Source organism: Eretmochelys imbricata, chromosome 24 (genome assembly GCF_965152235.1).
Source record: "Eretmochelys imbricata isolate rEreImb1 chromosome 24, rEreImb1.hap1, whole genome shotgun sequence".
In the NCBI taxonomy this organism is placed as follows: domain Eukaryota; kingdom Metazoa; phylum Chordata; order Testudines; family Cheloniidae; genus Eretmochelys; species Eretmochelys imbricata.
This window is the reverse complement of record NC_135595.1, coordinates 14284062-14405957: the sequence shown is the minus strand read 5'-3', so window position 1 is coordinate 14405957 and position 121896 is coordinate 14284062. Positions and strand designations below refer to the sequence as shown.

At 49.1% G+C, this 121896-nt stretch overlaps 1 protein-coding gene and 1 non-coding gene across 2 annotated transcripts; one reads left to right on the top strand and one right to left on the bottom strand.

Annotated features, from left to right (window-relative positions):
- Nucleotides 1–363: 363 nt before the first annotated feature.
- LOC144279944 (IgGFc-binding protein-like) lies at nt 364–63667 on the bottom strand. The gene is made up of 28 exons (XM_077841648.1): nt 63088–63667; nt 62036–62613; nt 58344–58914; nt 57018–57613; nt 54601–55174; nt 54155–54348; nt 53485–53626; nt 52333–52673; nt 50068–50641; nt 46176–46753; nt 45113–45683; nt 43786–44384; nt 35948–36521; nt 35519–35712; nt 34183–34324; nt 29900–30228; nt 28883–29456; nt 26950–27278; nt 25765–26419; nt 24249–24577; nt 12671–13244; nt 9911–10509; nt 7231–7865; nt 5890–6439; nt 5196–5766; nt 4805–5004; nt 2687–3061; nt 364–654 (listed from the first exon to the last, which is right to left on the bottom strand). The coding sequence occupies exons 1-28, from the start codon at nt 63665–63667 to the stop codon at nt 364–366; spliced, it is 12819 nt and encodes a 4272-aa protein (XP_077697774.1).
- On the top strand, nt 24736–24809 carry TRNAI-AAU (transfer RNA isoleucine (anticodon AAU)). Its single transcript has one exon. It is a non-coding gene; the product is annotated as a tRNA-Ile (tRNA).
- Nucleotides 63668–121896: the final 58229 nt, after the last annotated feature.

Genomic DNA, 121896 nt, shown 5'->3' with positions numbered 1-121896 from the left:
TAGGGCTGGTTGAAATATTGCCATCAAAGCTGTCGTGACAACAGACAGCCAACTGGGTTTTCACTTTAAAGGACCATTTTCAAGGAGAGTATCAGCTTTCCTTGAACTTTTTTTGATTTTTTTCATCAGACAACCAAAAATCCGAAAACCAGTGGTGGATCCTCCAGCACTCAGCATTCTGTAATCAAGCCTGATGCCTTTCTAACAGATCTGCTCTAACAGGAATTCTTTTGAGGCAGGTCGCAATGGCCCTTCTTGGCCTTGGAACGTATGGAATCTATGAACCAGGCCAACCACAGGATCACACCTGTGGAGAGTGAATGGCCATGCTGTCTTAGAAGGAGCAGCCCTTTGAAGAGCCCCTTACCTTCTTGAGAGGTCTCGCGCCCTCCAAGCTTCAAACACATCCATGATGTTCCCCACAACCTGCCCGCTGGGCAGCCGCAGCTCATCTGAGATGTTGCCGTTGAAGTTCCCGCAAGGTGCACACAGATTGTTAGCCAGGCTCTTGCTGACTGTCACCGTCACCTCCCCACTCAGGCTGAACAGAATCTTTATTCTAGAGCCCTGGACAATCACGATGGTGCCCTGAGACTCATGTACAGACAAGGTTTCGGATACCTTCACTGGGAGCTTCCTTTGGTGCCCTCTCACCTGGAAGGCACAGACAAGGAGGTCAGAGAAAAGCTGGGCAGCATGGGGGGGAGTGAGACAGAGCTAGTCTATGGACCCCAGTACAAGGCAATGGGGTCTGGAGTCGCTAGGTCAGATCTTGCTCTCAAACAAGTGTAAAACCCGAGTAAATCCATTGCAGTCAGGGGTGTAACTCTGGATTGAGACTGACATAACTGAGAGCAGGATCTGCCCCTCCACTCTGGGAGATGAGCCTATCACTTTCCAGTTCTTCTTCTCCTCATTGCATGGTGTGACTAAGGGAGTCAGTTCTCCTTTTTTTCTGACGCTAACATGGTCTTCGTTAGCTCACGTTTCCGTAATTAGTGGCATTATTTCGATTGCAACAGCACCCAGGAATCCCCGGGGTGGTTCGGGACCTCTTTGTGCCAAGTGCTGTACAAACACAGACCAAAAGCACAGTCTTTGCCCCAATGAGCTTACAGCCTAATGCTTCGTTTTCAGCCAAAAGAAATGTGGTCAGATCTAATCATATTGACTGTGAAGGGAAATTAATGGGGGTCACCAGTCAACTGAGGCAGGGAGATCCAGCCCAGAACAAGTATTCGACTGGTACTCAGGAAACCTGGGTTCTGTCCATGGCTCTGCTACTGACTTCCTGTGTGACGTTGGTCCATGTATCTTCTATCTCCCTTTGTGTCTCTTTAGTTGTATGTTCTGTGTGATAGAGACCCTGATCTCAGGGGGGCAGGGACTGTCTCTTGCTGTGTGTCTGGGCAGCGCCCAGAACAATGGGGCCCTGATCTCAGCTGGGGCAGGGACTGTTTCTCACTGTGTGTCTGTGCAAGGCCTGGCATAATGGGGCCCTGATCACAGTTGGGGCCCATTGTGCTGCCACACTTGGGTGTCCTGAGTCCTAATTTCCCACCCCCGTACTTTAATAGAAATCCGTTTGTTTTAAGGTCTGTAAATACACAGATTAGAGCTGGAGGGGGGTGGAATGGTTTTCCAGTATTGCCACAAGTTTTTGAGAGTTTGAAATTTTTTCTCATCCTGAATCAGTATGGAAAGTCTTCAAATTTTCGCAAACCAAAAATCTGAATTTTTGTTTGTTTGTTTTGGGTCAATTGAAATGTTTGGTTTCAGTATAGTTGGGTCATTTCTATTTTGACCTTTTTCCTTTTAACTTCATTTTTAGACTAATTCATTTAAAATCTGAAACACAAAGTTATTCTGAAATGGAAAACCAGAATTTTTCATTTTGAAAATATGGAAATGTTTCATTTTGAGCATTTTGGAACTCCTTTTTCAGAGTTTTTTTCCACTTGGGAGCTTCGTCAAACCCAAGCCTGTATCACAAAAAGTTTTGGGTTCAATGAACAGGCATTTTTTGTCCAAAAACGATTTATCAAAAATCCTGCCCATAGCAGAGATATGCATTTTTCATCCTTGTTTCTGGCTGGGATCAGGACTAGATCTACTCAAATCACCATCGTCCTGATCCACAGATCTCACACATTTTACGAAGGTGAGTGGTCTCCTCTGTCAACATTCTTCCCAGTGGTCGCGTGGTTAAATACCCCGGTGAAGGTCTTTTGCTCACCACAGCTTCCTACAGCTACTGCAGGTGAGACTGCTGGCATGTCAGGAACAGCCTTGCTATTGGTAGCAGCGTAGGCTCACCATTAGAGGAGGAGGTTAGGGACTCCCAGCTCCATGTGGTGTTTCATTCACTGGTTAGATGAGTGGGCTAAGATTCAGAACTCATGGGTTCTAGTCCCACCCCTGGGAGGGGAGTGGGGTCTAGTAGGATTAGAGCAGGAGTGAGATGGGAGCCAGGACTCCTGGGTTCTATCCCTGGGTCTAGTGATTAGAGCAGCATCCTCACAGGAGTCCTGCACTCTATTCCCAACTCAGTCACTAACTCACCATATGACTTTGGGCAGATCACTTCCCTTCAATAAAGCAGGGATCTTAATAGTGACTCACCCCCTCCCCCAGATTTTTGCCCCTCACCCTTGGTTTAGGGTGTGCTAATCCAGCCTCCTCTTACCCAAATCTCCTTTTTCTTATTGACATGGATAAGACCCTCGTCAAAGAAAACGGAGATGCCTTCAGGAACGGCCAAGCCACCTTCTCTGAACACAATGACCACCATCCGGAACCAGGGGAGGTTGACCCCTTTGCAGAGGGAAGTCACCTCGTAGGCCCCTTCAAGGAGGACTTCCCTCGTGACACCGTCAAAGGAGGTGAACCATATTCCTGGGGCCAGCATGCACCGGCCCATCTGCTCCACGCAGCTGCGCACCCCATTCCTGAGCATGCATTTCTCCTCTTCGGTACAGTTTGTTTCCTCACAGATGACCTCGCCTGAAGCGTGGCAGGTGCATTTCTCAGAGCAGTTGCTGGAGACAAAGCTCTCCCTGGCCTGCAGGGAAATACCCAGACAAACAACTTTGTTAAGTGAATGCAAAGGGACTCACCCCTCGGCAGGAGGGACTGGGAGCAGCAATATATAGAGCTATAGGAAAGCCCCGCCGTGAGAGGATCAATAGAGAGAAGATGTCAAGGACCTTTCAGAAGCAATAGCTTAGCAAGGCTGATGACAGAGAGAAAGAGCAGGTGGATACAGCAGAGAGAAAAAAAGCAAGGTGCAGGATTGACCGGTCTCCACACTGAGGTCTAATAACATCAAGACCCAACACCTACCAACATCCACTGCCCAAGGTCTGACAACAAGGGGGGCGGCTGCAGTGTTGATTTTCATGGGAAAGGCAGATTTGCCAACCAGAAATTAGGCCAAGTCCCACCAACACTCTTCTTTACACACAGTCAATGCTCTTGTTTCCCAGGAGCCAGACTGGAGGGGAAGAGCCTCATATTCCACTCGCTGCCCCCCTGAACTAAGGCTGGATCAGAGCTGGTCCCCTCGAGGGGAAAGGCCCCATCTTGCATTGCCCAGCCACCTAAGCCAACCAATCCCCCCACCCTGGGCTGGATCAGAGTCAGAGGCCCCTAGAGGAGAAAGGCCCTGTGTCCCATTTCCCCAACCCACTGAGCCAGGCAGTCCCTCTGACCTGGGGCTGGCTCAGAGCTGGCACCCCTAGAAGAGCGAGGCCCTGTGTCCTATCCCCTGTCCCCCTAAGCCAGCCAGTCCCCCTAGCCTGAGTCTGGAACAGAGTTAGACCCCCTGGAGGGGAAAGGCCTGTTTCCCATTCCCTAGACACTTCCCTACTTTACACTTGCTCAGTCTCCAACATGCTGGACAGTTTCATTCCCTCGTGATATTTCCTTCCAGATCTGTTTTACAATTTCCTGCAAACAAGCTTTATCTCAATACCTGGCTATCTGGATACCTACCTGATTTAAGCCCATGCTCAGAACCTTCTGGGAGTCACATTACATCCCAGGTACTGGTCAGTTCCTTAGATCGAGCCACCGAGGCTGCTTCGTGAGGTCCATAACCTGTGAGCATCGTTGATCAAGTCTGCCCTGCATGGGCAATTACACAGAACCAATGAAACTCCCAAAGACCTGACACCCCCATGAGATGCTCTGAGCTCAGTGTAAAACTGGGAAAGGATCTTCTAGGAGCAGCCTTTGCTTTGGTTATTCTAAAGGCCTGTTCTGGAATATAGAAGACCATCCCTGTTCTCAGTGGTGGCAGATGACAGAATAAGGAGCAATGGTCTCAAATTGAGGTGGGGGAGGTTTAGGTTGGATATTAGGAAAAACTATTTCACAAGGAGGGTGGTGAAGCCCTGGAATGGGTTACCTAGGGAGGTGGTGGAATCTCCTTCCTTAGAAGTTTTTAAGGCCTGGCTTGACAAAGCCCTGACTGGGATGATTTAGCTGGGGTTGGTCCTGCTTTGAGCAGGGGGTTGGACTAGATGACCTCCTGAGGTCTCTTCCAACCCTGATCATCCTTGTTTCTATGATCCCTGTAATAGAAATGATGGGCCCCACATTTTGTATGCACAGCTGCCATTGACTGCGGAAGCTGCATGGTTGACTCTGAGGGCAGGATTTGACTCTAGGTTTTAGGTATAGCCACATAGTAGGATACAGAACATGCCACTCTACAGTCACTCTAACCCGCATTGGGAATCCCATTGCCAGAGGAGAATGGCAGAATCGGGGAGAATGGAGGGACCAATAACCCAACACCCACCTTGATGTAGCGTCCGTTGTGCACACACCCACACCTGTCCATGGAGACACATGCCTCCCCGTCAGACACGTATTCTGGATCACACCAGCAGCCTTCAAAGCACTTCCCAGTGCATTGGGCAGGGGCAAACAAGCTGGCACAGGTGAAATCGCAGGATCTGGTACACAGCTCGTAGTGGCTGTTTGCCGGGCAGGCGAGGGCTGAAGGGACAGAAGAAAATTAGGACCATCACAGACAGAAAGCCAAGATAAGCTGAGGTCTCCCACCTAAATAAACAGAGGCTCCTACTTAGCCTAGAAGTCTGAGGGGTATTGTGGAGGTTGGATAGCACAAAAACTACAGCAGCTATGGGTTAATGAAGTACAGATTGTAGATTGTCCTGTAGACTTACGGCAGAAGGAGGCCGTTCTCCAGGTCTCCATCTTGGCCCCAGCTGCTTGGCATGCAGCCACATAGGCCTGCAGGCTCTGGCAGAGGGTCTCTCCCCTTCCGTTGGTGGCACACAAGTCATAGAGACAGTGGTTGAAATACTCAACAGGACTGATTATTGAGTGACAGTGTCTGAAGGGACCCGAGGTGGCTGTGATCAACCCACAGGAGCTCTTTGTCTGGTACAGCGCTGTCTGGGCTGCATCACAGACGGGGCACTTCTCACCACAGCCATCGGAGCATGTGGCAGCATCAACGGGCACCTTCCAGGAGGTGACAAACTCATCCACATTCTGGGTACTCTTCACACCGGGCAGCAGGAGATCATCGTTCTTGTCATCGTTAAAGTTGCCACACAAGCCGCACACATGTCCCTTGTAGGTGCTGGGGACGGACACTAGGAGGTAAGAGGCAGTGTCATAAAAGACTTGGAGGCCAGAGGCTGATTGGACAATGATGCTGTTCCCCTCTTGGTTGATCCAAAGCTTTCCATCGTCCGTAGCCAGTGGGAGGGTGAAGAGCTCACCACCCACCTGTGCCAATGAGAGAGAAATTCACCCATCACTGATGGAGACTCAGCAGTGTCCTGGTGTGTTTTTTTTACACACACACACCCCATTAGTGCTATGTAAGACTAATCGCAAACAGGGACTTACCGCAATCTTCCACTTCCTCCCCCTCTCCATGGCGATGGTGTAACCAGGCAGCGACACCACCACTGTCCTCGTCACAGCCATGTGGCCACCACCAGGGCTCTCATTCTCCACCACCACAGAGAAGTTCCCCAGTCCAGAGTCTCTGCTGCAAACCTTGGCTAAGGTGTAAGTGCAGGAGCCCTGGAAGTCAAAGGCCCGTCCGTCAAAGGAGATGTAGTGAGGTCCACCAGATGCGACGCATGTTCCATATCCCGTGGCGTGGCAGCCCAGGACTCCATTCTCCACCCTGCACTCCTCATTGGCTCCACAGGAGGCCTCCTGGCACTCAACGACCCCATTGTCTTTGCATAAGCAGCGCTCCTGACAGGAGGCGCTGGGGTAGAACTCCTCTCCCTTCCTGTAATACACGGCCTTGTGCACACAGCCGCACTGTGCGACGGGGATGCACTTCTCACCACTCAGGGTGAATCCAGCGTCACAGAAACACCCTTCAGCACAGGGCTTCTCACACTGATCTAGAGCCCACAGGTCGTTGCAGTTGGAAGGGCAGCTGATTCCACAGAGTTCATAGTGAGAGTTAAGGGGGCAGGTGGGTCCTGAAGAAAAAAGATCAGAGAGAATTTGAATTTGTGTGTGAGGAGAAATGTGGTTGAACTAACAGATCATCTTGGTCAATGTTCTTTTCACATCCGTTCAGATATGGTTAGAGCAGGGGACTGGGAATCAGGACTCCTGGTCCTAGCTTCATCTCTGGGAAAAGTATAGTCTAGCGATTAAATTAGGGGAGTGGCCATCAGGACTCTTGGGTTCTGTTCCCATGTGTGGGATGAAGGGTCACCTCTTGACTAGAATAGCGGGAGTCGGCATTCCTGCATTATGTTCCAAGCAGGGGGGCTCAGAACTCCTGGGTTCTTTTCCTAGCTCTGCTACTTATTTAAGGAGGACACCTTTGGCCAAATAATTTGACAGCTCTTTTCCTAATTTTCCCAACCAATCAAATGGGGATAACAATACTTACCTACCTCGAAGTGACTTACAAAACTTAATGAATGTTATAAAATGTTTCTACTTCTCTAAATGCCAAAGTATTAATTCAATTTACTCTGAAAAGGCAAAGTGTACGGCTTGGTCTACACTACAGATTTATGTCAGTGTAAGTACATCGCTCAGGGTTGTGGAAAATCCACACCCACACAGTAACATGACACAGAATGAAAAAAATATTTCAGGGACTGCAATTTTAATTGCATGGTGGAAATGTCTAGGTCTAGAATCTGTAACAAAGATGTCGGACTGTAAATTAAAACTCAGAACTGGGTGGGTGAACAATTCTGACCCCACCCTGCAGAGGGCGTTGGTGCACATGGGCAGTCGCCAGTCCCTAAAGCAGAGTCCCGCAGGCAGCACTCACGGCAGAATGAGGCCGATCTCCACTGCCCTATCCGGATGCCCCTGGTCTGGCAGGATGTGACATAGGCGCTGATGGCGCTGCACAGAGTGTCCTGGTGACCCTTGTACTGGCACGTGTCATAGAGACAATCGTCGAAGAAGGGAGCTGGGTCGATGGTCCCGTGGCACTGCCTGAATGGCCCGTTCTGTCGGGTGAGGATCCCGCAGTACTGGTCTCCCTTGTAGGGTTGTTTCTGAGCCTCACTGCAGACTGAGCAGTCCCCGGTGCAGCTAGACGAGCACCCTGGGACCTCCCCCACCTTCCAGCTCTCTGCAAACTGAATCTCATCAGATGTCTGAGTTCCATCCTTCATGGTCAGATCATCGCTGGGGTCCTGATTGGCATTGCCACAGAGGCCGCAGACGGCGTTGGCGTACGTATTGGGTAGAATGACCCTGGCGTAGCTGTACCAGTCAAAGCTCACTCTCAGGTCAAAATCAGTCTGGATAAAGCCGTGGACTCCACTGATGTAGGCCTTGAACTTGTGCTGGTGGGAAAAGGGCAGGTCCACAAAGACACCATTGACCTGGAAAACATACAGTAGAGATTGTCAAGGATTTCACGCAGTGCACTCAACATGAAATAATTCCATTTCCACGGAGCTGCCATGGATGGTCTGGCTCCAGAATTTCTGTTTCTGAATTGGGTGGAGGGTAACCCAGTGCATTAATGTGTCATCCCATTGCCCCTTACTATTGCCCTTTCCTTTTCTAAAGCTCCTTCTATCCAAGGAGTGCGATGCAGTTGAAGCATTAAAGACTAGAGCTGGGTGAAAAATCTCACACAAATAATGTACTTGCTCATAAATGCAGCTTTCGTTGACCAGAAACTATTTCCATATTTGATAAAAATTGGAGGGATAGCTGTGGTGGAAAAACAATTTCAGGCTGGATGCACAAGGCACTGTATGTGCATGAGCAGTTTCCTTTATAACCGTTAGCCCAGTCTTTAGGGCACCCAGGATGTGGTAGACCAGGGTTCAATTCCCCCACTGCCTGATAGAGAGCAGGATTGAATTTTGGTCTCACATTTAGCACCTACTAGGCCACTCTAGGGAAAAGGTATTCTCAGTTTCTCCTGCTGAAGCTGTTCTACTTTGTATAACTAACTAGTCAATGGAGCAGGAATTTAAATGTGAGTCTCCCCCTGCCCCAGCCGAGTGCTTAACAGCCAGGTTTAGAAACATTCTTATTCTTGCTCTCTGGGCCAGGGACTAGTCAAGTATTTCGTACAAAGTGGAACAGCTTCAAGAGGAGAGACTGAGGGCATATCTACGCTACGGATGCTATGTGCTGCTGTCGTGTGAAGGTCCAAACACGTCCTACGTTGATGGAAGGGATTTTTCCATTGGAGGTAGGTAATCCACCTCCCTCGGCAGCGGTAGCTACATTGATGGAAGAATTCTTCTGTCAGCCTAGATGTGTCTACATCAAGGGTTAGGTTGGCTTAACTACAGTGCTCGGGGGAGAGGGGGTGGATTTTTCACTCCCCTGAAAGATATAGTTTAGATTGATCAAAATTTTAAGCATAGCCCTGCCCCAGAATATCCTATAGTCCAGTAGCTAGTGGACTCTCCAGCAAATTCGAATTCCTTCTCCCCATCAGGCAGAAGGCGGAATGGAATCCAGGTCTTCCACATTCCAGGTGAGTGCTAAAGGGAGTCATTATCACCGCTGGCGACTGCATGAACCTAGCCCATCATTTCCTTGGCTTTTTGTTGCCCGGAAACAAAACAAAAAGTTTCGTTTCAGGTTGAACAGAATTTTTGTCAATATTTACGGAACTTGAAGTGTGTCAAAGAACCAGTTATTTGCCTAGCTCTACTCACAACAGCCCTGTGAAGTGAAAAGGTCTTATTACCCCCTTTAGAGTTGGGGAAATAGGCCAGGTCTACCCTATAATCTTACATCGGTATAACTACGGTGCTCTGGTGTGTGAAAAATCCACCCCCTGAGCAATGCAGTTACACTGACCTAACCCCCGGTGTAGACATTGCTCTGGCAATGGGAGGACTTCTCCTGTCAACATAGCCACTGCCTCTTGCGGAGGTAGATTAACTACGCCGACAGGAGAAGCCCTCCCATCAACATACTAGCGTCTTCACGAAGCGCTACAGCGGTGCAGCTGCATCGGTGCAGTGTTTTAAGTGTTTTACGTGTAGACCTGCTCACAGAGGTACAAAGATAGGAAGCGACTTGTCCTAGGTTATTAAGCCAGTCAGGGGCAGAGAGAGGAATAAAATCCTCACTGTCTGAATCCCAGCTCAAACCACTTCCCCTACTTCCCAGGAGCAGAATGCTGGAGCTCTAGTTCTTAGCGCCTTCTGCTCTAACCTTCTAGTCCCCACAGCTGTGATAGAACCTCGGAGTCCTGGCTCCCAGCCCCCCGCACCAACCACTGGACCCCACTTCCCTCACAGAGCCAGGGATGAAATCCAGGAGTCCTGGTTCCCACCCCCTACTCCAACCACTAGACCCCAGCTCCCTCCCAGAGCTAAGAAGAGAACAAAGAGCCCAGACAAGAGATCACTGAAATGACTTCCTGTGTTCCCCAGTGATCCTGCATCCCTACCTGGATCTTGCGTGGATGCTCCTGGCTCAAGCTGATGGTCACGTTGTAGACCTCTAAGGTCACCCTTTTGGTGAAGGACACGGCCTTACTGCCTCGGTTGTTGTTCTCCACTTTGACATTGAACGGGGCGAGTGTGGGGTCCTCGGAGCAGAGAGCCGCAAACTGGTAGATGCAGGAGCCCATGAAATCATACTTTTTCCCATCAAAGGTGGTGTAGTGAGGGTCTCCAGTACCTATGCAGGTGGAGTAGCTGATCGTATGGCAGCCACGGACCCCATTGACCACGGAGCATCTTTCTTTGGCCTTGCAACTGGTCTTTCTGCAAACCACAGTGCCCAGGCTGGAGTCACAACTGCACCGAGAGCGGCAGTTCTCATCGTCCCAGAACTCCTCACTGGGTTTGTAGTAGTGGCCGTTGTAGTCACAGCCGCAGCTCCCCAGGGGGACGCACTTGTCAGCACTGAGGATGTAACCGTCATTACACTGGCAGGTCTCCACGCAGGGCTCCCGGCAGGAGGAGGGGGCAGTTCGGTCAGAGCAGCTGGCGGGGCAGGCGTTCCCACAGGCCTCATAGTGGCTGTTCTCAGGGCAGGGCAGGGCTGCGACAAGTTTGGAAAGGGGAGATTTAAAAATACAGGAAATGAATGAAACAACCTGCCTAAACGCAGTGAGAGCTACAGAAAAATTCTTACACGCAGTGCATTATCCACCCAGCATGAAACAGCCATAAGTGAGGTGGAATTAACTTCTGCATTCAGAAACCAAAAGGCCATATATGTCTGCAGCCAAATCTCACAAGCCATGAGTGAATCATCAGGGTCAGCTCTTGGGTATAAAGAACACTTAGGGTCTGCAGGGAGTGCTCAGTAAGAGTACTCTCCCTTGAGTTAGTGCTGACCTTAATGGCACAGTGTGGAGCGAGGGGGCACGGTTCTGCAAACAAAGGAGCCGGGTCTGATTAGGAGGTGCTCTCCACTTGAGTCCATGCTGACTCCAATGCTCCAGTGTTGCACTAGGGGGCACTGTGCTTCAGGGAGTGGGGTGGAAGGCTCAGTAGGGGATGCTCATCCTTGGAATCAGTGCTGACCCCAATTCCCAAGGGTGACACTAGGGGATGTTGTACTGCAAGGAGCAGAGTAGGGAGCTCAATAGATGGTGCTCAGAGTCAGTGTTGATCCCTATGCCAAGAAACCCAGTCATTCACAACTCTATGCTCAGGTCATTCACCATCCCCTCCACCGACAGAGTGAACAGATGGGCTACTGGAACTGAGCTGAAACCAGATTTACCATTTCATTGGAAATACCAAGATTTTGGATTTTCTTCTGTTCCAAAAGGGAACAGAAATGAAATTGCTGTCCCAGACATTATTGGAGGTCGATCAAAGTGTTTTATTTTGATAAAATCAAAACACTAACGTCTGGTTTCAACCTGATAAAACTTTTAAAAAATGTTTTATATATCTAAAAATAATTAATTTTGTTGTCAAAAGTCGTTTCAAAATGAAAAATCAAAATGCTCCATCCTGAAATGTTGTTGACACGCTTTGTCTCACTTTTTGAAATTACATATTTCCAAAATCTGAACTTTTTTCTAAACATTTGGAATTTGACAAGAATGGCATTTTTCCTCAAAACTCTGGTGGAATGAAAAACATCCAGGCTTCTCTACCGACTGGCCTGATCATAGAATCATAGAATCATAGAATATCAGGGTTGGAAGGGACCCCTGAAGGTCATCTAGTCCAACTCCCTGCTCGAAGCAGGACCAATTCCCAGTTAAATAATCCCAGCCAGGGCTTTGTCAAGCCTTACCTTAAAAACCTCTAAGGAAGGAGATTCTACCACCTCCCTAGGTAACGCATTCCAGTGTTTCACCACCCTCTTAGTGAAAAAGTTTTTCCTAATATCCAATCTAAACCTCCCCCACTGCAACTTGAGACCATTACTCCTCGTTCTGTCATCTGCTACCATTGAGAACAGTCTAGAGCCATCCTCTTTGGAACCCCCTTTCAGGTAGTTGAAAGCAGCTATCAAATCCCCCCTCATTCTTCTCTTCTGCAGGCTAAACAATCCCAGCTCCCTCAGCCTCTCCTCATAAGTCATGTGTTCCAGACCCCTAATCATTTTTGTTGCCCTTCGCTGGACTCTCTCCAATTTATCCACATCCTTCTTGTAGTGTGGGGCCCAAAACTGGACACAGTACTCCAGATGAGGCCTCACCAATGTCGAATAGAGGGGAACGATCACGTCCCTCGATCTGCTCGCTATGCCCCTACTTATACATCCCAAAATGCCATTGGCCTTCTTGGCAACAAGGGCACACTGCTGATTCATATCCAGCTTCTCGTCCACTGTCACCCCTAGGTCCTTTTCCGCAGAACTGCTGCCTAGCCATTCGGTCCCTAGTCTGTAGCGGTGCATTGGATTCTTCCGTCCTAAGTGCAGGACTCTGCACTTATCCTTATTGAACCTCATCAGATTTCTTTTGGCCCAATCCTCCAATTTGTCTAGGTCCTTCTGTATCCTATCCCTCCCCTCCAGCGTATCTACCACTCCTCCCAGTTTAGTATCGTCCGCAAATTTGCTGAGAGTGCAATCCACACCATCCTCCAGATCATTTATGAAGATATTGAACAAAACCGGCCCCAGGACCGACCCTTGGGGCACTCCACTTGATACCGGCTGCCAACTAGACATGGAACCATTGATCACATTGATCATGCCTGTGTCAGTAAGGACACTAAGCTGTCAGACTCACCACAGCCAGATGGCATCCTCCAGTCATAGACGGTGACCCCGTAGTCTCTGCAGGTTGCTGCGTAGGCCTCCAGCGCCTGGCACAAGATTTTTGTAGCGCCCCTGTTCAGACACACGTCATAGATGCAGCTATCAAAGAACTCAGTGGAGTTCACTCTGGAGTGACACTCTCTGAAGGGCCCTCCCGGTGCTTTGCTGATCAACCCACAGTGACTATCGCCCCCGTACAGCTCCCTTGTACTCTCATCACATGTCAGGCAGTTCTCTTGGCAGGAATCCCAGCAAAAGGGATCCAGGTCTTGGACTTTCCAACTGGCAGCCCAGCCCACGATGGAGGAGACTCTGGTGCCGCTGGCTGACGTCATGTCATCTTCAGGGTTCTGGTTGAAGTTCCCACATAGGCCACACGTGGCCCCATAATAACTGCTGGGGAGGGTGATCACCAGATGCCAGTCCCAGTTGTATGCCACCCGGAGACCAAAGTCCGTCTGCAGGACGGCGCGGAAGCCGCTCTGGTACACTCTGATTTTACCATCTGACAGTGTCACTGGGAGACTGGTGATCACGCCGTTTAGCTAGAGACAAGGACAGGATGGGGTGTTATTGCTCTTTCATCCTAACTTGTTCTTATTGCATATGTCGCTTCACCACTCATTTCGACTGTACCTCATTGTCACTCTAACCAGTGGCATATACAATACGGGGAGCCACATCCTTCATCATAAGAACATAAGAATGGCCATACTGGGTCAGACCAAAGGCCCATATAGCTCAGTATCCCGTCTTCCGACAGTGGCCAATGTCAGGTGCCCCAGCGGGAATGAACAGAACAGGGAATCATCAAGTGCTCCATCCCCAGTCGCTCATTCCCAGCTTCCGGCAAACAGAGGCAAGGACACCTTCCCTGTTCATCCTGACTGATAGCCATCACTTTTTACCCATTCCTTACTCAGAAAGAACCAGTGAAATCAATCGAGTTGGCCTGAATATATTAAGAACAGGTTCGACAAACACCTGTCAAGGATGGTCTCGCTATACTTAATATTGCCTCAGCCCAGGGAGATGGACTTAGATGACCTCTGGAGGTGCCTTCTGGCCCTACATTTTTAGAATTCTGTATAGAGCACTTATCTATCTACAATATCTACCTACAGTATCTGTCTGTCTGCAGAATTCTCTATGTCTATCTACCCATCCACACTACCTAGCTATATGACTAGTCACCTAAAGAATCTAACCATCCATCCATCCATCAATCAATCGACCCACCCACCGATCTCTCTGTCCACATTATCTAGCTCTATTATATACCCACCCACAGGATTTACCCACAATATCTGATTATCTAGAGGTGTCTAATATGCAACCCATCTGATATATTTGTATGACACATTGGGAATCTCCAGAATCTAAGCTTTCAATTTCATTTTTTTTATTTATTTATATATTGAATTGTTTGTTTGTTTGTTAAAAATAATTTTTTGGCCTTTATGGCTGCAAGGAAAACCTTCCAAATGTGCCCCAAGTGTGACTAGTTCGGCAATATCTGCCTGAGTCTGCAGAGAGCCTGAAATGATGACCCCCAATGGTGTAAACTGCACTGCCCATACTAAGCGGATCAGAGCATCAGCTGTAAACCCCATGGATAACACTTCAGAGACAACACTAGCTATTTAAGTCCTATGTGGCAAAAGTGCTTCCCCCACATAGAATTATAGAATCATAGGACTAGAAAGGACCTCGAAGGTCATCTAATGTGATCCCCTGCACTCATGGCAGGACTAAGTATTATCTAGATCATCCCTGAGAGGTGTTTGTCTAACCTGCTCTTAAAAATCTCTCATGACGAGATTCCACAACCTCCCTAGGCAATTTATTCCGGTACTTAACCACCCTGACAGTTAGGAAGTTTTTCCTAATGTCCAACCTAAACCGCCCTTGTTTAATATGGATGGGGGGTGTTCAGCTGTTGTGACCTGCACTGGATGTGCTGTTTGTCTTTCTTCCACAGGACAGAAGCGACTTTGTCTGTACAAAGTGCAAGCTGGTCTCCATATTGGAAGAGAAGGTTCAAGGTCTGGAGCAACAGGTATCAACCCTGCATTGCATAAGAGAAACTGAAGATTTCCTGGACAGACGTCAGGATATGCTTCTACGGGCACAAGGTCCTGAAGATTCAGAGCAGGCTGCACATCAGGGACAGGAGGATGGTGATGAAATTTGGCATCATGTGACCTCCAGAAGAAAAAAGTCCATGTACCAGCAACGCAGATACAGGTAAGTAACCGTTTTCATGTTCTCTCCACAGGTACTAATGCGGAGAGTGGACCCATGATACATCTGAGGGAAGGGAGCAGAAGGAGACTCTGCCGATTGGAAGGCATGAGATGCACTGTCCTAGGGATGGGGGTTCTACGACTACCGCTCCCAAGAGAAGGAGGCGGGTGGTGGTGGTCAGGGACTCTCTCCTCAGGGGGACTGAGTCATCTATCTGCCGCCCCGACCGAGAAAACCGAGAAGTCTGCTGCTTGCCAGGAGCTAAGATTCGCGATGTGACAGAGAGACTGCTGACACTCATCAAGCCCTCGGATTGATATCCCTTCCTGCTTCTCCACATGGGCACCAATGATACTGCCAAGAATGACCTTGAGCGGGTCACTGCAGACTACGTGGCTCTAGGAAGAAGGATATAGGAGTTTGAGGCGCAAGTGCTGTTCTCATCCATCCTCCCCGTGGAAGGAAAAGGCCTGGGTAGAGACCGTCGAATCGTGGAAGTCAACGAATGGCTACACAGGTGGTGTCGGAGAGAAGGCTTTGGATTCTTTGACCATGGGATGGTGTTCCAAGAAGGAGTGCTAGGCAGAAATGGGCTCCACCTAATGAAAAGAGGGAAGAGCATCTTCGCAAGCAGGCTGGCTAACCTAGTGAGGAGGGCTTTAAACTAGGTTCACCGGGGGAAGGAGACCAAAACCCTGAGGTAAGTGGGGAAGTGGGATACCGGAAGGAAGCACGAGCAGAAGCGCGTGAGAGGGGAGGGCTCCTGCCTCATACTGAGAAAGAGGGGCGATCAGCGGGTTATCTCAAGTGCCTATATACAAATGCATGAAGCCTGGAAAACAAGCAGGGAGAACTGGAAGTCCTGGCAAAGTCAAGGAATTATGATGTGATTGGAATAACAGAGACTTGGTGGGATAACTCACATGACTGCAGTACTGTCATGGATGGATATAAGCTGTTCAGGAAGGACAGGCAGAGCAGAAAAGGTGGGGGAGTTGCACTGTATGTAAGGGAGCAGTATGACTGCTCAGAGCTCAAGTATGAAACTGCAGAAAAACTTGAGAGTCTCTGAATTAAGTTTAGAAGTGTGAGCAACAAGGGTGATGTCATGGTGGGAGTCTACTATAGACCACCGGACCAGGGGGATGAGGTGGACCAGGCTTTCTTCCAGCAACTCGCAGAAGTTACTAGATCGCAGGCCCTGGTTCTCATGGGAGACTTCAATCACCCTGATATCTGCTGGGAGAGCAATACAGAGGTGTACAGACAATCCAGGAAATTTTTGGAAAATGTAGGGGACAATTTCCTGGTGCAAGTGCTGGAAGAACCAACTAGGGGCAGAGCTCTTTTTGACCTGCTGCTCCCAAACCGGGAAGAATTAGTAGGGGAAGCAAAAGTGGATGGGAACCTGGGAGGCAGTGACCATGAGATGGTCGATTTCAGGATCCTGACACAAGGAAGAAAGGAAAGCAGCAGAATACGGCCCCTGGACTTCAGAAAAGCAGACATTGACTCCCTCCGGGAACTGATGGGCAAGATCCTTTGGGAGTATAACATGAGGGGGAAAGGAGTCCAGGAGAGCTGGCTGTATTTTAAAGAATCCTTATTGAGGTTACAGGGACAAACCATCCCGATGTGTAGAAAGAATGAAAATATGGCAGGCAACCAGCTTGGCTTAACAGTGAAATCCTTGCTGAGCTTAAATACAAAAAAGAAGCTTACAAGAAGTGGAAGATTGGACAAATGACCAAGGATGAGTATAAAAATATTGCTCGGGGATACAGGAGTGAAATCAGGAAGGCCAAATCACACCTGGAGTTGCAGCTAGCAAGAGATGTTAAGAGTAAGAAGAAGGGTTTCTTCAGGTATGTTAGCAACAAGAAGAAAGTCCAGGAAAGTGTGGGCCCCTTACTGAATGAGGGAGGCAACCTAGTGACAGAGGATGTGGAAAAAGCTAATGTACTCAATGCTTTTTTTGCCTGTCTTCACGAACAAGGTCAGCTCTCAGACTGCTGCACTGGGCAGCACAGCATGGGGAGGAGGTGACCAGCCCTCTGTGGAGAAAGAAGTGGTTTGGGACTATTTAGAAAAGCTTGACATGCACAAGTCCATGGGGCCAGATGCGTTGCATCCAAGAGTGCTAAAGGAGTTGGCGGCTGTGATTGCAGAGCCATTGGCCATCCTCTTTGAAAACTCATGGCGATCTGGGGAAGTCCCAGACGACTGGAAAAAGGCTAATGTAGTGCCCATCTTTAAAAAAGGGAAGAAGGAGGATCCTGGGAACTACAAGCCAGTCAGCCTCACCTCAGTCCCTGGAAAAATCATGGAGCAGGTCCTCAAGGAATCAATTCTGAAGCACTTAGAGGAGAGGAAAGTGATCAGGAACAGTCAGCATGGATTCACCAAGGGCAAGTCATGCCTGACTAATCTAATTGCCTTCTATGACAAGATAACTGGCTCTGTGGATGAAGGGAAAGCAGCGGACGTGTTGTTCCTTGACTTTGGCAAAGCTTTTGACACTGTCTCCCACAGTATTCTTGCCAGCAAGTTAAAGAAGTATGGGCTGGATGAATGGACTATAAGGTGGATAGAAAGTTGGCTAGATTGTCGGGCTCAATGGGGTAGTGATCAATGGCTCCATATCTAGTTGGCAGCCGGTATCAAGTGGAGTGCCCCAAGGGTCAGTCCTGGGGCCGGTTTTGTTCAATATCTTCATAAATGATCTGGAGGATGGTGTGGATTGCACCCTCAGCAAGTTTGCAAATGACACTAAACTGGGAGGAGAGGTAGATATGCTGGAGGGTAGGGATAGCATACAGAGGGACCTAGACAAATTGGAGGATTGGGCCAAAAGAAATCTGATGAGGTTCAACAAGGACAAGTGCAGAGTCCTGCACTTAGGACGGAAGAATCCAGTGCACCACTACCGACTAGGGACCGAATGGCTCAGCAGCAGTTCTGCAGAAAAGGACCTAGGGGTGACAGTGGATGAGAAGCTGGATATGAGTCAACAGTGTGCCCTTGTCGCCAAGAAGGCAAATGGCATTTTGGGATGTATAAGTAGGGGCATTGCCAGCAGATCGAGGGACGTGATCGTTCCCCTCTATTCGACACTGGTGAGGCCTCATCTGGAGTACTGTGTCCAGTTTTGGGCCCCACACTACAAGAAGGATGTGGAAAAATTGAAAAGAGTCCAGAAGAGGGCAACAAAAATGATTAGGGGACTGGAACACATGAGTTATGAGGAGAGGCTGAGGGAACCGGGGATGTTTAGTCTGCGGAAGAGAAGAATGAGGGGGGATTTGATAGCTGCTTTGAACTACCTGAAAGGGGGTTTCAAAGAGGATGGCTCTAGAATGTTCTCAGTGGTAGCAGATGACAGAACAAGGAGTAATGGTCTCAAGTTGCAGTGGGGGAGGTTTAGGTTGGATATTAGGAAAAGCTTTTTCACTAAGAGGGTGGTGGAAACACTGGAATGCGTTACCTAGGGAGGTGGTGGAATCTCCTTCCTTAGAAGTTTTTAAGGTCAGGCTTGACAAAGCCCTGGCTAGGATGATTTAATTGGGGATCAATCCTGCTTTGAGCAGGGGGTTGGACTAGATGACCTCCTGAGGTCCCTTCCAACCCTGATATTCTATGATTCTATGATTCTATGAAACCCATTGCTTCTTGTCCTGTCTTCAGATGTTAACGAGAACAATTTATCTCCCTCCTCCTTCTAACAACCTTTTATTATTCTTGAAAACTGTTATGTCCCCTCTCAGTCTTCTCTTCTCCAGACTAAACAAATCCAATTTTTTTAAATCTTCCCTCATAGGTCATGTTTTCTAGACCTTTAATCATGTTTGTTGCTCTTCTGTGGGCTTTCTCCAATTTGTCCACATCTTTCCTGAAATGTGGTGCCCAGAACTGGACACAGTACTCCAGTTGAGGCCTAATCAGTGTGGAGTAGAGTGTAAGGGAATGTCCACACTGGCAAGTTTCTATGCAACAAGTTATACCACTTTTATTTAAGTGCTGGAATTAAACCGCTGTTGCGTGTCCACACTGTGCTCCTCAGGACAGTGGAGTGCATCCACATTAGCAGCTCTTGCAATGGCAAAGAGAGCAGTGCATTGTGGTAGCTACCCCACTGTGCAACTGGCCGGAGGGTGCTTTGGGAAGAGTTTGCAATGCCTCATGCAGCTGGCACAGCGTCACATGATGCAGGTTTCCCAATCCCATTGTTCCATGGGCATCCTACTACGTTGCCAGCAGCTTTTCAACTGAACTGGGGAAGACGCAGTGTGTGTGCGTGTGTGTGTGCGTGTGTGTGTGTTGAGGGGGGACAGTGTGTTTTGGGGGACAGAGAGTGTGTCAGCATGCTGTCTTGTAAGTTCAGACAGTAGCAGGAAGCAACCAGTCCTGAGGCAGGGGGAGGGGGAAACCCCCGACATCAGCTCCTGCCTCCCTCCCCAGCTCTCTGCACGCAATCTGTCTGTCTCTCTCTCTCTCACACACACACACACATACACCTCTGTCTTCAACAGCAGGAGCATTCCACATTAATGGTTTGCTCAGCACAGCACGCAAGGGCTGTCAGAAATGGAGCTTTGTAAGGGGAGGGGTGCATGTCTCCAGGGCAGCCGAGTTCAAATCAATGAGGACAGCGGCCCCTTGAGGGATTATGGGACACTTCCAGAGGCCAATCGATTGTTTTCTTTGCTGTAATGTGTTTACACTGCCAATACAGCGCTGGAGCTGCTGTGCTTTAAGGCTTACGACTCTCGTCGAGGCGGTTTTTTTGCAATGCTGCAGCTGAGGAGTTTCTGCGCACTAAGTGGCTTGGCAGTGTGTGCAGCTTGGGAGTTACATCGCAGAAAGCTGCTTTACTGCGCAGTAACTTCCCTGTGTAGACAAAGCCAAATAATTACTTCTTGTGTCTTGCTTACAATGCTTCTGCTAATACATCCTAGAGTGTTTGCTTTTTTTGCAGCAGCGAATCGTGGCATGTACAAATGCAATTTTGGGTTGCAGTAACAGAGGCATAGCATGCAAGTCACGGGCGGGGATAGTATTGCTCTACTTGGCGCTGGTTAGGCCTCAGCTGGAGTATAGAATCATAGAATCATAGAATATCAGGGTTGGAAGGGACCCCAGAAGGTCATCTAGTCCAACTCCCTGCTCGAAGCAGGACCAATTCCCAGTTAAATCATCCCAGCCAGGGCTTTGTCAAGCCTGACCTTAAAAACCTCTAAGGAAGGAGATTCTACCACCTCCCTAGGTAACGCATTCCAGTGTTTCACCACCCTCTTAGTGAAAAAGTTTTTCCTAATATCCAATCTAAACCTCCCCCACTGCAACTTGAGACCATTACTCCTCGTTCTGTCATCTGCTACCATTGAGAACAGTCTAGAGCCATCCTCTTTGGAACCCCCTTTCAGGTAGTTGAAAGCAGCTATCAAATCCCCCCTCATTCTTCTCTTCTGCAGGCTAAACAATCCCAGCTCCCTCAGCCTCTCCTCATAAGTCATGTGTTCTAGACCCCTAATCATTTTTGTTGCCCTTCGCTAGACTCTCTCCAATTTATCCACATCCTTCTTGTAGTGTGGGGCCCAAAACTGGACACAGTACTCCAGATGAGGCCTCACCAATGTTGAATAGAGGGGAACGATCACGTCCCTCAATCTGCTCGCTATGCCCCTACTTATACATCCCAAAATGCCATTGGCCTTCTTGGCAATAAGGGCACACTGCTGACTCATATCCAGCTTCTCGTCCACTGTCACCCCCAGGTCCTTTTCCGCAGAACTGCTGCCTAGCCATTCGGTCCCTAGTCTGTAGCGGTGCATTGGATTCTTCCATCCTAAGTGCAGGACCCTGCACTTATCCTTATTGAACCTCATCAGATTTCTTTTGGCCCAATCCTCCAATTTGTCTAGGTCCTTCTGTATCCTATCCCTCCCCTCCAGCGTATCTACCACTCCTCCCAGTTTAGTATCATCCGCAAATTTGCTGAGAGTGCAATCCACACCATCCTCCAGATCATTTATGAAGATATTGAACAAAACCGGTCCCAGGACTGACCCTTGGGGCACTCCACTTGATACCGGCTGCCAACTAGACATGGAGCCATTGATCACTACCCGTTGAGCCCGACAATCTAGCCAGCTTTCTACCCACCTTATAGTGCATTCATCCAGCCCATACTTCCTTAACTTGCTGACAAGAATACTGTGGGAGACCGTGTCAAAAGCTTTGCTAAAGTCAAGAAACAATACATCCACTGCTTTCCCTTCATCCACAGAACCAGTAATCTCATCATAGAAGGCGATTAGATTAGTCAGGCATGACCTTCCCTTGGTGAATCCATGCTGGCTGTTCCTGATCACTTTCCTCTCATGCAAGTGCATCAGGATTGATTCTTTGAGGACCTGCTCCATGATTTTTCCAGGGACTGAGGTGAGGCTGACTGGCCTGTAGTACTGCATCCAATTTTGGTCACTGCTGTATAGGAAGGATGTAGAGAAACTGGAAAGGATCCAGAGGCGAGCGACAAAGATAATCAAAGGGATGGAATGCAAGTCATATGAGTAAGGCTACGTTTTAGGATTTTTAGTAAAAGTCATGGACAGGTCATGGGCAATAAACAAAAAGTCACGGCCCCCTGACCTGTCCATGGCTTTTATAAAAAATACCTGTGACTATGTCTTACCTGCTGGGAGGGGGGCGCTCCTGAAGACTGCAGCTGGGGGGAGCTGCTGGAGGAAGCAGCGCAGGGCAATGTTTTGGCTCGGGGGGCAGCGCAGGCCCTGCTACAGCTGGAGGGGGGTGCGGCCTGGGGCCCCACCGCTGCTGGTCCGGGCAGGGGAGGCCTGGGGCCCCGCTGCCACCACCGCTGGTCCCGGACCACTGCACCAGGGCAGCACTGGGGACCAGTTGCCTGGGGCTCCCAGAGCAGCGCCTCGTGCGGCTGGCCCCGGTGCTTCCCCAGCTGCTGGGTGGTCCTGGGGTCAGCTGCACCAGTGCTGCAAAATTCACGGAGGTCATGGAAAGTCACAGAAGCCATGACTTCTGTGACCTCCGTGAATGATTCGCAGCCTTACATATGAGCAAAGGCTGAAGGAACTGGGTATGTTTCCTTTGCAAAAGAGGAGATCAAGGGGGAATGTGATAGCCACCTTCAAATACTTTAAAGGCTGCCTAAAAAAGATGGAGAAAAGTTGTTATTTCTTGCCACAGAGGGCAGGACAAGAGGCAATGCATTCAAACTACAGCAGAGCAGATTTAGATTAAATCAGGAAAAACTCCCGAACCGAAAGAAGAGTAGGACAATGCAACAGACTGTTTAGCAAGGTTGTGGAATCTCCTTCACAGAAAGTTTCAAAAGTTTTCATCTCTCTTGGATGGTTTAGAACCAACAAATCCTGCATCATGGCAGGGAGTTAGACTAGATGATCCTTGAGGTCCCTTCTAACTCTATGGCTTTATGATTCTTTGTGTGGGATAAGCGTCCCAACACACCCTGGTCATTTTAACAGACCAAATGGGGCAAACACTGGGGCGGAAGCATCTTGTGTAGAGAACTGGGGGTTGCTACAGAGAATGAGATACAAAGAAAAGGATGAAGGAGATTCACACAGACAGGTCAGGAAAAGAGAATCAGAAAAAGGAAAATGCTGAAAATAGAGGAAAAAAGGGCAGAAATATATCTGAGCCTCAAATGGAGCAAATTTTCTCACTGTACAATGAACGGAACAGGAAGGAAATGAACAATAAATACATAAATAAAAATTTAGTTCCTTCTAGAGATGTGCAAATAATAGATTAGTAATTACGAAAAAATTAGGAAAAAAATTGTTTCAGTTGAACTGAAAAAAAAATCACATTTTTTGGTGAAAAGTGGAAAGAAAATTGTTTCAGGTCGAACAAACCATTTCAGTCCAATTTCAAGCATTTTTTAAAATATTTTCAATTTGAAAAAAAATTAAAGGAAGTTTTGAAATAAAACGTCATTTCAAATTAAAAAACTGAAACGTTTTATTTCAAAAATGTTGAAACAAAACCTTTCAGTTTTTTTAGATTTTTTTTCCTCAGCCAAAATAAGTTGTTGAAACAGATGCAAATTCATGAAAGGTTTCAGTGCACAGAATCTGCATTTTTCGCCAAACAAATATTTTGGATGAAAAGTGTTGCCCAGCTCTAGTTAAGAACAGAAGAACGGACATCCTGAGTCAGACCAATGGTCCATCTAGCCAGATATCCTCTCTTTCCACAGTGGCCAATGCCACGTGCTTCAGAGTGAATGAACAGAAAAGGACAACCATTGAGTGAACCGTCCCATCGTCCACTCACAACTTCTGGTAGTCAGAGACTAGGGATACCCAGAGCATGGGGTTGCATTCCTGATCATCTTGGCTAATAGTTATTGATGGACCTATACGCCAGGAACTTTTCTATCTCTTTTTTGAACCCCATTATAGTTTTGGCCATCATCCTCTGGCAATGAGTTCCACAGGTTGACTGTGCGCTGTGTGAAGAAGTATTTCCTTTTGTTTGTTTTAAACCTGCTGCCTATTAATTTCATTGGGTGACCTCTGGTACTTGTGTTATGTGAAGGAATAAATAACACTTCCTTATGCACTTTCTCCACACCAGTCATGATTTTATAGACCTCCATCATATCCCCCCTTAGTCGTCTCTTTTCCACGCTGAAAAGTCCCAGTCTTTTGAATCGCTCTTCATTTGGAAGCTGTTCCATACTTCTAATAATTTTTGTTGCCCTTCTCTGTACCTTTTCCAATTCTAATATAACTCTTTTAGATGGGGCATTCAGAACTGCACACAGTATTCCAGGTGTGGAGACTATATTCTCCTTTTGATCTCTGTGCAAACTTCTGACAGGCCATTCTGCTGTGCATATTGGGGAGTATATAGTCCTGAATGTACACTTGACACATGCACCATAACTAAATGTAGAATTCAGTCCTCTACTGAGACGTGTGATCTATGCCACCTACTCCCATTGATTTCAATGGAGTCATGATTTCACCTCCAGTATCTACCTATCGAACACTCCTTTCTTTCTCTGTCCCTTATATAAGAGGGAGAGCCTTCTCCCATGCATCTTCTAACACCTGAAACAACAGCCCCACCTTGTCAAGGTTAGAAACGTCACCTGAAAACACCTTTCTTCCCAGTTGCCTGTGTCTTTCTCTCTCACATCTCCTGATTCTAGGATACCATTTCTGTGGGATAGACACTATGCCAAATCACTGTGTGTTATAAGTCCAAAAGGTGCAGACCTGAAATTGGAGACTTACCCGGACTTTGCCAACTTCCCTCTTGTAGATGGAGATGTTGTACCCATAGACATAGATGTTAGTCACTCGCAGAAAGGAGATGGCCTGGCTCCCCCTGTTATCATTCTTCTCATCGATGGTAAAGGGTTCCAGGGAGTGGTCGTGGCCACAGTACTTGGCGATGGTGTAGGTGCAGGTGCCCTGGAAGTCAAACTTCAGGCCATCAAAGGTGTGATAATGCGGGTCCCCCCAGCCCCAGCAAATTCCCACGTAGTCGGGAACACATGTCGCGTGGCCATCCTCTGTCTTGCACGTCTCCTTGGTCCGGCATTTCAGTGATTTGCAGGTTTCTGAAAGGAGAAAGCCCGGTCACATCAACAGAGTGTGGGACTCAAGTCAAATGTGTAGGCCGGGGAGCAAGATCTGCCATGAGCACAGCATTCATGCAGAACCAACTGAACCAACCAAGGCGTTCTGAAGATACTCAACATCAGATAGATAATCACATGGCTAGTTAGCTCAGCTGGTTAGAGCGTGGTGCTAATAATGCCAAGGTCACGGGTTCGAGCCCCGTTTGGGTCATAGTTATTTCGGCGGGAGGGATAGCTCAGTGGTTTGAGCATTGACCTGCTAAACCCAGGGCTGTGAGTTCAATACTTGAGGGGGCCATTTAGGGATCTGGAGCAAAAATAATTGGGGATTGGTCCTGCTTTGAGCAGGGGGTTGAAACATAGAATATCAGGATTGGAAGGGACCTCAGGAGGTCATCTAGTCCAACCCCCTGCTCAAAGCAGGACCAATCTCCAACTAAATCATCCCAGCCAGGGCTTTGTCAAACCTGACCTTAAAAACTTCCAAGGAAGGAGATTCCACCACCTCCCTAGGTAACATATTCCAGTGCTTCACCACCCTCCTAGTGAAAAAGTTTTTCTAATATCCAACCTAAACCTCCCCCACTGCAACTTGAGACCATTACTCCTTGTTCTGTCATCTGCTACCATTGAGAACATTCTAGAGCCATCCTCTTTGGAACCCCCTTTCAGGTAGTTGAAAGCAGCTATCAAATCCCCCCTCACTCTTCTCGTCTTGCAGACTAAACAATCCCAGTTCCCTCAGCCTCTCCTCATAACTCATGTGTTCCAGTCCCCTAATCATTTTTGTTGCTCTCCGCTGGATGTTTTCCAATTTTTTCACATCTTTCTAGAGGACACAGTACTCTAGATGAAGCCTCACCAATGTTGAATAGAGGGGAATGATCACATCCCTTGATCTGCTGGCAATGCCCCTACTGATACAGCCCAAAATGCTATTGGCCTTCTTGGCAAGAAGGGCACCCTGTTGACTCATATCCAACTTCTCGTCCACTGTTTTCTGCATTCTTTCAGGCTTGTGAGTTCTTTGAGAGGAGACTACAAGGGTACACTTAACCAAACAAAGGAAACCCTGCAGAATAGGGGGAGCTCTACCCTAAGAATCAGTGCAGACCCCAATGCCCCACGAACCTGGATATTCCCATCCCCACGCTCAGGTCACTCACCATCCCCTACATCAACAGGGTAAACTGTCGGATTAGTCCCATTGCCACCTGTTTCGACAGAATACCAACCTCCAGATTCATCACAACTGGACGGTGTTCTCCAGTCATAGACAGTGACTCCATGGTGCCTGCAGGTGTCTGCGTAGGCCTCCAGCGCCTCACACAGAATGATCTTGTTCCCCTCATTGAGACACACATCATAGATGCAGTTGTCAAATACATCGTCGGGGCTCACCCTGGAGTGACACTCTCTGAAGGGCCCTCCCGGTGCTTTACTGATCACCCCACAGTGACTGTCATCCCCATACAGATCTCTCTTGTTCTCATCACACATTGGGCAAGTCTCTTGGCAATAATCCCAGCAAAAGGGGTCCCGGTCTTGGACTTTCCAACTGGCAGCCCAGCCCACGATGGAGGAGAGTTTGATGCCGTTGGAGGACATCATGTCGTCTTCTGGGTTCTGGTTGAAGTTCCCACAAAGACCACACATGGCACCATAATAGCTGCTGGGGAGGGTGATTTCCAGACGCCAGTTCTTGTTGTACCCCACCCGGAGACCAACGTCCGTCTGCATAACGGTGCTGAGGCCTTTCTGGTACAGTCTGATTTTACCATCTTTCAGCATCACCGGGAGACTGGTGATTACACCATTTAGCTAGTGACAGACAGGAGGGGAGGAACACGATGGGCATTATTCTTCTTTCATCCTCACTTGCTCTTACTCCAAATGTAGCCTCACCATTCATTTTGGCTGTTATTCATTGTCACTCTAACCAGCAGCAAGTAAAATAATGGTCAAATCCTAAATCACTGTTTACCCATTCCTAACTCAAGAAGAACAACTGAAATCAATCCAAAGTCCCGGAATAAACACAGTATTTATCTAGCTTCACTATCTACCTAAGGTATCTGTTTCCAGAATTCCCTATATCTCAATATAGATTCTACCTATCTGAAATATCTATCGATCTAGCCACAAAGTCTTGTTTTTCCTATCTATCTAGCTATCATAAGTTTTTCAAACATACAGATCATACCGATCAGATGTATTTATGTACTTGTATTCCCCACATGACATATTCAGCTGACGGCATCTGTTTGGGATTCTGTTTGAGTGAGACACTACACAAAAGTACTGTGCCTTGTAAGTCAAAAAGTGCCAGAGCCCTGAGCTGGGAGACTCACCCGGACTTTGCCAACTTCCCTCTTGTAGATGGAGATGTTGTACCCATAGATGTAGATGTTGGTCACCCGCAGAAAGGAGATATCCTGGCTCCCCCTGTTGTCATTCTTCTCATCAATGGTGAAAGGCTCCAGGGTGGCGTCGCTCCCACAGTATTTGGCCAGGGTGTAGGTGCAGGTGCCCTGGAAGTCAAACTTCAAACCATCGAAAGTTTGGTAGTGCATGTCCCCTGAGCCCAAGCAGGTTCCCTTGTAGTCAGGAATACACGCTGTGTGGCCATCCTCAGTCCGGCATGTCTCTTTGGTCCGGCATTTCAGAGCTTCGCAGACATCTGAAAGAAAAACTCTTGGTCATAGAAACATGGCAGGGAACTCAAGTCGAGTATCTAGGCTCCTAAATGCTACAGTAGTATAAATAAAATAACAATAATAATCTATATATAATAAAGCAGTAAGGCATGTAGCTATGCCATGCCAAGACTCCTGGACCATTGTGAGTTAGAGGTATCTCAACCAACCACTACCCTTATGCTACCTCTAGTTTGTATTCAACAATTTCATTGGTTGTAATGAGTCAGCAATATAAGGGAACTGCCTCACAGTTCTTTAAAGATTGATTCACCACCTGTACAACTTAACACAAACTCTCCACCGCAGTCCACATGCCCAAACAAATCAACACAAAATCCCCAAACATGATCCCCCAGACACACACCCCTCATTTGTCACCCACACAATTCAACACAAAATTCTTCAGGCCAGTCCCCCTGATACAAATTAACACAACCACCAACACAACAGCACAGTCAGAACATGATAACCCCAAATACATAGCTCCTCATCACAGCACACGCTCCTCTTTCACCACCTTCCAAAATTTCTCAACACAACACAAACACTTGCCCACCTATATTTAGACTTGCCTTCAAACAATAAATGTCAGTGGCAAAGCTGTGGGTTATCAATTAATAACGATAATAATAACATGGGAGAGCCAGACTGGTCACGAGCACAACCTTCACGCAGAACCAGCTTAGACACCCATTGCATGCTGAGTGGGTGGCAAGTCCATGATAGTCAACAGAACCTGGCTTGCTGCAAGTTATAGTCCCAATCCAGCAAAGAACTTAACCATATGAGTAGTTCCATTGAAATCAATGAGGCTACTCACACGCTTAAAGTTATTCATGTGCCTAAGTGCATATGTCTCTGATCCAGCAACATGCTGAGCACCCTCAATTAGCTGTTTCTGTGGCACTGAATTCATTGGTGAATCCCCATTGACTCCAGTGGGAATAGGATTTCAGTCCATAAGTCAGCAAGGGTTGCAGGTGCTAAGAGTCAAATTCTGAGAGGTTTAAGCACCTACAGATCCCATGCCTTTCACTGGGAGAATAACATCTCATGGAGCTGCTTCCCCTCTTAACTCCACAATTGTCTATAGTTGCTTCACTCTGAAGACCACCAAAAAATTTCCACAGCCCCCTATACTCCATGGACACTGAGAAACACTGAACTCCACCACTGTCAGCTTGCTAGATACATCACACTGATAGGGTATATATACACAGGAGACTTGGGCAGCTAGCCTACACTGTCACCTGTGACTTTGCATCCACACTGATATTTATAGATATCTATCTCAAGCTGAGTGAGTTTGTGAATGTCCACCTGAGCTGAGAATTATGCCTCCCAGCTGCTGTGTACATGTACCCTAGCCACCTGAATCAGTGATTGTTTTAGATCTCATTAACTAACAGGGCCAGGCGGGTTAGCTCTTGGCCCAATGACTGCTAGAGGGAGCTCTACCCTAAGAGTCAGTGCTGACCCCAGTACCCCAGGGATCCTGGATATTTCCATCCCCGTGCTCATCAACAAGATAAACAGATTGACTACTGCTACCACGGTCAATAAGAAACCAAGATGCCAGACTCACCACAACTGGATGGCGTCCTCCAGTCATCAACAATGACCCCATGCTTCCTGCAGGCATTTGCATAGGCCTCCAGCGCCTCACACAGAATGCTCTTGTCCCCCTCATTCAGACACATGTCATAAATGCAGCTGTCAAAGAAGTCATCGGCGCTCACCCTGGACTGACACTCTCTGAAGGGCCCTCCCAATGCTTTACTGATCAACCCACAGTGACTGTCATCCCCATACAGATCTCTCTTGCTCTCATCACACATTGGACAAGTGTCTTGGCAATAATCCCAGCACAAGGGGTCCAGATCTTGGACTTTCCAACTGGCAGCCCAGCCCACGATGGAGGAGACTCTGGTGCCATTGGATGATGTCATGTCATCTTCTGGATTCTGGTTGAAGTTCCCACATAGGCCACATGTGGCCCCATAATAGCTGCTGGGGAGGGTGATCACTACATGCCAATTTTTGTCATATGTGATCTGGAGGCCGAAGTCCGTCTGCAGGACGGTGCTGAGGTCTTTCTGGCACAGTCTGATTTTACCGTCTTTCAGCATCACTGGGAGACTGGTGATCACACTGTTCAGCTAGGGACAGAGAGGACGGGGGAGGTATGATAGGTGTTATTGCTCTTTCATCCTCACTTGTTCTTATTGCAACTGTCACCTTGCCACTCATTTCAGCTGTAAATCATTGTCACTTTAACCAGTGGCATGTAAAAGAATCACTGAAATCAATGTGACTTTCCCTGAATAAACACAGTATTTATCTAGCTATGCTATCTACCAGTTTCTATTTGTCTGCATAATTCTCTATCTATCTATCTATCTATCTATCTATCTATCTATCTATCTATCACAACCATGTTAAACACACAAGACGAGTTGCATTTATGTACTTGTATTGCCCATATGATACATTCACCTCATGTCGCCAGTATCTAGGATTCCATTTGTGTGAGAGATACTACACAAAAAATACTGTTTGTTATAAGCAGAAAAGGCACAGAGCCCTGAGCTGGGAAACTCACCCGGACTTTGCCAACTTCCCTCTTGTAGATGGAGATGTTGTACCCATAGACGTAGATATTGGTCACCTGCCAAAAGGAGATATCCTGGTTCCCCCTTTTGTCATTCTTCTCATCAACGGTGAAGGACTCCAGGGTAGGGTCGCTGCCACAGTATTTAGTGATGGTGTGCTTACAGGTGCCCTGCAAGTCAAACTTCAGGCCATCAAAAGTTTGGTACTGTGCATCCCCTGAGCCCAGGCAGATTCCAGCGTAGTCAGGAACACATGCCTCTTGGCCATCTTCAATTTTGCATGTCTCCTTGATCCGGCATTTCAGGGTTTTGCAGGGATCTGAAAGGAGAAAACCCAGTTCTATCAACAGGGTAGGGAATTCAAGTCCAGTGTCTAGGTTGGGAGATCCAGCCCTTACATGGACACAGCATTCACGCAGAACCAGCTGAGCTAGCCAGAGGACACTGAGAAGTTGGGAAGCCTGGGATACTCAACGGCACTTGATTTGCTGGAAGCTCTGGTTCCACTCTATCGAAACACTTAATCAAGTGAGTTCAGTTGAAATCAGTGAGGCTACCCACATGCTTAAAGTTATGCATATGCACAAATGCCTATGGCTCTGATCCAGCAAAGTGCGGCACACCCTCAATAACGCATTGCTATGGCACGGAAGTCATTAGCCATAGGTGCTGGAACTAGGAGTGCTGGGGGTGCTGCTGCACCTCCTGGCTTGAAGTGGATTCCAGTGTATGTAACGTTTACAGTTTGGTTCAATGGCTCTCAGCATCCCCACTGTAAAAACTGTTCCAGCACCCCTGTCATTGGCTAACTCCCAGTGATTCCATTGGGAGAGGGAATTCAGTCCATAAATCAATGAGAGCTGCAGGTGCTAATGGTCAAATGCTAAGAGGTGCTAAGCGCCTGTGACTCCCGTGGGAGGAAAAGTTCATCTCAGAGATATCCCTCCCCTCCTAACTCCCCACAATTCAGTTCTTGTGCTGCTTCACTCTGAAGTCCACCAGCTCAGTTTATAAAGGCTAGTGTGTGTACTCTCCACATCGAAGGAGGGGCAGACTGCGAAATGAACTTACACTGGTCAGACTTCTGACCAAGGCAAGATGGTACTGTTCTGGGACACAAGTAGGGTAACCAGACAGCAAGTGTGAAAAATCGGAATGGGGGTGGGGAGTAATAGGAGTGTAAGCAGTGTCAGGATGAGCTCCACCCTGACATCTGGTGGTGAGGTGTGGCAAGTTGTGGAAAAGAACTTCAGGGGCCGATGTCATTTGCATAGGCACACCCACCACGCCTAGAATGAGACCATAGCTGCTCAAATGGTCACTTTGGCTGCTGTGGGATCCCCAGCGTCTCTGTTATTGGGGCAGGAAGAATAAATTGTTATTACCCTGATTATGGGAACTGTGCTTGGAACTGTACGTGGCCTTTTGTTATGATGGAGGGATTCACCATCAACTAAGTAGCACTCGCTAGGCAAGGGTCATGGGTTCCAAAACTGTGTGAATAGAGAGAGGCTGGGGACAAGTATTAATACTTGGTGGCATGGGCCCCTTGGTGAGGGCCTTACATGCTAATTGCACTTCCTCCTCTCTCCACTGTGGAATATCAGAGCTAATTTTGATTTCATTAGAAGTCTAGTTATAGGCTGCTGAGCTCACTTTGGGCTGACAGTGCACCAGCACTGGGGCTCCCCTACTACAAGCTGAATTCACCTAAGAGCTGAAATCACTGAGTGTTGTGTTAAGTAGTGGGGGAGCCTGAAGATATATTGTGGAGCAGTTTGCGGCACGGCTGGTGAAGCAGTTCAACGCGGAGCAGTGTGTGGATGGCAGGAGCTGCTTGTGGGTCGTGGAGCTGAGCGAAGGAGTTCGTGGGGCGGCTGGCGGAGCGGAGCGCAGCGGAGCGAAGGAGTTCGTGGGGCGGCTGGCGGAGCGGAGCGCAGCGGAGCGAAGGAGTTTGTGGGGCGGCTGGCGGAGCGGAGCGCTGCTATGGAGCTGTGGGGCGGTCAGCTTCAGATCATGTAAGGTGCCTCTTACCCCCGTCCCATTTCCACCCAGGTTGGGAGGTAAAGCTCCGCAGATAAACTTTCGAACTCTGGGGCTGCCCTGACCAGGGACAGAGACTTTTGGGGCATTGGACTTTTGGGACCTTGGGTGATTTGAGGTTGCTGGACTCAAGAACCAAAGGGAAAAGGGCATGCCCCAATTTGCCTGGGGTGGGTTTTTTTTGCTCATGGGTTGTGTTATGAATCCTGTTGGTGGTGTTTCCCCAACATAATGCCACATTGTTTCTCTCTGTTATTAAAAGGCTTTTGCTACACTCAGGCTATGTGCTTGCGAGAGGGGAAGTATTGCCTCTTGGAGGCGCCCAGCGGGGGTGGTATATATTTGTCCCAGGTCACTGGGTGGGGGCTCGAGCCGGTTTGCATTGTGTTATTGGAATGGATCCCCTAGATATTGAACCCGGCCCTTGTTGCTGCCAACTCTGACGGGCAGAAGGGTTACATTTTTGGGGGCTCGTCCGGGATAGCTTGGGTCAGTACCCCCCGCAAGCACCTGTTGAGTGATCCACTACATTGGGAAACAATTTATATTTTTTTTTGTTTTGTTTGTGCTTATATTTTGAGGAAATTACTGTTTGTATAATGGCTAATATGTCAGGTTTGTTGGGCCCTGGCTCAGCAGCTTCTAGCTCAGGGGCTGCAGCCTCGGCTGATGATTGGACAAAAGCTCTGGGGCAAATATTGGAAAAGGTTGTGCTGCCCCATGCTGAGTCAGACTCTTGTCGTAAGTTAAGATTATTTGCTGGGGAGGAGGAGTTTGAACCCTGGTTAGAGCATACCACTGAAATGCTGCAAGAGTGGGCCGTACCAGATGCAGAAAAGCGAAGATGCCTTATAGAGAGCCTTGGCGGCCCAGCATTAGATGTGATTCGCACCCTGAAGCTCATTGACCCTGGGGTCAGTGTGAAGGACTGCCTAGAGGCCCTTGAACACAACTTTGGGAGCGTAGAGGGCCCTGAAGACAGCTACTGTAAGTTCCTTAATTCCCGACAACAAAAGGCCACGTACAGTTCCAAGCACAGTTCCCATAATCAGGGTAATAACAATTTATTCTTCCTGCCCCAATAACAGAGACGCTGGGGATCCCACAGCAGCCAAAGTGACCATTTGAGCAGCTATGGTCTCATTCTAGGCGTGGTGGGTGTGCCTATGCAAATGACATCGGCCCCTGAAGTTCTTTTCCACAACTTGCCACACCTCACCACCAGATGTCAGGGTGGAGCTCATCCTGACACTGCTTACAGGAGTCTATATAAAAAAAGCCCCAAATATTGGGACTGTCCCTATAAAATCAGGACATCTAGTCATCCTAGGTGCAAGGCTGGGGAGCTGGGGGGAATTGGCTGGAGCCTCCCTATTGTTGGTTCATGAAAGGCTAGGAGAAGCATTCATGTAACTCGGTTGGGCGTGTCCCTGCCTGTAGATGTCTGTGTCAGTGTAGTACCTGCCAGAGGTTGTAGCTTGCCAACAGCATCACAGTGAGAGGGATGCACCAGGTCATAGGCACCGACTTCCCCACTTTCCCCTGAGTGCTCAACTTTCACCCCCAGCCCCAGCCCCGCCCCCACTCCACCCTTTCCATGAGGCCCTGCCCCTGTCCTGCCCCTTTCCACCCCTCCCCACCCCCATTCCAACCCCTTCCCCAAATTCCCGCCCTGGCCCTGCCTCTTCCCCACCTCCTCCCCTGAGCGTGCCACATTCCCGCTCCTCCCCCTCCCTCCCGGAGCTTGCTACACAGCCAAACAGCTGTTTGGCGGCAGCTGGGCAAGAAGCGCGGGGAGGTAGGCAGAGGAGCAGGGAGGTGGCACACTCAGGGGAGGAGGAGGCTGAGGTGGGGTGGGGAGTGAGGGGAGCTTGGCTGCCAGTGGGTGCAGAGCACCCACTAATTTTTCCCCATGGGTGCTCCAGCCCCAGAGCACCCATGGAGTCAGCGCTTATGCCCCAGGTTGGACTGAGGGATCAGCAGTCCCACAGTCCAGGTTGCACCCTGGGAACATCTGTAACAATCAAACTTCTTGCTGAATTGCAAATTGGCTATCTCTGTCTATGATTAGCTAAGCAGGATCAGGCTGGTTAGTTAGCAGAAGGGTATTTCTTGGGGGAAAATAAGCTTAATAAATAATCTGTGGTAAACTGGTTTCTCCCATCCCTACCCCAGTTATTCCACCCACAGTAACCCCTCGAGCATATTTCAATCAGTGATTCTCCTTCACCTTTGCTGATGCAGCCCATGATACCAGCTCTGATCTGGCAGGTTTCTTCTCTGGTGCAGTTGTGGGCTTTGCAGGTCACCCCTCGAGCAGGAACGCAGGTGCAGCTCTGCTGGCACTTGTTCGTCAGGATGATCTCTCTGGGCTGAGGGGATGTTTGGAAAAGGGGAAATAACACAATGTAATGAAGAAAAGATTATTTATAATAATTTCTGGCGGTGCTTGTGATGAAGTGGGGTTTTATTCATCTTCTTATGTTGCATGTGATTCTTAGTGTCCTATCCTAATACTGTGTGTACCTTAGTTTCCCTGTGTACTGCATGAATACTTAGGTGGTGGGAATTGGGTGTGTGATTTTGCTGAGGCCCTCAGGGCGGGTGAGACTGCCCAGCTATTTGCACCCGTGTAACCTGAGACCCAGGAGTGGGGATGCGATCAGCTGACACCTTTTGCCCAGGGAGAAAGACAAAGAGAAGGAGGAGGAGCATCAAGGGGGGCACAGGAGGTCGGGTAACTGGAGATTGGCAGTCTGCGTGGGGGGACTGGAAGAGGGGGAATCCAGGGCGTCTGGCCCAGGATTTCCAAGACGGACTTGGCTGAAAGTCACTGATGTCTGTAATAGCAAGTTCTGTTCTATACTGTATTCCTGTCTACTACTAAATCTTCTGTTTTACCGGCTGGCTGAGAGTCACGTCTGACTGTGGAGTTGGGGTGCAGGGCTCTCTGGCTTCCCCAGGAGCCCTGCCTTGGCAGACTCGCTGCAGGAAGCACACAGTGCGGAAGGAGATGCTCCGAGGTCAGACTCAGGAAGGTCAAAGCTGTGTAAGCTTCTTGCCCTGAAGACAGTGTAGCTCAGAGAGAGGAGTCTCCCCCAGAGTCCTGACTGGCTTTGTATAGAGTAGTTCCAGAGCATCGCCCAATGACTCCGTGACAGTGCTAAACCCAGAAATGTGTGGTGATGTGTGTGAAAATGTCTGTTCTGTTGTCATATTATTTGCTCTTAATGTTAAAGAGAAAGGCTGTCTCATGGGCTCAGCACTGAGCCAAAGGCAAGAAATAGTGCCTAGGTTTTAACCTCCCATCTGTTCGTGACTCACTATGTGGCCGTGAGCAAGTCACTGCCTCTCTCTGTGCCTCAGTTTCCCTACAACAGACAAAGGGAATTAAATAATCTTGCCTTTCTTGGCGCTTTGGGCATTGGGTACTAGCAGAGTGGGGTGCCAGGCCGGATAGGCCAAAGCTCTGATCCACTACAGCTAACCCTATTCCTGGCTAGTGTAGGGATTAAGATGTGGATAGAGCAAAAATTAGATCAGACCCAGACTGCTTGGGGAGGTACCTTGTAGTATCTCCCACGCTCAAAGCACCCACAGCTCTCCAGAGTCACACAGCCCTGGCCATCGAAGAAGAAGCCCTTGTCACACTGGCAGCCTTCAGCACAGGTCTCCGGGCAGTCCTTGATGTCTCCAGAGCAGGTGGTGGTGCAGAAGTTGGCACAGACCTCATAGTGGCTGTTGGTTGGGCAGGTCAGAGCTTAAATAGAGAGAGAATTAATTTAGGGCAGGAAAGATCTCACCCCATGAACCAGAGGTACAGAGACATGAAGGGGAAGAGAGCTGGGCTGGGAGGAGAGGACCAGGACACTTATTTAAGGTTAGTTTCCATCCAGAGGAGTTTCTGAAGAAACCCAGAGGTTTGGAATGAGATGCCTTGAAATTATGACCCTCCCCAGTGTGTCCCAGAGCTCCATCAGCATCACAGCACTTACGGCAGAAGGAGGCGCTCCTCCAGGGCTGGATGGTGACCTTGGCCTCTTGGCAGGCCGTCACGTAGCTGTGGATGCTCTGGCACAGGACCTGGGAATCCCCATTGCCCAGGCACAGATCATACAGGCAGTTGCTCTGATACACGCTGGGGCTGACCGCACCGTGGCAGGCCGCGAAGGGGCCGTCGGGGTCTGTGAGCAGCCCACAGTAGTTGCGCCCTTTGAAGACGTCCTTCTTCTTCTCTTCGCAAACTGGACAGCTGTTTCCAGCACATCTGTCTGTACAGGATGCTCCTGGGATCTCAACTTCCCAAGCAGAGCCAAATGCTGCCACATCAGGGGCTGTCCTGCCATTGGGGAGCAGGAACTCCTCGTCCTGCTGTCCATTGTAGTTCCCGCACAGGCCACACGTCTGGCCCTGGTAGGTCCCTGGGATGGTGACTCTGGCCTGGTAAACCAGGTCGTAGCTCACACTGAGGCCAAAGTCAGTTTGCACCAGTACGTTCCCGCCGTGCTGATATGCCCGGAGCCGCCCATCGGCCACGATCACAGGCAGGTTGTGGGACACCCCGTCCACCTGGGAGAGACAGAGCGTCCTGTGTGAGCTGTAGGGAGTGGATACTGTAGGGTTTGGGTTATGGATAGTGAGCTTTGAGATTCTGTTCTCACTGACACTGTAGCGTAAATCCAGTATGACTCCAGATCTCACTTTAGAATAACTCCAGATTTACACCAGTGTCAGATCAGAATCTGGTTCCAGGCCTGCAACAAATTAGGCAGTAAAAGCCCTGATCACTGTATCGCATGATCATGCTGGCCCACACCTCCCTCTGCCCCTCACCTCACTCCTGATCTTTCTCTTTCCCACTCCCTCCATCTCCTTACCCTGCTCTTCGCATACACCTGTTTGGGAGCTGACTTCACCGCATCTCAGCTGTTCCCCTTGTGCAAGTGTAATATGATTTTTGTTAGGTCCTCAGAGATCATCAGCACCGCTATTCCCACTCGAATCACTCCCCTCTGATATGTTCCCATCCTGCTGCACTGATGAGACCCACAGAGTCAAGGGGAGAGGAGATGGAGGCCCGAGGGAGGGTTTCAGCACAGGCTGAGTACAAACAGTGGCAGAGAAGGATAATGATGCCATTGCTGACAGGCAGATTTGCAGCAAGAGGAGGTTTAGGAGGAGAAGGAGAGTTTAGGTTCAAAGTCAATACCCAGGTTAGAAAAAATGGAGACAAATCTTCAAGGGGAAACTTCTTGTCCATATGTTCCAAGCTCATCACCCTGGCCTACCTCTCTGCCCCCCTTTTGCTAACCACCCACCTCCTCCCTGATCTTCTCTCTTTACCATCCCCATCTCGTCCACCCACATTTGGCCTGCAGCTCTGCTTCAGGCCCACACCTACACTCAGAACTATCTCCTACTTCTTGTCCAGGTCCTCCCTCCCCTAAAAACCCATGAGTTATGAACCAGGAATGGAAGCAGAGAAGATAGAGCTGAGCTGGAGGATGCTCCCTGTGCCCACAAGAAGCTCTCACATAGCAGCATCCATGAGTAATGCTCTCCACCATCTCCTATTGGCTATGAGACTCAGTCCCATCCACCTGGATGATGACCTATCCTTAGTTACTCATGCTTTTGTCAGCTCTTGACATGATTACAGCAGTAGGCTATAACCAGACATGAAGCCCTTAGCACTTAGAAAACTTCTGCTGGTACACAATTCTGCAACACATCTCCTCAGCAACACCGGCTGCTGTGAAGATATCAAACTTGTCCCTATGCTGGCTTTCCAGAGAGCACTGAAGTTCTCCGTCCTTATCTTCCAGGTACTCAATGGCCTGAGCCCAAGGTATCTAAAAGATCAGCTACACTTTGGGGATGAAAACCATATGTAAGCAGGGTCTTAATGAGCTTTGGGAAAGGACTCCAGGAACGCATGGTATTTGCATAAACATACCTACTCTGCCTAGGTATTCAGTAGAATCATAGAATCATAGAATCATAGAATCATAGAATATCAGGGTTGGAAGGGACCCCAGAAGGTCATCTAGTCCAACTCCCTGCTCGAAGCAGGACCAATTCCCAGTTAAATCATCCCAGCCAGGGCTTTGTCAAGCCTGACCTTAAAAACCTCTAAGGAAGGAGATTCTACCACCTCCCTAGGTAACGCATTCCAGTGTTTCACCACCCTCTTAGTGAAAAAGTTTTTCCTAATATCCAATCTAAACCTCCCCCACTGCAACTTGAGACCATTACTCCTCGTTCTGTCATCTGCTACCATTGAGAACAGTCTAGAGCCATCCTCTTTGGAACCCCCTTTCAGGTAGTTGAAAGCAGCTATCAAATCCCCCCTCATTCTTCTCTTCTGCAGGCTAAACAATCCCAGCTCCCTCAGCCTCTCCTCATAAGTCATGTGTTCCAGACCCCTAATCATTTTTGTTGCCCTTCGCTGGACTCTCTCCAATTTATCCACATCCTTCTTGTAGTGTGGGGCCCAAAACTGGACACAGTACTCCAGATGAGGCCTCACCAATGTCGAATAGAGGGGAACGATCACGTCCCTCGATCTGCTCGCTATGCCCCTACTTATACATCCCAAAATGCCATTGGCCTTCTTGGCAACAAGGGCACACTGCTGACTCATATCCAGCTTCTCGTCCACTGTCACCCCCAGGTCCTTTTCCGCAGAACTGCTGCCTAGCCATTCGGTCCCTAGTCTGTAGCGGTGCATTGGATTCTTCCATCCTAAGTGCAGGACCCTGCACTTATCCTTATTGAACCTCATCAGATTTCTTTTGGCCCAATCCTCCAATTTGTCTAGGTCCTTCTGTATCCTATCCCTCCCCTCCAGCGTATCTACCACTCCTCCTAGTTTAGTATCATCCGCAAATTTGCTGAGAGTGCAATCCACACCATCCTCCAGATCATTTATGAAGATATTGAACAAAACCGGTCCCAGGACTGACCCTTGGGGCACTCCACTTGATACCGGCTGCCAACTAGACATGGAGCCATTGATCACTACCTGTTGAGCCCGACAATCTAGCCAGCTTTCTACCCACCTTATAGTGCATTCATCCAGCCCATACTTCCTTAACTTGCTGACAAGAATACTGTGGGAGACCGTGTCAAAAGCTTTGCTAAAGTCAAGAAACAATACATCCACTGCTTTCCCTAAAGGGGGCTGCTTTGCCAAAGTGCTCAATTTTGGCTGGTGTTGGGTTACAAATCACTTGTAAAGACACTCTTTTCTTAACCTGTGTATTATATAATTTTTTTAACATCTGCTTTAATAATATTTTTAAATTTGAGTGGAGGGGTAATGAAATGTTATCCTGATTGTATGAGCAGAACGGTACTTACCGAGGCCTGACTGATTGAGGAGTTTCCCCTAAACTGAAGCTCACTTGCTAAGCAGGGGGTAGAGAGGTCAGATCCCAGTGAAAGAACGGTGAGAGTCCTAGACAGCATTTGACTCTCTGCTGTATTGTTCAATCATCGCTAGAGCTGAAATCACTGGTAACCAGACACTGAGCCTTAGATCTGGTGTGGGACCATAGGTGCCCACTCCGTGGGTGCTCCGAGGCTGGAGTGCCCATGGGGAAAAAATGGTGGGTGCTTAGCACTCACTGGCAGCCAAATTCCCTCCCTCCCCCATTGCCTCCCTTCCATTGGTAGGCACCACAGATCAGTGCCTCCCCCTCTCTCCCCGCGCCACCCGCCCGCTGCGAACAGCTGTTTCACAGTGTGCAGGAGGCTGGGAGGAAGTGGGGAGGCGCAAGGACAGGGCTGGCCTTACCATGAGGTGAACTGAGGCGGCCGCCTCAGGTGCCAGACTGGCGGCGGTGGGGGAGGCCACTAGGACCCAGAGTGTAGAAAATTGTGTCTGCTGCTGGTGAATCTGAATTCTCTCTGCTCTAGAGGCACAGAGATGGTGGAGTGCTGTGCTGGAGGAAGGAGGGCACAAGAGACATAACAGGGAGGCAGGAGAAAAGGGAGCAGGAATAACAGAAAGCAGCAGGAGCTGCAGGGAGAGAGAGGAGGAGGAGCCTCTTATGTACCTCTCGAGCACCCCCAGGAGCCTGGACTGTTAACACCAGCCTCTCAGGGAGCTTCCGGTTTCCTGCTGCTTGAGGAGAACAGGCAGTCAACTGAAGTAGTAGGAGCCAGTTAGGCCCTTAAGACGCTGATATCTTCCCTCCCTCAGGCCCTGCTACCAGCCTGCTTATTTGTCCCCTTCAACTGAGCGTTGAGAGCCACTATAGCTGGCACAGAACAGCAGTCAGGAGTGAAGGAAGAAAACGCCCCTCTGGGGCAGCATTCAGAAAAAGAAAGAAAGCAAAGGAAGCTTTTCTATCTAAGCAGAAAGGAGCTCTCCTGAGATACACAGACACAAATGTTCAGGGTGAGCCTTCTGGCCCCAGTGAGGATGTGAGTGGTGAGGAGATGCCTGATCTTCCGGTTAGTCAGAGGGCAGGTGACCTGGCAGCTACTGCAGCATCCATATCTCCATCTCAAATGGATGTAACCAGGCACAGTCCTGAAGAAAAGTGTAGATCAGAGAAGAGTGTGGTGGAGGTGCAAGAAACAGCTGCCGCTGAGTTTAGTTCCTTAAGTCTAGATGATCCAGGTCTGTGTACCCACTTGAGCAGTAGCCTGAGGGACTGCATGGGCCACAGCAAGTGAAAAACTTCAAGTTCCCCAAAGACAATGGAAATAGAAGTTTCCATCCCACACATTACTGGCGTGAAATCCCCAATGGGGACAAAGTGGACAGGCCATGGCTTATGTACTCCAAAACCCAGAATACTGCATTTTTTGTTGTTGTTGTTGCAAACTCTTCCAGTCTAATGTTCCAGCCACATTGGGTTCTACAGGAACAAAGGACTGGAAAAATCTGGCTAGAAATCTGGCATGCCATAAGAAGGCAGCAAATCACCAGATAGCATTCCATAGGTGGAAAGAGCTTGAGATGAGACTAAGGTTAAAGGCCACCATAGATGATCAGCATCAAGAGAAGATTGCATCAGAGTCTCTTTACTGTCAAAATGTTCTGAAAAGGCTCATTGCCATTGTAAGAATGCTTGCTACCCAAAACCTAGCACTGCGTGGCACTTCAGATCAGCTGTGTGTGCCAAACAAAGGAAACTTCCTTAAAATTGTGGAGCTGATGGCTGAGTTTGATGCTGTACTCCAGGAGCATCTAAGAAGAGTCACCACCCAAGAAATGTACACACACCACTACCTTGGAAAAACAATTCAAAATGAGATCATCCAGTTACTGGCAACAAAAGTCAAATAGAAGGTTGTGGCAGATCTAAAGTCAGCAAGATATTACTCTGTTATTCTGGACTGTACACCTGACATCAGCCATACAGAAAATATGACATTTCTGGTGTGTTTGTAACAATAACAGAACTCAGTGAAAATGTCCCTGCAATGGTGACTGTCAGAGAGCATTTTCTAGAATTTATTGACATTGATGTCACATTTGACAAATGTGCTTCTGAAAAAGCTGGAAGAGACGGGAATTGCGATAGCTGACATGAGAGGTCAGGGCTACGACAATGGTGCCAACATGAGAGGAAAGAACAGAGCAGTGCAGACACGGATCCGAGACTTAAACTCTCGAGCTTTTTTTGTCCCATGCAGTTCTCATTCACTGAACTTGGTGGTCAGTGATGCAGCATCAGCTTCTAGTGAGGCTGCTGAATTTTTTAATGTAATTCAAAGCACCTATGTATTTGTCTCTGCATCAACTCATCGATGGCAAGTTTTGAAGCAACATCTGGGAACATCCTCTCTGACACTGAAACCACTGAGTGCCACACGATGAGAAAGTCGAATGGAGGCAATAAAGCCTATCAAACACCAAACTGGGAAGATAGATGATGCCATAGTTGCCATTATGGAGGATAATGCTATGACAGGAACTGTTCATGGGAGAACAGTGGCAAAAGGAAATGGAATCACCAGAAACATACATAACTTCAAATTTCTGTGTGGCTTAGTGTTGTGGCATGACATACTGTTTGAAATAAATGTTGTAAGCAAGAAACTCCAAGGTGTTGACCTTGATATATCTGGAGCAATGGAACAACTGGACAAAGCAAAGTCATACCTACAGTCTTACCAGTCAGATGAGGGATTTCAAAACATTCTGAAGAGTGCGCAGAAGTTGGCAGAGGAACTTCACACTGAAGCTATTTTCCCACCCATTCAAGAACACAAGAGTCACCGAAGAAAAAGACATTTTGATTACGAGGCACAGGATAATCCCAAACAACAATTCAAAGTTGAATTCTTTAAACAGGTGCTAGATTGTTCAATACAGTCAGTTGAAGAACGTTTCATGCAGCTCAAGGAACACAGCAATATATTTGGGATGTTGCATGATATTCCAAAACTCCTTACTATGTCTGAAGAAGATCTACACCAGCAATGCAGGGCACTAGAGACAGTGTTGACACATGATGACATGCGTGATATTGATGCGAGTGATTTAGGTGATGAACTGAAAGCCCTTTCAAGATACATTTCAGCAGGATCAACTCCAAAGGCTGTTCTGGAATCTATGTGCACAAATAAGATGACCACTCTCTTTCCAAATGCTTTTGTTGCTCTGTGCATACTTCTAACACTTCCTGTAACAGTTGCCAGTGGAGAACCCAGCTTCTCCAAGCTAAAGTTCGTAAAAACACATCTACGCTCCACAATGACACAGGAGAGGCTGGTCGGCCTTGCAACCATCTCAATAGAGCATGAGCTGGCCCAGACCTTCAGGAAGCAGTTCAAATCTTTGCAACCAAGAAGGCACGGAAAGCACCACTTTGATTATTCAAACAGATAAAAATGCCAGTGTTTACTATGCAGACAAGAAAAGTTACATTTGCTGTTCAGATGTTTGAAAGTTAAGTGTTACTTAACATTTTTGAACAAGGCATTTTAAGTTGTTAGTTCTCCTTTATTGGGGTAGGTAGCAGAGCAGTACTATGAGAGGAGTAGAACGGGAAGAGGGCAGAATTGAGACCTTTCAAAGTTTTGGCCCAAGCAACGGGGTATGGGGGTGTCATTTGAGCTCCCCGCCTCAGGTGCCAAAATGTTGCAGTCCAGCCCTGAGCAAGGACGCAGAACGCTCGGGGGAGGGAGCGGAATGTTAAGAAAAATCCACAACAAAACACCCCACTGAACATACAACTTCCCCTGGGGAGAGGAGGAGAGAACAAATAGGAGACAGAAGTGAGTCACATTGCTTAGTATATTACTGGAAGATGCTCAAATACTCCAGTGATGAGCATGGAATAAGAACCTTGTGACAGGGTGGCTTGCCCCTTAAGGGCTAGTGGCCTGAGGTCAGCCAACCCTTATTACTAAGTAGGCACACCAATCACATGATTCCCCTATAAGAGCAGATGGTGGGAGCCAGGCTGATGGCCCAGCACAAAGAATTCTCAGGGAAAACAGAAGAGAGTGCAGAGGCTGCTGCAGACCAGTACACTCCAGCAGGCAAACCTGCAACTTGGGAAGTGAGAAGACAGGCAGGAAAAGCCTGGGAGTGACCAGATAAAGAGGTAAATGGGTGGATGTGAAAACTTTATTCATAATGTGTGTTAATTTAACAAACCAGACCCCGAGGAGGGCTGCTATTATTAAAAGTTGTAAAAGTTATTCAGAGGTCCAAGAGGGTAAACTGAGGAAGGCCACCTATAGAGTGACCTCTGGCCATGAGAGAACAAACCAGTATAGAAGAGAAGAGAATCTCTCCTGTCCAAAAGGAATCAAGAATGATCTAGGACTTACCATGATGAGCCAGAGTAAGCGAAGAAGGACTTACCATGATGAGCCCCTGTTTGCTCTGCAGTAGGGTGAGTGTGATGCCATACACCTGGATGGATACCAGCTTGGCCATGGACACATTCCTGGTGCCCCAATCTTCTTTCTCTACACTGATAGTGAATGGTGTAAGGTGACTGGCATCGGTGCAGGTCTTGGCCAGGATGTAGGTGCAGGTGCCTTGGAAGTCAAAGGGGACCCCGTCGAAAGAGAGGTAGTGGGGATGGCCAGAGGCAGAACAGGTCGCAGATCCAAATGGGTGACATCTCCGAATGCCATCCACGACCCCGCATTCCTCACCAGTGCCGCAGGAGAATGCCTTACACACAATCTCCCCACCAGCCTGACACATGCACTGCTCCTCGCATGAACCGCTCGGGTGGAAGGTCTCCCCGGCCTGGTAGTAAAGTCCCCAGTGGAGGCATCCGCACTGGGAAAAGGGGACGCAGTGGTCACCACTGAGAACAAAGCCCTCGTCACACACGCAGCCTTCCTTACACTGGGTCGTGCATTGCACCGGGGCATAGAGGTTGTTGCATGTCAGATCGCAGCTGCTGCTGCTGCAGAATTCGTAGTGACTGTTCAGGGGACAGGACGGAGCTGTAATTAGAACAAAGAGTTAGCTCACATCGTGCCTAAGCAATATGCGCAATGAACCATCACAGAACATGCAATTTCATTCAAGCTCCTAATTTTCTATTTCCTTAGTTTGGTTAATTAATAAAAGGGCAACCTCTCTAATTCGGTTCCAGGTCTGGGGGACTGGGTGCCCCAGAGACACCAGGCAATGGGATATAGACAATCTCTCTCCAAGGGTTAGGCTTCTAATCTGGTCCAAGATCAGGGTGTAGGGAGTGGAGGGCTCATGGGCCTGGAATTGTTCTGTAGAGCTTTTCACCACTAGCTTTTTGCTTTGAGTCCAGGTCAGTAGTGCGTAAAACTCACTCCCAGGTGATGGCTTATGGGAGATGAGTTGGTGGGTTTCCAGCCCAGTTCCTAATGGACAGACATCTCAATTACTAAGATTCCACTGACTCCCAGATCTGCTTATGTCCAGTCTCAGCAGGGAAGCCAAGGACTGGATGGACCATGGAGGGAACTACTACATTCCCAGACAGTGCCTCTCTGGCCTGGGGTACAGCACATTGATAGGGCCTGGTGAGGGGGCAGCTCCTATGACTGTACCCATCGTTTGGAGAGAGGGCTTCTTTGTCACTTAAGAAACTTTCTGCAGAACAGGATAAGCTGAGCATTTAGATCAACAACTACCGGCCAACAAAAACTAACAAGCCCCATGGGGCAATCAGTAGTGGACAGAGGCGACTCACAGCAGAACTTCGTAGTCCTCCAGGGATACACCATAGCTCCAGCTTCCTGACATGCCTCAGAATAGTCAGCAACGGCCTGGCAGACATTACTCTCCCGCCCACTGAGGATGCAATAGCCGTACACACAGTCTATGAAGTATCCATGGGGGTCCACTTTGCTGTGACATCCTCTGAAGGGGCCATTCTTGTCTAGGATGAGCCCACACTGTCCTCTGCTACCTCGTTGTTGTTTTTCAATAGCCTCTACACTTGCGCATGGTGGTATTGTTACTGCAGAGCATCCCCGGAGGTCGCCCACCTTCCAACTCTGGCCAAAGCTGACTGGGCTTGGTGCCAGCGTGCCATCCCTCATGAGCAAGTCGTCCTCCCTGTCAGTGTTGAAGTTGCCACACAGACCACACACGGCTCCCGTGTAGGTGACTGGCAGAGTGACCGTGATGCGTCCTGACCACCCGGCAAAGGTAACAGTGAGTCCAAAGTCTGCCTGGATCACTGTGGCCCAGCCCTTTCTATACCCAGTGATTTTCTTATCATTGAGGTTGAAGGGAAGGTTAATCAGGAAACCGTTCATCTGTAAGAGCAAATCATTCAGTATATGAAACATCGCTCGCTCACGGTGGAGCCTCTCACTCCAGATCAGAGCTCCAGCCCATAATTATAATAAAAATCCACCTCTGTTTAACTTTTGTCCAGTCTGCCTTGCTCTCTTCCCTACAACCTGCCTGAATCTCAGCTCTCCAGACTGGGCAGGATCCTCCAACCAGACTTTCATTACCTCTGGCTTTGGCTATTGCAGTTCCCTCCTCTCTGTGCTACCTGAGCCCCAGCTCCCCAGGTTCCCACAAACGCTGGTTGCTACTGACACTTTCTGACCCATCTCAAGTGAAATGGCAGCACCCCGATCCTTAAATATCTCCATCGGCTCCCTGTTCATAGAAGAATCCAGTTCCCATTCATTCTATATTTCACAGTCCTTTCATGCACTGTCTGTAACCTGTGTTGATGACACAGGTGACTTTCTAGAAATGTTTTAGAGAGACTAGAGATAATTTGAGAAACTCACCAGGACTTTCCCAGAGAATTGATTGCTGATCCTGAGTTTGGTCTGATAAACCTTGATCTGTAGAGGAGCGGTATTGTTCTCCTGGAAGTAGACCTCAAAGTCCACCAGTCCCTCCGCCTTCTTGCACAGGGCCGTGAGCTGGTAGCGGCAGGTGCCTTGGAAGTCGTATCTCTGTCTATCAAAGGTGGTGTAGTGCAGATTCCTTGTCACAGAGCAGGTGGCATAGCTGGAGGGGTAACAGCCCCGTACGCCGTTCACTAGCCCACACTTCTCCGAGTGTTTGCACGTAGCAGCTGCGCATTCGACCTGTCTAGTGGCTGCGTTGCACATGCACTGTGTCCCACATACCTCATCAACCCAGAAACTCTCATTGGGGGCATAAGGGCGTCCTTCAAACTGGCACCCACAGCCACTCTTGGGGATGCATTTGCCCTGGCTCAGCACAAAACCGTCCTTGCACTGGCAGCTTTCCACACAGGGGTCTTGGCAGCTGCTGGGGGCTGACTGGTCCACACACGTGGCTGGGCAGGGTGTTCCACAGAGCTGGTACTGGCTGTTCTCCAGGGGGCACTCCATGGCTGGGGAGTGAAGGACCCACAGATTTAGCAGCAAGTTCTCTCCAAGCAAAAACAGTATTTAAAATAGACAGAGGGGGATGTATCTTGTGGGGCTATAATGAAATAAATACTGTTCGGAATTGTGTGATTATGGGAAATCTTAACTTCCCAGATATAGATTGGAGGAAAAGTACTACCAATAATAGTTAGGGCCCAGATATTCCTGGATGGGATAGCTGACAGATTTCTTCACCAAACACTCGCTTAACCAACAAGATATGATGCCATTTTAGATTGGTGAGTAGTGAGGACCTTGTAGAAGAACTGGTGGTAGGTGACAACCTGGGTTCAAGTGATCATGAACTAGTTCAGTTTAAATGGAAGGATAAACAAAAACAGATCTGCAACTAGGATCCTTGATTTCAAAAGGTCAAACTTTAAAAAAATAAGGGAATTAGTTAGGGTCCAGGAAGTAGACTGGACTGAAGAACTCAAGGGTCTGAATGTGGAGGAGGCTTGGAGTTTCAGAAACAATCTGAAGTTGGCATTCCAAGCAAGGGGAAAAAATTTATAGGGAAGGATTGCAGACCAAGCTGGATGAGCAAAAGTCTCAAACAGGTGATTAAGAGAAACCGGAAAGCCTACAAGGAATGGAAGAAGGGATGGATCAGGAAGGAAAGTTACTTGTTGAGGGTCAGAAAGTGTAGGGATAAAGTGAGAATTCCCAAAAGCCAAGCAAAGCTGGACCTCGCAAACGAAATTAAAACCAAGAGTAAAATTTTCTATAGGCATATAAATAAAAAGGAAGGAAGAAGTGGGACCACTAAGCACTGAGGATGGGGTGGAGATTAAAGATAATCCAGGTAGGGCCCAACACCTAAACGAATATTTTGCCTCAGTTTTTAATAAGGGTAATGAAGAGTTTTGGGGTAGTGGCAGGATAGCTAATGGGAACAAGTATATGGAAACAGAAATTATGGTATCTGAGGTCGAAGTCAAACTCAAAGAGCTTAATGGGACTAAATCGGGGGGCCTGGATAATCTCCATCGACTAATATTAAGGCAACTCACACATGAAATTGCAAGCACAATAGCAAGGATTTTTAATGAATCTGTAAACTTGGGGGAGAATTTCTAATATTGGTCCTATTTTTAAGAAAGGGAGAAAAGTGATCCAGGAAACTACAGGCCCGTTTGTTTGATCTCAGTTGTATGCGGGTCTTTGAAAAAGAAAGCAATAAGGAAACAGAGGTAAATGGTAATTGTGATAAAATATAACATGGTTTTACAAAATGTAGATCATGCCCGGCCAACCTGATCTCCTTCTCTGAGAAGATAACTGATTTTTTAGCCAAAGGAAATGCAGTAGATCTTATGTACCTGAATTTCAGTAAGGCATTTGATACTGTTCCATACGGGAAATTATTAGTTAAATTGGAGAAGATGGGGATTAATATGAGAATTGTAAGGTGGATAAGCAACTGGTTAAAGGGGGTACTACAACAGGACATATTGAAAGGTGAATTGTCAGGTTCGAGGAAGGTTAATGTGGAGTTCCTCAGGGATTGGTCTTGGGATCAATCTTATTTTACATTTTGGCCACACTTTCGCACAAAAAGTAGGAGTGCAGTAACAAAATTTGCAGATGACACAAGATTGGGGGGGTATTACCAATACAGAGGAGGACCGGAATATCATACGAGAAGATCTGGATGACCTTGAAAACTGGAGTAATAGAAATGGGATGAAATTTAATAGTGCAAAGTGCAAGGTCATGCATTTAGGAACTAACAACAAGAATTTTTGTTATAAACTGGGGATGTATCAGTTGAAAGTGACAGAGAAGGAGAAAGACCTGGGTGGATTAGTGGAGCACAGGATGGCTAAGAGCTACCAATGTCATGCGGCTGTGAAAAAAGGCTAATGCAGTCCTAGGATGCATCAGGAGAGGTATTGCCAGTAGCGACAGGGAAGTGTTAGTACCATTATACATGGCACCAGTGAGACCTCATCTGGAATACTGTGTGCCATTCTGGTCTCCCATGTTTAAGAAAGATTAATTCAAACTAGAACACATGCAGAGAAGGGCGACTAGGATGATCCAAGGAATGGAAAACCTAACTTATGAGACAAGATTCAAAGAGCGTGGCTTGTTTAGCCTAACCAAAAGAAGGCTGAAGGGAGATATGATTGCTCTCTATAAATACATAAGAGGGTTAAACACCAGGGAGGGAGAGGAGTTACTTAAATTAAGCGCCAATGTTGACACAAAAACAAATGGACATCAACTGGTCATCAACAAGTTTAGCCTTGAAATTAGATGATACCCATCACAGGAGTGAAGTTCTGGAACAGCATTCCAAGGGGAGCAATAAGGGCAAAACACCTTACTGGCTTCCAGACTGAGCTTGATAAGTTTATGGAGCGATGGTGTGATGAGACTGCCCACAATGGCTTGTAGCTGATCTGTGAGTGGCAGCAGCAATGTCTCCAACAGCCAGTGATGGGACACTAGATGGGCAGGGTTCTGAGTTACAACAGAGAATTCTTTCCCAGGTGTCTGGCTGATGAGTCTCACCCACGTGACCAGGGTCCAGCTGATTGCCATATTTGAGGTCAGGAAGGAATTTTCCCCACAGGTCAGATTGGCAGACCCTAGAGATTATTTGCCTTCCGCTGCATCTTGAGTGACAGGTCACTTGCTGGTTTAAACAAGTGTAAATGGCGGATTCTCTGTACTTTGAAGTTTTTAAATCAAGTTTTGAGGATGTCAGTAACTTAGCCAGAGGTTAGGAGTCGGTTACAGGAGTGGGTGGGAGAGGTTCTGTGGGATGCAACGTGCAAGAGGTCAGACTATATTAACATCATGGTCCCTTCGGATCTTAGAGCAGTGGTTCTCAACCCAAGTCCACAGGTCGCTGTGGCCCATGTGACATCCTCTAGGCCATACAGGTAGTATATATAGTGTGTGGATGCATCACATATAACACCTAGAGAGCTGCATATGTGGCCCACAATGGTAAATAGGTTGAGAACCACTGGCTTAGAATCTATGATTCTATGAGTGTCTTAAACTGTCACCATCTTACCCCAGCTCCCATGTGTTATCAGTGGACGTTAGATACTCCAAGTGACAGGCACCTTAGCAATTCCAGACAGACAAGTACTGTGGGTTCAGTAGAACCCAGAGTCCTGATTTCCCAATCACTGCTCAATCCCAAACCACTCGATCACGACCCCTCCCAACACCAGGGCTAGAACTCAAGAGTGCTGAGCCCCAGGCTCCCCGGTCTAACCAGCGGACCATAAACCTTGGCATACAAATCTGTACTCACGGCATCTGGCCAGCTGCCTCCATTCCCCAATCCTGACCCCCTCCAGCTGGCAGGCGTCCACATAGGCCTTCAGGGCCTCACACAGGGCCTTCCTGTAGCCGTCGCTGTGGCACAGATCGTACACGCAGTTGTCCAAGTAGACTGTAGGATCCACCTTGGTGTGGCACTGGCTGAAGGGCCCATCTGAGACCTTGGTTATCAGGCCGCACGAGGCCTCTTCCTTGTACTTTCTGGCTATGCTGGCGGCACAGGGCCTGCAACCTCCAATGCAATCGTGCCAGCAAAACTGATCCTCATCTTCCACTGCCCAGCTTTTCCCCAGGGCAGCGACACTGGGAGCCAGGTCCCCGTCTGGGGTCCGGAAGTCATCGGAGGGGTCCCCATTATAGTTGCCACACAGGCCGCACAGGCTGTCGGAGAAGTCATTAGGGACGGTGACCCTCAGGTGGTTGTTCCAGTCATAGGACATGCTGAGGTTGAAGTCGGTGCGGAGGACGAGGGAGGTGCCGCTCTGATAGAGCCGAAGGGTCCCATTGTTCAGGGAGATGGGTAAGTGGGCCCTGGTGTTATTCACCTTCATGGTGAGAAAGAAAGGGCAAAGGTCACAATCGAGTGCACAGGTCTCTCATTTACATACTGAGCTCTACTCTGATATAGTTTTTCACTAGTATTTGCCTATTCATCAAAATCAAAAGGGGTTTGAGAAGATTGTTCCTTTTCCAAGGAGTTCTGATGGAAACAAGGCCAATTTCAAAACCTGTCTGTTTTTTCCTGCCACTAGCTCCTCAGCAGCCTGCTGGGCGGACTGACCTGGAGCTGGGGTTCCATTTGTCTTCACAGAAAATGTTGTAATTTATGAGTTTCATTCCATATTGGAATGAAGCTAATTTTCAAAATATTGAAATCTTTCTGCCAACGGAATTAGCTTTCTCAGGCCAGCTCTATCTAATGTGATGTTTTAATTCAAATTTGGTTCCAGTTTGTGTCCAGAGTCACTGGAAATTGTGATTTGGCCCCATTGCTATTCATTGGATTTTTCCAACCAGGTCCTATATTATATCCATGATTGTGTTGTAGCCTGTTGTAGACAAAAGGAGTGAGGAGACGAATGAGTGGGAGGTACGCTAGGGGATGGGGGCTGCATTGGTTAGAACCATTAGGGAGCGGCTCTTGTGGGAACAGTGCTGCATGGGTGAGAGCCCTTAGGAGGAGCACTTGAGGGGCAAGAGGTCTCAAGGAGCTGTCTGCAATGTTCCAGGGCCCCTGAGGTACCTCAGGTTGGAGCAGGCTCTGTAGGGCAGAACCCTGAGCTGCCTAGATGTGCCTCAGTTTCCCCATATCTTAGAGTTCAGGCCATGTCCTCCCGGATCCAGGAGTGGGGATTCTCCTCAGGTGGGGTCTCAGAGGGATCCCTGTTACATTAGAAACTGCTGGGGAATTTGTGGTAGGATGGACTCAGCGGAGCTGGGATTTGCCTGCAATAGCTGAAATACTGGCCCTGCTCTTGAATGATGCACTGGGGATAGGTTATGACCAAATGCTCAGGTCTACACTTTATCTGGCATGCAGATCCCATGTGCTTGAGACAGAGCTGACAGCTCCTCACACTGCGTCAGGCACCCCACACCTTTCAGTACAGCACCCTGTAACGCCATGCTGTGACCCTGAGGGATAGCACCCTCGACTGACCCGCTCCCCACATCACTCCCTGCCACACAGCACCTGCTAGATAGGCATTGGGGTCAGCAATGACTTGCCGGGACAATGTTCCCTTTTAGGTGGCCCACCCTGCTCCCTGCAGCTCAACACACTGGCTGCTGGCCATTGGTGTCGGCACTGACTCCGAGCACAGGGTGCCCCCTATTAGGAAGCCTACCCATCCGCTAGCACAGTGTTGGGACTTAAGGAACAGCACTGACTCAGCAGCCGAGCACACCCTACTACTTCAACAAGACGCCCCACTGCAATGCCTTGGATTACTTCATTGGAAAGGTAGCCTAACTACTGACCACACTGGGCCTTGTCTACATTGGGCGTAGCCTGGGGGCTGCTTTAAATGGAGCCCACTGGCTGTGGACCCATAGGGGGCATTGGGCAGCTGGGCACTGTCAGGGCCCATCAGCTCCCAGCCACTCTCCTTTGCCTGCTCTGTCCTACCCACAACATGCCCCATCAGTGGTGGGAGCTGCAGTTTCCTGCCCTCTATTTAGCAAAGCCTACAGGGTGGATATAGGAGTAGGGTGGACGTGCGCGCCCAGCACTCACCCACACAAAGCCGGCTTCAGCCCTGTCTGCTGTGACAGTGACTCCATCCACCTGGACAGTCACTGACGCAATGTAGAAAACCTGTGTGTTCCCACTGTTCTCGCTCTTGGCCATGACATGGAAGGAGGACAGGCCGGAGGCATCCCTGCAGGTCTTCGCCACGGTGTAGGTGCAGTTGCCATGGAAATCATACGCCCGGCCATCGAAGGTGTGGTAATGAAAGTATCCCCTGGCCCTGCACGTGCCCCGAGAGACTGGCACACACTTTGGCTGCTCATTTATCATCTTACAAATAGTTCCTTCCCTGCAGCGGACCACACTGCAGGATGGCTTTGGAATAACTAGTGGGGAAAGACAATAGAAAGACAAGAAACAGCAGACTAATCAGTAACATCTATCTATCTTTCTATCTCTCCCCCCACACTCAACGTTATATCTATCACCATGCACTCCTCTGTCTCTCTTCCTCTATGTACGTATCCGATGAAGTGAGCTGTAGCTCATGAAAGCTTATGCTCAAATAAATTTGTTAGTCTCTAAGGTGCCACAAGTACTCCTTTTCTTTTTGCGAATACAGACTAACACGGCTGCTACTCTGAAACCTATCCCCATACACACTTCCTTTGCATCATTCACAAACCTCCCGCGAGTCCCATGCTGAGGAAATCTCTGCATGTGTGTGACAACAGCAAAACCAGATCCTGTGTCTCCTTCCCCGCAATGTGCAGCAGAGGTGGTTCAACACCTATGGGCATGATGCCGGCATCGATCAGGCAAAGGGTTGTGGCTGGGATGTGATGGGCACTGACAGTGCCCAGCTGACTGATGGCCCCCACAGCCAGTGGGCTCCAATTTAGAGCAGCTCCTAGGCTACAGCCAGGGAGAAGACCTACGAGTGTGATCAGCCCCCTGACAGCTGCCCACTTGGCTCTGCTGTGCACATCAGAAGATGGATGCAGCAGAGACGAGTGTTTCCAACAAGTGTTTCCATTTTTCAAGTCAAAATTCTGTAATATTACGGATCAGGGTTCCAGGCTAAATAAAAGGGGAGAGAGAGAGTGAGAAGGGTGAGGAGACAAAATTGAAATGACTTTACTCACTGCTTATGGAATAACCCCTCCAGACATGTTTCAATCAGTGACTCTCCTTTACCTTGGCCGATGCAGTCCATGACGCCATCTCTGATCTGGCAGGTTTCTCCGCTGGTGCAGCTGTGAGCTCTGCAAGTCACCCCTCGGGCAGGAATGCAGGTGCAGCTTTGCTGGCACTCATTTCTCAGGACCGTCTCACTGGGCTGACGGGATGTTTGGGAAGGAGGAAATAACGCAACGTAAGTGGAAATGGTGATTTATAATAATTCCTGGCGGTGCTAAACTCAGAGCTGTGTGGTGAGGCGTGTGAAAAACTATTGTGTCATTGGACTAGATGACCTCCTGAGGTTCCTTCCAACCCTGATATTCTATGATTCTATGATTCTAATATTATTTCTGTTAACATTAAAGAGAGAGGCTTTCTAAAGAGCTAAGAATTTGGCTGAGGGACAGGACAATGCCTAGGTTTTAACCTCCCATCTCCTACTGACTCACTGGGTGGGTCTTGAGCAAGTCACTGCCCCGCTCTGTGCCTCAGTTTCCCCACAATGGACAAAGGGAATTAAATCTTCTTGCCTTTCTTGGTGCTTTGAGCATTAACAGAGCAGGGATGCCAGGCTGGATAGACCAATGCTCTGATCCACTAAAGAAAACCCTATTCCTGATTAGTGTAAGGATTAAGATATGTTAGAAAAAAATTTAGATCAGACCCAGACTGCTTGAGTCTGTACCTTGTAGTATCTCCCCTGTTCAAAGCACCCACAGTTCTCTCGAGTCACACAGCCCTGGCCATCGAAGCGGAAGCCTTCGTCACACTGGCAGCCTTCAGCACAGGTCTCTGGGCAGTCCATGATGTCTCCAGAGCAGGTGGTGTTACGGAGGTCAACGCAGACCTCGTAATGGCTGTTAACCGGACAGCTCACAGCTTAAATAGAGAGAGAAATAAAGGATGGATGGAAAGATCTCACACCACAGCCTAGAGGAACATACATGAAGGAGAGGAGAGCAGGACAGGGAGGAGAGGAACAGGGCACCTTTGTAAGAGAACATGAGATTGTTGGTTCCCACAAGAAGAGTTCCAGAAGAAGCCCAGAGGCCTGGAACAAGATGCCCAGTAACACTGACCATCTCCCTTACCCAGTGCGTCCCAGAGCTCCTACACTGTGGGTGCATTTACCGCAGAAGGAGGCGCTCCTCCAGGGCTGGATGGTGACCTTCGCCTCTTGGCAGGCCGTCACGTAGCTGTGGATGCTCTGGCACAGGACCTGTGCATCCCCGTTTCCCAGGCAAACATCGTACAGACAGTTGCTCTGATACACGCTGGGGCTGACGACGTCATGGCAGGCCGTGAAGGGGCCGTCAGGGTCTGTGAGCAGCCCACAGTAGTTGCGCCCTTTGAAGACATCCTTCTTCTTCTCTTCACAAACTGGACAGCTGTTTCCAGCACATCTGTCTGTACAGGATGCTCCTGGGATCTCGACTTCCCAAGCAGAGCCAAATGCTGCCACATCAGGGGCTGTCCTGCCACTGGGGAGCAGGAACTCCTCGTCCTGCTGTCCATTGTAGTTCCCGCACAGGCCACACGTCTGGCCCTGGTAGGTCCCTGGGATGGTGACTCTGGCCTGGTATACCAAGTCGTAGCTCACACTGAGGCCAAAGTCAGTTTGCACCAGGACATTAGTGCCGTGCTGATATGCTCGGAGCTGCCCATTGACCATTATCATGGGGAGATTGTGGGATACCCCGTCCACCTGGAAAAGACAGCACATTCCCCTATGAGCAGGTAGGATGGACACTGCTTCATGGGTAGGGGCTATGGACAAGTTTTGAGATTCAGTTCTCACTGACACCATGGGTTAAATCCAGAATGACTCATGACTCCCGATTTCACTTTGCAATGGTTTGTCCTCATCTTCCAAGCTCTTGACATTGTCACCCTGACCTACATTTCTGATCTCATCTCCCAGGCACCTCCCTCCCTCCTGATCCTCTCTCTCTATCTTCCCCAACTCCTCAACCCATATTTGGCCTGCTCCTTCTCATGCCAAGTCCTGGACTCAGAACAGTCTCCAACTTCTTCTCCATCTCCCCCGCTCCTAAAAACCCACTTCCTTGGTGACGCCTCCTTCCTTCCCCTTCCTCTCCTATCTCAAACAATTTCCTATGAATTGTGTTCAATTTGCCCCAAATTAGACTGCAGGCTTCACAGGGCACTATGCCATGGGACAGACTCTTCAACACAGAGGCCAATGGAGATCTAATGGGGAGGAATTTTACCCCATGTTTGCAAAATGTGAGGTATGTGGAGGGGGTTCACCAAATAATTAATACTCATAAATAGGGGTATAACCAACAAGAGAGGCATGCTGGAGGATGCTCATCTCACCCAAGAGAAGCTTTGACATAGCAGCATCCATGAGTAGCACTTTCTACCATTTCTACCCATTCTGACAGAAGATGACCTGGCTTCAACCATTCACGGCTTTGTCGCTTCCCAGCTGGACTATATTGCAAGGTGGTATACCCGGGCATGAAACATTCAGCACTTAGGAATATTCAAGTGCTGCACAACTCTGCAGCATGCCTCCTCAGCAACACTGGCAGCTGTACACATCAAACCTGTCCTCCACTCCCTACCCTGGTTTTCCATAGAACAAGGAATCCAGTTCAAGTCCTCAGTCCTTATCCCAAGGTGCACAATGGCCTGGGCCCAGGCTATCTAAAAGATCAGTTCAATTTTCAGGTAGAAGACTGTGGTGGACAACTTCTTTCCATTGGCACAATGGAAATCACATCAATAAGGAAAACCTTTGTCTCTGCGAGAGACAAAGCTTTATTAGGAGTTGGTCCAAGTCTAGGGAATGAACCGTCTCAGGAAGTAAGGACCCTCACAAACCTGACCACCCTCCTTTCCAAGTGCAAGGTGTGTTCTTCGACCACCTTTCTCCAACATATATATGGTAACATGCGTATACATTTATCATTATAAAAAAATCCACAACAAAACACCCCACTGCACTCACATCTTTCCTGGGGAGAGAAGGAGAGAACAAACATGTGGCAGATGTTAGTCACGTTGCTTAATGTATTTCTGGGAGGGGCTCAAATACCATGTGGATGAGCTTGGTATATGTACCTTCTGGCACAGTAGCCTGCCTCTCAGTGACTCGCCGCCTGGGGCCAGCCAACCCTTATTACTAAGTAGGCACATCTGAGCAGGAATCATATGTGTCCCCTGAAAGAAAAGCAGGAAGAAGCCAGGTTCCTGGTCCAGCAGAGAGAGTTCTCAGGGAGAAAGAGGGGAATAGAGAGGCTGCTGGCAGTGAGTAGGCTCCTGCACAGAAACCTGAAAGTAGGGGAGTGAGACGGCAGTCAGGCAATGCCTGGGAATGACCAGATAAGGCGGTGACTGGCTGTATGTGAAAACTCCTATTTGAATGACACCCTTAGGAGGGCTGTTGCTATTGGACTTGTAAAAACCTTTTGTGAATTGTTGAGTCCAAGAGGGGAAGCTGAGGCAGGCCACATGCAGAAACCTCGGGCCACAAAGGGACTCTCAGAATGATCTAAATGAAGATCTGGAGAAGGACTTACCATGATGAGCCCCTGTTTGCTCTGCAGCAGGGTGAGTGTGATCCCATACACCTGGATGGACACCAGCTTGGCCATGGACACATTCCCACTGCCCCAGGATTCTTTCTCTACGCTGATAGTAAATGGTGTAAGGTGGCTGGAATCGGTGCAGGTCTTGGCCAGGATGTAGGTGCAGGTGCCTTGGAAGTCAAAGGGGACCCCGTCGAAAGAGAGGTAGTGGGGATGGCCAGAGGCAGAACAGGTCGCAAATCCAAATGGGTGGCATTTCTGGATGCCGTCCACCACCCTGCATTCCTCACCAGCACTGCAGGAGAAAGCCTTACATACAACTTCCCCACCAGCCTGACACACACACTGCTCCTTGCATGAACCGCTCGGGTGGAAAGTCTCCCCGGCCTGGTAGTAAAATCCCCTGTGGAGGCATCCGCACTGGGAAATGGGGATGCAGAGCTCGCCACTGAGAACAAAGCCCTCGTCACACACGCAGCCTTCCTTACACTGGGTCGTGCATTGCACCGGGGCATAGAGATTGCTGCATGTCAGATCGCAGCTGCTGCTGCAGAATTCATAGTGACTGTTCAGGGGACAGGACGGAGCTGTAATTAGAACAAAGAGTTAGCTCACATCGTGCATTGGCAATGCGCACAACGAACCATCACAGAACATGCAATTTCATTTAAGCTCCTAATTTTCTATTTCCTTGGTTTGGTTAATTAACAAAAGGCAGCATGTGTAATCCAGTTCCAGGTCTGGTTAACTGGTTGCTCCAAAGAAACCAGGCAGTGGGATACAGATAATCTCTTTCCTAAAGCTAGCCTTCCAATTTGGACCAAGGTAAAGGTGTAGGAAGTGGAGGGCCCATGGACCTGGGAGTGTTCTGCAGAGCTTTTCACCACGAGCTTTTTGTTTAGAATACAGGTCAGTCATGCCTAAAACTCCCTCCCAGATGACGGTTTATGGGAGATGAGTCGGTGGGTTCCCAGACCTGTTCCTAGTGGACAGACATCTCAATTAGTGAGTCACCACCATGTCCCAGCTCTAATTATGTCCCAGTCTCAGCAGATAAGCCAAGAACTAGATGGGCTATGAAGGGCACCACTACATCCCCGGACAGCGCCTCTCTGGCCTGGGGTGCAGCACGTGGGCAGGGGCGCGGTGAGGGGGCAGCTCCTAGGGCCAGTGCCTGTGCTGTGCCCATACTTTGGGCTCCTGTGACCATGAAGAAATGTTCTACGTCACTTGATGAGCTCAGCATTTAAACCAACATCTACCAGCCAACTTGGAACAGGGATCCCCAAGGGGCAGCGATGAACACGGGGGACTCACAGCAGAATTTCGTAGTCCTCCAGGGATGCACCACAGCTCCAGCTTCCTGACATGCCTCGGAATAGCCAGCAACTGCCTGGCAGACGTTACTCTCCTGCCCACTGAGGACGCAATAGCCATACACACAGTCTACGAAGTATCCTTGGGGCTCCACTTTGCTGTGACATCCTCTGAAAGGGCCACTCTTGTGGAGGATGAGCCCACACTGCCCTCTGCTACCTCGTTGTTGTTTTTCAATCGACTCTACACTTGCGCATGGGGGTATCGTTACTGCAGAGCATCCTGGGAGGTCGCCCACCTTCCAGCTCTGGCCAAAGCTGATGGGGTTTGGTGCCATCGTGCCATCCCTCATGAGCATGTCGTCCTCCCTGTCAGTGTTGAAGTTGCCACACAGACCACACACGGCTCCTGCGTAGGTAACTGGCAGAGTCACCGTGGTGCGTCCTGACCACCCGGCATAGGTAATGGTGAGACCAAACTCTGCCTGGATCACTGTGGCCCAGCCCTTTCTATACACGGTGATTTTCTTATCAATGAGGTTGAAGGGAAGATTCATCAGAAAACTGTTCACCTGTTAAAGCAAGACACATGAGATGTGAAACATCGCTTGCCTGTGGTGGAACCTCTCACCCCAGCACAGAGCTCTGGCCCATGATTACAATAATAATCCACCTCTGTTCAAATCTTCATCCAGTCCTGCCTGCTTCCTTCCCTACAGCTTGCCTGAATCCAAGCTCTAACCAGACTTGTATTCCCCCTGGCATTAGCTATTGCACTTCCCTCCTCTCTCTCCCCCAGTGCCCCAGGTTCACACCTCTGCTGGATGCTATTGACACTGTGAAGGAGTGCTCACCCCACACCTGCCCTTGAAAGGGTTAAGGTGGCTAGACAGGCCAATTAAGCATCTAAGATGCATCTGGAGGAGGAGCCAGGGAGCAATGAGAACTAATTAAAGGCTGAAGCTCACCTGAATAGGACAGGTGGGCTGGTATAAAGCAAGGTAGCTGAGGGGAGAAGGGGGCTGCAGGGGGGAGGTCTGCAGTCACTCTCTGAGGCTAGGGAGAGTGGGGGCTTGGCCAGGAGGGAAGGGTAGAGAAGGAGATTGATAGAGGCAACATAGGAAGCAATCCAAGGAAACAGAAACAAGGCACGGGACAGGGCAGACCTTAGCTGCTGGTTTTCGGGTCCATGGGCTGGAACCCAAAGATGAGGGTGAGCCCACGTTCCCCTACCAGCCAGTGGGGATGTGGCACCATTGAGGGGCAGTGAATTGGAAGACTGCCTGGGACAGTTGGTGACACTTGGTACACAAACCTCCCAGAAAGGAGAAACTACCGTGACCCAGCCGGAGGGCCAAGCCACAAGGAGGGAGCCATCGAGTCCGGGTAGAGAGAAAGTATCACAGAGTGAGCACGTGCAGGTGGGGCTTCAGAAAGGCAGAGCTAATTCCAGGCTGCGGCCACAAGGAGGTGCCCCACTGGGGATGAGAGCACACTGTGAAAGTGTGGACACTTGCGGATGGGAGGGAAGAGGTAGATGTGGTATATCTTGACTTTAGTAAGTCTTTTGATACTGTCTCACATGACCTTCTCAGACAAACTAGGAAAATACTACCTAGATGGAGCTACTATAAGGTGGGCGCATAACTGGTTGGAAAACCATTCCCAGAGAATAGATATCAGTGGATCACTGTCAAGCTGGAAGGGCATATCAAGAGGGATCCTTCAAGGATCAGTTTTTGGTCTGGTTCTATTCAATATCTTCATTAGTGATTTAGATAATGGCATAGAGAATACAAGGATAAAGTTTCTGATGATACCAAGTTGGGAGGGATTGAAAGTGCTAAAAAAGGATTCTGGTTAATTATTTTTTGACAAATAGATTCCTTACTAGGCATATTCATACAGAACTCTGTGTAATTCACTTAAATTACAATACAGAACTGTATTTTCTGCACCTGTCAGAAGCAATGCAAAGACTTGGGGGAGTCAGGGGTAACAGAGGACCTCAGGGAGAGAGAAGGAGCCTAGGAGTGACCCTGGAGGGTGTTGGGTGTGGGTGGGAGGTTTTTCTTTGTGGGGGTGAGAATGTTAGGGTGTTGGGAAGCCTCCCCCATGAAGACCCTGGATGACCCCAAGCCTTTCTCATTCAGTCAGGCATGTCTGCCCCTGTCCCCACACTTCTCATCCCCATGGGTCTCTGCAGCCCCCCTCCCACAACCCCAGGCTCAACACTGTCACTCAACTAGCTCCTGAGCCCACGCTCCAGTCTGTCTCCCCCACAAGTCATTCTGAACCCCAGTCTGTGATGTGCCCCAGCAGCCCTGTGTGCCCCAGTCTGTCCTAAATTGGCTCCACGGGCAAGGTGCTGCTCATGGGGCAGTTCTGAAGCACTGGGCTTAGAATTTAGTATTTTCCCGCATAAAATACATTGAGAAAATACATTGAGAAAATACGATGAAGTGAGCTGTAGCTCACGAAAGCTTATGCTCAAATAAATTGGTTAGTCTCTAAGGTACCACAAGTCCTCCTTTTCTTTTTGCGAATACAGACTAACATGGCTGCTATACTCTGAAACCTGTCAATTATTTTGATAATTTATTTAACAATATTCCACTGAATGCATCCGATGAAGTGAGCTGTAGCTCACGAAAGCTTATGCTCAAATAAATTTGTTAGTCTCTAAGGTGCCAAAAATCCTCCTTTTCTAATTATGCGAGAATTTCCCCAGGAGTAACAAATGCAAAGTGCTCCATTTAGGAAAGAACAATCAGTTGCACACATAGAAAATGGGAAATGACTGCCTAGGAAGGAGTACTGTACAAAGGGATTTGGGGGTCATAATGGATCACAAGCTGAATATGACTGAACAGTGTAACACTGTTGCAAAAAAAGCAAACATCACTCTGGGATGTATTATCAGGAGTGTTGTAAGCAAGGCACAAGAAGTAATTCTTCTGCTCTTCTCTGTGCTGATTAGGACTCAGTTGGAGTATTTTGTCCAGTTCTGGGTGCCACATTTCAGGAAAGATGTGGTCAAATTGGATAAAGTCCAGAGAAGAGCAACAAACATGATTAAAGGTCTAGAAAACATGACCTATGAGAAAAGATTGAAAAAATGGGTTCTTTTAGTCTGGAGAAGAGACGACTGAGAGGGGACATGATGACAGTTTTCAAGTATATATAAGGTTGTTACAAGGAGGAGGGTGAAAACAATTTCTCCTTAACCTCTGAGGATACGACAAAAAGCAATGGGCTTAAATTGCAGCAAGGGTGGTTTAGGTTGGACGTTAGGAAAAACTTCCTAACTGTCAGGGTAGTTAATCACTGGAATAAATTGCCTAGGGAGGTTGTGGAATATCCATCATTGGAGATTTTTAAGAGCAGGTTAGACAAAAACCTGTCAGGGATGGTCTAGGTAATACTTAATCTCGCCATGAGTGCAGGGGACTTGACTAGATGACCTCTCAAGGTACTTTCCAGCCCTATGATTCTATGATTCAGACACCTTCTCACACATCCAAAATGTAACCACATCACCCCAATCCTTAAATATCTCCATTGGCTCCCTGTTGGTTACAATTCACCCTATATTTCAAAATCCTTCCATGCACTGTCTGCAACTTTTCTGGATCACACAGGTGACTTTCCACAAATATTTTAGAGAGATTAGAGACAATTTGAGAAACTCACCAGGACTTTCCCAGGGAATTGATTGCTGATCCTGAGGTTGGTCTGATACACCTTGATCTGTAGAGGAGCAGTATTGTTTGCCTGGAAGTTGACTTCAAAGTCCACCAGTCCCTCTGCCTTCTCGCACAGGGATGTGAGCTGGTAGTGGCAGGTGCCTTTGAAGTTGTATCTCTGTCCATCAAAGGTGGTGTAGTGCAGATTCCTTGTCACGGAGCAGGTGGCGTAGCTGGAGGGGTAACAGCCCCGTACGCCGTTCACTAGCCCGCACCTCTCCGAGTGTTTGCACGTAGCAGCCGCGCATTCGACCTGTCTAGTGGCTGCATCGCACATGCACCGTGTCCCACATGCCTCATCGACCCAGAAACTCTCATTGGGGGCATAGGGACGCCCCTCAAACTGGCACCCACAGCTGCCCTTGGGGATGCATTTGCCCTGGCTCAGCACAAAACCATCCGTGCACTGACAACTTTCCACGCAGGGGTCTTTGCAACTGCTGGGGGCTGACTGGTCCACACACGTGGCTGGGCAGGCTGTTCCACAGAGCTGGTACTGGCTGTTCTCCAGGGGGCACGCCATGGCTGGGGAGTGAAGGACCCACAGATTTAGCAGCAAGTTTCTCTCCATGCAAAAACCGTATTTAAAATAGACAGAGGGGAATGTAGCTTGTGGGGTCTGAGAGCCCTCAAATCCCAGTGACCTGAACAGGAGGTTAGGGTGCTCAGCACACTGCCGGAGGTGATTAGCACCTTACAGGATCAGGTTCATGGTAGGAAGAGTGACTCAAAAACAGGCATCATTTTACCCCAACCATCCATGTGTAATCAGTGGACATTAGATACTCCAAGTGACAGGCACCTTAGCAATTCCAGGGACAAACAAATACTGTGGGTACAACAGAACCCAGGAGTCCTGATTTCCCAATCACTACTCAATCCCAAACCACTCGATCACGCACCCTCCTAACACCAGGGCTAGAACTCAAGAGTGCTGAGCCCCAGGCTCCCCAGTCTAACCAGCAGACCATAGACCTTGGCATACAAATCTGTACTCACGGCATCTGGCCAGCTGCCTCCATTCCCCAATCCTGACCCCCTCCAGCTGGCAGGCATCTGCATAGGCCTTCAAGGCCTCACACAGGACCTTCCTGTAGCCGTCGCTGTGGCACAGATCGTACACGCAGTTGTCCAAGTAGACTGTAGGATCCACCTTGGTGTGGCACTGGCTGAAGGGCCCATCTGAGACCTTGGCTATCAGGCCGCACGAGGCCTCTTCCTGGTACTTTCTGGCTATGCTGGCGGCACAGGGCCTGCAACCTCCAATGCAATCGTGCCAGCAAAACTGATCCTCATCTTCCACTGCCCAGCTTTTCCCCAGGGCGGCGACACTGCGAGCCCGGTCCCCTTCTGAGGTCCGGAAGTCATCGGAGGGGTCCCCATTATAGTTGCCACACAGGCCGCACAGGCTGTCCAAGAAGACCCTGGGAACAGTGATCCTCAGGTGGTTGTTCCAGTCATAGGACACTCTGAGGTTGAAGTCGGTGTGGAGGATGAGGGAGGTGCCGCTGTGATACAGCCGAAGGGCCCCGTTGTTCAGGGAGATGGGTAAGTGGGCCCTGGTGTTATTCAGCTTCATGGTGAGAAAGAAAGGGCAAAGATCACAATTGAGTTCACTAGTCTGTCATTTGCAAAGTGGCCCCTACTCAGATTAGCAAGCAGTGCAACCTGGACCCAAATCTGAAGCAGAATTACTTTAAAACATCAGATTAAATAGAGCTAGGTGGAGAAATGTAATTCTTTTTGGAGGATTTCAATGTTTTGAAAGTTCTTTAATAATGGAACCACACTTTCAAAAGTCGAGACTTGGATCCTAAATTCTTAACTTTGTTGCACAGTAAAAGTCATGGTTTTAATAAAGACACTGGAGTTATAGATTATTACAGCAATCTGTAACTCAATAACCCACCCTTTTTGTCCTATGATGTCAGTGGGTTTAACCGCTTATGCTAAACAATCTCTTCCACCTTGTATTTAGCTATGACACTCTGGGCTCGTCTACATTTGGAACACTGCAGCTGTGGAAAATCCACACCCCTGAGGAACACAGTTATACTGACCTATTCCCTGGTGCAGGGAGCGCTATGTTGACAGGCAGGCATCACCTGTTGACATAGGTACCACCCGTCAGGGCATGGCCACACTACAAAATTAAGTTGACCTGATTTACGTCAGCATAAAGCCACCTCAGTGATTACATCGCTTGTGCATGTCTACTCTTTGCTCCTGTGTCTGTGCAATATGCAACCTCACCAGGAGCACTTGTACCGATTGTACTGTCGGTGTGGGGCATTGTGGGATGGCTTCTGAAAGCCAGTAACAGTCCATGTAATCCACGCAGTATCTACATTGACATGGCGTCGACCTATCTACATTGACATTGACTCTAAACCTCTTATGGAGGTGGAGTTATTAAGTCGATGTAGCAGGGACTGTTATGTTCAAGAGTGAAATTTTACTGGAGACACTTATTGGTCGAGGTGAACTGCTTTGCACTGACCTAGCACTGTAGTGTGGACTGCGTGGAGTACCTACGCCAACAAGAGAAGCTGTCCTGTCGGCCTAGGTAACATCTTCACTAGGTGCTACAGCTGTGCAGCTGCACTGGTGCAGCTCTGTAAGTGTAGACAAGCCCTTACGATGACTTAATTACATTGCTTGGAGTATGGATTTTTCACGCTCCCGAATAGGGCTGGAGCACACATAAAAAACAAATAGTGGGTGCTGAGCACCCTCTGGAAGCCCTGTGGATCAGTTCCTCCCCCTCCCTCCCAGTGCCTCCTGCCCAGTGCCATCAGCTGTTCCGCGGTGTGCAGGAGGTGCTGGGGTGAGGGGGAGGAGCGGGGCCAAGAAGGGGTGCAGAGGGGACAGGGGCTTGGGGAAAGTGGTGGAGAGGGGGGAAGGAAGAGGCAAGGCAGGGGTGGGGGCTGGGGAAAGGGATGTAGAGGGGTTGGGGCACCCCCCCGGGAACCAAAAAGTTGGCACCTATGTGCCTCTGAGCGACACATCTGGGTTGATCTAATTCTCTAGCATAGACCAGCCCTGAGTACCTTTCCCAGACCTGAAGAAGAGCTCTGGGTAGCTGGATGACTTGTCCCTTTCACCAACAGAAGTTGGTCCAATAAAAGACATTACCTCTCCCACCTTGTCCCTGGGACCAGCATGACGACCACGACAGAGCAAACAGTTCAAAAGTTGGAATTTTGAGGGCAAGGGGGCTGCATCAGTTAAAGCCATTAAGAAGTGGCTACAGGTAGGGAGCTATGTCACCTAGAGCCATTAGGGAGAGGCTCCTGCAGGGGAGAGGGCCACGTCTAGGGTTGTCAACTTTCTAATTGCAGAAAACCAAACACGTTTGCTCTGCTCCCTGCCCTGAGGCCCCACCCCTTCTCAGAGGCTCCGCCTCCGCTCACTCCATACCCCCTCCCTCTGTCGCTCGCTCTCTCCCATCCTTGCTCACTCACTCATTTTCATCGGGCTTGGGCAGGGGGTTGGGGTGTAGGAGGGGGTGAAGGCTGTGGGCTGGGGGTTTGGGGGTAGGAGCGGGCTCCAGGCTGGGGCCAAGGGGTTTGGAGTGTGGGAAGGGGCTCAGGGCTGCAGAAGGGGGTTGGGATGCAGGAGGGGGTGAGGATTCCAGCTGGGAGTGAGTATTCTGGGGTGGGGCCAGGGATGAGGGGTTTGGGCTGCAGGAGGTGGCTCTGGGCTGGGGGTGGGGCCGGGGGGTCTGGCGGGTGGGAGGGGGCTCCGGTCTGGGGCAGGGGATTGGGGTGTGGGAGGAGGTACGGGCTCTGGTCTGGGGTGTAGGCTTTGGGGTGGGGTCAGAAATGAGGGGTTCAGGGTGCAGGACGGGGCTCCAGGCTGGGGCAGGGGATTGGGGTGTGGGAGGGGTGCCAGATGCGGGCACCAGGAGGGAGTTTGGTGCAGGAGGGGGCTCAGGGATGGGGCAGGGGGTTGGGATGCAGGAGGGGTTGCGGGGTACGGGTACCAGGAGGGAGTTTGGGTGCGGGATGGGGCTCAGGGCTGGGGCAGGGGGTTGGAGGTGTGGGAAGGAGTTCACGGTGTGGGCTCCGGGCGGCACTGAGCTCAGGCGGCCCTGTCATTTCCCAGGGATGGAGGAAGTCCGCGTGACTCCTGGGAAATGGCAGTATGTCACGGGGCTCTGTGTGCTGCCCCCGCCTGCAGGCGCTGCCCCCGCAGCTCCCGTTGGCCACGGTTCTCTGTCAAAGGGAGCTGCAGAGCCGGTGCTCGGGCGGCGCCTGCAGGCGGGGGCAGTGTGCGGAGCCCCCCTTGCTGCCCTTCTGCGTAGGAGCCGGAGGGACATGCTGGCTGCTTCCCAGGAGCTGAGCTGAGCTGGGCACGGTGCCTGCCTGCCCCTCAGCGGCCAACCAGACTTTTAGCAGCCCAGTCAGCTGTGCTGACCAGAGCCGCCAGGGTCCCTTTTCGACCGGGTGTTCAGACTGAAAACCGGAGGCCTGGCAACCCGAGCGCGTCAGTTAGAGCCGTCGGGGAGCAGCTCCCGTGGGGGAGGGGGCCGCGTGGGACAGAGCCGTCGGGGAGGGGGCCGCGTGGGACAGAGCCGTCGGGGAGCGGCTCCCGTGGGGGAGGGGGCCGCGTGGGACAGAGCCGTCGGGGAGCAGCTCCCGCAGGGGAAGGGGGCCGCGTGGGACAGAGCCGTCGGGGAGCGGCTCCCGTGGGGGAGGGGGCCGCGTGGGGGAGTGACGGAAGGTTGTTTTGACTAGGGTGAACAGATGTCCCGATAAAATCAGGACTGTCCCTATTTTTAGTTCTTTGTCCCGCATCCTGACCGATGCGCGGTCAGGACGCCATTTGTCCCGATATTGTGGCTTTGGCCGCTCCAGCCGCTTTTTTTTTTTTCCCCATGTGTCCCGATATTTTGTCCGTTTCATCTGGTCACCCTAGTTTTGACCCTTGTCTCTGACTCCTGTTCCTGACTCCAGATCTGGCTACTAGCTCCAGCCAGGAGGTCTGACCGCCCACGTCCCAGTTGCTGACGGTAGCCCCAAGCACAGAGCTTTGGAATTGGGTCAGTGCCCCCTGCTGGCCACCTGCCCCATTCTATGACACACAGCACCTGGTATTGCCATGATGGGAATTGAGGTCAGCACTGACTCCAAGGGGAGAGTGCACCCTACTGGGATACCTGTACATCTGAACGTAGTACAGCACCCCCTAGTACAGTGCCATGGCTTCAGGGACAGCACCAATTCAGGAGGAGAGCACCATCTACTACTTAAACAATTCTACCCCCTGCAACAGCTTGGGTAAATATTTTCAAGGTATCCTATCAAAGTACTGACCATGCCCAGCACTTACCCCCACAAAGCCGACCTCAGTCCTGGCTGCTGTGACAGTGACTCCATCCACCTGGACAGTCACCGACTCAATGTAGAAGACCTGTGTGTTTCCACTGTTCTCGCTCTCGGCTATGACGTGGAAGGAGGGCAGGACGGAGTCATCCCTGCAGGTCTTGGCCACCGTGTAGTTGCAGGTGCCGTGGAAATCATACACCCGGCCATCGAAGGTGTGGTAATGCAAGTAACCCCCAGCCCAGCACGTGGCCTGAGAGACTGGCACACACTCTGCCTGCCCATTTATCATCTTGCAAATAGTTCCTTCTCTGCAGCGGACCACACTGCACGATGGCTTTGGAATATCTAGTGGGGAAAGACAATAGAAAGACAAGAAACACCAGACTAATCAGTTATATATATGAGCAGAGAGGGGGCTGAGGGTGGTGTGAAAATTGGGATGATATTTAGTGTCATTGGAATCCTACTTCTTAATCTATCCTGATTGTGAAATGGAGGGAATGATCAATTGATCTATCTATCCCCATATGTCCCCTCTATCTAGCCATTTATCCCCATACATATTTCCCTTGGACAGTTCCCAAACCTCCCACAAGTCCTCTGCTGGGAAATTTCTCTGCAGGGGTGAGACCACAGCAGTCTTTGAGCCAGCAGAACCACCTCCTATATCACCCTCCCCACAGCCTCTCGTGCAGCTGCTGAACACAGAGAGCCACGTGACAGGTAGTATGGAGCAGAGCCCTGCAACGCAACCCAAACCTGATGGGAGCCGACAGCAAGTGTCAAGTCTGGGTCAGGTTGAGTAGGAAATCAACGGGACCCTCTTGGGCTTGGGTCAAGTCAGCTGTTCTCCTTCTGCCTGTGGGTAGGGTTGCCAGGTCTCCTTTTTTTGCCTGGAAAGTCTGGTCGAAAAGGGAACCTGGCAATGTCCAGTCATCACTGCAGACCGGACACTAAAAGTCCAGTTACCTACAGTAACCAGCCTCCGCGACCCAGGGAATGGGGAGAGCAGAAGCTGCTGCTGGAGCCTGGAGAAGCACTCAGCAACAGCTCCGGCAGAGAAAGGTACCGGCGTACCAGCGGCTCCCCATCCTGCCTTGAGCACGGCTCTCCCTCCCCAACCCTGCCCCAGTCACCCCATCAACCTCAGAGCCCTGCTCTCTCTCCAACGTCCTGCTCCAGTTGCCCTTCCACCCCTAGAGCCCTGCTCAGCTGTCAGGGGCAGGGTGGTGGAGAGAGCAGTGAGCGACAGTGGGTGGGGAAAGAGGAATAGGAGACAGGGCCTTGGGGGAAGAGGTGGAGCAGGAAGAAGGGGAGGTTCCTGTGCTCAGTGTCCAGTTTTCACAAATGAGACAGTTGGCCACCCTACCTGTGGGGTGAGCGCGGAGGTAGGTGCATGCCCAGCTCCTACGAGCACTGCCACCTGGCTGCATTATGCATACTGTGGAGTGAGGGAGCTGCCCCAGAGCGCACACACTGCAGCCAGGGATGGCGGATGGCAGGAACAGGTACATAGCCACCGCCGAGCCAACCCCAGGGGCAGGAGGTGGCCCTGGCACTCATCCACTTTCATTGTAAGAGTCAGGCTGGGTCGGGAAATGACCTGACCTTCTCAGGCTTGGGCTCCTCAAAAATTAGGCCCAAGCGGACCTCTAGCATGGAGCAGACAAGGAGAGTGGCTGAGAGGTGATGGGCTCTGACACTGCCCAGATGACTGATGGTCCCTATAGGTCTGTAGCCAGGGTGTTCTGTTTATAGCAGCCCCCAGCCTGCTCCCGGAGAGAGAATCATGGAATCTGCACAGATCTCTGACAGCTGCCCACCCAGCTCTGCTGGAGAGACCCAACAAGTCTTCCCATCTTTCCGGTCGAAATTCTGCAATATTATGGGTCAAGGTTCCAGGCTAAATGAAGGGGGAGAGTGAGAAGGGTGAGGAGACTTAACCACAGCTACTTACTCGCTCCTGTACAATAACCCTTCCAGGGACGTTTCAAACAGTGACTGTCCTGTACCTTTGCTGATGCAGGCCCTGACGCCATCTCTAATCTGGCAGATTTCTTCTCGGGAGCAGCCCTGGGCTTTACAGGTCACCCCTCGGGCAGGAACACACGTGCAGCTTTGCTGGCACTCACTCATCAGGACCGTCTCATTGGGCTGATGGAACGTTTGGAAAACAGGAAATAACAGAATGTAACTGGAAACAATTATTTAAAATAATTTTTGACAGCACCAAACCCAGAGCTGTGGATGTGTTTTTCTAACAGATGTGCTCTCGGAATGATATCGGGGCAGCTCTCTGGCCTGTGTTATACAGGAGGGCAGACTAGATGATCACAATGGACCCTTCTGGCCTTAGAATCTATGTATCTATAAAAATGTCCATTGTGTCATAATATTATTTCCTCTTGCCTTTAGAGAGAAAGGCTGTCTAATGGGCTAAGGACTGGGCTTAAGGCCAGGAACAATTCCTAGGTTTTAACCTCCCATCTGCTACTCATTCACTAGGTGGCCTTGAGCAAGTCACTGCGCTCATCTGGGCATTAAATCTTCTGGCCTTTTTCGGCACTTTGAGCTACTAGCAAAGAGGGAAGCCAGCCTGGATGGACCAATGTTCTGATCCAGTATAGCAAACCCTATATTCTTGACCAGTGTAGGGATTAGGATGTGGACAGAGCAAAAATTAGATCAGACCCAGACACTCCAGCAGGGGGCGGTACCTTGTAATATCTCCCACGCTCGAAGCACCCACAGCTCTGCAGAGTCACACAGCCCTGGCCATCGAAGAAGAAGCCGTCGTCACACCTGCAGCCTTCAGCACAGGACTCTGGGCAGTCCATGATGTCTCCAGAGCAGGTGGTGGTACAGAGGTCAGCACAGACCTCGTAGTGGCTGTTGGCTGGGCAGCTCACAGCTTAAATAGAGAGAGAAATAAATGATGCCTGGAAAGATCTCACACCACAGCATAGAGGGACAGACACAAAAGGAGAGAAGAGCAGGACAGGGAGGAGAGGAACAGGGCACCTTTAGAAAGGAACATGAGATTGTTGGTTCCCACTGAGAAGAGTTCCAGAGAAGCCCAGAGGCCTGGAACAAGATGCTCGGCAATATTGACCTCCCCTCCCCCTCCTCCCAGTGCGTCCCAGAGCTCCTACACTGTCCGCGCACTTACGGCAGAAGGAGGCGCTCCTCCAGGGCTGGATGGGGGCCCCAGCCTCTTGGCAGGCCGTCACGTAGCTGTGGATGCTCTGGCACAGGACCTGGGAGTCCCCGTTTCCCAGGCACACATCATACAGGCAGTTGCTCTGATACACGCTGGGGCTGACCGCGCCATGGCAGGCTGCGAAGGGGCCGTCGGGGTCTGTGAGCAGCCCACAGTAGTTGCGCCCTTTGAAGACGTCCTTCTTCTTCTCTTCGCAAACTGGACAGCTGTTTCCAGCACATCTGTCTGTACAGGATGCTCCTGGGATCTCGACTTCCCAAGCAGAGCCAAATGCTGCCTCATCAGGGGCTGTCCTGCCATTGGGGAGCAGGAACTCCTCGTCTTCCCGTCCATTGTAGTTCCCGCACAGGCCGCACGTCTGGCCCTCGTAGCTTCCTGGGATGGTGACCCTGGCCTGGTAAACCAGGTCATAGCTCACAGTGAGGCCGAAGTTGGTTTGCACCAGAATGTTTGTGCCATGTTGATATGCTCTAAGTTTCCCATCAGCCACGATTACTGGGAGGTTGTGGGACACCCCGTTCACCTGGAAGAGAGAGAACATTCCCTGTGAGCACGGGGAAGCAGGGACACAGACAAGATTCTGCTCTCACTGACACATGGCATAAATCAGAATGACTCCAGATTTCACTTTGGGATGACTTGTCCTCACCTTCCAAGGTCTTCACATTGCCGCCCTAGTCTACATCTCTTCTCTCCTCTCCGCAACACCTCAGCTCCCTCCCAGTTCTCTCTCTTTACCATTGCTATTTTCTCCAACCATGTTTGGCTTGCACCTCCTTTTCATGCAAGCTCCTGCACACAGAATACTCTCCTACTTCTTGTCTGTCTCCCTTTCTCCCCTAAAGACCCACTTCCCTGGTGACACCTCATTCCTTCACCCCTTGCCTTCTTCTCCTATCTCCACCAATTTACCACATGTTTTATTTGTCCCAAGTTAGACTGCAGGCTTCTCAGGGGAATGCATCATGAGAGAAATTCTTTAACACAGAGCCAAAGGAGTTAAAATGGAGAGAAAGTTTATTCCATGTTTGCAAAAAATGTGAATTATGTGTAGAGAGTTCAAAGAAACATGGTGTATAAACCAAGAAGGGAGGCAAAGAAGATTGAGCTGAGCTAAGAGGATGCTCAGCTTGCTCAAATGAAACTCTGACATAGCAGCATCCATGAGTAATACTTCCTACCATCTCCAGTTGGCCAGGAGACCCTGTGCCATCCTGATGGATGATGATCTGGCATCAATTATTTCATGCCTTCATCACCTCTCTTCTGGACTACAGTAATGTGATATACCATGAACCCTTCAGCACTCCAGAAGCGTCTTCTCACCAGCACTGGCTACTGAGATTACATCAAAACTGTCCTCTGCTCCCTCTTCCGCCTTCCAAAGAGAACACTGAATTCAGTTCAAGCTTTCACCCCTGGCTATCTAAAAGATCAATTAAACCTTCTGGGAAAATAAGGGTAAAGTTTGCCTGTGCAGGAGATGGAGCTTTACTGGTGAGCAGTTCGAGACTGAGGAATGAACTCCCTCAGAAACAAAGGACCCTGACAAACCTCACCACTTCTCCCCCAAGTGCAAGGTGCATTTCTCTGACCTGCTGTCTCAAACACACACACACACACACACATACATATATATTGAAGGCAATATGCGTGCACATTTATATCTTTTAAAAGTAAATCCAATGCAAAACACTCCCCTGTACGCACATCTCCTCCTGGGGATAGGATGAGAGTGTTGGTTAAGTTACTTAGTGTGTTGCTGGAAAGTGCTGAAATACCACATGGATGCGCATGTTATAAGAATTTGTAAGAGGGTGGCTTGTCCTTTAAGGCCAGCGGGCCAGCCAACCCTGATTACTAAGGAGGCACACCTGAGGAGCACGAATCACCTGATTCCCCTATAAGAGCAGCAGGAGGAAGATGGGAGGCTGGTCCTGCAGAGAGAGTTCTCAGGGAGAACAGAAGAGAATCAAGAGGCTGATAGGAGCGAATAGACTCCAGCAGGGAAACTTGAAATTTGGGGAGCATGACTACAGACAAGAAAGAACTCGGAGTAACCTGGTATGGAGAAAAATGGATGGACTTGAAAACTTTATTTTTCATGTTTGATAATTTAATAATCCAGACCCTAAGGAGGGCGATTGTTATTCGACTTGTCTTCTGAGCTATTGAGGAGCCCAAGAGGGGAAGCTGAGGCAGACTACCTGCAGTGCAACCTTTGCCATGAGGGGGCATTAGAGAGATGGCCAAACTGCAAACAAACCTGTGTAGAATAGAATAAAATCTCTGCCCATGAGAATATGGAGGACTTACCATGATGAGCCCTTGTTTGTTTTGCAGTAGGGTGAGTGTGATCCCATACACCTTAATGGACACCAGCTTGGCCATGGACATGTTCCTGGTGCCCCAATCTTCTTTCTCTATGCTGATAGAGAATGGTGTAAGGTCACTGGCATCAGTGCAGGTCTTGGCCAGGATGTAGGTGCAGGTGCCTTGGAAGTCAAAGGGGACCCCGTCGAAAGAGAGGTAGTGGGGATGGCCAGAGGCAGAACAGGTCGCAGATCCAAATGGGTGGCATTTCTGGATGCCGTCCATGACCCCGCATTCCTCACCGGTGCTGCAGGAGAATGCCTTACACACAACCTCCCCACCAGCCAGACACATGCACTGCTCCTCGCATGAACTGCTCGGGTGGAAGGTCTCCCCGGCCTGGTAGTAAAGTCCCCAGTGGAGGCATCCGCACTGGGAAATGGGGACGCAGCTGTCGCCACTGAGAACAAAGCCCTCGTCACACACGCAGCCTTCCTTACACTGGGTCGTGCATTGCACCGGGGCATAGAGGTTGCTGCATGTCAGATCGCAGCTGCTGCTGCAGAATTCGTAGTGACTGTTCGGGGGACAGGACGGAGCTGTAATTAGAACAAAGAGTTAGCTCACATCGTGCATTAGCAATGTGCACAACGAACCATCACAGAACATGCAATTTCATTCAAGCTCCTAATTTTCTATTTCCTTGGTTTGGTTAATTAACAAAAGGCACCATCTGTAATGGGATCCCAGGTCTGATGAACTGGTTGCCTCACAGAGGCCAGGAGATGGGATACAGACAATCTCTCTCCTACGATGAGGCTTCTAATTCGGTTTATTGTTTCATGGTCTCACTACTAGCTTTTTTATTTGAATCAGGGTCAGTAGCGGTTAAAATTAATTCCCAACTGATGGCTTGTGTGGGATGAGTTGGTGGGTTCCCAGCCCAGTTCCTGGGATGGACAAACATCCCAGTTAGTAGCCACCCTGAGTCCCAGCTCTGATTATGTCCCAGTCTCAGAAGGGAAGGCAAGGATTGGACTGGCCATGGAGAGCACACTACATTGGTTAGTCTCTAAGGTGCCACAAGTCCTCCTTTTCTTTTTGCGAATACAGACTAACACGGCTGTTACTCTGAAATCTGATTCCTAGCAGTGTTTCCCTAGTGCTGTGGGTTCAGCACTCGTAGTGGCCTTGGCAGCTGCACCCTGGGCTAGGGTGCAGCTGCCTGCTGAGAGAGACCATTGTCTGTTAAAAATGTTCTGCAGTGTTTAGATCCACATCTACCAGCCAACAAGAATTAACAATCCCCCAAGGGGCAGGCAGCGGTGAACATGGGGGACTCACAGCAGAATTTCGTAGTCCTCCAGGGACGCACCATAGCTCCAGCTTCCTGACATGCCTCGGAATAGCCAGCAACTGCCTGACAGACGTTACTCTCCCGCCCACTAAGGACGCAATAGCCGTACACGCAGTCTACGAAGTATCCATGGGGGTCCACTTTGCTGTGACATCCTCTGAAAGGGCCACTCTTGTGGAGGATGAGCCCACACTGCCCTCTGCTACCTCGTTGTTGTTTTTCAATAGCCTCTACACTTGCACATGGTGGTATTGTTACTGCAGAGCATCCTGGGAGGTCGCCCACCTTCCAGCTCTGGCCAAAGCTGATGGAGTTTGGTGCCATCGTGCCATCCCTCATGAGCATGTCGTCCTCCCTGTCCCTGTTAAAATTGCCACACAGACCACACACAGCTCCCGTGTAGGTGACTGGCAGAGTGATCGTGGTACGTCCTGACCACCCAGCATAGGTAACGGTGAGACCAAAGTCTGTCTGGATCACTGTGGCCCAGCCCTTTCTATACATAGTGATTTTCTTATCATCGAGGTTGAAGGGAAGGGTAATCAGGAAACTGTTCACCTGTAAAAGCAAGACATATGGGATATGAAACATTGCTCGCTCGTGGTGGAACCTCTGGCTCCAGCACAGAGCTCTGGCCCATCTACTGCTGCTGAAATCTTCATCCAGGTTGACCTGCTCCCTCCTCTACAGCCTGCCTGAATCCCTGCTCTCCAGACTAGGAAGGATCCTCCAACCAGACTTTCATTTCCTCTGGCATTGGCTATTGCATTTCCCTCCTCTGTGTGCTACCTGAGCCCCAGCTCCCGAAGTTCCCACATATGTTGGATGCTATTGACACTTTCTCACACAGACAAAGTGTAACCACGTCACCCCAACCCTCTAGCTTCTCCACTGGTTGTCCGTTCACATCAGAATCCAGTTAATATTTGACCTGTTTTTTAAGATCCTTCTATGCTTTTTCTGCAACCGACTTCTGATCACAAAGGTGACTTTCCAGAAATGTTTTAGTGACTAGATGTGATTTCTGAAACTCACCATGATTCTCCCAGGGAATTGATTGCTGACCCTGATGTCGGTCTCATAGACCTTGATCTGCACAGGAGCAGTATTGCTTTCCTGGAAGTAGACTTCAAAGTCCACCAGTCCCTCTGCCTTCTTGCATAGGATAGTTAGCTGGTAGCGGCAGGTGCCTTGGAAGTCGTATCTCTGTCCATCAAAGGTGGTGTAGTGCAGATTCCTTGTCACAGAGCAGGTGGCGTAGCTGGAGGGGTAACAGCCTCGTATGCCGTTCACTAGCCCGCACCTCTCCGAGTGTTTGCACGTAGCAGCCGCGCATTCGACTTGTCTAGTGGCTGCGTTGCACATGCACCGTGTCCCACATGCCTCATCAACCCAGAAACTCTCGTTGGGGGCATAGGGACGCCCCTCAAACTGGCACCCACAGCTGCTCTTGGGGATGCATTTGCCCTGGCTCAGCACAAAACCATCCTTGCACTGGCAACTTTCCACGCAGGGGTCTTGGCAGCTGCTGGGGGCTGACTGGTCCACACACGTGGCTGGGCAGGCTGTTCCACAGAGCTGGTACTGGCTGTTCTCCAGGGGGCACTCCATGGCTGGGGAGTGAAGGACCCACAGATTTAGCAGCAAACCCTCTCCACGCAAAAGCAGTATTTAAAATAGACAGAAAGGGATGTATCTTGTGGGGCTCTGAGAGCCCTCAAATCCCAGTGACCTCAACATTGGCTGAGGGTGCTCAGTATGTTGTAGAAGGTGCTTCGCCCCTTACAGGATCAGGCCCATAGTAGGAAGAGTCACTTAAAAACTGGCATCATTTCACCTCAACCATCCATGTGTTATCAGTCGACGTTAGATACTCAAAGTGACAGGCTGTGATGAAGGGGGGATTGTGTGTACTATTTTTATAATGTCTATGTGTGCCTCAGTTTTCCCATATGCCTTCTGTGTTCCCCAGTGTGTCCAAAATGACTGTTTGCTCCCAGGGCACGCTAAGGCCATGTCTACACGAGCACTTATGTCAGCAAAACTTTTGTCACTCAGGGGTGTGAAAAACAACACCCCCGCCGAGCAACACAAGTTTTGCTGGCATAAGCACTTGTGTGCAGAGCGCTATGTTGGCGGGTGATGCTCTCCTGCCAGCAAAGCTCCCGCCACTCGTTGAGCTGGTTTTATTACGTTGCTGGGAGAGCTCTCCCGTCAGCACAACGCAGCTGCACGAGCGATCTCACAGCGGCACAGGGGTATCGGTGCAGCTGTGCTGCTCTAAGCTTGCTAGTGTAGACGTGTAAGAAACATCGGTACGAATGTCGCCGAGCTGTCTCAGCTGGATGGGTCATTAAAAAGGACTGGCTGAGAGGGACCCCATATCAGTGGAGAATCCAGAAGATAATGGCAAATGCAGTCACAAGGACATTGACACCTAGCAATAAACGACTCCGAGGTGGATGGATTTCCCTGCCTCTCAGCAGGGAGGTGGAGCAAAAATCCCCCAGCTCGAGAAGACAGGACTGGGAAATGTGATGTGGGGAAATAAGGGTTGGCTGCTGGCAGGAGTTGGGGCTCTCACCTGGAGTCTGACCAAAGAGCTCAGATGGAGACCTGGTCTACACTACCGAGTTAGATGGATGTAGGGCAGCTTATGTCAACCTAATTCTGTTGGAGTCTACACTAAAATGGAGCTCCCACCTCTGTAACTCGCCTATTACACTGACTTAATAACTCCACCTCCGCAAAGGCATAGCGCATAGTGCTTAGGTCGATTTAGTTAGGTTGATGTAGATGTAGACAATGCAGTGATTACGTCGACTGTTGCTGCCTTTCAGAAGCCATCCCGCAATGCCCCACACGGACAGTTAAATTGCTGCAAGCGCTCCTGATGAGGACGTGCACTGCCGACACAAGGAGCAGAGTGCGGACACGTAAAACCGATTCAGTTACTGCTGTGGCTGTACATCACATAACTTAGGGCAAATCTACACACAAAACTACACAGGCACCTTAGCAATACCATGGACAGACAAGTACTGTAGGTACAATAGAATCCAGGAGCTCTGATTTCCCAATCACTGCTCAATCCCAAATCACTTGATCACACTCCCTCCCAAATAGGGTTTCCGGGTGCCTGGTTTTCGACCAGAACACCCAGTCGAAAAGGGACCCTGGCAACTCTGGTCAGCACCGCTGACCGACCCGTTAAAACTCCGGTTGGTGGTGCAGCGGGGCAGGCAGGCTCTCTACCTGGCTCCATGCAGCTCCTGGGAAGCAGCGACATGTCCCTCCATCTCAGGGGCAGCCACGGGGGCTCCTTGCTTTGCCCCCACCCCAAGTGCCAGCTCCACGGCTCCCACTGGCTGGGAACAGCCAATGGGAGCTGCGAGGGCGATGCCTGGGGTCGGGAGCAGCACACAGAGCCCCATGGCTACCTCCAAGCAGGAAGGACATATCTCTGCTTCCCAGGTGCTGCCTGAGGTAAGCACCACCCAGAGCCTGCACCCTGCATCCCCTCCCCAACCCCCTGCCCTAGCCCTGAGCCACCTCCTGCAACCCAACTCCCTGCCCCAGCCCTGAGCCCCCTCCCGAACCCAAACTCCCTCCCAGAGCCCGCACCCTTCACCCCATCCTGCACTCACACTCCCTTCTCCAGTCCAGAGCCCCCTCCCGCACTCTGAACCCCTTGGTCCCAGCCCAGAGCATCCCTCCTGCACTCCAAACCCCTCATCCCAGGCCCCACCCCAGAGCCCACACCCCCAGACAGAGCCCACACCCTCACCCTCTCCCGCACCCTAATCCCCTGCCCCAACCCAGACCCCCCTCCTGCACCCTGAAAACTTCATTTATGGCTCCACCCCAGAGCCTGCACCCCCAGTCCAGAGTCCCTCCCCACTCTCTCCTCCCCCTCTTGCACTTCAAACCCCGCCCCAGGCTGGTGAAAATAAGCACGTGAACAAGGTTGGGGAGAGCGAGCGACGTTGGGAGGGGAGATGGAGTGAGCAGGGGGGTGGGGCCTTGGAGAAGGGGCAGGGCAGGGGGCGGGACAAGGGTGTTCAGTTTTCTGTGATTAGAAAGTTGGCAACATTACTCCCAACACAAGGGCCAGAACTCCTGATTTCCCAATCATTATTCAATCCCAAACCACTCGATCACGCCCCTTCCCAACACCAGGGCTAGAACTCAAGAGTGCTGAGCCCCAGGCTCCCCGGTCTAACCAGCAGACCATAGACCTTGGCATACAAATCTGTACTCACGGCATCTGGCCAGCTGCCTCCATTCCCCAATCCTGACCCCCTCCAGCTGGCAAGCGTCCGCATAGGCCTTCAGGGCCTCACACAGGGCCTTCCTGTAGCCGTCGCTGTGGCACAGATCGTACACGCAGTTGTCCAGGTAGACTGTAGGATCCACCTTGGTGTGGCACTGGCTGAAGGGCCCATCTGAGACCTTGGTTATCAGGCCGCACGAGGCCTCTTCCTTGTACTTTCTGGCTATGCTGGCGGCACAGGGCCTGCAACCTCCAATGCAATCGTGCCAGCAAAACTGATCCTCATCTTCCACTGCCCAGCTTTTCCCCAGTGCGGCGACACTGGGAGCCAGGTCCCCTTCTGAGGTCTGGAAGTCATCGGAGGGGTCCCCATTATAGTTGCCACACAGGCCGCACAGGCTGTCAGAGAAGTCATTAGGGACGGTGACCCTCAGGTGGTTGTTCCAGTCATAGGACACCCTGAGGTTGAAGTCGGTGCGGAGGACGAGGGAGGTGCCACTCTGATAGAGCCGAAGGGCCGCGTTGTTCAGGGAGATGGGTAAGTGGGCCCTGATGTTATTCAGCTTCATGGTGAGAAAGAAAGGGCAAAGGTCAGAATCGAGTGCATAGGTCATTCATTTAGAAAGGGACCTCTTCTCAGATAAAATTTTTCACTAGTATTTGCCTATTCTTCAAAATCAAAAGTTTTGATGGAAACTAAGATTTCGAAGATTTCAAAGACTGACCTGGAGCCAGGACTCCATTCCCCTTCCCAGAAAATTTAGTAATTTTGGGTTCTCATTCCATATTGGAATGAAGCTCATTTTCAAATAATTGAAATCCTCTCCCAAATGGAATTAACTTTCTCCAGCACCTCTATCTAGTATGATGCTATAATTTACTATTGGTTCAGATTTGGGTCCAGATTCAGTGAAAATTATGAGTTGGTTCCATTACTATTGATTGGAATTTTTCCAAACAATTCCTATATTGGACCTGTGATTTCAATATAGCCCATTGTAGATGAAAGGGCTGGCAATAAGAATTGCTGGCAGCTGCTGTAAATGACAGGGACTGCATTGGTTAGAGCTGTTAAGGAGCAGCTCCACTGAAAGAGGGGGCTGCGTTGGTGACAGCTGTTAGCAGCATCACCTGGGGGACGAGAGGTCTCTAGGAGCTGACTACAATGTTCCGGGGCTCCTGAGGTACCTCAGGTTGGAGATGGCTCTGTAGTTCAAAGGCCCTGAGATGTGCCTCAGAGTTTCCCCATAGCTTAGAGCTCAGGCATGTCCTCCTGGATCCAATAGTGGGGATTCTCCTCAGGTGGGCTCTAGAGGAATCCCTGTTACATTAGAAACTGCTGGGGAATTTGCGGAAGGATGGACTCAGTGGAGCTGGGATTTGCCCTGCTCCTGCATGACATGCTGTGGGATATGTAATGACCAAATGTTCACATCTACACTTTATCTGGTGTGTAGATCCTATGTGCTTGTGACAGAACTGACAGCTCCTTATACTAAGCCACCCAACCTGCTCCCCTGAGCACAGCACCCTCTAGCGCCAGATTGGGATCAGTGCGACTCTGATGGGACAGCACCCCCGACTGACCCCCCCACACACCACTCCCTGCCACACAGCACCTGCTAGCGCCATGATGGGAATTGGGGTCAGCACTAACTGCAAGGGGAGAGTGCTCTGTACTTGGTACCCAGACCGCTCCCTACCACAGAACTCTCACCAGTGTCCTGCTGGGCATTGGGCTTAATATTAACTCGGGAGAAAGGTCCTGCTACTGAGACACCTACACATCTAAATAGTACAGCGCCCCCTATCAAAGTGCTGGTATGTGGGTGACAGCACAGATACAGTGGCAGAGCTCCTACTAAATCAATAATAATACTCACTGCAACACCTTGGGGTATTTTTTTCAAGGTAGCCTATCTATGTACTGACCACACCAGATTTTGTCTAGCTTGCAATTCTACATGGAGATCAGGAGTGCAGTTTCCTGCCCTCTGTTTAGTAAAGCCTACAGGGTGAGCATAGGAGCAAGGTGACGTCTGTGCCAAGCACTCACCCACACAAAGCCGACCTCAGTCCTGGCTGCTGTGACGGTGACTCCATCTACCTGGACAGTCACCGACCCAATGTAGAAAGCCTGTGTGTTTCCACTGTTCTCGCTCTCGGCTATGACGTGGAAGGAGGGCAGGACGGAGTCATCCCTGCAGGTCTTGGCCACCGTGTAGTTGCAGGTGCCGTAGAAATCATACACCCGTCCATCGAAGGTGTGGTAATGCAAGTAACCACCAGCCCAGCATGTGGCCTGAGAGACTGGCACACACTCTGGCTGCCCATTTATCATCTTGCAAATAGTTCCTTCTCTGCAGCGGACCACACTGCACGATGGCTTTGGAATATCTAGAGGGGAACGACAATAGAAAGACAAGAAACACCAGACTAATCAGTTATATATGAGAGCAGAGAGGGGGCTGAGGGTGGTGTGAAAACCAGGATAAAATTTAGTGTCCTTGGATCCTATTTCTTAATCGAGCCTGTTTGTGAAATGGACCGAATGATCTATCTATCTATCTATCCCCATATACCCAATATACCTATCTACCTATCTCTCCCCATACACTCTATCTATCTATTCCCATGCACCCTTCACAAATTTCTCACTAGTCCCCTGTTGAGGAAATCCCTGCCTGGGTGACACCTTTCCTGGCATAGAGCCAGCAAAGTGATCTCCTGTGTCTCCCTCCCATCAGTGCCCAGCAGAGGTGGTGCAACCCAGAGGGGCATGTTGTGGGAAGCATTAAACAGGCAAAGGAGAGCGGCTGGGATGTGATGGGCTCTGACACTGCCCAGCTGACTGATGGCCCCTATGGGGCTACAGCCAGTAGGCTCCATTTTGAGCAGCCCCCAGGTTTTAATAAGATCCCTGACAACTGCCCATCCTACTCCGCTGTGTATGCCAGAAGCAGGACACAGCAGACACCCTGATCCAACAAGGATTTTCATCTTTCAAGTTGAAATTCTGTAATATGGCTCAGGGTTCGTGGCTAAATAAAGGGGAAGAGAAAGTCAAAAGGGTGAGGAGTCATAATCACAACTAGAAAAGGAGTACTTGTGGCACCTTAGAGACTAACAAATTTATTTGAGCATAAGCTTTCGTGAGCTACAGCTCACTTCATCGGATGTATTCAGTGGAAAATACAGTGGGGAGATTTATATACATAGAGAACATGAAACAATGGGTGTTACCATACACACTGTAACCAGAGTGATCACTTAAGGTGAGCTATTACCAGCAGGAGAGCGGGGTGGGGGGAACACTTTTGTAGTGATAATCAAGGTGGGCCATTTCTAGCAGTTGACAAGAACGTCTGAGGAACAGTGGAGGGTGGGGGACAGGGGGAATAAACATGGGGAAATAGTTTTACTTTGTGTAATGACTCATACGCTCCCAGTCATTATTCAAGCCTAAGTTAAATGTATCCAGTTTGCAAATTAATTCCAATTCAGCAGTCTCTCGTTGGAGTCTGTTTTTGAAGCTTTTTTGTTGAAGAATTGCAACTTTTAGGTCTGTAATCGAGTGACCAAAGAGATTGAAGTATTCTGCGACTGGTTTTTGAATGTTATAATTCTTGACGTCTGATTTGTGTCCGTTTATTCTTTTACGTAGAGACTGTCCAGTTTGACCAATGTACATGGCAGAGGGGCATTGCTGGCACATGATGGCATATATCACATTGGTAGATGTGCAGGTGAACGAGCCTCTGATAGTGTGGCTGATGTGATTAGGCCCTATGATGATGTTCCCTGAATAGATATGTGGACACAGTTGGCAGCGGTCTTTGTTGCAAGGATAGGTTCCTGGGTTAGTGGTTCTGTTGTGTGGTGTGTGGTTGCTGGTCAGTATTTGCTTCAGGTTGGGGGGCTGTCTGTAGGCAAGGACTGGCCTGTCTCCCAAGATCTGTGAGAGTGATGGGTCATCCTTCAGGATAGGTTGTAGATCCTTGATGATGCATTGGAGAGGTTTTAGTTGGGGGCTAAAGGTAATGACTAGGGGCTAGTGGTCTGTTATTTTCTTTGTTGGGCCTGTCCTGTAGTAGGTGACTTCTGGGTACTCTTCTGGCTCTGTCAATCTGTTTCTTCACTTCAGCAGGTGGGTACTGTAGTTGTAAGAACGCTTGATAGAGCTCTTGTAGGTGTTTGTCTCTGTCTGAGGGGTTGGAGCAAATGCGGTTTTATCGTAGAGCTTGGCTGGAGACGATGGATCGTGTGGTGTGGTCTGGATGAAAGCTGGAGGCATGTAGGTAGGAATAGCGGTCAGTAGGTTTCCGGTATAGGGTGGTGTTTATGTGACCATCGCTTATTAGCACCATAGTGTCCAGGAAGTGGATCTCTTGTGTGGACTGGTCCAGGCTGAGGTTGATGGTGGGATGGAAATTGTTGAAATCATGGTGGAATTCCTCAAGGGCTTCTTTTCCATGGGTCCAGATAATGAAGATGTCATCAATGTAGCGCAAGTAGAGTAGGGGCATTAGGGGACGAGAGCTGTATTTCCCCACTGTATTTTCCACTGAATGCATCCGATGAAGTGAGCTGTAGCTCACGAAAGCTTATGCTCAAATAAATTTGTTAGTCTCTAAAGTGCCACAAGTACTCCTTTTCTTTTTGTGAATACAGACTAACACGGCTGCTACTCTGAAACCAATCACAACTACTTTACTCACCGCTTGTGCAATAACCCCTCAGGCATGTTGCAATCAGTGACTATCCTTTACCTTGGCTAATGCAGCCCATGACACCGTCTCTGATTTGGCAGGTTTTTCCTCTGGAGCAGCTATGGGCTTCGCAGGTCACGCCTTGGGTGGGAACACAGGTGCAGCTTTGCTGGCAGTCGTTCATCAGGACCGTCTGACTGGGCTAAGGGGATATTTGGAAAAGGGGAAATATTTCAATGGAACTGGAAACAATTATTTATAATATTTCTGGCAGTGCTAAACCCAGAACTCCGTGATGAGGTATGTGAATGTGCATATTGTGTCATAACATTATTTCTCTATCTAAAGGCTGTCTGATCGCTTTCTTTGACAGGGTAACAAGCCTTGTGGATAGAATCATAGAATCATAGAATCTCAGGGCTGGAAGGGACCTCAGGAGGGCATATAGTCCAACCCCCTGCTCAAAGCAGGACCAACACCAACTAAATCATCCCAGCCAGGGCTTTGTCAAGCTGGGCCTTAAAAACCTCTAGGGATGGAGATTCCACCACCTCCCTAGGAAACCCATTCCAGTGCTTCACCACCCTCCTAGTGAATTAGTGTTTCCTAATATCCAACCTAGATCTCCCCCACTGCAACCTGAGACCATTGCTTCTTGTTCTGTCAATGAGTCCTGCCATGAGTGCAAGGGACTGGACTAGATGACCTCTCGTGGTTCCTTTCACCCTGTGATTCTATTATTTCAATGGGTTAAGTGCTGGTCTGAGGGCTAGGAACAACACCTAGGTTCTATCCTGCCATCTGCTCCTGGCTCATTGTGTGGCCATGAGCAAGTCACTGCCCCTCTCTGTGCCTCTGTTTCTCCATAACAAGCAAAGTGCGTTTAATCTTCTTGCCTTTTTTGGAACTTTGGGCATTGAGTACTTGCAGAGCTGGGATGTGAGGTTGGATGGGCCAGTGCTCTGATTCATTATAGAAAACCCTATCCCTGACGAGTGTAGGATTTAAGATGTGTATAAAGCAAAAATTAAATCAGACCCAGACCACTTGAGGTGCTACCTCATAGTATCTCCCCTGTTCAAAGCATCCACAGCGCTCCTGAGTCACACAGCCCTGGCCGTCAAAGAAGAAGCCATCGTCACATTGGCAGCCTTCAGCACAGGTCTTCGGGCAGTCTATGATGTTTCCAGCGCAGGTGACAGTGCAGAGGTCAGCACAGACTTCATAGTGGCTGTTGGCAGGGCAGCTCAGAGCTTAAATGGAGAGAAGAATAATTATTGGCTGGACAGATCTCATACCACAGGCTAGAGGGAGGAGACATAAAGGAGAGGAAAACAGCACAGGAAGGAGAGGACAAGGACACCTGAGGTTGTTGATTCACACTGAAAGAGTCTATGAAGAATCCCAGAAGTCTGGAATTTGGTTCCCATAAATGCTGTCTCCCTCTCCCCTTTTGTCCCGCACCCAGCGCACCTTGGCTACATGAGCTCCATCAGTATCATGGACTTACGGCAGAAGGAGGTGCTCCTCCAGGGCGGGATGGTGACCTTAGCCTCTTGGCAGGCTGTCACGTAGCTGTGGATGCTCTGGCACAGGACCTGGGAGTCCCCGTTTCCCAGGCACACATCATACAGGCAGTTGCTCAGATACACACTGGGGCTGACCGTGCCGTGGCAGGCAGTGAAGGGGCCATCGGGGTCTGTGAGCAACCCGCAGTAGTGGTGCTGTTTGAAGGCGTCCTTCTTCCTCTCCTCACAAACTGGACAGCTGTTCCCAGCACATCTGTCTACACATGATGCTCCTGGGACCTGGACTTCCCAAGCAGAGCCAAATGCTGCCACATCAGAGGCTGTCCTGCCATTGGGGAGCAGGAACTTGCTGTCCTGCCTTCCACTGTAGTTCCCGCACAGGCCACACGTGTGGCCCTGGTATCGCTGTGGAACGGTGACTCTGGCCTGGTAAACCAGGTCGTAACTCACAATGAGGCCAAAGTCAGTTTGCACCAGGATGTTTGTACCATGCTGATATGCTTGGAGCCGCCTGTTGGCCGTGATCACCGGGAGGTTGTGGAACACCCCATCCACCTGTCCAAGACAGAGCATTCCCCTGTGAGAAGGGGGAGTGGACACTGGGCAGGGGCAGGGACAACGCGTTTTCAGATTCTGCTCTCGCTCACACCATGGAGTAAACCCAGAATGACCCATGACTCCAGATTTCACTTTGGAATGACTTATCCTCATCTTCCAAGCTCTTGACATTATTACCCTGGCCTACATCTCTTCTCTCACCTCCCTATCCACCCACCTGCCTCCCTCCTGATCCTCTCTCTTTTCCATCCCTATCTCCTCCACCCATGTTTGGTCCACACCTCCTTATCATGACAACTCCTGCACTCAAAATAGTTTCTCACTTCTTTTCCATCTCCCCCTCTCTCCTAAACCCCACTTTTCTCATGAATCCTTCTCCATTCACCATTTCCCTCCCTCTCCTGCCTGAACCAATTTCCTATATGTCAAGTTCTCTTTGTTCCAAGGTAAACTACAGGCCTCTCAGGGGAATTGATCTTGAGACAGATTCTTCAATAGAGAGGCCAATGGAGTTCCCATAGGGAGGAATTTCATCCCATGTTTGCAAAATATAAGGTATGTAGAAGGGGTTCCCAAATAATTAATATTAATAAATATGCAGTATGAATCAAGAAGAGAGGCAGAGAAGATACATCTGAGCTGCAGGACACTCAGCTTGCCCAACAAAAGCTCTCACATAGCAACATCCATGAGTAATGCTTTCTACCATCTCCAGTTTACTTCTGGGGGAATTTTGTGCCACTCGCAAGGCAGAATTTGTGCAGAAATTAATGTTGTGCGCACAGAATTTTCTTCCTCCCCCCGAAATGGGCTGCAGAGCTGCTGGCCGCCACTAGGTGCCACTGGACCCAGCAGAGCCCAGCTCACAAACAGAAGACCAGGAGGAGGGGGAGGGAGCTGCAGGCTTCCCCGTTCTCAGCAGGCCCTGAAGGAAGGAGGTGTGCAGGAAACTCCATACAAGTCCGGAACCCAGCATCAGGCTGGTTCTCCCTCTGGATCCCTGGGCTCTGAGGGGTAGGAGGAGCGGGTGTCTGGGTTGGGGGAGCCCTGCAGTGGGGCTCTGGGGGGGAGGGGTGTGGGTGTCTGGGCTCGGGGGGGCGGGGGCCTGTGGCTGGGCTCTTGCGGAGAGGAGGGGGCAGAGAAACAGGATACTGGATTGTCATAGGGGTTTTTTTAACTCTGAACTCCTGGTGGAATTTGTGTGTGTGTGTATTGTTACAGACATACTTGCTGACAGGTATTTTGAAATAAATTCCCAAAATAATTGAAATTGGCATGAGTATATAATGTTATTTTGACAAATAAATATGCAGAATTTTGCAGGATTATAAAATATTGTGTTCAGAATTTTTAATTTTTTGGCACAGAATTCGCCTGCAGTACCAGTTGGCTGTAAGATTCCATCCGATCCTGGCAGAGGATGACCTGGCTTCAGTTATTTATGCCTTTGTCACCTCTTGGCTGGACTGCAACAAGTGATATAGCTGTGGAAAGAGCCTTCAGCTCTTACTCCAGCTGGTGAAGAATGCTGGAGTTTATCTCCTCAGAAGCACTGTCCACTGTGAATACATCACACCTCTCCTCCACTCCCTACATTGGCCCCCTGTTAGGATATAGATATTCAGGCCTGTCTGTAAAGGCCTATACTCTAAGAATTTAGGTGTATTCTTATCACTTGGCTAATTATAGAGGTATTAAAAGAAAGAATCAAAACCACTATCTGCTGGTGTAAGGGCCTTCTCTTACTGTGACAGTCTGAGGCCCTGTTCTTAGGCTAAGGCCTTTGGCTAAGCAGCAGAGGCAGCCATAAGCTGGGAAGCGACCGGTCACCTCCTCACATTCCAAACTAGTCACATTGAAATAAGGTGCTATTGGGCTGTTAGGCACTATCAGGACAGGATTGTATTCCTATCACCTCCAGAGAAAGGGAAGTGCCTAGAAAACGTAAAAGGAAACTTAGTTTGATAGCATCCTGTCTGGCAAGAACTCACTTATCAATAGCTGGGATGTGAAATCCTCACTTCTGTGTTGTCTTGTCATTATAGTTCCCACTTTGCTATTGTTCGTCTGTATAATCTCTGTCTGGTTCTGTGATTGTTCCTGTCTGCTGTATAATTAATTTTGCTGGGTGTAAACTAATTAAGGTGGTGGGATATAATTGGTTACATAATCATATTACAATATGTTAGGATTGGTTAGTTAAATTTCAGGAAAATGATTGGTTAAGGTATAGCTAAGCAGAACTCAAGTTTTACTATATAATCTGTAGTCAATGAGGAAGTGAGTGGGTGTGGGTGGGGGTGGGCATGGGCATGTGGGTAAGGGAGATGGGAACAGGGAATGGGGGTAAGAAAATTGGAATCACGTTTTGCTAAAGGGGGAAATGGGAACAGGGAATGGGAGTAAGGAAGTTAGAATCATGTTTGGCTAAGGGTAGGAATGGGAACAGGGACACAGGTGTAAGGCTCTGTGGTGTCAGAGCTGGGAAGGAGGATACTAAGGAAGGAAACTGGAATCATGCTTGCTGGAAGTTCACCCCAATAAACATCGAATTGTTTGCACCTTTGGACTTCGGGTATTGTTGCTCTCTGTTCATGTGAGAAGACCAGGGAAGTAAGTGGGTGAAGGAATAAGCCCTCTAACACCCCCCACAGAACATCAAATCCCATTCAAGGTCTCAGTCCTTATCTTCAATATATTCAACTGCCTTCCAACAAGGGGAGATACTACATAATTAATTGGATCAATTTCCATGATGAAGACCCTTGTTCCAAAGCTCCTCAAGGCTTGAGCATAACCTTTGCCACCATCACCATAGCCTGCCTGCGATGGAGTGCTCTTGCCACACCATCCCCAAAACAGCGAAGGAAGCTGAGTAAGGAACCAATTAGTGTGATAGGCCACACGTGAGAGGATTAAGCTGGAGGAGCAACCTCTGATTGGAGGATGAAATTCAGCTGAGTGGGTGTGACCTGGGCTGGTATAAAGCCAGGAAGTTGGCAACAGAAAGGGTGGCAGTGAGAAAGTTTGTGTATTAGAGAGGGAAGGAGGGAACCCAGGGAAGGAGTTGGACCCCAGGAGCCTGGCCCTGAGGGAAGTGCATACCCAGAAGAGAGAAAGATGGAGAAGAAAGATTGTGGGAGGCAGAGGAGGAAGCAGCCCAGGAAGACAGCAGCAAGGCTGGGGACTGATTAGACTATGGCTGCATGTTGTAGAGTCCCTGAGCCAGAACCCAGAGTAGTGGGAAGGCCCAGGTTCTCCTACCAGCCACTGACAGTGCCTGGACAGCGGGTCCAGGGAGACCCTATACCCCGGAAGGAGAAACCACATAGTGACCTGGCCAGAGGATGAGTCACAAAGAGGAAGCTGCAGCTCCTGGAGCAAGAGAGGGGCCCCAGAGTGAGAGAGAGGGAGAGACCACGAGGGGAGACATTAGACATGGAAGAGAGCTAATTCCCAGAACAGTCAGAAGGAGGCGCCACCTGCAGTGAGTAGAGCACCCCGTGACACTGCCACAATGGCCACTTCTCCAGCGATCATGACATCCGTGACAAGGTTAATGCCATCAATAGAAACTCTCAGCGGCCATAAAGGTTATCAAATTTATTCTTCGTGACAGAGTCATTTATGTTGATAGTTAGCACTTTCAGGGTCCAGTTGGCCTTTATCTTCTACAACTAGTCATTTCCTCTGAGATGCCTTTAATTCGAGGAGATGTGGCTATTTGGTACAAGCCAGAGTGGTCAAGTCCCCACCATCAACTAAAATCATACTCAAGTGTTGGTGATCCTTGAAGTAGAGGGTATATTAAAGATTGATAAAAGCTTCAGGATGAAGTCTGTGATCAACAGCTTTGCTCCTCTGGCACAACTGGACTTTCACTTTCTACAAATGGGAAATGACTGCCTAGGAAGGAGTACTGTGGAAAGGGATCTGGGGGCTATGGTGGATCACAAGCTAAACATGAGTCAACAATGTAACACTGTTGCAAAAAAAGCGAACATCATTCTGGGATGTATTAGCAGGAGTGTTGTAAGCAAGACATGAGAAGTAATTCTTACGCTCTATTCCATGCTGATAAGGCCTCAAGTGGCATATTGTGTCCAGTTCTGGGGGGCCACATTTTGAGAAAAATGTGAATAACTGGAAAAAGCCCAGAGGAGAGCAACAACAATGAATATAGGTCTAGAAAACATGACCTATGAGGAAAGATTGAAAAAATTGGCTTTGTTTAGTCTGGAGAAGAGAAGACTGGGAGGGGACATGATAACAGTTTTCAAGTACATAAAAGGTTGTTACAAGGAGGAGGGTGAAAATTGTTCTCTTTAATCTCTGAAGATAGGACAAGAAGCAATGGGCTTAAATTGCAGTAAGGGAGGTTTAGGTTGGACATTAAGAAAAACTTCCTAACTCTCAGGGTGGTTAAGCACCAGAATAAATTGCCTAGGGAGGGAATGAAATCTCCAACACTGGAGGTTTTTAAGAACAGGTTAGACATACACTTGTCAGGAATGGTCTAGTTATTACATAGTCTGGCCTGAGTGCAGGGGACTGGACCAGATGAACTATTGAAGTCTCTTCCAGTCCCACACTTCTATGATTCTATGATTAAAGGTAAGGCTTATCTGTGCAGGAAACAGAGCTCTCTTGGAGGCCAGCCCAAGCCTGGAGAATGAACACTCACAGGAATTAAGGACCATCACAGACACCACAACCTTCTGCTCAAAGTGCAAAGCACAAAGTGCATTTCTATGACCTTGTATGATGGGGTGCACTCACCCCGCACTGGACGGGGAAGGGTTAACTCCTCATTGTGGGCTAAAGAAACCAGGATCCCACATCCCTACTGGGCGTGCTCCAAGTGCAGCACTAGTATAAAAGGGAGCAGCTCAGTCGGGGCTGATTGCTGACGGGGAAGGACACACCTCTCAGGTTCCAGTCTGGGAGCAGCTGGAGCCCCTGACCATGGAAGCCAGAGGCGCCAAGACCCAGACAGATGCCTGGATACTTACCAACGCCCAAGAGGGATCGGAGTCACTGGGAACTGCATGCGCCGAGAAGCCCAGAAACCCGGACGACACCCTGACTACTGCTTCAAGAAACACTGAAGGAAGTGGCCCAGGGGGGACTAGCTGTAGTCCTGTGGGAAGTCAGCATGTTTCAGTTGGAGCCCCACTGACTCAGGGAACCTGGGCCGGGACCTGGTGGAGGCCCTCCTACCCTGGTACTCCCTCCCCTGCCCCCCCAGATGGTTTGCCCATTGGCTCTGGCTGCTAGGCCTCACTGCCCTGTGGATAAGGGCAACCCCACTGGCTCTGGCCACTTGTCCTTACTGCCCTGTGGATAAGGGCAACCCCATTGGCTCTGGCCACAAGGCCTTATTGCCCCGCAAGTAAGGGCATCTCTCTGACTCTGGCCATTTGGTGGCACAGCCCTGAGAGGCATGGCAGTCCTATTGACTCTGGCCATTGAAAGAGAGGGCATCCATATCAACCCTTACCATCAGGTCTTCTAGCCCTGAAGAGAAGGGCAGCCAAATTCACTCTGACCGACTAGGCCACACTGTCCCAGAGGCAAAGACAATTATGTTGACACTAGCCATTTGGGCTTACCCCCATGAGGTAGAAGGCAGGATCTGGAGAAGGCCTTACCATGATGAGCCCCTGATTGTTCTGCAGCAGGGTGAGTGTGATCCCATACACCTGAATGGACACCAACGTGGCCATGGAGACATTCCCACTGCCCCAGGATTCTTTCTCTACGCTGATAGTGAATGGTGTCAAGTGGCTGGCATCGGTGCAGGTCTTGGCCAGGATGTAGGTGCAGGTGCCTTGGAAGTCAAAGGAGACCCCATCGAAAGAGAGGTAGTGGGGATGGCCAGAAGCAGAACAGGTTGCAGATCCAAATGGGTGACATTTCTGGATGCCGTCCACCACCCTGCATTGTTCACCAGTGCCGCAGGAGAATGCCTTACACGCAACCTCCCCACCAGCCAGACATACGCACTGCTCCTCGCATGAACCGCTCGGGTGGAAGGTCTCCCCGGCCTGGTAGTAAAATCCTCTGTGGAGGCATCCGCACTGGGAAATGGGGACGCAGCTGTCGCCACTGAGAACAAAGCCCTCGTCACACACGCAGCCTTCCTTACACTGGGTCGTGCATTGCACCGGGGCATAGAGGTTGCTGCATGTCAGATCGCAGCTGCTGCTGCAGAATTCGTAGTGACTGTTCGGGGGACAGGACGGAGCTGTAATTAGAACAAAGAGTTAGTTCACATAGCGCATTAGCAATGTGCACAATGAACCATCACGAGAAGATGCAACTTCATTCCAGCTACTAATATTCTATTTCCTTGGTTTAGTTAAATAATTGAAGGCACCAACTGCAGTCCAGCCCCAGGTCTGAAGGACTGGCTGCCTCCAAGAGATCAGATGATGGGATGCAGACAATCTCTCTCCAAGGCCTAAGGTTCCAGTTTGGGTCTTGGGTTCATGGTTTCACGACTAGCTTTTTGTTTTGAATCCAGGTCAGTAGTGGTTAAAATTCATTCCCAACAGATGGCTTGTGTGGGATGAGTTGGTGGGTTCCCAGCCCAGTTCCTAATAGAAAAACGTCACAATTCCAAGCCACCCAGTCCAGGCTCTTATGATGTCCCAGTCTCAGCAGGGAAGCTCGGAACTAGACGGGCCATGAAGTACACTACATCGCTAGACAGTATTTCTCTGGCCCAAGGTACACCACACTGATGGCGCATGTAGTGAGGACAGCTCCAATGGCCACTACCTGTGTTGTACCCATCCTTTGCAGAGAGGACAACTTTAAAAAATGTTCTGCAGAACAGGATAAGCGAGTGTTTCGATCAACATTTACCAGCCAACAAGAATTAACAATCCCCATGGGGCAATCAGTAGTGAACACAGAGGACTCACAGCAGAATTTCGTAGTCCTCCATGGATGCACTATAGCTCCAGCTTCCTGACATGCCTCAGCATACTCAGCAACAGCATGACATACGTTACTCTCCCGCCCACTGAGGACGCAATAGCCGTACACGCAGTCTACGAAGTATCCATGGGGGTCCACTTTGCTGTGACATCCTCTGAAAGGGCCACTCTTGTGGAGGATGAGCCCACACTGTCCTCTGCTACCTCGTTGTTGTTTTTCAATAGCCTCTACACTTGCGCATGGAGGTATCGTTACTGCAGAGCATCCTGGGAGGTCGCCCACCTTCCAGCTCTGGCCAAAGCTGATGGGGTTTGGTGCCAGCGTGCCATCCCTCATAAGCATGTCGTCCTTCTTGTCCATGTTAAAATTGCCACACAGACCACACACGGCTCCCCCATAGGTAACCGGCAGAGTCACTGTGGTGCGTCCTGACCACCTGTCATAGGTAACGCTGAGGCCAAAGTCTGTCTGGATCACTGTGGCCCAGCCCTTTCTATACATAGTGATTTTCTTATCAAGGTTGAAGGGAAGATTAATCAGGAAGCCATTCACCTGTAAAAGCAAGACACATGGGATATGAAAAATCGCTCGCCTGTGGTGGAACCTCTCGCCCCAGCACAGAGCTCTGGCCCATGGCTATAATAATAATCTACTTCTTGAAATCTTCGTCCCATCTGGCCTGCTCTCTCCTCTATCGTCTGCCTGAATCCCAAGGTTCCCACATATGTTGGATGCTATTGATACTTTCTCACACAGATGAAGTGTAACCACATCACCCCAACCCTCTAGCTTCTCCACTGGCTGTCCATTCACATCAGAATCCAATTAATATTTGACCTATTTTTTAAGATCCTTCTATGCTTTTTCTGCAACCGACTTCTGATCACAAAGATGACTTTCCAGAAATGTTTTAGAGACTAGATGTGATTTCTGAAACTCACCATGATTTTGCCAGGGAATTGATTACTGACCCTGATGTCGGTCTCATAAATCTTGATCTGTACAGGAGTAGTACTGTTCTCCTGGAAATAGACTTCAAAGTCCACCAGTCCCTCTGCCTTCTTGCACAAGGCAGTTAGCTGGTAATGGCAGGTGCCTTGGAAGTTGTATCTCTGTCTATCAAAGGTGGTGTAGTGCAGATTCCGTGTCACAGAGCAGGTGGTGTAGCTGGAAGGGTAACAGCCCCTTATGCCATTCACTAGCCCACACGTCTCTGAACGTTTGCATTTAGCAGCCACGCATTCAACTTGTCTAGTGGCTGCGTTGCACTTGCACCATGTCCCACATGCCTCGTCAACCCAGAAGCTCTCGTTGGGGGCATAGGGACGCCCCTCGAACAGACACCCACAGCTGCTCTTGGGGATGCATTTGCCCTGGCTCAGCACAAAACCATCCTTGCACTGGCAACTTTCCACGCAGGGGTCTTGGCAGCTGCTGGGGGCTGACTGGTCCACACACGTGGCTGGGCAGGCTGTTCCACAGAGCTGGTACTGGCTGTTCTCCAGGGGGCACTCCATGGCTGGGGAGTGAAGGACCCACAGATTTAGCAGCAAACCCTCTCCATGAAAAAGCAGTAATTAAAATATAGAGAAAGGGGCATAGCTAATGGGGCACAGAGAGCTCTTCAATCCCACTCACCTCAAGAAGAGTAAATGATGCTTATCACATTGCAGGAGGTGCCTGGCACCTTAAAGGATCAGGCCCATAAAGGGATCATTGACTTAAAATTTGGCATCATCTTATCTCAGACTCCCATGTGTCATCGGCAGATATTATATATTCACAGTGAGAGCCATCTTAGAAATACCATAGACAGATACAAGGAGTACTAGTGGCACCTTAGAGACTAACAAATTTATTTGAGCATAAGCTTTTGTGAGCTACAGCTCACTTCATCGGATGCATTCAGTGGAAAATACAGTGGGGAGATTTATATACATAGAGAACATTTTTGTTAGTCTCTAAGTTGCCACTAGTACTCCTTTTCTTTTTGCAAATAGACTAACACGGCTGCTACTCTGAAACATAGACAGATAGGCAGAGACACTGTAGGTACAGTACAACCAAAAGTCCTCATATCCCAACCACTGCTCAAAGCACTAGGTCACACTCCCGCCTAAGGAGAAGAATAGAATATAGGAGTGCTGACCCTCAGACCCGTTTATATAATGTTGGCATTCAAATCTGTACTCACGACATCTGGCCAGCTGCCTCCATTCCCCAATCCTGACCCCCTCCAGCTGGCAGGCATCCGCATAGGCCTTCAGGGCCTCACACAGGGCCTTCCTGTAGCCGTTGTTGTGGCACAGATCATACACGCAGTTGTCCAGGTAGACTGTAGGATCCACCTTGGTGTGGCACTGGCTGAAGGGCCCATCTGAGACCTTGGCTATCAGGCCACACGAGGCCTCTTCCTTGTACTTTCTGGCTATGCTGGTGGCACAGGGCCTGCAACCTCCAATGCAATCGTGCCAGCAAAACTGATCCTCCTCTTCCACTGACCAGCTTTGCTCCTGGAGAATGTCACTGGGATCCGGATCCTCGGCTGGGGTCCAGAGGTCATCGGAGGGGTCCCCATTATAGTTGCCACACAGGCCGCACAGGCTGTCAGAGAAGTCATTAGGGACGGTGACCCTCAGGTGGTTGTTCCAGTCATAGGACACCCTGAGGTTGAAGTCAGTGCGGAGGATGAGGGAGGTGCCACTCTGATAGAGCCGAAGGGCCCCACTGTTCAGGGAAATGGGTAAATGGGCCCTGGTGTTATTCACCTTCATGGTGAGAAAGAAAGAGCAAAGGTCACAATCGATGGCACTAGTCTGTCATTTACATTTCATTCTGACCTCTGCTCAGATTAGCAATGGGCCCCATCCAAAATTTTCAGTGAATCTGGTCCCAAATCAGAGCCAGACATAGTTTATAGCATCATGTTGGATAGAACTGGCTGGAGAAAAGCAATTCTTTATGGTGGAGGATTTCAGTATTTCAAAAATTGGTTCCGTCCCAATTTAGAATAAATCTAATCAATTGCAAAATTTTCTCTGAAAGGAAATGGAGACTCAGCTCTGAGGCAGTCCTCCTGGCAAGATGCCAAAGAGCCAGGTCAGCAATCTGGGAGAAGGCCAGGTGGGTTTTGGAATTTGCATGGTTTCCATCAGAACATCATTGAAATTGGACCATCTCTTCAAAGCCTTTTGATTGTGACAAATTGGCAAATACTGAATAAAGACGATTTCATTGGGATTTCGAAAGGACTAAGCCTAGGAATGGTGAGGCCAACCATGGGGGAGGGGGATGGCGCGGGTTAGAGCTGTTAGGGAGCCGCCCCGCTCGGGGAGGAGTCTATCGTATTGCCAATCTCAAGAGATCAAAAATCATGAGTCAGACCCTAAAACTCATGAGATCGGTCCCAAGACACAAAAAGCTTTTTGAAAAAGGACTACACTGTGATTTTCGGACTGTCTTTTGATGTTAGAAATCTCCCTGCCCATTTCAATGAGTGTCTGTGACAATTTGTGTTGCCCACTCTCCTAAATTTACAGGGGAAGGGAATTTTGGTCCCTGTTGCAGGAGCTGTCACCCCCACATTTGCCTGTCCCCTGTGCAATAATTAATCCTGTCCCCCAATCTCCCCTTCTGTTCTCTCTGCACCCATTCCCCACCCACCCAATCAGTTCAGCCACCTCAGTAACCCCCACATTGCCCAAACTCCATTGGTCCAGCCCCCAGCCCACTCCCCCAGTTCAGCTCCCCATTCTCCACCCCATCAGTACAGCTCCCCTCAGTTCAGCACCCCAGCCCCCACCTCCATCAATCAATCCCCCCTCAGTTCAGTTGCAGCCCCTGCCCCCACCCCATCAGTCCCAGACTCCCACCTGCTCAACTCAGTCCCCCACAGCCTCTCCTCTGCTCCTCCTGGGATTCTTCACACACACACCCCAAGTCCCAGAGAGGCCTGCAACAGGATGGGGGCAGCTCCTGGGGCTCTTCACCCCCATTTGCCCCCTCCCAGGGTGGGTGCTGCAGGGCGGAAGGGCATAGGAGCTGTCCCATCCCGTTGCTCATGGGACAGGGGAAGGGAAGGAGCAGAGCCACCCTGGACAGCTGGGATCTTTGCTTCCCGTCCCCCCCGAATCATAGTGGTGGGTGAAGAGGAGCGACTTTGCTGGCTACCAGTGGGGCTGGACTTCACCATGGGGCTGGAGCTTCTCGTGCCATCACCAGACGAACCCCAGCCCCCGGCAAAACCCTGGCACTTGTGAAAAAGCCACAAGACTGGCAATGCTGGGCCTGTGTCAGCTAGAGCCATTAGGGATCAGCTCCTGTTGGGGAGGGGGCCGTATCGGTTAGAGCCATTGGGGAACGGCCCCTGTCGGGGAGGGGGCTGTGTTGTATAGAGCCATTAGGGAGCAGCTCCTGCAGGGGAAGGAGCCATGTCAGTTAGAGCTATTACGGTGCAGCTCCTGTGGGGGAGGGGGCTGCACTAGTTAAAGGCATTGGAGAGCAGCTCCCGTGAGGAGGGGGCCATGACATCTGCCTGAGAGGAGGTACGCTAAGGGCTGCATTAGGGAGGCTGTGTTGGTGAGTATCGGAGTGTCTGTTGTGGGGACAGTTTGACCATGTGCTTGATTGGTGGTTTGAAAAGTGTGAATTGGGAGTGCTTTGTTCCAGGTGAGCCTTGAGTGGGCCTGACTGTTATAAAAAGCCAGTCAGCTGCGAACCAGCGGAGCAGCAAACAGCAGAGAGGCTAACAGGGGGAGTTTGCCTGGGAGTTCTCCAGGGGAGAGCCCACCGAGGCTTACATCTTGCTGGCTTCTCTGAGTAGTTACTACAACTCCTGAGGAAGCTCGTAGAAGGAAGGTAATATGGATGGGGAGTGTTCAGCTGTTGTGACCTGCACTGGATGTGCCATATTTGTCTTTCTTCCACAGGACAGAAGCGACTTTGTCTGTACAAAGTGCAAGCTGGTCTCCATATTGGAAGAGAAGGTTCAAGGTCTGGAGCAACAGGTATCGACCCTGCGTTGCAAAAGAGAAACTGAAGATTTCCTGGACAGACGTCAGGATATGCTTCTACGGGCACAAGGTTCTGAAGATTCAGAGCAGGCTGCGCAGCGGGGACAGGAGGACGGTGAAGCAATTTGGCAGCATGTGACCTCCAGAAGAAGAAAGGGGAGCGTCCATGTACCAGCAGCACAGATACAGGTAAGTAACCGTTTTCATGTTCTCTCCACAGGTACTAAGGTGGAGAGTGGACTAGATGATACATCTGAGGGAAGGGAACAGAAGGAGACTCCGCCGATTGGAAGGCATGAGATGCAGTGTCCTAGGGATGGGGGTTTCACGACCACCGCTCCCAAGAGAAGGAGGTGGGTAGTGGTGGTCGGGGACTCTCTCCTCAGGGGGACTGAGTCATCTATCTGTCACCCTGACTGGGAAAACCAAGAAGTCTGCTGCTTGCCAGGAGCTAAGATTCGCGATGTGACGGAGAGACTGCCAAGACTCATCAAGCCCTCAGATCGATATCCCTTCCTGCTTCTCCACGTGGGCACCAATGATACTGCCAAGAATGACCTTGAGCGGATCACTGCAGACTACATGGCTCTGGAAAGAAGGATAAAGGAGTTTGAGGCACAAGTGGTCTTCTCGTCCATCCTCCCCGTGGAAGGAAAAGGCCTGGGTAGGGACCGTCGAATCGTGGAAGTCAACGAATGGCTATGCAGGTGGTGTCAGAGAGAAGGCTTTGGATTCTTTGACCATGGGATGGTGTTCCAAGAAGGAAGAGTGCTAGGCAGAGACGGGCTCCACCTAACGAAGAGAGGGAAGAGCATCTTCGGAAGCAGGCTGGCTAACCTAGTGAGGAGGGCTTTAAACTAGGTTCACCGGGGGAAGGAGACCAAAGTCCTGAGCTAAGTCGTGAAGTGGGATACCAGGAGGAAGCACGAGCAGGAGCGCACGAGAGGGCAGGGCTCCTGCCTCATACTGAGAAAGAGGGGCGATCAGCGGGTTATCTCAAGTGCCTATATACAAATGCAAGAAGCCTGGGAAACAAGCAGGGAGAACTGGAAGTCCTGGCACAGTCAAGGAATTATGATGTGATTGGAATAACAGAGACTTGGTGGGATAACTCACATGACTGGAGTACTGTCATGGATGGATATAAACTGTTCAGGAAGGACAGGCAGGGCAGAAAAGGTGGGGGGGTTGCGTTGTATGTAAGAGAGCAGTATGACTGCTCAGAGTCCAGTGTGAAACTGCAGAAAAACCTGAGAGTCTCTGGATTAAGTTTAGAAGTGTGAGCAACAAGGGTGATGTGATGGGAACCTGGGAGGCAGTGACCATGAGATGGTTGAGTTCAGAATCCTGACACAGGGAAGAAAGGAGAGCAGCATAATACGGACCCTGGACTTCAGAAAAGCAGACTTTGACTCCCTTCAGGAACTGATGGGCAGGATCCCCTGGGAGAATAACATGAGGGGGAAAGGAGTCCAGGAGAGTTGGCTGTATTTTAAAGAATCCTTATTGAGGTTACAGGGACAAACCATCCCGATGTGTCGAAAGAATGTAAATATGGCAGGCGACCAGCTTGGCTTAACAGTGAAATCCTTGCTGAGCTTAAATACAAAAAAGAAGCTTACAAGAAGTGGAAAATTGGACAAATGACCAGAGAAGAGTATAAAAATATTGCTTGGGCATGCAGGAGTGAAATCAGGAAGGCCAAATCACTCCTGGAGGTGCAGCTAGAAAGAGATGTTAAGAGTAACAAGAAGGGTTTCTTCAGGTATGTTAGCAACAAGAAGAAAGCTAATGTACTCAATGCTTTTTTTGCCTCTGTCTTCACAAACAAGGTCAGCTCCCAGACTACTGCATTGGGCAGCACAACATGGGGAGAAGGTGACCAGCCCTCTGTGGAGAAAGAAGTGGTTCGGGACTATTTAGAAAAGCTGGATGAGCACAAGTCCATGGGGCCGGATGCGCTGCATCCGAATGCTAAAGGAGTTGGTGGATGTGATTGGAGAGCCGTTGACCATTATCTCTGAAAACTCATGGCGATCGGGGGAAGTCCCAGACGACTGGAAAAAGGCTAATTTAGTGCCCATCTTTGAAAAAGGGAAGAAGGAGGATCCTGGGAACTACAGGCCAGTCAGCCTCACCTCAGTCCTTGGAAAAATCATGGAGCAGGTCCTCAAGGAATCAATTCTAAACCACTTAGGGGAGAGGAAAGTGATCAGGAACAGTCAGCGTGGATTCACCAAGGGCAAGTCATGTGTGACTAATCTAATTGCCTTCTATGATGAGATAACTGGCTCTGTGGATGAGGGGAAAGCAGTGGACATGATGTTCCTTGACTTTAGCAAAGTTTTTGACACGGTCTACCACAGTATTCTTACCAGCAAGTTAAAGAAGTATGGGCTGGATGAATGGACTATAAGGTGGATAGAAAGTTGGCTAGATTGTTGGGCTCAATGGGTAGTGATCAATGGCTCCATGTCTAGTTGGCAGCCGGTATCAAATGGAGTGCCCCAAGGGTCGGTCCTCTGGCCGGTTTTGTTCAATATCTTCATAAATGATCTTGAGGATGGTGTGGCTTGCACCCTCAGCAAGTTTGCAGATGACACTAAACTGGGAGGAGAGGTAGATACGCTGGAGGGTAGGGATAGGATACAGAGGGCCCTAGACAAATTGGAGGATTGGGCCAAAAGAAATCTGATGAGGTTCAACAAGGACAAGTGCAGAGTCCTGCACTTCGGACGGAAGAATCTCATGCACTGCTACAGACTAGGGACTGAATGGCTCGGCAGCAGTTCTGCAGAAAAGGACCTAGGGGTTACAGTGGACGAGAAGCTGGATATGAGTCAACAGTGTGCCCTTGTTGCCAAGAAGACCAATGGCATTTTGGGATGTATATGTAGGGGCATTACTAGCAGATCGAGGGACGTGATCGTTCCCCTCTATTTGACATTGGTGAGGCCTCATCTGGAGTACTGTGTCCAGTTTTGGGCCCCACACTACAAGAAGGATGTGGAAAAATTGGAAAGAGTCCAGCGGAGGGCAACAAAAATGATTAGGGGACTGGAACACATGACTTATGAGGAGAGGCTGAGGGAACTGGGATAGGTTAGTCTGCGGAAGAGAAGAATGAGGGGGGATTTGATAATCGCTTTCAACTACCTGAAAGGGGGTTTCAAAGATGATGGATCTAAATCGTTCTTAGTGGTACCAGATGACAGAATGAGGAGTAATGGTCTCAAGTTGCAGTGGGGGAGGTTTAGGTTGGATATTAGGAAAAACTTTTTCACTCGGAGGGTGGTGAAGCACTGGAATGCGTTACCTAGGGAGGTGGTGGAATCTCCTTCCTTAGAAGTTTTTAAGGTCAGGATTGACAAGGCCTGGCTGGGATGATTTAGTTGGGGATTGGTCCTGCTTTGAGCAGGAGGTTGGACTAGATGACCTCCTGAGGTCCCTTCCAACCCTGATATTCTATGATTCTATGTCAGTTAGAGCCGTTAGGAGCAGCACTTGAGGGGCAAGAGGTCTCAAGGAGATGTCTAGAATGTTCCAGGGCCCCTGAGGCACCTCAGTTAGAGCAGGTTCTGTAAAGCAGAGTCCCTGACTTCTCTAGATGTAACTCAGTTTCCCCATATCTTAGAGCTGAGTCAACATCCTTCTGGATCCAGGAGTGGGGATTCTCCTCATGTGGGGTCTCAGAGGGATCCCTGTTACATTAGAAATTACCAGAAGGATGGACTCAGCGGAGCTGGGATTTGCCCACAATAGCTGGGGTACTGGCCCTGCTCCTGCATGATGCGCCAAGGGAGACATAATGCCCAAAGTCCTCAGGTCTACAATTTATCTGGAGTTGTACAGCAGATCCCGTGTGCTTCTGACAGAGCAGACAGCTCCCCACACCGAGTCACCCACTCCTCTCCCCTCAGTACGGCACCTTGAGGTGCCATACTGAGGAATTGGGCTCAGTGCAACTCTGAGGGGACAGCGCCCCCGACTGACCCCCCGCCACACGCCACTCCCTGCCACACAGCACCTGCTAGTGCCACACTGGGAAATTGTGTGTAGCAGCGGGGTGGAGATGTGCGCCCAGCACTCACCCTCACAAAGCCGACTTCTGCCCTGGCCACTGTGATGGTAATTCCATCCACCTGGATGGTCACCAATCCAATGTATGAGACCTGCACGAACCCCCTGTTCCCACTCTCAGCCATGATGTCAAAGGAGTGCGGGCCGCATTCACACCCACAGGTCTTGGCCACGGTGTAAGTGCAGGTTCCATGGATGTCATACGGCCGGCCGTCAAAGGTGTGGTAATGCAAGTAACCCCCAGCCCAGCACGTGGCCGCAGAAACTGGTAAACACTCTGGCTGCCCATCTATCATCTTACAAACTGTTCCTTGCTCGCAGAGGCCCACACTGCAGGATGGCGTCGGAATATCTAGCCGGAAAGACAATTGAAAGACAAGAAACACCAGACTAATCAGTTACATTTACAAGCAGAAAAGGGCTGAGAGATGGTGGAAAAAATCTGAATTAAATTTAGTCTCAAAAGAATCGAACAGCCTGTCTGTGAAAAGGACGAGATGATCAATCATTCTTTCCTTTCCTTTTTTTTAATTAATCATGGTTATGAGGGTAGTGCCTAAGGCCCAACTGAGAATGGGACCCCACTGTGCTAGGTGCTGCGCAAACCCAGAGCAGCAGATGGTCCCTGCCCCAAAGGACTTACAGTTGAAATAGATAAGACAGACACTGGGTGGGGAACGAGGGATAATATACAAGCAGAGTGAATAACAGCATATCAGTGCCATGATTTTTATTACTGATATTAATTATTATTTTATTTGAGTGGGTTTAAGTAGGAGGGATCAGCACTATGAAAAGTGAAGAAAAAGTGATGAGTGGGAGAGGGCTGGGATGAAGAGGGTAAGAGGGGTAGTTGTGGAGTGAAGATGCAATCTATCTGTCCCTCACAATCCCCTCTATACTGCCTATCTATCCCCACATCCTCCCTCTAAATCTATTTATCTATTCCCCACCACACATCTATCTATCCCCCACACCTATCTATCTAAATATAAAGTGTCCCCTCTATAGCTATCTGTCCATTTGTCCTCCCACATCACTTACTATATCTTTCTGTCACCCTCTTCCTACCTATCCATCAATATCTATCTGCCAACTGTCTTTATATTTGTCTATCCATCTATCACCTACCACACCCTCTATACTGATCTATCAACACACAAACATCTGTCTAGTCCCCTACATATGGCCTTTGCACCATTCATAGAATCATAGAATTGTAGGACTGGAAGGGACCTCGAGAGGTCTTCTAGTCCAGCCCCCAGCACTCAAGACAGGACTACATATTATCTAGACCATCCCTCACGGGTGGCACAAAGGAAACAGAAACCTCTGACTAGTCCCCTGCTGGGAAATCACTGGCATGGGTGGGACAATAGCAGGCATACATCCAGCAGAACAAGTTCCTACATCTCTGTCCCCACAACACCCAATGCAGATGGTGGAGCAGAGAGGGGCATGTCATGGGCAGCACAGAGCAGGCAAGGAGAGTGGCTGGGATGTGATGGGCTCTGACAGTGCTCAGCTGACTTATGACCCATAGGGGACCACAGTCAGTGGGCTCAATTTAGAGCAGCCCCCAGGCTACACCCAGGGAGAAGATCTCAGAGTGTGATCAGCTCCCTGTCAGCTGCCCATCCTGTTCTGCTGTGCACACCTGAAGCTCAACAGTGCCGAGACTCTGACCCAACAAGTCTTTCCATCTTTCAAGCTGAGATTCTGTAATATTATGGGTTGGGGTTCAAGGCTAAATAATGGTGGCAAGAGAGTGAGAAGTGGGAAAAGACATAACAAAAACTACTTTACTTACTGCTTGCACCAATAGCCGGTGAGCCATACCCAGATTTGGATGCAATCCCAATGCTCAGAAGCCCAAAAGGAGATATGGGGTGCTCCATGGTTTCTCTCTTAAACCCTTTGCCAAGGTTGTATTCAGCCCAAGAGAACCCTGTGCCTGGAATTGGCCTCCAGGCAATGTTTTCCAAGGGTTCCTTATCAATGGTGATGCCACCAGATTCTGATGTTTTGGCTGTTATCATTGCGTAGTTCTCAAACTGGTCCTGTCCATGGATGTTATAGGTCTGGCAATAGCCAGAGACATCTGGGATCATCAGGAAGAAGGGATCGTACACGATTTTCCCTTTGCTTCCACCAGCACAGAAGAAGACGACTTGGATCCCAGCACTAGCAGAGATGTACAAGGGACTAGGGAATTTGATTTCAAATGTCACAACCTGCCCAGCAACCAGGTCCTTAGAGGCTCTCACCCTCCCAGACTGATAATCAATGTGAGTGTATTGGGAAGCAGCCACATACACCAGGTCAAATTTGGGCTGGAAGGATAAGGGCGGTACAATGAATGTGGTGCCCCAGCCAGACACTGGCAGGAGTTGCTCACTCACATAGTCACATTTGGTGTGCTTTGCAACACATACATGTCCGCTATAGACGGCCACGGGATTCTGAGACACGATCCTGGTGCCGGATAAGTCATCACGGCTTTGCAGCTGGACGGCCTGGTAAGCTCCAAGTGGGATGACCAGTTTTGTCCCTGCTCTGTAGGCTTTTCTTTGGAAAGTGACAGCCCCTTTGAGGTAAACTTCAACAATGGTGGGATCCTTCCAGGCTACTACAGCAAATTGCTTATCGAGACCATCTGGCTTCCCCAGTGGAGTCACCACATAGTACTCTGTCCCGAGCCTCTGCACAGGGTACACTACAGTGGTATCAGCCGTATAGGTCTTATAGTTCAGAGCGAGGATGGAGATCTCATGATCAGCCCGGATGATGACCGTGTGGTCAAATGTGTTGCTTCCAGCCAGCTCCACAAACACTGGGATCATCACAGATACTGTCTGTTCAGGATTTGCAGTGATAGTGACCAAAAACTCTGCTTTATTTACTGAGATGGTGACAAACGTCCCAGGGATGTAGCCAGTGATGAATAACTTGAAGTCTTTACTGCCATAACTTGGTAAGTGATTCTGCATGAAGACTGTGATAAATTCTGTCCCTTGGGGGCCTGAGCAAGAGGTAGGGGGAAGATCTGGAGGTTGAACAGTAGGGGCAGCACTAGAAATGCCTACATAGAGGAGACAAATACAAAAGAGCATTACAAACCAGGACAGCAACATTTTATGAGACCTGCTCTTGTCGTCTGGTGCCAGCCTTCCTAGGGCTGATAACAAGGAGCACAGACACAGGAATGAGAATCAGAGCTCCTGGCTTCTAACCCTGGCTCTGGGAGTGAATGTCATTGGTACATTTTACAAGGCCAACTGTACCTCCGTCTCTTCCTCTCGTCTCTCATATTCACCCCCCAGACGAATATGAGACCTAGTGCTGTCTACACGGGACTTAGGTCAGCTTACCTATGAGACTCAGGAGTGAGGATTTTTCACATCCCTGACTCACGTAGTTAAACTGGCCTGACTCTCTAGCATAGACCAGGCCTGGGAGTGTCTTACCGTTTGTCTCAGGGTCCATCCACATTTCTCCTGAGAAGTGCATTTCCCCCAACCTCAACTGATTTTCCAGGGCAGCCAAACTTCAGACGAGTCTACACACAGTGGTTGTCCCAGTATAATTATTTTGGTTACGGGGGTGACTTTATACAAATAGAGTCATATGCATATAATCCCTGTTTGGAGCCAGTTATACTTATATAAAGATGCCTGAGGTCCTGTCTACATGAGAAAGTTTTACCAATTGTACAAGTATTATTTTACTGGTGTAACCCGCTAGTGTGGACACCTGTATTCCAAAATAAGTGTCTTCTTTCAGTTTCATTTACACCCCTTCCCAAGCGACATTAGATAATCCAAAAAAGGACACTCTATAAGGCAATGTCTACACTACAGATTTCAGCCTGCATAGCTGTGTTAGTCAGGAGTAGGAAGAGGTGTCATACTTGACGAATATAGCTATGCCAGAAAAAGCCTCTCGTGTAAATACAGTTTATGGCAACAAAACTGCACTTTTGCTGGTGCAGGCTATTTCACTTGGGCCAGATTTACACTACCGTGGTTGGTCTACACTAGAAAATTAGATTGACCCAGCTATGTCTCTCAGGGGTATGAAAAATCCACACCCCTGAGCAACATACTTAAGCCAACCTAAGTCCCTGTGTAGGCAGCGCTAGGTTGATAACAGTGGGAGAAGCCCTCCCATTGCTGTTGATCTACACTGTGCCACTGTTGTGTTTTAAGTGTAGACATAGCTGAGTGTAGTGTGGAGATCAGAGTTTAAAGTGTAGAGTTTTGCTGGCATAAGTGTATCAGCTTGAAGTGTACAAAAATCACACCCCTAATTGATCTAGCGATGCCAGCAAAAACCCCGATGTAGACACACCTTGTACTGGCAAGACTCCTTTTGCCTGAATAGGTTATGTTGCTCAGGAAGGTGGTTTAACTAAACCAACAAAAGAACTCTTTTTGCCAATATGAGCGGCATCACCACTAGGGGGTTTGCCAGTCTGGCTGTACTGGCAAAACTGCACCGGAAAAGCTTTTGTTGCCCAGTAGCCCGAAGGCTAGTCTGCAACAAGCTACGCTGGCAAAAGCACTGTTTTGTTGGTATAATCCGGGTCCACCCTCAGAGTTCTTCGCTAGTATAGCCTATTGGTACAGCTATACCAGCAAAGTGCCCCTAGCGTAGACCTTGCCTAAGAGTGTCCATTCAGGGGATTATATTGGTATAACTTTATTAGTTTATATTCAAACCTCAGGTTATACCAAAAAATCCTGTGTAGACAAATCCTGATGCTAGTAAAGCTTATTTTTTGCCCAGATACTTACACTAGTACAGCCCTTTGTGTGCGTCCCTGTTATAGCTGTAAAAAGTTGCTTCAGACCCGTATAGCGTATTCCTTTTCCTGTATAGAAATAGCAGAATACCACAGGCCAGAAATATCCACCCAATAATTCCTGCATCATGTGGCATCATGTGGACGCCCTTAACTCTGCCCCCTTCATAGATTGGTCATTGAATGTTTTGATGATGAATGTACACTCCAGAATACCACTTTTCATCCAAGCCCTGGTCTACACACAGATTTTGTACTGATATAACAATGTTGGTTAGGGCTGTTATGCCAAATTTGTCATACCAACTCCTAACGTGGACACAGTTCTTTCAGCATGAAGGTGTCTTACTCCTCGTCTACACTACAAAGTTTTGCCAGCATAGCTGTCAGTTAGAAGTGTGAAAAAAAAATCATACCACTTAGCCGACCTATGCTAACAAAACGCCTGGTGTAGATTTACAACTATGCCAATAGAGTGGTGCTTCTGTTTGCATAGCTAATGTTATTCAGAAAAGTGGTAAAGCAGATCTCTTTCTGCTGCGTTACCACTAGGGGGCTCTTCCAACACAGCTATATTCGTCAAGGCACTGTAATGTAGACAAGTTTGTGCACTTATTCCCTGTCCCTGACAAGAAACTGGGATAAGCACCTTTATACTGACATAACTGTATCTGAACTAGAGAGGTTGTGTTTCTTTAGCTATAGCAGTATAAAGTGGTACAACCAGTTTGGGCAATCTAGGTGAATGGTTAGGGCTACTGTCTGGGTGGTTCGATCCATTTCCTTTTAATAATTCTCATTTGTGATCCTTATTGATGTATGTCCATGGCAGAGAGGAGGGACCAGTTCCCTCCTGCTTCACAGGGAATTTGTTTACCAGACACCCCCTGCAGGTTCAAAATACACTTGGAGCAGAGGACAGAGAAATCATATTTCAGTTACGCATCAAAATATACATTTGGTATCTATTTTTTAGCGATCTAGTGCTCAGAGCATGAGGACTGAGAGGCAGGTCTCCTGGGTTCTGTCCTTTGACTCTGAGTGGGAGTGTTGTCCAATGGAGGGGTTGGGAAGGAAGGGAACAGGGAAAGATGGTGGAAGGGAGGCTGGGAGGGTGAGAAAGACTATCAAATATATTGTACTTACCACCAATAGCTGCTGAGCCATATCCAGCCTTGTCTGTAATCCCAACACTCAGGACACCAAATGGGGAGCTGGGGTTCTCTATGGTGTGGTTGCTAAACCCACTTCGCAAGTTGTATGTAGTCCAAGAATATGCTGTGCCTGGAATAGGCCTCCACAGAGTAACACGTAGTGGTTCTGCATCAATAGTAACAGCAGCAGTCTCGGCCGTCTTGGCTACAATCACGGCATAGTTCTCAAACCGGTCCTGTCCATGGATGTTATAGGTCTGGCAATAGCCAGAGACATCTGGGATCATCAGGAAGAAGGGATCGTACACGATTTTCCCTTTGCTCCCACCAGTGCAGAAGAAGGCGACTTGGATCCCAGCACTAGCAGAGATGTACAAGGGGTTAGAGATTTTAATTTCAAATGTCACAACTTGCCCAGCAACCAGGTTCCTTCTGGATTTCTCCCTCCCAGACTGATAATCAATGCGAGTGTGTTGGGAAGCAGCCACATACACCAGGTCAAATTTGGGCTGGAAGGATAAGGGCGGTACAATGAACGAGGTGCCCCAGACAGACACCGGCAGGAGCTGCTCACTCACGTGGTCACATTTGGTGTGCTTTGCAACACATACATGTCCGCTATAGACGGCAACAGGATTCTGGGACATGATCCTGGTGCCGGATAAGTCATCACGACTTTGCAGCTGGACGGCCTGGTAAGCCCCAAGTGGGATGACCAGTTTTGTCCCTGCTCTGTAGTTTTCTCCTTGGAAAGTGACAGCCCCTTTGAGGTAAACTTCAACAATGGTGGGATCCTTCCAGGCTACTACAGCAAATTGCTTGTCGAGACCATCTCGGCTCCCCACTGGAGTCACCACGTAGTACTCTGTCCCGAGCCTCTGCACAGGGTACACTACAGTGGTATCAGCAGTATAGGTCTTATAGTTCAGAGAGAGGATGGTGATCTGATGGTCAGCCCGGACGATGACTGTGTGGTCAAATATGTTGCTTCCTGCCAGCTCCACAAATTCTGGGATTTGTATCCATTTTGTCTCTCCCAGATTTGCCCGGACATTGAACCTAACACCTGCTTTGTTCACAGAAATGGTGACCAACGTCTCAGGAGTGTAGCCAGTGATGAACAACCTGAAGTCTTTACCGCCATAACGTGGAAAGTGGTTCTGCATGAAGACTGTGATAAATTCTGTCCCTTGGGGGCCTGAGCAAGAGGGATCTGGAATTTCTACAGATGATAGTGCGATGGAGATATTAGCAACACCTGTAGAGACAGAAAGACGGAGGAGATAGGCATAAAACCCTTTCCCAATTCTGTCCACTCCCAGCTTATGAGACACCCTGTTTTTATTCAGTATCAATTTTATGATGGAGACTTTATTACAGCAGTATTCCAACCCTAAATATGCAAAAATCCTGAGACATCTGCCAAAAAATCATGAGATTTGGCTTCAAATCCTTAGTTGGTTTGTTTTTAAATAATTTTATGCGCTCTGTTTCTCTGCCTCCTGTTTTCTGAACCTGAGGTCTCACTTTTTCCACTGTTTTATTCACAACCACTTTTTTTAAATGGAAGCTGAGATTCTCCTATAATTCATTGATTTCAGTACATAAAAACATAAGAACGGCCATACTGGGTCAGACCAAAGGTCCATCCAGCCCAGTATCCTGTCTACTGACAGTGGCAAGTGGCAGGTGCCCCAGAGGGAGTGAACCTAACAGGTAATGATCAAGTGATCTCTCTCCTGCCATCCATCTCCACCCTCTGACAGACAGAGGCTAGGGACACCATTCCTTACCCATCCTGGTAAACAGCCATTAATGGACAGTAGCTGGGTCTTAAGAAACCTGTCAAATACCCTTCTGCATGGGTGTGTCGAAAGGGGCTAGAGCAGGTTGAAAATGAAACAATCTGACTCTTGGATATTTCCATGACTAAAAGTATCACATTCTCTCTGCCCTATTCAGTCCATTAACATTGTTCTTTTTCCTGAGTATTCAGATGACTGCCTCGCATTCATGAGTACGTTCACAAATTTCCAATGTCTCACAAAGTTGAGTAGAATAAGAGTGGCCTTGGTACCCAGTAAGACTGGGTACATGTCACCGCAGGAAGGGATGCTGAGGTAAAGTTTTTTGACACCTTAAGTGACTGCTTCTTGGAGCAGCTAGTCCTGGAACCCACAAGAGGAGAGGCAATTCTTGATTTACTCCTAAATGGAGCACAGGATCAGGTTCAAGGGGTGAATATAGCTGGACCGCTTGGTAATAGTGACCATAATATAATTAAATTTAACATCTCTGTGGCGGGGAAAACTCCACAGCAGCCCAACACTGTAGCACTTAATTTCAGAAAGGGAAACTACACAAAAATGAGGAGGTTAGTGAAACAGAAATTAAAGGTTTCAGAGTAACAGCCATGTTAGTCTGTATTCGCAAAAAGAAAAGGAGTACTTGTGGCACCTTAGAGACTAACCAATTTATTTGAGCATAAGCTTTCATGAGCTACAGCTCACTTCATCGGATGCATCCGATGAAGTGAGCTGTAGCTCACGAAAGCTTATGCTCAAATAAATCAGTTTGTCTCTAAGGTGCCACAAGTACTCCTTTTCTTTTTGAGAAATTAAAGGGTACATCGCCAAACATGAAATCCCTGCAAGCTATGTGGAAACTTTTTAAAGACACCGTAATAGAGGCTCAACTTAAATGCACCTTAGAGACTAACCAATTTATTTGAGCATAAGCTTTTGTGAGCCACAAGTCCTCCTTTTCTTTTTGCGAATACAGACTAACACGACTGCTACTCTGAAACCTGTCAACTTAAATGTTTACCCCCAATTTAAAAAACATAGTAAGAGAACCAAAAAAGAGCCACCAGGGTTAAACAACAAAGTAAAAGAAGCCGTGAGAGGCAAAAAGGCATCCTTTAAAAAGTGGAAGATGAATCCTAATGAGGAAAATAGAAAAGAGCATAAACTCTGGCAAATGAAGTATAAAAATATAATTAGAAAGACCAAAAAAGAATTTGAAGAACAGCTAGCCAAAGACTCACAAAGTAATAGTAACATTTTTTAAAATACATCAGAAGCAGAAAGCCGGCTAAACCACCAGTGGGGCCACTGGACGATCGAGATGCTAAAGGAGCATTCAAAGACGATAAGGCCATTGCGGAGAAACTAAATGAATTCTTTGCATCGCTCTTCACTGTTGAGGATGTGAGGGAGATTCCCAAACCTGAGCCATTCTTTTTGGGTGACAGATCTGAGGAACTGTCCCAAATTGAGGTGTCATTAGAGGAGGAGGTTTTGGAACAAATTGATAAACTAAACAGTAATAAGTCTCCGGGATGGTATTCACCCAAGAGTTCTGAAGGAACTCAGATGTGAAATCACAGTACTACTAACTGTCATCTGTAACCTATCATTTAAATCAGCTTCTGTACCAAATGACTGGAGGATAGCTAATGTGAGGCCAATTTTTAAAAAGGGCTCCAGAGGTGACCCTGGCAACTACAGGCCAGTAAGCCTCACTTCAGTACCGGGCAAACTCGTTGAAACTATCGTAAAGAACAAAATTGTCAGACACATAGATGAACATAATTTGCTGGGAAATAGTCAACATGGTTTTTGTAAAGGGAAATCATGCCTCACCAATCTACTAGAATTCTTTGAGAGGGTCAACAAGCACGCAGACAAAGGAGATCCAGTGGATATAGCGTATTTTAGATTTTCAGAAAGCCTTTGACAAGGTCCCTCACCAAAGGCTCTTAAGCAAAATGAACATTCATGGGATAAGAGGGAAGGTCCTCTCATGGATTGGTAACTGGTTAAAAGATGGGAAGCAAAGGGTAGGAATAAATGGTCAGTTTTCAGAATGGAGAGAGGTAAATAGTGGTGTCCCCCAGGGATCTGTAGTGGCCTCAGTCCTATTTAACATATTCATAAACGATCTGGAAAAAGGGATAAACAGTGAGGTGGCAAAATTTGCAGATGATACAAAACTACTCAAGAGAGTTAAGTCCCAGGCAGACTGTGAAGAGCTACCAAAGGATCTCACAAAACTGGGTGACTGGGCAACAAAATGGCAGATGAAATTCAATGTTGATAAATGCAAAGTAATGCACATTGGAAAACATAATCCTAACTCTACATATACAACGATGGGGTCTAAATTAGCTGTTACCACTCAGGAAAGAGATCTTGGAGTCCTTGTGGACAGTTCTCTGAAATCATCCACTCAATGTGCAGCGGCAGTCAAAAAAGTGAACAGAATATTGGGAATCATCAAGAAAGGGATAGATAATAAGACAGAAAATAACATATTGCCTCTATATAAATCCATGGTACGCCCACACCTTGAATACTGTGTGCAGATGTGGTCCCCCCATCTCAAAAAAGATATATTGTAATTGGAAAAGGTTCAGTAAAGGGCAACAAAAATGATTAGGGGTATAGAATGGCTTCCTTATGAGGAGAGATTACTAAGACTGGGACTTTTCAGCTTGGAAAAGAGACGACTAAGGGGGGGATATGATAGAGGTCTATAAAATCATGAGTGGTATAGAGAAAGTAAATAAGGAAGTGTTATTTACTCCTTCTCATAATACAAGAACAAGGGGCCACCAAATGAAATTAATAGGTAGCAGGTTTAAAACAAACACAAGAAAGTATTTTTTCACGTCAACCTCTGGAACTCCTTGCCAGAAGGTGTTGTGAAGGCCAATACTATAATGGGGTTCAAACGGGAGCTAGATAGATTCATGGAAGATAGGTCCATCAATGGCTATTAGCCAGGATGGGCAGGAATGGTGTCCCTAGCCTCTGTTTGCTAGAAGCTGGGATTGGGTGACAGGGCATGGATCACTTGATGATAACCTATCTGTTCATTCCCTTTGGGGCAACTGCCATTGGCCACTGTCAGAGGACAGGATAATGGCTTGATGGACTGCTCCTGGGTGTGGTGTTCTGTCCCATATAGTGGCACGGAGACCTATAAAATGAGTCTGCTCTACAACGTTAGCTAACAGCTAGGTGGCTTTTAGCTCATCCTGTAGAGGCTCATGCACTAACCTCTAGAGGTCCCTAGTTCAATCCTGCCCAGTGACGACCAGGGTCTATTGGCTTTACAAGTGGAGGCTCATCTGGGATTTCAGCTGGGAAATCTCTGAAGTCTGGGATGTGCTTCCTCAGCTAGGGGAAGTATGTAACCCACACACCTCCTGGATGTAGTGTTCTGTCCCATCTAGTGGCACCGAGACCACTTAGAGAGAAAGAGATAAAATGAGGCTGCTCTACAGCCTTAGCTAACAGCCAGGTGGCTTTTAGCTCATGCTGAAGAGGCTCATGCATTAAGCTCCAGAGATCCCCGGTTCGATCCTACCCGCCGACCACCGGGGTCTGTCAGCGTTACACTAACAGCAAATATCTCCAATGGCTGGTGATGGGACAGAGATGGGAAGGGCTCTGAGTTACTACAAAGAATTCTTTCCCAGGTGTCTGGCTTTTGGGTCTCACTCACATGCTCAGGGTCCAACTGATTGCCATATCTGGGTTTGGAAGGAATTTCCCCCCAGGTCAGATTGGCAGAGACCTGGCTGGGTTTCACCTTCCTTTGCAGCATGTTGCAAAGGTCACTTGCTGCTTTAAACTAGAGTAAATGGTGGTTTCTCTTTGACTTGAAATCTTTAAATGATGGTTTGAGGACTCTAGTAACTGTCAGAGGTTCTGGGACTATTACAGGAGTGGGTGGGTGAGGTTTTGTGGCCTGCGATATGCAGGAAGTCATAGGCACTGACTCTGTGGGTGCTTCAGCCCCAGCACCCACAGAAAAAAAATAGTGGGTTCTCAGCACCCACCAGCCACAGCAGGTTGGCGGCACTGCCACCAATCAGCTGTTCAGCCACGCCACTGAACAGCTGTTTGGCATCTCATGGAGGGGCTTGGGCAAGGGCGGAGAGTGGTGGGTGGGCCTTGAGGAGGGGGTGGAGTGGGGTGGGAAGAGGAAGGGCAAGGGTGGAGCCTCAGGAGAAGGGGAAAAATGGGGGTGAGAAGAGGTGGGTGAGGGTAGGGCCTTGGGGAAGAGGCAGAGTGGGGCGGGCCTCAGGTGGAGCAGAGGTGGGGCATTCCTGGGACAATCTAGAAGTCAGCTCCTATGGGTCAGACTAGATGATCATGATGGTCCCTTCTGGCCTTAAAGTCTGTGAGTTTAGAGAGGGAGCGTGACCACCAGATACACTTAACAAACATTATCTAAACTTAGACCAATAAATGCCTCCCCCCCACCAACAAAACACAAAACAACAAACAAATAAATAAAAACCCTGCAAGAGTGCAGGCTGAAGTCCTTGTGGACTGGTGGCGTACGTGTGCATTTGGTGCAAGCAACTCGTGGCCCTCAGAGACCAGAGTGGCTGAAGTGGAGGAGCTAAGGGAGTCAGGGAGGTACAGAGACAAGACTTTCCAGGACACAGTAGAGTGGTCCCAGCCCAAGTCTGACAGCCTCTGTGGTGCTGAGGAGATTGAATGTCTCAGGGGAGAAGAACATCAAAGTGGAGCAGAGGGAAATAATCCCATAGTTGGGACCCTCCTTCCAGATGATGTCATGGAATCCTCTCGCACTGAGGATACCACTCTGCGGGAGGGAACCCCTGTTATTAGGAAGAGACAGATAATAGTATTGGGGGATTAAATTATTTGAAATGTAGATAGCTGAGATTGTGATGATCGGGAGAGCCACATGGTGAATTGCCTGCTGGGTGTGAAGTTGAAAACATCTCAAGACATCTAGCTAGACTTATGTGCGGTGCTGGGAGGGATCCAATGGTCACGGTGCATGTAGGTACCAGTGACATAGAGAAAGGTAGGCGAGAGACATCCTAGAGGCCAAATTTAGGCTACTAGGAAAGATATTTAAACCCAGGACTTCCATGATAGAATTCTCTGATATGTTTCCAGTTCCACATGCAGGATGAGACAGTGTAGGGAGGACAGATTTAGGTTTATTAGGAACTGGGGAACCTTTTGGGAAAGAGGGAGACTAATCAGGAAGGATGGGCATTATTTAAACCAGAATGGAACCAGATTGCTGGCATGCAAAATTGAAAAGGTCATAAAGGAGTTTTTAAACTAAGGGGTGGGGGAAAGCCGACAGGTACTGAGGAGCACACGGTTTGGAGAGAGACATCCCTTAGGAGGGGGACTATTAACAGGGATTCTTTATATCCTAGTAAAGAGGAGAGAATAGAAGTTGATAAAGGACAGGTAGGAACTGAAGAGAAAGAGTCAAACGAAAAAGAGTTCCAATCAATTACATCACATGAAGCCAGGCAACTAAACATTGACAAATTCTATAAGTGCTTATATACAAATGAAAGAAGTCAAAATAATAAGATGAGTGAATTTGAGTGTGTGGTATTAAATGAGGATGTTGATATAATAAACATCACAGAAACATGGTGGAATGATGATAATCAATAGGACACAGTTTTACTGTGTTTTGCATCTGATGAAGTGAGCTGTAGCTCACGAAAGCTCATGCTCAAATAAATTGGTTAGTCTCTAAGGTGCCACAAGTACTCCTTTAGTTTTACTAGGGTACAAAATATACAGGAATGGCAAAGTAGGTCAAGCTGGTGGCGGAGCGGCACTATATGTGAAAGAAAGCACAGAGTCAAATAGAGTAAAAATCTTAAATAAATCAAACAGTATCGTAGAATCTCTATGGAGAGAAATTCCACGCTTGAATAATAGGAGTAGGAATACTCTACCAACCACCTGGTAACAGTGATTGTGAAATGCTCTGGGAGATTAGAGAAGAAACAAAAACAGAAAAACAAATAAAAATGGAGGATTTCAACTCTCCCCATATTGACTGGTACATGTCACTTCAGGACGGGAAGCAGAGATAAAATGTCTAGACACCATTAATGACAGCTCCTTACTTAGAGTAGAGTAATCCACAAGGGGAGAGGCAATTCTTGATTTAGTCCTAAGTGGTGCATAGGATCTGATCCAAAAGGTGACTGTAGCTGAACTGCTTGACAACAGCAACAGTAACTAAATTAAATTTAACATCCTTCTGGGGGGTAAAATAGCAAGGAAACCCACCACAGTAGCATTTAACTTCAAAAAGAGAAACAACATAAAAATGAGGACGTTAGTTAAAATGAAATTCAAAAGAACCATCATAGGAGTGAAAAGCCTGCAAGCAAACTTTTTAAAAACACCATGCTAGAGGCAAAAACTATAAGTATACCCAGTGATGAGCTGCCAAAATCTTAACAACCGGTTCCCTCCTCACCTCAGAAGGGGGTCGTGCCCCCCCCGGGACCCCTGCCCCATCCACCCCCCTCCCCTGTCCCCTGACTGCCCCCGGAACCAGGCAGGAGGGTCTCGTGGGCCACCGTAGTGGGTGCCCACTCCGCCCCGCCCCTAAGAGCCAGAGGGACCTGCCAGGGGGCGAGGTGGGAAATCCCAGTGGTGCTTATCTGGGGCGGCTCCCTCTGGCTCCTGGGGCGGGGTAACGTAGCTGGGGAGGAGCAGGGGGAGCGGCCGCTCCCCCCACTGATCACATCAAAAGTGGCGCCTTAGGCACCGACTCCATAGGTGCTCCGAGGCTGGAGCACCCATGGGGAAAATTTGGTGGGTGCAGAGCCCCCACCGGCAGCTCCCCACCCCACGCCCAGCCCCAGCTCACCTCCGCTCCGCCTCCTCCCCTGAACGCGCCACCCCGCCCTGCTTCTCCACCTCCACCCCCCCCCCCCCCGGCTTCCCGCGAATCAGCTGTTTGCACGGGAAGCCAGGGAGGGCTGAGAAGCAGCCGGCAGCTTCGCGCTCAGGCCCAGGGAGGCGGAGGTGAGCTGGGGTGGGGAGCTGTTCCTCTGCGCGCCCCCGCCCCCTCAGGTTACCTGCTGCGGTGCGGGCGGCCCTCCTCACACACACACACCCCGCCCTAACTCACCTCCGCTCCGCATCCTTGGGCCTGAGTGCGAAGCCGCCGCTTGCTTCTCAGCCCTCCTAGGCTTCCTGCGTGAACAGCTGATTTGCAGGAAGCCGGGGGGGGGCGGGGTGGAGAAGCAGAGTGGGGCTGAGTGTAACTCAGGGGTGGAGGCAGAGCGGAGGTGAGCTGGGGACGGGGACGAGGGGAGCTGCTGGTGGGTGCTCTGCACCCACCAAATTTTCCCCGGGGGTGCTCCAGCCCCAGAGCACCCACGAAGTCGGCACCTAAGGCGCCACTTTTGGCCGGTTGTTAAATTCAGAAGCCTTTTTAGAACCGGTTGTCCCTCACGGGACAACCGATTCTAAAAAGGCTTCTAAATTTAACAATCAGTTCCAGCGAATCGTTGCGAACCGGCTCCAGCTCACCACTGAGTATACCCCTAATAAAAAAAACAGTAAGAGAACCAAAACTGCCACCATGGCTATACAGCAGAGAGAAAGAGGCAGTTAGAGACAAAAAGAATCATAGAATCATAGACTTTAAGGTCAGAAGGAACCATTGTGATAGACTAGTCTGACCTCCTGCACAACGCAGGCCACAGAATCTCACCCACCCACTCCTGGAACAAACCCCTGACCTGTGTCTGAGCTATTGAAGTCCTCAAATCATGGTTTAAGGACTTCAAGGTGCAGAGAATCCTCCAGCAAGTGATCCGTGCCCCATGCTGCAGAGGAAGGCAAGAACCCCCAGGGCCTCTGCCAATCTGCCCTGGAGGAAAATTCCTTCCTGACCCCAAATATGGTGATCAGCTAAACCCTGCGCATGTGGGCAAAACTCACCAGCCAGCCAGCCAGGAAAGAATTCTCTGTAGTAACTCAGATCCCACCCCATCTAACATCCCATCACAGGCCATTGGGCATATTTACCGCTAACAGTCAAAGATCAATTAATTGCCAAAATTAGGCTATCCCATCATACCATCCCCTCCATAAACTTATCAAGCTTAGTCTTGAAGCCAGATATGTCTTTTGCCCCCACTGCTTCCCTTGGAATGTTGTTCCAGAACTTCACTCCTTTAAAAATTGCAAGTTGAATCCTACTGAGGAAAAAGAAAAGAGCATAGACTCTGGCAAGTCAAGTGTAAAAGTATAATTAGACAGGCCAAAACAGAATTTGAAGAACAGCTAGCACAAGACAAAAGCTAGCAGCAAGAAAATGTTTAAGTACATCAGAAGCATGAAGCCTGACAAACAATCAGTGGATGATCAAGGTGCTAAAGGAGCACTCAGGGAGGACCAAACGATTGTAGAGAAGCTAAATGAATTATTTACATCAGTCTTACTGCTGAGGGTATGGGGCAGAGTCTGGATCTGGAAAAAGGAGTAAACAGCGAGGTAGCAACGTTTGAAGATTACTCAAAATAGTTAAGTTCAAAGCTGACTGCAAAGAGTTACAAAGGGATCTCACAAAACTGGGTGACTGGACAAGAAAATGCAGATGAAATTCGATGTTGAAAAATGGAAAGTAATGCGCATTGTAAAACATAGTCCCAGTTAAATATATAAAATGATGGGGTCTAAGTTAGCTGTTACCACTCAAGAAAGAGATGTTGGAGTCATTGTGAATAATTCTCTGAAAATGTCTAGTCAATGTGCAGCAGCTGTCGAAAAAGCTAACAGAATGTTAGAAGCCATTAGGAAAGGAATAGATAGCAAGACAGAAAATAACATAATGCCACTATATAAAGCCATGGTATGCCCACACCTTGAGTACTGTGTGCAGTTCTGTTCATCCCATTCCAAAAATGCTATATGAGAATTGCTAAAAGTACAGAGAAGAGCAACAAAAATGATGAGGTGTATGGAACAACTTCCAGATGAGGAGAGAGTAATAAACTGGGACTTTTCAGCTTGGAAAAGAGACGACTAAGGGGGGATATGATAGAGGTCTATAAAATCATGAGTGGTGTGGAGAAAGTGAAGGAGGAAGTGTTATTGATCCCTTCATAAAATACACAAACCAGAAGCAACCCAATGAAATTAATAGGCAGTGGGTTTAAGACAGACATAAGGAAATACTTTTTCAGACAATGCACAGTCAACCTGTGGAAATTGTTGCCAGGGAATGTTGTGAAGGCCAAAAGTATAACAGGGTTCAATAAAGAGCTAGATAAGTTAATGGAGAATAGGTCCATCAATGCCTACTGGCCAAGGTGATCAGGGACACAACCCTGTCCTCTGGGTGTCCCTAAACCTCTGACTGCCAGAAGCTGGGATTGAATGACAGGGGATGGATCACTCAGTAAATTGCCCTGTTCTGTTTACTCCCTCTGAAGCATCTGGCACCGGGACCACCGATCTAACACAGTATGGCTGTTCTTATGTCTAGTCCTATCTGATGAATTTCTATGAGTTTTAGCCAATTTGTGATATCATGTGGAAAGTGGCAAGGCAAAATCTATGGCTCTGGGTGAGCTTTGCTTTAAGATTTGGGTTAGTTGCTAGTTCCAGTTGCTTCATCGCAAAACTCAGGAGGGATAAATGACATGAAAAGGCTGAGCTTCACGCAGAGATAATTTATGTGGAAAGACGTACAACTATCTGTGATATTGCTGAATACTCACTCCATAGCATGAATATCCAGGCCCAGAGGTGCAGGATGATATTTGCGAACCCCATGGCTAAAAACAGAATGAAAATACATCAGAAATTAATTAAGAACACAGCTACGTTCTGTGTACCGTTGGGAAATGTGAACAGACGCTTCCAGGCCTGTGCATTATATACAAAGAGTGCAGCCTTGTGACTCTCTGAGTGAGTAAATCTTTCACCGGCTCGTTCATAACTATAACATTCTAATCACAGAAGCTGGTTGGAAAAAATCATCAAATACATAAACATTTGGAATTTAAAAATAATTTTAACCACCTCCACCAATAATGTTAGTTAAATGTATTTGTTACCTATCTGTAACCACTGAAGTAGCTTAACAAAGATTTTGGTGGGAATTACCTTAGGTTTTTTTAAAAGCAATTAATTTAGAACACAGACACATTTTGTGTCACATTTGAAATGTTGACAGAAGTGTTCTGACAAGTATATCACACAGCAATAGTGTAGGTTAGTGGTGTAGGGGAGAGACCTCAACATTGAGGTACAAACAGATATTCATAAAATTCTTATAACTGTTTTCTTAGGTTGTTTGCACCTTTACTGAATATTAAGATACATCTACAAGTACTTTAGAGTCAAGGTGCTTATAACAATACCATACTATGTTTAGGGGGCTCCACCCCCTGCTCCTCCTTTCCCCCGGGACCCTGCTGCCCTGATCCTCCTCTTCCCCATGAGGACCCACCCCTTGGCCAGTCTGAAAGCCGGAGCCCAGTGACTATATTCCCCCACTATCCCCCTGCATAGAGCTGGCCAAGCCACTGGCCCAAGCCCCTCTTCCCCCCTTCTCACCATGGAGCTGGCCTGAGCCCCTCTTCCCCCCAGCCCTGCATGGAGCTGGCTCAAGCCCTTCTTCCCCCCACCATGAAGCTGGCCCTAGCCCATCTCCCCCACCACGTGGAGCTGGCCTGAGCTCCTCTTCCCTCCCCAATGCAGAGCTGGCCCAAGCCCTCCTCTGCTCCCACCCATCCGGGGAAGGGCTTAAAAAGGGTACTGTCCCAAAACCAAAATGCCAAAACCAGATGCATAGTCACTCTAGGCTGTAGTAAGAGCCACCCAGGGAGCCCAGCAGCTGTGGGGAGCCCTGGACCCACCATCTGCCCTGGGTGGGGGGCGGGGGTGCCCAAGAGCTGCCCCTGGCCCATGTCCCTGCTCTCCAGAGTGTGCCACCCAGGGCAAGTGGAGGGTCCCAGGCTCCCCACAGTGGCCAGGCTTCCAGCCAGGCCAGGGGACGGGGCTTTGGGGGGTAAGGGAGGGACAAGGGCCAGGGCCTCATGGTGTGGGGGGCCCAAATGTTCTTTGCGCCCAGGGCCCCAATAAATCTTAATCCACCTCTGGGTACACCACCACCACCTCTGGGTACACCCGCAGCAACAAGCCATCTCACAAGGTCTAGCGAGGGGGAGGAGGGGGGAGAGGAGGGAAGGGAGCAAGTGGGGGGCAGGGTCTTGCAGGGAAGAGGCAGCGTGAGGGTAGGTAGGGATTGGAGGTAAGGGGCAGCGCGGAGAGGGAATTGGGGGGAAGAGGTGTACTGTACCCCCCAGGCTGCCCGAGCTGGAGGCCACGGGTCAGGCAGTGCTGGTGAGTAGAGCCCTGCATGGTGGTGTATGCATCCGATCCACTCTCCACAAAAATGGTCCATGGCTATCCCCATCCACGGACGCAGATATCCGTGGATATGAAGCAGATATCCATGGATATGAAGCAGATATCCGTGGATTTTCAGGGCTCTATTGATCATTGTAGTAGTGGAGATACGTCTGCAGGTTTTGCAACTGTTATTCTGGCAGGGGCTGGTGCCATGTTGAGTTGGAGTGTCCAGCTCCGTGGGGAGTTTGCTTCTGATGATGAGCTGGACAAGGCTGGGGAGTTGGTTGAAGGCCAGAAGAGGCCATTCACGAAAGATTTCTCCCAACAGCTCTCAGGCCTTGTCCTCAAAGCAAACCCGCACAACGTCCTCAAAAGTGAGCCTGGGGATTTAAATCCATACCTGTGCTCGACACTCAGCGGAGACACTGGTTGTCTGGCTCATTACAACAATTTGTAACTTAATAACCCTCCTTTGTCCCATGCCTGCCAGGTGGTAATTGTCTACTTGATTTCAAGTGGTTTCTTGCAACACATGTTAACTCCTTACGGTGGGCGCTGGAACAGGCTAGCTGCCAGAGTACTGACCCGGGGGGTTGGGCAGGATTGGACATGGGCAGCTTGACCACGGCCACACCGCTACTTTTGGCACACTGGGTCAAGCAGAGTGAGGGCAGGTGTGCCAACCCAAACTGGGAATCACACCGCCCAGCTGCTTAATCTCTCTGGATTGCAGTTTGGCATCTGTAAAATGGGGCTAATCCCAGTTTCCCACCTCCCAGGTAGTGTCGTGAGGATAAATACATTATGAGGTGCTCCAGTACTGGAGTAATGGGGGCCACATATGTACCTAAGACAGATAGATCAGTAAGGGGAAGTATTGAGTAGTACTGGATATCAGTAAAACCTTCCACAGTCAAACTAGTTGGGATCATAATTACATAAAGGATACCAGCGTCTTATTGGGGGAGCTACTCTCTAACTGGGGCTAGGATGAAATTTCCCCCAACGGCCAGTTATGACATATTTGTCCATCATGCAGGGCCGGCCCACAACATTTTGGCACCTGAGGTGGGGAGCTCAAATGGCGCCCCCCCATACCCCCTCGTTTGGACCAAAACTTTGAAACTCTGGGTCCTAGTGGCACCCCCCACAGTCTAGCACCTGAGGTGGCCACCTCAGTTCGCCTCATGGTAAGGCCATCCCTGCCATCATAGCCATCATTGCAGCAATTCCTACGTTCCTCTGGCCTTTAAATAAGCAGCAGCTATTGAAATACTAGAGAACAGCCCAAAATCTCTTACCTTCAGCCCCTCTCAGTGCTGCTGATTTAT

What these genes read in the sequence shown, in the direction of transcription:
- LOC144279944 (XM_077841648.1), bottom strand. Translation starts at nt 63,667, where the DNA reads ATGAAGCTGAATAACACCAGGGCCCACTTACCCATCTCCCTGAACAAC. An exon ending in GAGGCAGCTGGCCAGATGCC is followed by an intron (nt 46,754 to 50,067) that starts GTGAGTACAGAT and finishes TTCACTCCCCAG; the next exon opens with CCATGGAGTGCCCCCTGGAG. An exon ending in AATTCTCTGGGAAAGTCCTG is followed by an intron (nt 45,684 to 46,175) that starts GTGAGTTTCTCA and finishes TTGCTCTTACAG; the next exon opens with ATGAACGGTTTCCTGATTAA.